This window comes from Drosophila grimshawi, unplaced genomic scaffold, assembly GCF_018153295.1.
Source record: "Drosophila grimshawi isolate 15287-2541.00 unplaced genomic scaffold, ASM1815329v1 contig_848, whole genome shotgun sequence".
Lineage (NCBI taxonomy): Eukaryota > Metazoa > Arthropoda > Insecta > Diptera > Drosophilidae > Drosophila > Drosophila grimshawi.
In genome coordinates this window covers 22,781,819-22,925,997 of record NW_025063692.1, presented here as the reverse complement: position 1 = coordinate 22,925,997, position 144,179 = coordinate 22,781,819, and the positions used below count along the sequence as shown (strand labels likewise).

Sequence of the window (144,179 nt, the reverse complement as noted above, 5' to 3'; positions counted from 1 at the left end):
GAATTGGGATGAGGATTGGAGCACAAAAGTGTCCCTTGAATGCGCCGTAGATGTGGTTGTGGCTTCAGCGCCGGCTCCGGCTCCGGCTCCGGCTCCGGCACTGGGCTGGGCTGCTGCGACTATTGTGATGGTTGTTGCCTCATAATTTTCATATCTTATGTCTGCATCATCGACCACGACGACGACGATGATGATGATGTGGCTGACAACAATGGATACGCGTCGGTCATAAGCGAGGGGACGAATGCACAACGTGGGCGGCCGTTCGCTTATTTGGCAAATAACAACAATAGCGAACAACAATGGGCAACAGCGCGGCAAGCAGCAAGCAGCAAGCAGCAAGTAATGATGCCACCAATGCCCAACGCATCCGGGATACTTATCGACGACTTTGTCCTTGCTGCCTGTGGCCAGCTGTCTCTCTCTCTCTCTCTCTCCCTCTCTCTCTCTCTCTCTCTTTTGGTCGTCGACAATCAAATGTCAACTGCTGCCTCCAATCCAACTATCCCATCCCCTCCGCTCCCATCTCACTCACTCTCTGCATCTTCACATCATTGTCGTTATCGTTGCACAAATTAAAATGAATTTTATTTCAACTTGACACTCGCCGAGTCTTTGGCCCGAGCCGTTATATCAGCTATGTGAGGCGGCTGGGAAACGAGTATGGGATACACAACGATATAAATCGCATGAAGAGATCACTTAGTTATGTCATTTAAAAAAATGGTGAAAGTTGCACCGAAAGCTGGAGAAATGAAGTCATTCACTATGCATGTTAAGTTCAAAATGTCAGAATGAAAGATTAAACAAATGAAAGACTTAACAAATTTCCTAAGGCATTTAGAAAGCTTTCGGTTTTTTCTTTCCAAATCTCATTATTTTAAAGAATTTATATTATATTATTATTAAAATTGAAAAAATCATTAAGAAATTATTATTAATACTAATAATAATAGTAATAAAAATATTCTAATAATGAAGTAAGATTGTAAATATTATAAGAATGAAATAAAAATAAATTTGTAAAATTTGTCAATTTGAAGAAATTGGCAAACGACAAACTTTTTCCATTAGGCTTAAGTTAGAGCATTTTAGAGTCGATAGGAATGATTGATATGGAACTGTAGCAGGCGCAAGTATAAGCTGAATGGGGGCAATAATGATAATAAGACAGCTAGACTGTCCAGCACACTTGGGGCACATATCAGTTATTGCCATTGAGACACACATTGTAAATGAGTTGTCTTTGTGGCCAGCAATAAGCCTAGTTGAGCTGCTGCCTCATAAATAGCGGAGGGCGGTCTGACGGCCAGCTGATGATGAGCTGAGCAGATGGATGGTGCTTTGGATATTGCAGCTAGTATACACGTATGTATGTAGTGGTAGTCACCGCCTCCAAACCTCAACCCCTCACATTAAATGCTGTTGTGTCGAAGACCCACATAAATTCCATTGGTAGACAATTGGAAAACCAAAACAGTGAAAAACGCCAAAAAAAAAAGCTTAAATCAAACCAAAAAAAAACAACAACGCCATCGAAATATGCGACGCTCTCGACGATTAGCTAAAGTAGCACATAAATTGTTTCTGGGTTGGGTCGTGCTGACGCTGTGTGGGATTAACCGAAGCATGTCGGATTGCAGTCTCCAGTTTACCATCAATATAGTCTGTAGTCTGTGGTTTTTTTTTAATTTTAATTTTATTCAGTATCAAGCCAAATACATACATGTACATGTACATGTGTATGTATGTATAAAGCGACGCACTCAATCAGCCTAATTGGAAACAATAAAACGCATTTTAACGCGAAATTTTCTTTACAGCTCATTTGATTTTCAGCGCGCCAGCTCACAACACTACAGATGTGTATGCCTTTCCACACCACTCCACACCACTCCACTTCACTCCACTAAAGTCTACTTTAGCCCACTCCACTCCAGAGAGATTGCCTCATTACTCATCTACCCATCTACACATCGCCCCAACCACTCATCGATGCATTGACTTGTGGTATTTGGGGGCCCCAAAAGTTATTGCCAACTAGCTGAGAGTTGAGTGAAAAGTTTGCCAGATCATTGGCAAAAGATTTTACATTTCGCATTTCCTATTGCCATTTCCCTAACCCCTCCCCAATAACCAACTAAACAGAAAACTCGCATCTGGCAGGCAATTTTTTGATATATGACTTTCGTGGCGAAAACAAACAAATTTGCAGGCGGGCGAGAAAGAAAAGTTCATAATTTTTGCTGGCTTTTTTAATTAAATGCCAAAGCAGCTCTCGCACCCAAAGTGCGAGTGAAAAACACACACTCAACATGCCCAAAAGAAATGTGCCAAAGAAAAAAACATGTGAAAATCATTTGGCACCATGCGAATGAGTACCAGTACCAGTGCGAGTATGAGTATGAGTATGAGTATGAGTATGAGTGCACCATAGACCAGAGACCAGAGACCCATAGACCGTGGGACTACAACGACAGCATCGACAGATAAGGCGGGCTAAGTTGGAGTCGGGGGAACCGGGGTAACCGGGTGGGCAACAGGGCCAGGCACTGGCACTGGCACTGGCACAGGCACAGGCACAGGGACCGGGATCGTTGCCGTACCGGGGCTGTTCACAAGTTATGCGACCGTTTGTTGTAAACGGCACAAAAATTATGGGCGAAAAGCAAACAGGCCTCGGCAAAGCCTGGCCACCAACTCTATAAACTGGCTACAAAATGTCTACATTTTTATTTTCTTTTCTTTTCGTATGCAAAAAACAAAAAAAAAAGAGAAAAGAAGGCGGCAAAGACTTCAATGCTGGAGTTATGGGCGAGATACTAACAAACAAAAAACAATAAAAAGGTTGAGCAATGGGTGCGGGGTGTATGTGATCGAATCGATCGAGTGGGTTAAACTGGCGCCACAGCCTTATATACATATACAACAACAACAACAACAAAAACATTCATGTGTGTTTAATTAAAGATGCAACACAAAGATTTGCTTAGATTGAAACATTGCAAAGAAAATATAGCTAAGAAGATTGAAGCTGATCGAATGCAATGTTCTCAATTGGTTATTTATTTATTGATATTAAATATAATACAAGTCAGGCGCACAAAGTCAGATTATTAATTTCATAGTCACTGTTTTAAGCTGTACAACAGCATCCTCAAATCAAAATGTATATACGGATAATAGATATATAGAAATATGTATAACAATGCTGTAAAAAGCTCAAGGCATCTAACAGAATTCATAAGGAGTAGCAGCAACATTGACCCAGACAGACACACAGAGTATGTTGACAACAGCATTCTTGCTTGTATGCAGGGCATCTGGCGGTCGTCACTTTCCTTTTTGCGCATAGCCAACGTGAAGTGAAGGCATTTTCCCGAATGGGCGCGGCAGCAACACAATTTTCACTCTTTTCATTTTACACTCACGCCGTAATTTGCACAAACACTTTGACACGCACACACACCCGTACGCCCAGCGAGTGACATAGAAATAAATTTGCCATATCGCCAAGTTTTTCCATTTTGAATACCCCTCTTCGCAGCGAGACGCGCTTTTCTCCTTTGCTATCACAAAGATCCGAATTTGCCTTGCCGGCACAAAATATTCTTTGGCCTGTCGGTATTCTGGCATTTAGAGCTCTCAGCATCAGATTTGTGCTGAGAAATTTAACAGCTCGTCCAGCTCGTAGCCCCATTCACATCCTTGTCGTCCTTAAACTGCCGCCACTTCATTGTGAATGCTGCTTTTGGTTTCAGCTCTGGTTTCTGGCGCTCTTCATCTTAGACTCTGTCTCTGTCTCTGTCTGTCTGTCTGTCTGTCTTTTATTATTATTATTTTTATGTACTCGCATTTTTTTATTTTCCCCAACGACGATTTGCGTGGTTTGTGTATTTTACAATTTGATGTGATTTGAATTTTCAATGATGCCCCATTTCCAGAAAGAGGGGGTAAAGCGCTTGGGTCGAGATTGAGAGAAGCCAAATCAAGTAAATTTCGTATGGCACACGGCGAACCAAAATGGAAAAAAATCAAGCGATGCGTAAAGCCCGTCCTCCGCCCAAAAAGAAGAAAGAAAAAAAATAGAAAAAAAATATGTTCAATGATGACAACGTCGACAATAGACGATGCCTCAAGAGTCACACATATTAACACACACACACACACACACACACACACACAGAGACGCACACACAACATCGATATGTCTTTGGCCAATGATTTCGAATGTGTTGCGACGCATAATTTTATTTATTTTTCAATTTTGCTGCCCACTTTTGGCACTGAGCTCAGCTCCGTCCTGCGGGCTGTCTACGTCCTTAAGCACTTTGCTTGCTTATGAGCTAAGGCTGTTATGATAGCACACCACTTCGCACTCACATACACACTCACACACACAGACACACACACACACCTATCGCATACTCAAATGTGTTGACAATTTGGTGTCGCCGCGCGCACTTCTTGTCCCTGCCTTGCCCCAACAACTTGTCGACGTTGCTTACATTTTTTCGGTGGCCGCATCAATTTTTTGGCTTGCCAAAATATTTGTCGCTCGACTGGCATCTACATTTTCCTCTTTCTTCATTCTTTTTCTCTTTTTTATATTTAGCTTCGAGTGCAACTCTCTCAACTACATACATATAAGTAAGTATGTATATGTTTGAGAAACTTGCTATAAAGTAGCTCTATAAAAAAATATCACTTGCACAATTGTCATCAAATCTCAATAAACTAATTTTTTTATTTGAACACATCTTTTTTCTTACAATTAAGTGAATTTTAAATTTTTTTTATTTTTATGTTGTTTAACAGCGAAGATCAATATTTGTATTACCTTCAGATTATCTTCATTAAATTTATGAATATATATTATCTGTGATAAGAAAAACAATCATGTAAATCCTGAGAATTTAGTTTGTCTATTCAAAGAAATTTTGTACACGATTTTGTTTTACTTTAAGCACTTGCAGTGCTTGTCTTTAATGACAAGTTCCACTGTATATGTGCTGCATATGTTTTCCAGCTTTAATTTACAACATTAATTTCTTGCCATGAACTGTTTCCATTCGAAATGTTCGCTTCAGTCTTGGCGTTTATGGCAGTGGGTGTTGTTGGGGAAATTGATGATGTTGTTGCTGTTGTTGGTGTAGCATAAATAATTTGCATGTTGTTGTTGTTAATGTTGTTGGCAATCGAAATCGACACCCCCACAAAATGTGTTGACGCCTGAGACGCCAACACGCAAATTTGGCAAACAAATTACCCAAAATGCATTGAACCAAATTCCCAGCCAAATCGGAACTATACCAAGCTGGAGTTAATACTGGAGCTGAGCTGTGGTCGGTCGGTCCATGGTTGTGGTTTGGTTTGTTTTGGTGGTTGCACCACACTTCATCCAGCAGATGGGGAGCTAAATAGATAGCAGTCAGTTGTGGCATGCCTGGGCGTTGATAATTGAATTGAAAAGTTTTTCGTCGCACTTTTGGCATGCCAATTGATGGGACAGCGACAAAAACTGAATACTGCTAAGCGAGAGCCAACAGTTAAGGCGGCATAATTTGTGGATTGTGCAACAGCCACACACATTTATATATATATTTATATGTATATGTATATATATATATATAAATTTATAGATATAGATAGTTAAAGAGTGAGCAAACTGGTAAATGGAAACTGGAAATTGGAAAAGCGCAGGCAATTTAATGGCATAAAAACGCTGCTCACCCAACAAAAAAAAAAAAAGAGGAAGAGGAAGAAGTCGAAGAAGAAGAAGAAGAAAGAAATGAGCATGCAGAGCGACGACAAAGAATAAGCGAAATAGGCATGATGAATGTGGCCATAATAATAATGGAAATAAATCAGTTTTAAGTTCTCAGGTTTTCCCAATTCCCTGTTGTATGCAACTATCCACCGCGTTACCTTACCCCACAACAATTCTAATGGTGACTTTCGAAATACACTGCGTTAAATTGAATTTGAATGAACACTGCGCACATTTTCATGATATGCTTGAATCTGCTCAATTTGAAAAGATTAAACCACTTTTCATCGTGGCTACCAGCGGCATGCAGTTGCTTACTTAATTCTACTACTACTAAGCCAGTCAGAGTGTTCAAGGGTAAGGGTATTCCAGTGTCGTGTCGTGCGCCTTTTGCTTAACGCTGACTCCTTTTTATTATAGCCTCATACATAAGCATTGCCAATGTCACTTGGCTGCAGCTTTACTGCGACTGCGACTGCGACTGCGACTGCGACTTGCAGCGCATTTTCATAAGACATAAATTTTGCGATTTAGCTAAATGCGCTCTCCGGACTTTGCCTGGGTAATTTGTGGCAAGCCAGTCAGAGGAAGTGCAGAGTCCGCGGCGAAGGCGAGTAAGAATGTAAAAAGCCGACAGAGTGAAAGCTCGACTTGGAGGCACCTTAAGCCCAAGCCTTCACCTTTTAATTGATATTGAAACCTAAATGCTTACAAATTTAAATAATCGAATTTTCAGTATAATTAGTATGTCAGTAGTCAGTGTATTTTTAAATCAATCTTAATAGTATTTATACAGTTGATAAGTTGATTACAATCACACAAATTGCAGCTCATTGCAAACGTTGATCGATTTGCAATGATATTAAAAAGAATATTGTATATCGATAGAAAACAAAATGCAAATGAATCTATATTCAAAATTGGAAATCTGTTTATTCAAGATTACACAGGCAGACCGAATCTGTTGAGTCTGATCAAGAAAATATATAGAGTCGAAGTCGCTTTCATACACTTGTACAGCTTCAGTATGACCTGCTGCCCGTTTCGAATGTGTACAGGGTATAAAAAGAGGAGAAAAGAGAAATAAAAACTCCATTGGCATTAAATTACAGTCGCACAGCGAAACTATGGAAAAGGCCCAGACAAGGCGACGCTGTGACTGCAACTGCGACAAGAGCTCATATTGCATTTGGTACATCTACAATGCATGGACAATACTCAAATGGGGCCCATTGCTGACGCCTCTCCCCCCCCCCACCGCACTCTCATTCTCTAGTATCTTTCACTAACATTTTAACAGTCTGTTTATGCGCTTTTAATGGCACATTTTGTGCGTAAATTGCATTAATTTAACGTCTAAGGCGCATACGTTTAACAAAATCGAGACGCCAAAAAGAGGTTCGTTGGGGGGAGGGGGGATTGGCGTCTGTTGGAAATAGAAATTGCATTTACTATGACATACGGACCAAGTTGCAGTCAAACGGCCAATGCCGTTGTCAATGTGCCACTGATGATTGAACGATTTATGAGTAGCAGCAACTGGAACTGCTGCAAGAGGCGGATGAGGAGGAATCAACCGGTTTCGCCGCCAAGTTTCGATTTGTTGGCATATATCAGCAATGCAATTAAAAGCAGATGCAATACAGCCCAGGCCCAGACAGTTGGCAGAGTTTAGATGTTACTATCGATTGGCAACAGGGCAGAGAGACGCAGCTGGGAAAAGGTTGCCGCAATCAGGCCAAGGTACTTAAAAAGACCAGACCAGACCAGACCCGACCATTCCAGACCAGACAGAAATGTTTGATTCAAACAAACAAACTGTAAGTCAACCAGTTCCATAGATCATCAATCGCAAAGCTGACTGCTTGCATTTTAATCGCTCATTCGGCTCTCATCCACTTTCAGTTGTCAACGGAGTTCAGCAGAATTCAGCGGCAATTGAAGCAATATCGCAATGAAAGTCAGAAGAAATTATATATTCGAAAAATAAGCTAGATCTTGGCATGCACTTAACTTATCAATATGATTTAAATAAAACTAGTTATATAATAAAGATTCGGGCATGCACCAGAATTTTTTAGTTATAATTTTACAGCTGCAAATTTTACTCTGATTCATTGTTTCAAAAGTGCTTTTGAGCAATTTCGTCTAGCGTAATTTAACTCGTTGAATACAGCAGAGAGAAGAAGAGGAAGAGCATTGTACAAAATATAGATAAATAACATTCAATATTTTAAATCATGTCAATAGTGTACGATTTATCTTTTATATTTTTAAATCCATATTGTGTTGAGCGCACTCATTGTTACTTGGATACTAAAACTATTGTGCTGCTTTTGTCTATGACCTGACATTTACTACCGAACACGCACACACACGCACACACACACACACACACACACACACACACATGCTACAGACAGCTCACAGTAAATAACGAAGAGATTTGTATATTTTTTATGTCGAATGATTTTGCGTGTTGCGAAAAATGCATATCCAAGTGCTCTGAATGCAAAACTAAAAGCTTTTGCTCGCCAACTAAGTGTGTATGTTGTATGTGTGCTAAGCGACAAACAAAAGCTGCTGGAAAATATAGAAAATCCCTTTGGGAAACAAAGTGCAGAGTAAAGGACAAACACACACACACACACACACACACACACACTAAAACTTTAGCCCTTGCCATTTGTTGCAGATCTAAAACTGCATAGCTGACAAAGGCATCCAGCAGAAGCAGTTGAAGAAGAAGAAGCAGAAGAGCTGTTATGGAGCAACTAGCATATGTAAATATATACATCGATAGATATATTCGAGGAGCGGTATCCTTTGGCCGAGGATTTCGACTCGCAGAGCAGCGCAGAGCAGCAACAAGCAGCTGCTCTCAATTGTCGCGACTGTAGTTTTAACCCAGAAACATAAATACTGCAATTTATTGCAAAAGCCGTACGCCTGACAGGCGGTATATGCAACAAAAATGAAAGCGGCACACTCACACACACACACACACATACACACACACACACACATGTCGCATAATAGAGCTGTTTGCTGGGAGCTGTAGTGCTGTGGCAGTGCTGCCTGCCACCCACTTGCTAGATCCTTTCGCTAAAAGCTTTTCCGCTGCATAACTAAAGCTGAGGTCGCTGCTCAAAAAGTTAGCCGCAGGATCATTTGGCAGACGAGTAGCACTCAAGCTTATCCATATCCTCTATTGAAATGATAATAAGCCACGTGTGGCACGTTCGATGGGGACACGCGTTGCCCGCATGCATGAGAACATCAAATGTATTTAACTTAATTTAGTTGGAGTTACTTAAAAAAGCTTTTAAAAGCAATAGAACAACAACAACAACAACAATGCCAATGAAACCCAAAGCAAAGCGTAAACGTAAACAGCAAACAGTAAAGCGGAGCAACGAAAAGCATCTGACAGAGCAAGCAACACTAGTGTGCCAGACTAACAGATACCCTGTTCATTATGTTCAAACAATTGAAAGCACAGACTTTACAGGCAGTTGTGAAATTTACCCTGAAAATATTTCTGCATACTCCAATGTAAGCAAATATATATTCCAGTTAAATTACAAATGTTGCATATATAAAAATAGCTTATGGAACTTCAGGATGCCCCCACTAAGCCATTTTCAATCGGCATAGGGTATAAAAAAGCGACGTTGCCCGAACAAAAAGCTCGCAAAGCAAACTTTCACACAAGGAAACGGCTTTGTGGGTGGGTGTTGGGTGGGCATTGTTGTGTTGTTGTGTTGTTGTGTTGTATGAAATTCATTAATATGCACATACATGCATATGTAGATTATATGATTAAAAGCATAACATACATACACCCAATCCGCTGTAGTTACTCCCTGTTGTTGTTGTACACCGGAAGTTCTTTACTTTTTGTTGAGAGAGTTGGTGTTTGCAGTTGGGTTTTATTTTCCTTTTTATTTGTTTGATTTGGCCAGGCGAGCACTTGAAACAGTAAATGCGAATTACTGCTCATGGCTAATGGAAGTGAGCAACAAAAGTATCAACAACAACAACAAAAACAACAACAACAGCATCAACAGCGTCAACACTAGCAACAAACAGACAAAGTTAGCGTAATGAAAAGACAACAGCAACAACAACAAGTGCCTTGACTGATTTCTGCAGTAGCTATCGAAGCCACCATGGCGCTTCCACATGTGATTAGATACACAGCAAGAGCAGCTTACTAATAGGTGGCAGGGGCAGGGGCAGGGATAAGGGGGATATGGCTGCGGCTAGCCCGCAAAGGATCAAACGAACTGTGAAAGGGATGAATGATGTTTCAGCTGAGCAATGTTTGCCCTGGCTAAACTGCTAATGAAAAACAAGAAAGGATGTAACAAAGCTCGCACGCCAAAAAAACATAGCCCCATCCACCCAGCCAACCACCAAACTTATCCGCCCGCTGGCATGTCGCACTCAAAGGGTTCCAAAGTTATTTGTTTGCCCAACGGAAATACATCAAAATAAATGCGAGCCAAGAGCAAAACGAAGTCAAATGCAAATACATATGACGAGCGAGGCGGATGCGAGTGCGAATATGCGAATATGTGAATACATATATATACATATATATATATATATATTTGTGTGTGTGTGTGTGTGCTTGTATGTGTGTATATGTGTATATGTACGTGTGTGTGTATGTGTTGCACTACTGGCCATTGACAAATATGGTCTTTTGGGCCTAAACAAATATTTGGCACACTTTTGCCAACAATCGTTGCTAGCCGAAACATTCACAGCCCAACGCAGCCCTCCACCCCTGCCGCCGAGAAAAAAGGCCAGTCAGAGATGTATAAAATTTACCTGATGTCAAAAGTAATTAAACGAAATGCCAGGAACAGCAGAATAGCAACAACAACCAACAAAAAACGACAACTTGGAAAATTTGTCACACAGGCGCGATGAATAAAACATACACAAAGTATATGCATACCTATATGTGTGTATACAGCGTGGAAAAACAGGAAAATAGAAAAACCAAAATGGCGTCGGAGTTGGCAAAATGTATTAATAGTGCAAAGTGGAGCCAACTTTTAAGATGTGCAGCGAGCGACGCGAAAAACTGCAACAGCAATGAAAATCACAGCACTTGAGCAACCTCACTGAGAACTTGAAATACTCTGCCTTCAAATAGAACTACAGCCAGATAATAATTATTATTAATTATTATTATATTTCTTATATGTGTGCAATTTCCTTTCTCTGTTTTTAGAGAAATTTGAATTTAATTTTAATAATTTTTTAAGCAGCGACTAACGAAGAATAATCTCTTATTCGAAACTATTCTGGTAGCACACAGTTAAGGTGGAGTTCAGATCAGAGATTGGGCGGAATAAAAGTACAAATAACAGTTGTGTTTCAAGTCCTCTAATTAAAGATTGACTAAGATTTGAGCTTAGACTTAATTTACTTTTAATTATTCCTTCGATTCTAAAAAAATGTGTGAAATCAAAAATCCAGTTTATTTAACAACCAAATTGCTTTCGCTCAAAATTAATTTATTTCTCCATTCACAAATTTCATAAATTAAAAACTACAAAATTGAACAATAAAATGAAAATTAAACATAAGTTCAAGTTTATTTTTACTGTTTGGTGACATCTTTTTATAATTTCATTATATCTTTTGTACCAGCCTGAAGCCGGCTGCATGTCTTTTGAATATATTTATAAAAAGTGAAGCTTAAAGGGATCTTTAGATATTTCCCGATATATATCTGACGATCTTAACTATGATTAAAATCGTATAGAAGCACATAGGCAATATATCAATCAGAGGAATGCACTCTATAATAATTAGCTTCAGCAAGTTTTGAGTCGAAAGTCGAGTCATTAAATTACCTTGACTAAAGTAAGACACAGCGGGCACTAGGCAAATGCAAAAGGGCAAAAAGAAGACGGAAAGTTGAAAGTTTGCCAGCTTTTGTTTGGCTTTGGCGGTAGCCGTCGTCGTCGTGTAGCAGCCAGCAAGAAGTCGACGGAGCTGGATAAGTGTAATGAGAAAAATTTCTCAACCAGCAAAAAGAAAAAACGTGGAAAACGAGGGCGACGCAACACCAAAAACAATAAACAACACAGCCAAAGAATGAAGAAGTCAGAGAAAGGGGGAGAGAGAGAAAGAAAGAGAGAGAGAGAGAGAGAGGGGGGGAAATAAGCAATGCGAAAGACGTACAAAAACTTTTCAATAGTAGTGTCACAGTGGGCGTTACCCCGGGAGGCGTGTCAAGACGCCAACAACAACAACAGCAACAGCAACTACAATAACGGAGCCAGCCAACAAACACATCAAGCAACAAGCCACAATTTTGCGCTTTGGCTTTCCGTTTCCGTTTGAGCGACGTCTTTAAAAACTGTGCTGCCAACTCATCCCCCCCATAACTGTCTGCTGTTCCTGCTCCCCAAACAAACTTCAATAGACCTGCCTCGCTGCCCTTTCGCACTTCTTGTCGCTGACAGTCACTGTAAGTAGCTGTGTAATAAAATTACTTTTTAAGTGCGCTGTGCTGTGCATACCTGTAAAAGACAGCAGCAGAGCTGCCGCAGCAGCCTCCTCTGACGCACAGAGAAACGCAGGAGACGCAGGAGGCGCCGGAGACATGAAACAACGCGCTTCATTGGCCAATACTACCGGGTAGACCCTCGTGGTAGTCATGAATTGGCAGCCCGAAGCGTCAAAGTCAAAGTCGGAAGTCATTTGAATTATTTAACACAAATGAGGGCTGAAGGCCAGAACAAGAAGTGAAAGCGGCTGACATCAACTAAAATGATGCGTCGTATGAATAATATACCAAACTCTTTATGTATGTGATATGCGATATGCGATATGAAGAAATGTATGTGCATTGCACAGTAATCTACAAAGACAAAGTTGTAGCTGTTGTTGGCCGTTTTCTATCAGCAAATTGGCCAACGAACTACATCGTAAATCAGCGTTAAAGTTCTTCTCTCTCATTTTTTTTCTCTTATATTTCCCAAGGAGGCAACTGCAATGTGGCCCATAAAATATGTTGCAAATTATGAAATATTTGAAACTTTCGCCCTTTTGCCAGCATGCCAGTCAAGGCAAGAGCAGCCGCTTGCAAAGAGAATTGTGTAGAGCAAAGCGGCTGCTGCTGGGTCGCCGCTGTTCGTTATGGGTTTTAAGTTTTGTGTGGTGTGGAAATAAATTTTAATCGAAAAATGCGCCAAGGCAATAAGAGCCCAATGTTGCTGGACCCTCAGCTGGAGCAGCGGCGAATGGGCGGTTGGATGAGGAGGATTTAAGAGGGCAATGCGACAAGTTTCAACTGCAACGGAGCAGCCAATGGAGCCTAAAACTGCAGACAGTCTGGGAATATTTGCAAGCATCAATCTGGCACAGAAGGCGGCAGCAGCAGCAGCAGCAGCTGCACCAGCCACCGGACACTAGATACCGATTCGATAAAAGTGTTTGATTACATGCAATATCTAAAAATTCTGAGGCACATTTGTTACGCTTGCCGACCACTTCAGCAGCTATCAAAAATTCAGGTAACTATTTTTAAAAAATAAATAAATGAAAAGGCTCTGCCTTCCAATGCATAAAAAGTGTAAGAACCACAATATAAAATTTAATTTAGTTATTAAAAAAAATAATGAAAGTTGAGATGTTAAGCCATGATTTAAAGCAATGTTGCCTAGCCTTTAAATAGGTTAATAAAAAAATATATAAATAGAAAATTATAAAAAAAATCTATAAATTTAAATCACAAGCTTGAATTGGGTAGCTTTGCTTAACTATGTCTATTTAATCATGCTTGGCCTGCCAGCAACTAGACTTTAATTTCCAGTTTATTTACTTGGCTAAAATCTGTTGGCCACCCCCCAAATGGCCTGGCAATGAAGTATGGTCCCAGGACACCGCGTAAACAGTAAATGAAAACGAGAAGGGAAAAAACGCAGCAAAAAAAAAAAAACAACGTGGAAAACAGGTTGAGGGTGATTTAGTTGCTGTTGTTGTTGTTGTTGCGCTTTTGCAGAGCAAATTGTGATTCTCATTGGACTGCTTAAATTTTGTTGCTGCGAACGCTGCGTTGTTGTTAGCACATTTGGACTTAGTCCTCGAAGTCGACGTCGTCGCCGTCTGATAGTCTGCTGTTTATGTAATTTTTCGTGCGGACGTCGCATTTATAAGACTTACGGCTGGGGAAATCCTTTTTTTATATTGTGCCGCTATTTTTTCAGCTGTTTTGCCTGCGTTGGGCAGTGAGTCTCTTGGGGTTGATATTGCTGTTGCAGATCCAACTTCAAGGCGCGCGCACATAAAATTTAATTAAGTGCAGCAACAACAACAACGCAAAAATAATAGTAACAGCTAAGGCAGCGATAGCAGCAGCAACATCGTTTATAAAATTCACATAATAACAATAAATTTTAAAAAGCGCCCTAGCTACACGCAGAAAAAAATATCGAACTTTTGACTTCTAAGAATCAGACTTTTAAACCTTTTTCCCCGCCAGTTACAACTTACTGGAATTTATAAATGATATTTTTACAGTTCTGGGTGATTTTTTATGTGTACACAGAAATTGACTTATTTTTTAAATAAACAAATACTAAAAAGAAAACATTGATAAGTTTCAGATGTAAAGAAATTTATTTTATAAATTTCGACATTATTTTTCAAAATCCAGAAATACTTTGTAGACTTTCCAGATTTCGCTGAGAATTTTGTGCCGAGTGTAGAGCTGCTCTGTCGAGGCCGGCAGCGCGGCCAACGCCGCTGGGGTATTAAAATTTATCGCCGGTTGCGTAGCACGCGCAGAAATTTTGCGTTTTCGCAGCCGACAGCAGCAGCAAGTGGGTGGCAGACTAATGCCAGCAAACTCTGAGCCCCCTGCACAGAAGCAACGTCTTTGCCGCCCCTGGAGGCGCTTGCTGCTGCTGTTGTTGTTGCTGTTGTTGTTGCTGCTGTTTCTGGCGCTGGTGTCTTTTTATTTCACTTAATTTTATTTCTATAAACTGTGGCGCCTTTTGCTGCTGCCACACATAGTTGAAGCGACACCGAGTCACATATGCTGCACACTCCCCATCCTCACCGTTAACACCCTCCATTCCCATTAAGTAAGCAAAATCATTTGTCTGTTTTGTTGCTTTGTTTGCTTGTTTGACTGTTTGCCTGTTTGCCTGTTTGCTTGGCTTGCTTATTCATTTGGCGCGCATTAATTACACGACACGCATACGCCGCGTTGCACGGTTGGATAGCAAAGGGCTGGGAGGGGGTCGCATAATTTATTAAAAAGCCAAAAAGAGCACCCCACCACCAGCAAACCATGTCATTCATTCCTTGACAGGCTCTCGGGCTTATGCGCATAATTTCAGCCTGGCCAAATTTTGCTTACATGTGAGCAGCAGCAGCAGGAGCAGCAGCAGCAGCAGCATCGGCAGCAGATAAAGGAGGCAAGCAGGCAAGATGGTAAGGAGGTAAGGAGGAACGCTGTCCGCCTGAGACGATGGGGATTTGCTTGGTAGTTTCGGCTCAACATCATCATCAGCTGTTGTAGCTGCTGTTTTTTGCCTCCTTGCCTCTTTGCCTGGTTGCCTGCTTGCCTCCTTGCCTTGTGGCATCCTCGTCAACACAAATGACTGTCTCATGTTAGCTGCTAAGCTGTCTTATCTGTTTGCTCTGCCACATCGCCCCTGACGCATCTGTTTGCATGTTTATCTGTCAGTCTGTTTCAGTTTCTCTCTTACTGTCTGTCTGAATATCTGCTCAGCTCAGCTCAGCTCAGTTCTGGCCTGCCAGTGATTTCGACTTTGTTACTTATTTAATTTGTTGCTTATTTGCTTGGGTCGGCAGCAGAACAAAGCTCGCAACACATCCACGCACTTGTTTGCATATGTTTAACATGCTCCCGATGATGCTTCCCAGCTCCACAGAGCTCATGCTCCTTTTACGTTTTGTCGTGTGCCTGTCCCTGTCCTTGTCCTTGTCCTGAGCCTGTTTACTTATGTTTGCTAATGATTTGCCAGCCTGCTAATCAAATTGGTTACCCCACAAGCTAATGCCATTACAAATGATGCTCCAGTTGCCCTCTGAACACTGCATTATGTTTATTGATCAGCCAATGGGGAAACGAGGAAACGGAAGTGTAACTGTGAGAGGATGGAAGAGGCAGACAGACAGCTTCAGTCACTTCAATAAATTTGAAAGCACACAAATAGAATACTTGGCATTTGAAAAACTGACCACTTAAGAAATACACTGACCTCTGATTAAAGCAGCAGATTATTACCTGAATGAACTGAATATTGAGTATTTAGTAGGCCCTTCATAAGGCTTACATTTTTGGTAACCAATCTCTATACATTGTACTTCATTTCTTATTATAAGATTGTCAAAAGCGAATGTAATGATCTTTAATAAAATAAAATATTTCATTTTTGAACATAACATATTAATATCTAACATTCGCCCCTAACATTCGCCCCTCTCAGTCTGTCCTTAAAGGCTATTAAAGCAAGCCAATCTCAGAGATTACAAGAATATAATAACAAACTCACAACAGCAAGCCTGCTATTTACTCAATAGCTCGGATCAGGGTAGCTGTCTCCACAAGAGTATTCTAACTTATTCTATCATTATTAGCGTCGTAATATACCCTCTTCCCTTTGGGTAGCAGTGTATGAAAAGTGGTCCCTGTCTGCAACTCACCTAAGCCCGAAATCAAGCGATGCGATTTAAGGTGCTTGCAAAGTGTTTTTGGACAAAATCGACTATGATGATGCCAATAAATTGCTGGCGCCCATTTGTGTGCAATGCACTAAATAACTGCATCAGGGAGAGACCACCCGGCAAAGCACTCACCATGCAGCACGCACCACGTACACCACTCACCACCCTCTTGGCTGCAGTGAGTGTTGCAAGCATTGCCAGCTGTCGCTGGCAGACGCGTCGTGCAGCAAAATGAATGAATGCGAAAAGAAAGCAAGAATTATGTGGCAACAGGATGCGCTGACATTTATCACCTGCGTCGCTGCCGACAGCAGCGTCAGATGGAGGCAGAGGCAGAGGCAGAGGCAAAGGCAGAGCCAGAGCCAGTGCGAGTGGCAGCATCAGCATCATTGCAATTTTGCAATGTTTAGTTTAATAGAACGTTTGTGCTTTGGACTCTTGGCTCAGGTAACAGGCAAAAGGTAAGCCCATTGCCAGTTTCTCTGGCAGTTAAAGCCAAAAGTTTTTTGTCAGTTGTTTAACTTGCAGACTGTTTGATTATGCCCCAATGCTGACGGCGGCGTTGACTGCGTGCGTCGCGGCAGCATTAGCATAAATTTTCAACAGCTTATGCACGCATATGAATATATTATGCCGGCTGCCGTTATTTATGTGTACCGGCTACCGAAACTTGGCACAAGTTTTCGCTGAATGGTGTGGGGAGTGGGTGGAAGGGGGAAAGGGGGAAACAATAGCAGGACTCGTGGCAGGATAATCGCTGCTTAGTGCAGTCGCGCGCATAACGCGCCAACCGCCATTGATAACCAGTCGTCTGCTCTGCTCAGTTCTTGCCCCTGTTCCGAGGCAGGCATTCTCTAACATTCCCCATCCCCTCTCAGTCTATCCTTAAAAGCTCATTGAAGAGCATTCAAATTTAATTTACATGCAGGCAACTTTTGTTTACTTTGTGGCAGCAGCAGCAGCAGCAGCAACAGCAGCAGCGACGGTGAAATCAAATTTAAATCCGCTGCCTGCCGCATTACATGGACGAGCGCCCAGAGAAGAATTCAACAAACTCACCCAAGCAAAGCCAAGCCAACCAAGAAAACCACCCACCACCAAGCACCACACACACACACACACACACACAACCAGCGCTCAGGTAGCAGGCAGGCCAAAAACTGTTTGAAGTGTTCTTCGCTTGTATTTCACAAATGGAGTTGGGCTTGATGGGGGTGGTTGGGGATTGCGTTGCCAAATTATTTTTATTTATTCGTGCGTTTAACATAAATTTGAAATTAGCGCTTGCTAGATGGCGCCAATACAACGATTTATGGCCCGAATGCGGCCCAAACTGGGACCTTGCAACAATTTGCAAAATATAAAATTCGCTAACAAATCGCTTATCGGTTTACTTTGTTCGATTTCAGGCGAGCACTTTCGAGAAAACATCTTTTAAGGATAGAACATATATAAATATATTGAACACGATCTGAGCTTGATTTTCACTATATGTTTATATCACGGTGCTATCTGAATACTTAATACATATATTACTATATAACCATAGCACACAATCCCCTGTTTAAAAACTCAGAGTTCTGTAAGCTACCCCAAAACAATAAGAAATTTTATATTGATCAGAAATAAATAATGATCTTACAAAATCTATTATATCCTTTATTTTATATTTTATTTCAATATGAAATATTCACTATTAATTGTATATATGTAAGTCATTAATTTAATTTTTATTTCTTAATCATCTCTTTAAAAATGTTGGACTGTTTTCTGATCACAAAATAATAATAGATCGACTCGGCTGTTGATCTTGATAAAGATTATATTTACTTTATAGTCAGAGATTCTTTCTTCTGACCGTTACATGCCATAGCAAAACTTCAACATACCCTTTTTGCCCTTTTTAATGGGTATACATAAAATGCGTGCAATGGTTTCAGCCAAATAGTAAGACTACTTTAAGTGATGAGCTAACTAAGAAACACTGATATTATTGATCACTTAGATCAACATAATTATTTACTGTGTTTCTTAGGCTCTGAATTGGGTGTTATCGATAGGCCTGTACATATTACCAAATACGTAATGTTATCGATAGACCTGTCTATATATTGTTACTATTAGAGAGCAGTGCTGTCGATAAGCATAAGGTTGCTTCGCTTTGCACAAATTAAGCACTAAGCAATATCAAAAATTCGATTTGCATTCAAGGCACAACTCTTTCGACATGCCCGCTAGATGGCGCCACTTGCCGCTGGTGCTGGTGTTGCTGATTTATGAGCTGTTTATGTGAATATGTGCAAACAGCGACCTTGTTTCGAATTGCCGACAAAAACAAATCTTTTATTGGGCGCGTTTGGCAGCTCATAAACCTCAAGCACAAGCGCAGGCCCAAGCCCAAGCCCCATTGAGCCGCCTATTAACCTCAACGTGTTACCTGCCACATGAATAAATCAAAGCCTTCCCACACACCCACCCACATACACACATTTAACACACCCCCTGCCGACATACCCCTTTTCTCTCTCACAGCATGCTGCCCCGTTTCACAGTCATTCAACTGCCTGATGATAAATGTGTTCGGGGGTTTTTCGTGCTTCGCTTAGCTTCGTCTTCGATTTGCTTAACAAATTTGTAAGATTCTTAACACATTTGCATATTGCGTAAGCGAGAGGAATCCCAATAGCTGCACCCCCTCTCCACACTCCACACACCACACTCCACACTCCACATTTATCCCTTACACTCTCTGCCCCCCTCTTAATCGTTGCCATTGCTGTTTCTGTCTCTATTTTTATATTGCACACTGGCTTCTGTATCTGGGTATCAAGTGTGGAAGTACTGAAATTCCTTGACGACTTCAACTTGGACTGTTTCTTGTACTTAATATTCTTGTTGTTGCTGATTTTGTTGTTGGTGTCAGTTTTGTAGTCATTGTCGTTGTTGTAGATGCTGTTGTTGTTGATGATGTTGCTGTTGTTGTTGTTGTTGTTGCCACTGAATGAGTTGCCCAGTAATGACGACATTTCCTTCCGACATCGACGACAGAGCTGCGCTGTCGTTTGCGCTTTTTATTGCCATCGACAGGGTTGCCTTTGCGCTTTAAAAAATGGATTTCTGTATTGAGTTTATTTATTTAGGTTTCGCGCGAGCGGGCGTGGGCTTAGAAGGGTCGGGTCGCTCAATCGATGTTGCTTAATAAAAAAATGTGCTGGAATTTCCTTCGACATTTACGCCAACATCAGCTTTCACACCCCCCTCCTCCCCCACTGTCAGTTTTCATCGCTGGCATTTTGCAATGTCTCTCAACAGATTTTTTTTTTATTATTTTGTGTTTGTCGTAAAGCTGTTGGAATTTTTCGGCTGGCACTCAACGAAATTGACCTGCATTTCTTTCATGAATTTTCTGCGTTCGACATTCGAAATTTTAGCCAAGGTATGCGCCAATCATTTGCGTCATTTGCGAAACGCCCACCAAGCTTGCCACCGCCACTGCCACAACATGTTGCCCCTCGACAGCCAGAAGATTTAGCGCCTCGGCTCAAGTGCAACAACACTCCCACACTCACCGTCTGCAGGCAGGTAATGCTCGCAAGACCTTTTAGAACTCTACAAAAATCAGAAGCTAAGGCAGCTGCAAGTGCGTTGCGCCTCCGTTTTGAGCTCAACTCAACCATTGCGCAAGACCACAACTCTGAGCCCAATTGCGAATTGCTTATTTTGGCTGTCAGTTAGATACTTGTGGCACTTGTTGCTGCAATCAGTTTACAGTTTCAATTTATAGTTGATAAATGATCAGGCTCAGCTGATTGCATTACTTTCATTTTAATCAGCATATTTGATATATTTACACTTGCTTATAAAATATTTATTTTAATTGTTTTTTGTTGTATTTAAACAAACCATAAATATTTACAATAGCTTACAAAACTTTTATTTTAATTGTCTTTCTTCCCTCGCTCTTGCAGATTTCAATGTCGATATCTTTTTGGTGTTTGATAAGTTTTTGAGTTGCTTGCGAACTTTTTGAATAATTAAATGAAATGAAACTGTAAAAATAATAATTCATAATAACATTCCCCATACATATAAGAAGAAAAAAACACCTCTGAAAAGTTTTCTGTACATTTTTTGCAACGCCCTAACAAAAGTTGTTTTTCATGCACGTTTCCGTTAGCCTAAAGCTGTGGCAGCGCTTGCCTCATCCAAGAGGATGCCACTTGGCGGCGTCGGCGCATAAATTTATTGCATGCAACTTCGGGACAAGTGGCAAGAGCAGAGCAGCTACAAAGCCGGCCAACTAAACGGAGCCGCCGCCACTTGGGCAATTATTAATGTTAATGTCTTCATTACAATTCATTCTCGTGTTATTTCCACGCCGCTTTTTGCCCCAGTAGAACACGCCCATTTATACCAGCAACCAGCTGCCAATAGGGTGAGGGGGACGGAAGACGGGGGACGGGGGCTGAGTCCAATGACAACAAGTGAAAAAGCGTTGCAAATAAATTAACGCTAATCACTGGCCGGCGCTTGGTCTTAAACAGACACAAAACTGAACTACCAACGACGAAAACCGCGCACAAATCGCACGCAAATCGCGTAAGGCAATAAATTATGTTTGGCACGATTTGTAAAATCAATACGGTAAAGCGGGCCGAGTGCAAGGGGAGGGTGGTTAAAGGGTGTCGGTGTAGTGGAAAGGTTGAGGGCGGCCGTTGACTTTAATCGCAGGTAAATGGGCGACAACAGAGGCGTGTCAATGTGGGCGTAACACGAAGCGGGCGGGAGGCGGCTGCAAAAACTCGACCGGATTGAAAAGCCGAGTTGAGTGACTGCAAATGATACTTTAATGTGACAGGCGGACGTTTTGGAGGTGTGTGGACTGTGGACTGCGGACTGTGGAGGGGGAGGGGGAGGCGGGGTACCTCTGTCAGTATGCTGCTGATTTTTGCACTTCTTTTATTCATTTTTTTTTTCTGCGTTGCGGTTTTTCTACTCTATTGGTGTCGTCATAAAAAGAACGGGAGCCTGCGATGAGTGAACGAGCAAAAAAATAAATAATAAAAAACTATCGCATGCCATTCTTTGCTGGCAACCTTTTTTTCTCGGTGTTGCCTTTTTTTGCGCTTTAATTCCCGGGGCGCGCTTTCAACGCTTGTCATCTTACCGCTAATGGCGGCTACATGTCAACCACTCATCTCATGCACCGCCGCCACCGTCACCGTCACCGGTTGCCAGGTCTGTCTACGGGTCCATATCCGTTGGCTCAGAGCTGGCTGCTCGTTTTCCAACCATTCATTCATTTAGTCGTGTCGCGCACGTTGACGGCAACGTCATCAGCAAAAGCGGCAATAGCACCAGCGCCTCCACTGCCACCACTTCCACCACCACCACCAACAGTGGCACCCACAGACGCAAAAGAATGAGCCGCTAGGTGGCGCTGGAGCGCGCCCGCATGACGACATCAAGCATGAAATCGCTTTGCCAGCAGAGCAGAGCATCAGCCAGGCAGCCTGACAGCCAGCCAGCCAGCCAGCCAGCCAACCTGTCGTCATAAAAATTTTTATACATAAAAAAAAAACAAACAACAAAACACAAGCCCAGTAGTAGAGAAGCGCCAGTAGTTATTGCTGAAAGGAGGCAGGAAAGAAGATGCAAAAACTGGAGAAGAATCTGTGGAGAAGGCGAAGCGGAACGGGACGAGGCGAGCCAAGGCGAGGCGAGGCGCAGCGAAGCGAAGGAACAATGCGTCGCCACAAACGTTGAGGGCGTTACTTGGCAAACACAGAGTGCCAGTGACAGACCAAAAAACGAAGTCCAAATACTCTTACGTAAGCTCAAAGAATGTGGCTCGAAATTGCAAACAAAATCTTGGCCAAAATACTCACACCTGGACAGTAAGAAGAAAATTCCAAATAAAATTAATAATTAAATCCAAATTCAATAATATATTAATTTGGAAATGTTGCCATACTTTTTCTGTATCTTGTACAAATTGAAATTCAGGAATTTTAGTCGGATTGAGAGTTTCCTTATCCTCCCAGCTTAGGACAAGAAAGTGCATCTTTTTCTGGAGAAGGCAACACAATCTGTTATGATATGCTTTAGAGATAGCTGCTCGTTAAGATAACGAACAATCCTTTTTTTTACACATTTCTGCATAAAATTAAGAAAACTTTGACATAATTCTATGTATTTGCACATGATATATACACTTTGCTTTGGAAGTTCACAAGTTTTCATCTTCACACTTTTTTTGCTGTCAGATTTGTGTGTATGCAAGGAGCGTTGATGGTTTATTGTTCTTTTTTTATTTTTGCTACTTAAGCCAGATTTAAAAGCACTCATTTACTAATTTGGAATATTCTACTTATCCAAGTGTTGTTTTCCTTTTTATATTTAGCTATGTTTTAGCATAATCTCTTGCCAGCTAAGTAAAAAGCTGAGTAAAGTTCTTGCCAAGTTGATACTCTTAATTTAAGCATAATTTAATTAAGCTTGATAAGTATAAAAAACTCATCATCATCTGCTTGTTCTAGAATTACCTCAAAGTTTTTTAAATGTATACAAATCTAGTGCCGAATTTTGTATTGTATTAAGAATGTTCTAAAACATAAAAAAAAAAACTTTGAAAAGCATAACAAAAGCTGTGCCACAAAACAAAATTACACTTAACAGTTTTTAATGAATTTACTTTGAAAAACACTAGATTCATCCGTAGAGCAGCTTCATTTGTTGCATTCAACTGTTGACTGCAGAGAATGCAATATAAAATGAATAAATTAATGTAGCTGCCCCAATTCGGTTAGGGCAGCAACAGCACACTAAACTCAAATGCCACATAACGATGCTGCCAGGTGACACAGTGCGTGGGGAAAGGGGTGCCTGTGGGGGTGGGGAAGGGTGTGGATAGGGGCGCATATCGCTGGTTGCTGCTCCAGCAGATTGGAGACTGCCAAGACACAGTTTTCGCTAATGAGTTTCCGTCTGTATGCAGTTGTTGTTGTTGCGTTTGTTGTGTCGGCTGCTGCTGTCGCGTCTGCTGATGACGTCGCCTAATAGCCAGACCGATAGAGCAGCAGCAAGGAGCTAAGATGCCTTTTGCCAGCTACGAAGCCCTCGACTATCAATGAGTTGAGATGCAACATCAACGGCAACTGCAACTGCAACAGCAACTGCAACATATTTGCAATGATTCAAAGTCATTAGCGAGCTCATTAATTGGCCAGTCAGACTTTTCCGTTTTGCCTGTCAGTCACAAGTAGCCGTAGCCGTAGCTGTTGTTGTTGCTGTTGCTGTTGCTGTTGCTGCCGCTGTTTGCATTGACAGCAACAACAAAACAAACAAGTAAACAACCAAACACAGTCAGTCAATCTATCAGTGAGTCATTCACGCGCTGACAAGTCAAACAAGGCGACAAGGACAAGGACGTTGCTACTGTCCCCAGTTGCCTGTCACAACAGCAACAGCAACAACAGCAGCAACAACAGCAGCAACAACAAGCACAACACAGTGGCAACAGTGGCAACATTGGCAGGAACAAGCTAATCCCCAACTGAATTTCAACAGTGCCAAGCTTGGGCCACATTGCCAACGACAACATTTGTTAAGTATCTTGAAATATTATTTACACTTTACGCAAAAGACTCAACGCAAACAGCAGAAGCAGCAGCAAGTCGACGCAGAGCAAGCCAAAAAGAAAATGATTCTACACTCAAAGAAAAAAACGTACAGTGAAAGCCGAAAGTTCTTCTCGTCTCTAAGAAATAATATGAACTGCACTTGGAGCAATTTGTTCGGAAATTTGCAAAAGCCTTTGTGATTGTTTCTTTTTTTGAGTGTATATCACTCTGCTGCTACTGCTGCTGCTGCTGCTGCTGTGGGAGATGATGTTGTTGTTGTCTGCTAGTCAAATAAGTTAATCGCTTTACCAACTGGCGGGGCTGATGTTGAATAAGGGCGGGGCTGAATGGGGCGGTCAGCACTTGAGTCAAATTGTGAACCGGTTTAGCAGACTTTGCCGTCATATTTTTAGCTTAGAAGAGCCGCCTGATCACAGATCCCCTCCCCACCCCAGCCACCCCACCCTCCGCATGACCATGCATACGCAAAACTATTTTTAAATGACATCGCAGGCAGACAAATCGGCGCAGACAACGAAAAGGCGCAAATCGAGAGAACGAGAACTAGAAGCAGCAGCAGAAAAGGAAAATGAGAAGGAGAAGGATGAGGAGAAGGAGCATGAGATGGAGGTGGAGGTGGAGAGACAGCTCAAGCAGATGCTAAAGATGCTATTGGAGCAGGAGTTGGCGTTGCTGGAGGAAGACGCCTGCCACTTTTCGATGTCGACCTTTAGCAAACTGTTGGCAATGCTGCTGCGGTCAAATGCCAGCCTGTGAAACTACTCGACTGAAGTCAAAGTCAACGTCGACTTTAGCGTCGGCGTTGCTTCAATTGAAATTGCATTTGCATTTGAGATTTTAATTGAATTGCATTGTTTCAAGGCGTCGACGGCGCAGTTGACGTCATTTATTTGTTCTCGATGCCAGAAGAAAGTGAAATGTCTTTTCTTTTTTTGACTGCATTGTCTGGCTACAAATTTCGAAGAGATACACTATATCGTTCAAATGGTCGATCGACTGTACTATAATTCAGAATATTAATATTATTTGTATCAATTACTTCATTGACATATTTCCAAATGATACACATTGAAGCCTATTCATTGAGGCGCTTATATAATATAATATGGACATGGGATAATAACGATTAGTACTTTAAAATTAATGACAATTAGTTTCGAATATTTTACTCAATATTAGATATATTAGTATTAATTGAATTCATTTTAATTTATCTATTTTTGTCTTTCGCTTAAAGTGTGCTTTTAGTTTAATTTTTAACCAGAGCTTTTTAGTTTTCAGCAATTTAATTTTGGAACAACATTGTAAGTAAAAATAATAACAATAATAATTAAAGCAATATAAATAATTATAATACAAAATACTAGTAATAATATTTCATATTATTAATTTGAGCCGAAATTAATGTAATCACTAATTTGACAACCCAGTCAAGAGATAATGACAAAAATATGTTTTGCTTTACGCAATCGTGATTATTTTGGTATTCTGCACAATTATAATCAAAAATAGTGTATATTTTTGTGCACTACAAAGATTTTTAAACATATTTGCCATCTTATGGAAGCTTTTCATCTTTTGTATTGTGATTGCGACCCTCTTGACAATGGGCCCTTCAGACACGAATACGAAATTACATCAAGTAAATTGATTTCGAAAAATGTAATAATTACGCATTAGGCCTTTCTGGCTTTAATGTGGCCTGTACTCTGGCCAGGTCTGGTTGCCGGCATTCATGTGATCCCCCCCCTGCTTGTATCCTTTGTGCCGCATACAAATATCCGTTTGTGGTCTGGCAACATTTGGCCCTTTTAATTGGCCAATTTGAATGTGACGCATTTTTTTCCTCACACAGCAGCATTTCATTTGTTGTTGCTTTGTTTCGTTTACTTTGACACCGCATAAAGTTATGAACGTGAGACGGTGGACTGGGGGGGAAAGGGCAGCGTCTGGCATCAAACGCATATCATTTGATTACAATTTGAAGGGCTCCCTCCTCTTCTTCTTGCCGCTATGCATCTTTGCATTTTTTGGCTTATGTGTATATATTTTTGTGAGAGAGATAATTGAAAATTAATTGCCTTGGACAGCTGAACATGGCCAGGGAGCAGTCAAAAAGCAATGTCGAAAAATCTCAGCTGGTTGCCCAGGCAACCAGACCAGACCCAGACCCAGACCAGACCGACACCAGACCGACACCAGACCGAGACCAGACCCAAACCGACCAGATTAGCCATGAACGAACGAACGGGTTATTTAATTAGTTTTGACGCGCCCAATGTTGGTTAGCGTTCGAGGCATGTTCATGCATGTCTGCGTGTATGCAACTTAGTGTTTGCTGTAGGTTCTGCAGTGGGTCTGTAGGCGTCTTGGCTCAGCGCGACACGCGATCGGATCGCGTGCGACACCTAGCGTCCCAAAACGGAAGCTGTCACACGCAAAATTGATTGAGTTTCGCTGCGGCCCAAGGAACAGCAATTTGCCCCGGCTGCTGCCTGCGCAAATCTTCTAATAAACTTGTGCGAAAAGTTCAAAGGCGAGCTGAATGTGAATGAGTATGAAAAGAGGAGATGACGATGACGCATCTGACTGTGAATTGGAATGTGAGTGGACAATGGTCATGACTATCAACTGACTGTGTGTGTGTGTGTGTGTGTGTGTGGGCGTGGGTGTGGCCCTGGGCACATTGCACAAACGACAAATAAACAAGATTTTACAATCAGCGATGGCCCCGAAACTGTGTTTGAATTTCGAGTTAAGTGAGTGAAAGGGCACTGGGAGGGGATGAGAAGGGGGGGAGCTGAAGCAACAGCAGTTAGGCAAATGGCAGTTGCCGTTTGCTCTTGTTGTTCCCTGAAGCCATTGAAAATTGCTAGAAAGGGTATAACAGCCCAACAAAATATATATATATATATACATATATACATTCCTGATCTGTCTGTCTTTCCGTCTGTCAGAATGAGAGCGCCGACCTCAGCGACTAAAAGAGCCAGCGAGATCAATCCATTTATATACTCATTTTATACATATGTTAATTTGATCGATGATAGTTCCCCAATCAAAATCGATTACCGCCAGCAATAAAAATCAGAATTTTCCTTCAATTTGCATATTTTATTAAGATCAGCAATAAATTACCTTAAATGTCAATATACAGTTAAGTAGTTTAAGCCTAAATCCACATTTCAGAAATATAAATATTTAAATACACATGTGATTGTCGCCTGGGTTCAGACATTCAATAAAATAAACAATTACATACTTATATGGAGACATGAGTGTAGGACATATGATAGGTAAACAGTTGAGTTTAGAATATCTCCCAGTCGTACCCCTTGTCCAGAGCATTCTAGGTTCTTGCTGCTGCTGATGAGTATGAAAAATAGAGCACGAACAACAAGCATGTAAATTCACATTCACAGTGCCAACCAAATGCAATTTGCATGCGAAGCTTTCCCCTCCCACCACCCAATACATTGCTCATATCTACCCGTTTGCTGACACATGGAATGAGTGGTGGGGTGGGTAGAGGGGTGGGAGGGCGGCCGGCGTTGTCTACTGATTTCAAATGACAACCTGCAGCAGTAGCAGCTGCCTGCTGTTTGAGTGGAAGATATGCCAAGCTGCTCCAGCCACAGGCCATGAGAGTGCACACTTGTCAACTGTAAGTCCCAGTCAGCGTAGACAGCGGGACAGCAGGACAACTGGCCAACTGGCAGGATGGCACAAATCCAATGGTTTGAGCTTACACAGCAGAATTTGGTCTGCGCTTACAACTGGACAACTGGGTTTGAGTTTTTGGGGCCAGAGTTTCAACATTTGGTTGCGCTTGTTGAGTTTAACGATCGCCACAGGCAATGTCTCTGCCTAACTGAGCATGTGTGTGTGTTTCTCTCTCTCTCTCACACACACCCTCTCCCACTCCCCCTCTATCTATATGTAGTGCTTGATGTGTGTAAGCAGGCAAATAATTGGAGCGTCAAGCCTTTTACCATTTTTCCATATGCCAGCGGGCAGATTTGTTGTTCAGCTGGCAAATGCATTAGCCTCACATTTGAAATAAATACAATGACGGCAAAAATAAAAAATAATGCTACCAAACATTCAGAGCTTTAAAAAGGACTTCTGGTTTAATTGTGTGAACTTTCCTTTGATGTTTTGTATGTTAAAAGAGGCTCTCTTGCTCCCATTGTGGAGTCGAGCCAGTATATTGCGTAAGAGCAGTCATGGATATTCAATTTGAAATATTGGCAAATATTAGCACTTGAAGTTATTATTAATAATGAAGTTTCCTTACTGGGAGTCTGCCAACAGCTCAGAAGTAACTTCCAAAACATAATAACCTTTCTACAATATATTCTAATTCATGAATTTATTAACTGAAAGAGTTTACCTGTTCACCGCCTTAATACCGTAATAAAGACCAATTGTTGAATATATGTTTTTTTGTGATTTTTGGAATTGTAATTTTGTGCTATCTAATTTACTGAATAAATATTGCTTCAAGCAAAGTCAGATTGTTATTTTGGGGCTATGTCAAGAAATTGTTTTGACAGCGGAAAATAATCATATTTTTCCATTTCTTTCACAAATAAAAGTACTTTACTATTGTCTTATATACTGTTGTTTTCTTATTTATCTATAATTCAGTAGAGCTCTCAAAACAAGATTCGTTAACTTCAACAATCTGGAAAACCAAAATTATCCATAATTTGGACAATCAAGAATGTGTTTTTGGCAAACAGCTGTTTATGATTAGCAATTCCCCTTTGAAGCGATCCCATTAGAAATTAGGTAATTTTGTGTCTTGCCTTGACCTTGTATATACCTATATATATATATATATATTTATAATTCCAGGTTGCTTGGTTAGTGGGACACTTGTAGAACGCTAGTAAGACGCGCGTGAAACGCTCGCCGGATGTGGAACGCTGGCTTAACACTTTATTATTATTGCTGCCACAGACTCCCACCCAGAGGCAAATTAAAAATCAAACTTATTTGCTGTGCAATGCGACCTTCTCTCGTGAGTCACGAGTAAGGCACGGGCTGTGTCACGCGTGAGTGGCGTGTTTGCTGTTCAAGTCAAGCGCATTTAGCAGCTAATTATGTTTGCAAACAAACGTGAATGAAAGGGGTGCGGTGTATAATTAGGGGTGGGGGTGTGGGTTATCGCACGTTCGCATTGCGCATACGATACGTTGACCCACATACACACACACACACACACACACACATATACATAAATTATAATTTCTCTTTGTCGCTGTTGTCATTTGGTGTTAAGCGCATTTTCGGCTAATTAAAAAAGAGCGACAGGAGAGCAAAGCACAGCCAGGGAACATAAAGAAATGGAAAGCAGCGAAAGACGGAGAGACAGCCGGACAGACAGACAGACAGACAGACAGCCGGACAGACAGACAGTCAGACGGACAGCTATCCGAAAGAAGTGTAAGAAGAATGCAAATTAAATGAAGAAAAATGCGCCACACCATGCGGGGCAATAAAACAAATGCGTTGGCTGCGCGGGACAAAGGGGCAAAGGGGGAAGGGGGATAACTGCGGGCGACGAAGAAGAAGCCGTAGAAGAAGAAGTGTAAACAAGCGCAGCTAAATTGAAAAAAATAAAGAGAAACAACAAATATAAAAACATTTTAATGAAAAAGCAGCTAAAAAGTGAATGACAACAAGTGTGAGCTGGACAGAGTGGAAGAGAGAGAGAGAGAGAGAGAGAGAGAGAGAGAGAGATGGGAGGGAGCAGAAAAGTTTAGGCTTTTTTTATTGTTGTTATTATCTTTTTTTGTATGTACAAAAAGCAGGCAGAACAACAATAAAGCAGCCACAGGAACGTCTAACCAAATTTCAGACTGACAAATTATGATTTATGCTGCTGCAGCTGGTTGTTCTTAAGTTTGTTGTTGTGTTGGTTATCGTTATTGTTGTTGGTTGCTGTTGTTGCTGCCGTTGTTGTTGCTGTAGCTGACATTTTGTCACTGTCTGTCGCTGACGTGGGCGCCGCAGCAGCTGCGCTGCCAGCCGACAAGCTGTGCGCTGACAAAAGTTTTGAGCGCCGTGACACGCGTGACTCACGAAACAAAAGGTGCTTCATAAATTAAAAATTATGACACAAATGCCATCTTATCGCCCAGTCTCTTGCAATTACTGTTGCCAAAGGCAACGATATACAGGATTTGTCTGCCAAGCAATGAGCTTGATGTATACACACAGTCGGACCAATATTAATTCAAACACTTTGGTCTTGCAACTGTTTTCCCCTACAACTTGCCTTACAATTCATGCAAAAATAAATTACTTTTTTCTTTAGATACATATACATATGCTCTCAAAATAATGTTAGTAATACTTCTGTTGGAAAAATCAGAAATGGTAACATGAATTCATTCTCGCATTTTTGAAGTGGTATTTCACTATTCATTAAATATAGTCCCTGAAAAAGTAAGCATTCAAAAAATTTAATAACAAAACATTTAAAATAAAAAATGAAAAGGCCGCTCAAAATAATTGTGGGAACTTTTTCACTGGGAAAATTTTAAAAATAGGTTCGAGTAAAACAAATTGTTTAGCATATGGTTCTAATAGAATATCACTTTACTACTTCAATGAGTTTATAAACATTAGTTAGCTGATATTTGGATAGTTCCTTTTTGTGAATTGATTGCTTTGGATCCCAATCATTTTTAAGGTGCCATTCGACATAGTCTACAAAGTAAAAACATATTCTTAAAATAGATCATTTTACATCTGCGCTGGGATTATCTTAAATATGTTAACCATAAATATGTGAACAAATTTGATAATTATAAAGACATATTTATTTTATATATAATTCAACTCCAATACTATTTATATTTGAGACAACAAGCTATGCTATATATACATATACATTATTAAATAATCATTAAATCTTTACTCCGTTTCTCAATAGATAGATAGATAGACAACTATTAGCTCTTCAGCGTCAGAAGGCAGTCAAAAGTAGTTAACTACTTGCACAACTCAGGTGACTACTAATCCAGTGTCGTCCATTGATGCACTTTTGGGTCTGCTTTGCCCTGATCTATGCAATTAGTGCCCAATTTCTGTATGTCGAGTAATTTATTGGGATTCCCCCACACACACACACACACACACAGAGATATGAAAATCAATTTATGTATATCAAAAGGCAATCCAAAAATCATATTTAAATGTATCCACACCGATATCGGGGTGTATATGTAAATATCTCCATTGGCAATCGTATCGAACGTTGCTCGCTTTTTTTTGCCAATCAACTGCTGCTCGCTCAGTCAATGAATGAATAAATGGCAACTGTAAATGAAAACAATTCAAATTAAACATGAACAGGGGTACGTAGATGAGCCCCCGAGGGGGCTCTGGCCATGTGCTTGAAAACTGCAACTGAGGCAAAAACTTCAATGGGCCCAACACAAAAAAAAACAAGGAAAATAAATGAAATGAAATGAAATGAAATAACAACAACAACAAAAATATCAACAGTGTACTTCAGGCTAATATCACAAATGCAATTATACGGCGAGGGAATCGGGCTGGAAGCTTAGGAGTGTAGTGAGGGGTAGGGATGGGATGGCAGCTGGTGTAGCTCTGGTCAGCCACTAACTGGCATCCGAGGATTGGCAAGCGAAAATGTGTTTTTTGTTCTAGCACAACAAAAGCAATTGCCCATTGAGCCAGGCCGGGAGCAGTCACAGCACACAGGACACGGCAGCCCGGCCGCCAGGCAGCCAGGCAGCCAGGAGTGCCAGTAACAGGACCAGACGGCATACAAAACACTCCACACAGACTCAGACTCAGACTCAGCAGCCCCATGGGGCATGGTCATTGTGGCACATTCAATACACACACACCCTCAGAATTTGAGTGGAGACCAACTAATAATAGGCAGGCACTTGGACAGACTGAGCTTTTGTCTCTCAACGATTTACAGGTAGCAAAAGTTTTCTTCCCCGCCCCCAAGTGTTCATGTTGGATTTGTTGATGCTGTTCTTGCACGCGGCCCGCTGGGCAACTTAACGGAAGCGAGCAATTTAGTTGCTAAAAAGGCTCATTGCAGAGTTCCCAGTTGGCAGTCGACAGGCGACAGACGACCAACCAGACAACGATTGAAAATCTATCAGCAAACGGATGCTCACATGGGGGCAGGGTGTGGTGTGGGCGTGGCTGCTAAATGGTTGGCACTCCAAAATAAGTTAATTTATTGACCGATAAATGCCTTAGCTGAATCATTTTATTCATGACAATATTATAATTTAAATAATTTTTAATTATACTTTTACTTGCAGAGTAAAATATATCTTTGATCAGCCACGTCAAGATTAACACCGAGATATTGTTCTTAGCTCAACAGTGGCAGTCCAAACTGGGAAGAAAACCAACCTCAAGAATGAATTTTCCATTATTTTCTAATATTAACAAGAGACAACGAATCGACTGCGGAATAATCTGATACTTGCAATATACCAGCTGACGTTGACTATTAATTGTCAAGTTGCAAGAACTTATTAAGTAGAATTGGTGGAAAAACTGCGGATTGACACAGAGGCGGACAGTCGGACAGTTGAACATGGCCATATCGATTCGACTAGTGATGCTGATCAAGAATAAATGCACTTTATGAGATTGAATATAATTTTATGACAATATCTAATGCCCTCTACAAGAGTACTCAACCTCATCTCTACCCAATTAACCAAGTGTTATTTTGATTAGGTTTTTTTTTCTTCTATGATTTCCAGTTCGATCAGTTAAAGAATCTTATAATTAAATTGCACAATTTGTAGTTTAGTTAACTTTTATTATTATTAATAATATATCAATGGTAAATAAGTCAACTATGATATGAAAACAAATCGGATAATAAAGAGTGAGTGGTGGCCCAGAAGAATTCATGTACTGAAGCTTGACTTCTGCCACACAATGGCTGTTAGCTTGCAACAACTCCTGTACGACTGTCGGGTACCTTTGCTTGGGTAACTAATCCTTGGGGATAATGGATTGTCTAGCTTATTGGTTGGATGAAATCCAACAGCTTTGCAAAAAGGAAAGCTAAGCACCTGTGAAAATCAATTAGAATACCAGTCAACATATTATCTCCTTCCTAACGAAACTAACATTTCATTGGCGAATTTATTGATTTTGTTTGGCTTTAATCTACTCTCTCTCTCTCTCTCTCTCTTTCTCTGTCTCTCTCTCTCTCTCTCTTTGTCTCTTTCCCTCTATCTCTTGCTTTTTGTGTGTGTAATTTGCGCGCTTTGTTTTAATTAAAATTCAAATGCGTTGCAATTTCATTAATTACCAGACACACACACACACACTCACACAGCTCCTCATAGACACACATACACACACTTGGTCAGTCACTGTGGTGGTGCTAGTTGCATCCATTTTGCAATAGAGGCTTTGAAAACTGGCGTTGACGTGACTCTCCCGTTGCTTTGCGTGGCCCGCGTTGCTGCTGCTGCTGCTGCTGCTGCTGCTGGCCATTGCATACCGGCAGTCAAGCGAAGCATGAAGGCAAACGCATACCCATCAACTAAGCCATGCCGCTCACCTCTGCCCCTTCCTGGTGGCCACGCGAGCATGTTATGTCTCCTGTGTCTGTTGCTGTTGCTGTTGCTCTGCTCTGTGTGTGTCAGTCAACAATTCAATTAACGTGTTGATGACTTTGTGGCATGCAACATGGCGAACAAGTCCTGCAACCGCTTCATCTCCTTACTCTCCCCCAGTCTGTCTCTCTCTTGATCGCTTGCAGGTCGCTTGCCACACTCTCTGCCGCTGCTCTTCTGCAATTTGCACTGCAGCATTTTAATGAGCAATTAATTGCAATGCAACATTTGCTTGCTTATTCTTTCCACTCATGTGCCACCCCTGCCCTGCCTCTCTCTATCTGTCTGTCTCGTTGCTTAAATGCATTGCCTACTTTGCAGCGTCAATTTGTCAATTAGTTTGTCAATTGTCTCGCAACACTTTCCATATTAAGCCGCTCATCGACTTCATCGCAATGCCAATGAAAAAGTGTTCACTGAATCCTCAATTAAACAAATGCTTCGCTTCGCCATTTTGATTGTATTGTTGTTGCTGTTGTTGGTGTTGTTGCTGATGTTGTTGTCGTCGCCAGTGGCAAAAATGCTTAACACTTTCAATTAAACGCATTAATTTTATGGGATTATGCGTTAGGACGCTCCAATCGGTTGCCAAGGTAAGGAGCAGAGTGCGGCAACGACAAAGTGGTGGCATCTAGTGAGGGGGCATGCCGCATCGCATATCAAATTTAATTTGCTCATTTGCCCTAAAAGCTTTTAATGTGTCTTGGGTGGCAAACGACAACGCTGTCCCCAAGCCTCAACCTCCCCCCAATCCTACTACTGATGCTATTGCTGGCCGCATAGTCGAAATAGCTAAACGACCAAAAGAACGCAACGCGTGAGTTGCGGGGGGAACTCAGCGTGTGCTCTGCTCTGCTCTGCTCAGCTCTGCTCCGCTGTTGCTACCTAGCACTTGCTTGCTTGCTTACCGAGCAAAAATGCGCCCCTAATTAAATTCAATATTAAATTGAGCTAAACGCAATTAACTCGAAAGGCGCACCGAGCAGAGAGCACAGCAGGGCAGGGCAGGGCAGGGCAAAGGCAATGGCAAAGGCGATGTTGCTGACAGACGGACGACGGACGATGGACTGGCATTCCGCCAGCAAGCCCTGCCTCTCTCTCTCTCTCTCTCTCTCTGCCTGCCTGCCCGCCAGCGACTTTGCTGCCATAAGTTGCCGCAAGCAGCAAGCAGCCATATTACGTATACGCAGCAAAAGCAGCGTTCACATCTGAACTGTGATTTGGCCAACCCCCTCCTGGCGGCAACGCAAAGTGCTAGCTGCTTAAAAGAACAGTACATACGAATATGGTTTCAATTTGAGAGCAATCTAATTAAGCACAATGCTAATATTTTTCATAATGGCTTGCAATAAATCAATCGCTGCCATTAACTATTTCTAACACAAAATAACTTTAAAACAGAAACTTTATTATATTACTAAATATGAAATACACAAACCCAACCATAGATTTTCATAATATACAGTTAAGATTAAGCTGCTTTTCAGATATATGTATATATATATAACTAAAGAAATGACATTATTGCACAACAATTAGTATCAATCATATAATATTTAATTTGTTTCTTACGACCAAAGCACTGTGCGGCAACTGCTGCGTTTACTGCCTCCACAAACCGTTAACTGCTGCTGCTGCTGCTGCTGCTGCCGTTGTTTCAACGCCCACACAGCGAAGGACATCGCAGCAGTTACATAGATAACAATTAACAATGTTTCGCAGTAGCACCACAACCCCCCGCACACATCCCAACCCACCCAGCCCCCCCGTCTATCTCGTGCCCCTCTACGTTGTGGCTGTGTGTAACCCGCTGGCTACGTTTTGGCAATCTAAGATGTCGGCAAATATTTCGTATGCGTGTTGACGCAGCAACAGCAGCAGCAGCAGCAATCAGAGCAGCAGCAGCCGAGTCTGATGTGTGCCAGCGATAACTGTGCGCCCTCGAGGCACAAAGTACGAGACGAGGCAACTCATGCCACTTGCAACCGAACCGATTCCCCTGCTTGTTTTACTTTGCTATGCTGTGCTGTGCTGTGCTGTTCTGTGTTGTGTTGTGTTGTGCTACGTATGAGTCGCATTTTGGCACATGCGAGCAGCAAGCAAAATTAATGTCTGCTAATGATTTGTGCCGGTGCCGGTGCCGGCCCACTATCCACATCAGCCCCTTTATCTATGTCTAAGCACGGGCAACATGCAAAGTGTTTAATGTTTCATAACTGAACACTGGCAGCTGAGCACGGGGTCAACACTCAGCTCAGAACAGATCAGAGCACACACACAACAAGACGAAAACAAAGACAAGGCGCACAAAGTCAAATTGCAGCCACTGACGTTAGTGTGTTGTGTGTTGAACCTGCCACAGGGCAACTACATAGTTTGTGTGTAGTACAGGGACTTGTGGCACGACAAGGGGCACAACCAGGTGCACAATCCGCCGCTTGGCATTGCAATCTTACTTTCAGTTGTCAGTCAGTCAGTCAAGCAGGCAACCAGCCAGCCAGGCAGTCAGGCAGTCAGGCAGGCAGATGGCAGTTGCATATGTAGAGCGCATTAATTGTCAAAGCACTACGAGCAGGGTGGGGGCATGTGGAGCAAACAGCAGGTGGAGCAACCAACAATTGTGTGTATGGCAACAATGTCAACGTGGGCATGTAACTTGTTTGACTGCTAATGAGTTGAGAGCACAAGATAGATTTAACTATCGATATAAATGCTGATGAGCGTTGCAATTAACATAAACTGCTCAAAACACTGAGTAAAAAACTGAAGCTTGTCTTATTGCATCGAAAAGTGCTTAATGATAACCAATCTGAAGAAATCGATCCTTGCAAATCTTGAAATGTTTTCAATACTGCATGCCAATACTGAAAAATCATCATACAAATTCTAGAAATGATTATTTGCAAGTGTACGATAATAATAATAAAGCAATTCAGAAATTATGTTGTTTATTTTACTCTTCACAAATACTTCTCCATATATTTTAAAGACGTGTATTTCTCATTTACTGTTATTTTAAAAAATATTCCTTCTTAAGTTGCGAATGGCAATCATTCTTCAGCTCAATTCAGTTGACATTAGGATTTCAACATCGACATAAAAGCTGTTTAGCATTGGAATTGGTTTAGATTAGCAATAGATGCATTACAATCGAGTTCTTTTAATTAGCATATATAGCACATATTTAATTAGCCTCACAAGGAAACCGTATCTCGTTGAATTGGCGAAAACTACACCCAAAAAATAAATTAAATCGAAAATATTAAATTTCGCAACGCTTGCCCTTAATTGGCACTCATCCTGAAAACTGCGACAGTTTTTGTAGTTTCTAGAAATCATTCTTTAATTTACGACATAAATTAATTAAGACGAAAATTCCCTCAATATTTAAGTAATATATTTGTAAAATTTAGATTTTTGTTGAATTCTCTAAGTGTACTAGCAGCACAGCACCAGCGCTTAAGGCAACCTGTTCATGCATATTTATTGACCACACACATTGAAGCGACAGGGGCCACGCCCAGCACGCCCAGCACGCCCACCGCTGCCACCGCTTTGACCCAGGCACGTCCACGTTGATGGTGGGTGTTGCCAATGAGCGATGAAGAAACGCGCGCTAAACTCAATTGCAATAGCTCGGAAATTTTAGCTTATAATTTGATTAAACTTTTCAATTACAATATGCAATGAAGTTGCTCAAGCTACACCACGACTCAAGGGCGTGGCGGAGTGGGACGGAACGGAACGGAAGGAGGTGCGTCTGCCTAGGTGGCTGCCGGACTGCTAATTCCCACAATTACAATTTGCTGGCAAGCAATCAAGAGCCAGTTTGCCCGAACCTGAGCCAGACCTCCCAAGCCAACATGGGCTGAAAAAAAAACACCTGCACCAGCATAGGTCGTCTATATGGGAAGTCTGCAGCAGACTGGCTCCGATTCCATCAGAGCTTGGCGAAGTGCCAGAGCGAAGGTAACCAAAAACCCGACAACTGTCAGCAGTTGGTAGTGAGCATATGGCCAGGCCTAGACTTGAATCTGGACTCTAGGCTTGCACAACACCGACGGACAGAGACTGAAACAGAGCAAGAGAATGGGAAGCGGGAGCGGGAGCAGGAGAAGTAGAAGGAGACCCCCTACACCGCACTTGTTTTGCTGTCTGCGTGTGTGGTTCATAATCTTAAATTGCCAGCCAGGCAGTCAGGCAGCCAGGCAGTGAGGCAGCCAGGCAGCCAGGCAGTGAGGCAGCCAACTGGTTGCCCCTCGCATGCTCTCCCTGCCTGCCGCGTACGTGCTCTCATGTGTGTGCAATGCGATAGAATTTTCCATTTTATTATTTTTTTTTCTCAATTTTTTTGTTCAGCTCTTCTTTTTCTTTTTTTTTTTAGCTGCAGGTTAATCTAAATTAGTAAAATATACACGCAGTCACAGCGCAGACGGCCGGTGTTGAGTTTAACTAACTCAAAGGTAAATAGACAAGCGTCGCTGTCGACGCTGTCGACGCTGTCGACGCTGACGTCGCCGTCACAGCATCTCTCAGCATCCGCAGTCATAGCCGCAACGACGTCGTCAAGCCTCGACAACTCTTCAGTTGTCTCATGCATTGTTGTTTTTGGTATTGCTGTTGCTGTTGCTGTTGTTGTTGTTACTGTTATTGTTGCCGCTGTCTGTTGCTGATGCCTTGATGCTCGACGTTGTCGGTCCCGTTGCTGCTGCTGTTGCCGCATGCAAGCCCAAGTAAACTTTAAGCAAAACTTGGCACAAAGCTGCTGCCGTCTTGCCAGCCAGAGCTGAGCAGGCACCTGGCTAAACTGTGACACGGAGAGTCACTGTTTTTGATGGCAGACAAAGTTCAAGTAAACACACACACACACACGCTAAGAAATAAAGTAACTTAATTCTATGGTAAATTATATTCTAATTACATACTTTCTTTTTATACTCTGAACCATTCAAAACGGGAAAACGGGTATAATGAAGTTCAGCAAAAGGATGTAATACGCAGAAGGCAGCATATTCGACTACATTAAGTGTATCCATTCTTGATCAGCATCAAAAGCCGATTTAATTTACCAATTTCCGTCTTTTCGATTGTCCGTTTATATGAACAGGCCGATCTCAGGAACAATAAGAACTATCGAGTATAAAATTGGAATAAAAATCGATACAAATCGACTTGAGATAGCTATCAAGCGTACAACTGTACAGAAATAGACTTCCAATTAATACATATGAAGTTGCTTGACAAATTTTTGGTCAACTATAAAAAGTTCAACAAAACGTATTTGAATATTGAACAAAATACCATCAGCAAGTTGAGATATTTCAGATTTGACATATTTATCGTTCCACTGGAAATTTGGAACCTTAAGATTGAAGTTTAGCACTCAGTTGGTTGGTTGGTATGTTTTACTATGCACTGCATAAGTCACAATTTCCTGGCTGTGTTCGTGACGCTGCGCCATATTCAATCCCACATTCATTTACATGTGCCCATGCTTATTCGCTATTCATTCGTTATTCGTTTGCAGTCAGCAGCAGCATAAGAGGATTTTCATTAGAGCGCATAAAAATGTGAGCGCCCTCCATTGTTGTTGTTGTTGTTGTTGCTGTTGTCTCCGCATGCCGATACAGAGATGCGAGCAAGGAGACCGGCTTCCTCTCCGTCTGAGCTTCAGCTTCTGCCAGAATCACAACCACAGCCGGAAATGCACAGGCAAATAGCAAACAAATTTAAAAAAAAAAATCGCGCGTGCCCCAAGAACACTGGGCACATTATACGTTGTAGGTTGTTTGGATGTCTGTTGCCTGCTGGTTGTTTCTTGCATGCTGCCTGCTGCCTGCTGCTTGCCTTGGCCTTTGGCCCCAAAAACGCAGCCAAAGGTAAAACACAGCTTTAAAAACAAAACCCAAGCTCCGAACTCAAATGACTGAATCCTTGACGTCTGCTGCTGCTGCTGCTGATGCTGCTGCTGTCGTTGAACGTGTAATAAATACATACAACGCAGGAGCAGCAGCAGCAACATTGTAGCAACATTTGCCACACAACAGCAACAGCAACAAAGTCAAGTACATTGTGCGCTGTAGTATCATTTGCACGTACTTGTCACACGGCCTCAAGTTGTTGTTGCTGCTGTGGCAGTAACTTTGTTGCAACTTGGCTCTTGACATTGCCTATGCCTACGACTGACTATGCCTCTGTATCTGTCTCTGTTTCTGTATCTGCTTCTATCTCTCTCTCTCTCTCTGTCACTGTTTCTTTCTGTATATCATGTCTCTGTCTCTCACACTCCTTAAGGCTTCAGCTTGACCTGAGCTATAGCTGCTGGAAGTGCGCATTATGTCCAGCTCGCTGGCTCGCTGGCTGGCTGGCTGGCTGGCTGGCTGCGTCTTCGTTTCCACTTCGGGACATCTTTCGAATGCTGCTGCACACTTTGCATAAAATTAATATCGAGTCACTGGCTACCCTCTTCGGCCACCACCTCCACCTACCCTTCTTTCTCAGTCCACGCGTATCATCATCTTCTTCATGTTTCCGACAGTTCATCGCGAGTGTTTTAACGGTCGCCACTTCCGCCGCTGGGCGACGCCATCGTCCTCTGCTCTGTGCCCGTCCGCTCGCATAATTCGCTTTTTATGTTAACTTTGCCATTTCAAATATTTAATTTTGAAAAATAATTTATTCATTTCCGGCTCGACTCTGCAACAGCGCCGTCACGCGTCGCCCTGTTGATGATTTCTTCTTTTTTTTTTTATTTCCTTGAATCTTTTTTCAGTTTTTTTTTCTGTGCCTAACCGCAATTTCATTTGCTTTGTTTTGGCCGGCGGGTGTAAATTGAAACTGAACTGTAATCAAAGCGTGGCTATTGATGTCATCTGCTGCTGCCCGCCGGCTGTCGGGGCTGCTCAAATGTAAATGTAAATGAATTTCTGCATCAATTCTTTCGAACGCACTCGCACATTCTCAATATGAATTTCAATTGTGAGAGCTGTGAATGAATGATGATTGGTAATAAAGACGCAAATGACAATTGAGAGACTTTCTCCTCTCGATTAGGAAATGTGCTTAGTATGTACACCTTTTTGAGTTTGTGTTGTTAATATACCGCGAACCCCTTAAAAATGGGTAGAGTGGTAACAGAAGGAACACGGAAGACGGAAGCCGGTCCCCTAAGATATTTATATTAATTTGCTCAGGATCAACAGCTAAGATATAGCCATGTCCATGTCCGAAACTACCCCGAGCAGTTTTTTTCTTTTTATCGATAGCTGACTCCCTATTGCGAGTATCGACAAATATCGATTTCCGATAGAATTAAAAGTCAGAATTTTAAAGTTTGTTGCAAGCAAGTGAATTTAGTTGGAGCATAAGGACCTGCGATGCTTTAGTTTTCTCGGTAATAAGAAATGAGAGCAATTTTACACCTGCTTACATTTGAGTGAACAATTAATTATTAATTATTTAATTATTTAATTTTGTTAATTAATTAATTATTTAATAGCTGTGTTCAGGGCATATCGTAGTCGAGCTTACCCGACTACAACATTCTTCCTTTTATTAATATTAGAGATGCAGTCAAAATCAAATCAAATCAACATTTACTACTAACATCTACAAGAAGCGTACTTTATATTACATAAATGTTAATGAGATTAGATAAATGTAGAGAATAGCCACGAAGTCTATACGGTGTACAATACTCCAACTACTGAATGTAAAATACGCTCATAAGTGACTCTGTCTAAACAACAATTACAACATACTTAGTATCCTCGTCCGAGATTGCAGACCGCATGCGATATATTTATATATTTTCCACAATAACTCAGTCAAATGGACAACTCATTTAATGAGAACAGAACAAGAACAACAAAAAATCACGTATACGCCGCGCTGCACATGCGAATTGTTTGAAAAATGCACATAATTAAGTCGACGTTTAAATTGATTGCATACACATTTTGTGCACAGCTTAAAAGTGCATTCAATTTAATTATCGCGTATAAATTTCAGTCGTGGCAAGAGTCGGAGCTGCCAATCATTAGCAGCAGCTCTTGCAGTTTTGTGTGTGTGTGTGTGTGTGTGTGTGTGTGTGTGTGTGTGTGTGTGTGTGTGTGTGTGTGCATTTAATTGTGTGGCTTTACCACATCCAGTATTAAATGCAAGGCTCATCACAGCTACTGTTGAGTAAATATTAATGGCAGCATCATTGAGCGACTGATAGAAATGTCACGAAGGCTGTAAGCCTTATGCATAGTCGGATGTTATTAAATAAACTTGAACTGTATGCTAAGATGTTACATCTTTCATTCAATTAGCTTGTAATTGACATTTAACAATAATATCACAATGGTAAATCTATTCGTTTCAGTTTGAGCAACTTTTCGGTTTCGGTTGTTGAATCGTAAATGGTAAATTAAACAAATCTAAATCATTCACACCCTTGTTAATTGTAGATAGATGACACTGAAGCAACGATGCTTAGACAATTATTCACTCATTTTGCTTACGTTATTCCTTTTAAAAATTTATGGATTTTGGAATGTCTGTGAAAAGACTGATAAATGGTTTGAATTATGAGTATACAAAATTGGATTGAAGAATACCTATATTTGACTATACTGGTTGAGACTATATTACCATACAGTACCAGTTACAATATTTGCTTAAAATTTTGGATTGGTTTCTGTATATGATAATATTGGACACATTTTGCTTACCATGTGCTGCTAAAGAGATGTCATTGACTTGGACCCTTCAACCGGACATCAACCCCAAGCTCAGTCGTAAAGTCAAACTTTCCAGTGAATGATTCGAGACCAAGGGATTTGCAACCAAATACTCTATATAATACATCATCCTATTGTATTTAAAACACAGAAAGCATCACTACTTTTCCACTACTGTAATTCACCCATTTTTAAGTGACTCATTTCTGATAAACTGTAAGACTTTTATATTTGTTGTTACTAATTTTACTGCTTTTATATATGTGAATATTATAAAAATATTTTATTGTTGAACAACTGAGTCCTGGAGCCAGTGAAAAAATATTTAAATTCAAAGAGAAAAATTCTTAGTTTTTTAGTTTTAACTCTTTAGTTTATTCCACAATATTTTTTTGGTTGGTTTCTGAATCACTCGATTAGATTTCGCTTTAAACTCCACTTGGATATATGTATGTTTTGTGGCATTTTACAGTTTTACAGTTCAGTCTATACTAAATGCGAGCATTTGAAACCCGATCACGTTTTAGCATTGCGGTTCAGTGTCAACTTTCCCACTTTGCCAGTCAATTTACATGCAATTTGGTGCAAAAAACAAAAAAAAAAAAAAAAAGTTGACAATTAAATGCTAGCCAATAAATTGAGCAACAAATGACCACAATGCATGAAAAATGGCTTACAAAAATAAAATACAAATAAATTGCATTGCAAGATATATATATAGAGAGAGAGAGAGAGGCGTGTGGGAAATAAACGAACAATTAAGAGCAGCACGCAACATGTGACTTCAACTCGAAAGTTTTTGTTTCTTTTTCTTTTTTCTTTTTTTTTTTGGGTAAAATATGCAAAATAATTAAGCACGATCCGCCTATTTGAGTGTGTTAATTTTTAAATGTTGCGTAATTTGTTGCAGCCACAACAACCATCAGCAACAAATCAGCTGCGAAACATTTTAATGATGTCAAAAATGTGTGAGATTTTATTAGTGCATTTTATTGTTTATAGCTCGTTTTTTCGTTGTGATATGTGTTTTATTATTGTTATTGTTTTTTCTTTTTTTTATGTGTATGTATTAAATTTGTTGGTCGGCTGCTGCTGCCTTTAGTGGTCATCAATTATGCTGGAAAATTATGAACAGAGCTGAAAACCGATGCTCGAAAATTGCATTTACATATTGTGTTTAATATTTAACACTTCACTTTGCGACTGTAGTGCTTGCATTGTGTGTGTGTGTGTGAATGTGTGTTGTTGTTATTTCAGTTTTTACACATTTTAATTAGCTGCATTTTATTGCCATGAACCAAACCCCCCGCTGATGCCGTTGTTGCTGCTGCTGCCGCCGCTGTTGGGCGGAACTCATTAGTTGTCATGCACTCAATAAATGGCCGAAGCAATACATCATTTAAGCCTTCATTAGTTTAGCTGGCAAGCGCCTGGTAAAAGTTATTAGCGACAGTTTAAAATTAAATTTGCTGGCCTTTTGTTGTGGGCCAGCTCCAGTGTGTGTCTGTGTGTCTGTGTGTGTGTGTGTGTTAACATATTCATTTGAAGTTAATGAACTCGTCAATTAGTTGGCCATTGTGTGCTCTGACAAATAATTTAATATTTCGAATGTTACGGTTAATTTAACTGTTATTGTTGCTGTTGACCATAAACCTGCTCGTTGCTTGTCTAATTGCTCAACAAGAAGCTTTTGCATTTGCAATTATTCACATTGCTGCTGTTGACTACCCGAAAGAAGCCAACATTATCGTTTGACCAGCAACTGAAAATCTTTGCTTGCAATCTGAATGAACTCTTCAACTGCCCTTTGACTGCCCAGGGTCTCCCCTTTGGCTTGGCGTTAACTGCAAAACAATGCGCTGCCATCTTTTTGCCATTTAGCCAGCAATCGCGTGCAGTAACCCCCTCAATTAGGGGCTGCTACTGCTTACATCTGTTTAAGACTTTCTCAAGCACTTACTATTTAATTTGCGCCAACTGCGGCGTTGGCTGTGGCAGTGCACTGACAGTGGCATTTGCCATGCCCCTTTTGCCTGGCTACTCCCATCCTTAGGCCAGCCAGTGCTATTTGTTCTGCTTTAACTTCTTTTCATGCACTTCTTTTGTTATTGCTCATGTTGCTGCTGGCGATTTTTTTGTTTTTTGTTTGTTTGTTTTTTTTTTTTTTGGACATACCCTATAAAAATTTGAAGACGGCTAACAGTATGGCAAATGGGTGTAACAGCTTAATTGAAGTATTCTACAATTGAGAAACCTTGCTTGAATCAAGTATTCAGTGGCAAGTATTGAGAAAATACAAAATTAACCAAACTGCTGACACATTTTTGAGGTACAGTCAATCGGTGCATGCGATAATCTATTTTGAGAGCAGATATAAGCAAAATTACACAATAGTAATGTAGTATGATTTTACAGGGTATCTTCTAATGCTGCATACGCGACTAGTGGCTTTTGGACTTGTTTCTTGTTCTGCTTTTTAACATTTCGATCTTGTCTACGTAGCTGGCCACAAGCGGCTTAACAACAACAACAACAACAACAACAACAAAAGGCAGCCTCAAGTTTGGCCCCCACGCGAATCTGTGGCTGGACATTCACGCGTTTCACGCTGGCTTTGACTGCCATGTGGTATGTGGAGGAGAAGTCACCGCAGTCGTCGTCTACTTAGTCATGTTTTATGGCTCTTTTGGCTTTATAATTTGTCCGACAACAGCTGTGGCACACAGGCTGCAAGAGAGAAGCGCCGTCCCTTGCCGCTAGCCACCCCGTCGCAGACTCTGATCCAGTTTTTAGTTATGGCCAGGCAGAAAACATCAAAGCGTTTCGCCTTTTTTGGGCACCTTTTGTTGTTGTTGTTGTTGTTGTTGCTGTTGTTGTTGCTGTTGTTGTTGTTGTTGCTGTTGCTGTTGCTGTTGCCATTGGAGGTTGCTCAATTAGTTGGCAAATGTTTTTGTTTTGTTCAATTTAAATTGTAATTTTATGATTTTGACCAAATATTGTTGCTGTTGTTACCAACAACACTTGAGTGTCATTTGTTGGCCTCATTTAGTACGGCTGGCTAATTTATTAGTGTGCTTCATGTCCAAAATAGGCTTTGACACACGGAAATTTACATAACCAAATTTGTTTATGGCTTTGGGTCAGTATTAAAACAGTTTTTTTTTCTAGAACGCCACGCCTCGTGCTTTTGCATTTCAGGAATTTTGAAATAATTGGTTTTGTAGCAGATATTTGCTCAGCTTCTTTCTCGGGTACATTTTATGTCTTTCCTGCTTTGCAAACATTTTGTATATATTTTTTTTCTATTCTTTGTTTCTTATGTTTCATATTTTTTTTTTTTAATCTCATTTTTGAAGTTCTTTTGTTGCTGTCTTTTGCCAGAGCACCTCAAAGGCACTGCGCTGTTTGCCCTATGGCAGTTCGAAGGGAGTCCAGACTGCGTCCGACTTGTGGATGCCCTCTTTATTGACATTTGCTTGTATAACTATATATATATATAACTATACTTCTAGTGCATTTCGAAACAACTTAAATTGCGATATGTTGACTTGATCATAAATAGTTTGAAATGGTTTAATTCTCAGTTCAATTTGTGCTTATGCTAAACAGCCAAATTCTGCTAGTAGCATTTGGTTTTCATATCTTTTGTTAAATTGCTGCTTTTCCCACATACCATTTCTTTGATAATTTTGACTGAAACTATGCAACTATATATATATATATATATATATATATGTATGTTCATGTATGAGCTGCTCAGTCCCACTCATATTTATTCATAAATTGCGTGCATTATTGATTTTCAGTTATCCCTGAGAGCAAAACAAATATTTGTATTCACAAACATATCCGAATACAGTCAGCATATATATATATGTATATATATATATATATATATATTTAGGTATATATGTATATACTTTATTAGAGAACAAACGATTTCAATGCCAACGTATATGTTTTATATTTTCGAGTTTATATTTTATTATTGTTTGTCTTTTAAGTTAAGTTGACAGCCCCTTCTGCGTGGGAGTTTGCCAAAGTTCAACTAACTTTTTAGCTGAGTTGTCATCGCAACAATTTGTAAGAGCATCAAATGCAGCTGTTGCTTTTCCTTTTTTTCATACTTTCTGGTTTCTTTTTTCCCTCTCTCTCTCTCTCTGTTTGCATTGAGCTGTGCAAATTAAATTGCAAATGTGTCTTGCTCGTACACTGACTCACACACACTCGCACACACTCGCACACACTCACACACACTCGCACACACTCTTGCCGTGAGTTGCACTCAGTCGTTTCATTCATGACATCCAAAATCCAAGCTAGTGCGCCTGCCACAACCACAACCAACAACCTGCAACAACAACTACACCAACAACCTGGCTGCACACACACACACACACACACCCATATACTAATGCAGAGATTGCAGTTGTTTTTGTGGTGCTTTTGTTTCATTGTACGCCATCCTTTTACTTTTGTCGTGTACTTTTACCGAATATATATGTATATATATATATATGTGTGTGTGTGTGTGTGTGTGTGTGTGTGTGTGTATGTGGTAAGCTGCAAATTGCAATTAGTGTTGACTTATGTTGAAGTCATCGTGCACCAGTTTTAGGTTCATCCCCGTTGCCCTTGCTCTCGCCTCCCCTCTCTCAATCAGCCTGTGCCCTGCTGCTGCTTTCCCCTTATGGCCTCTGATCTGTTGTTGTAATTGCTCCCCCTTGTTGTAGTTGTTGTTGCTTTTCGACGCCATTGCTGCTGCAATTGTGGCACACACATAAAAAGGCATTTGCGGCTGCAAGCCAAGTGCTGCTAACTAACTACCCGGCCAGGTTTAGTTGGTCAACAGCAAATGGGCGCAAATGCAACATTTACCATTTGCAGCAATTGCGACTCAGACTTCTTTCTCGGCCATCTCTAATAGCCACGTTGCCTTACTTCAAGCAAACAACTGTGATTTGCTTGTAAATTCTATCTGTTGGCTACTATTTGTTCTTCTGCTTTTTTTTTTGTCTTGTCTGCTGCTGCAAAAACAACTTTATTTAAAAGCAATTTTCAGTGGCAATCTCGGGGGAAGATGAAGATCGAATGCAACACGGTTGCTTGCTGTGCAGCTCGTTAGCCATGTTGAACAAACTTACACAGCACCCCCCTTACACACTCACCCCCCACACCTCACACACCCCCTAACCACCTTACACTCCTCTCACATCGAACACTTTCCTCAATGCTTGGCCAACAAAATGATTTCAAATTCACATAAATTAAATGCACGGAAAAACTATTAAAGCGTTTGTCGTGCCGAGTGCCCCAAAAATCGTACGTGTGTGTGTGTGTGTGTGTGTGTGCTGACGTGTGTATGAGTGTGAGTGTGTGTGTGCGTGAGTTAATGAAGAAAAATAGATGAGTGGTGTTTTTGAGGTGTGCATCCGCAGACTGTGAACTGTGAAATAGCAGCAGCCCAAAATGTGCTTAGCATTTTATGTCTTTGCTTCAGAGGCATGCGTATCTTCCAGAGTGTGTGTGTGTGTGTGTTTTTATGTGTGTGTGTGTCTGTATGCTACCGTTGGAACACTCAGAAAACTATTTGGAGTGCAAATTTAGAAAATCGACCTACATCCAGAAATATTCTCTGTTCTCTGGAAATCATTTTTTAAGCTCTACAAAAAATGTTTCTTAAACTTGGAAACGCTTTCCCAAATCAACTAACACAAAACTAAGCAAAATTATGAATATATTTTAGCAAATACTTCATAGAAATTACGAAGGGAAAGCCACAAAATTCAGAGATATTTTTTGAAATCGGATTCTACATTTTAGTGGTGAGCTGAACTGGAGGCCAAAGCTATGCAAATCTTCTTAAACTTCAGAGTAATTTGTTTTGCTGAGTGTATTAGCCCTCCCGCCATTGATACACACATAACACACACACACACACACACACACACACACATACACAGAACACACTTCAGGTTGCCTCGTTCTAAGCAGCAGGGTGCCGACGGCAACAAATTCATTTTTGGGAGCAGAGGCAGCAATTTGATGGCTTTTTTCTGGCTAGGCTACAATTGCGTGTTGTTGTTGTTGTTAGTGTTATTATTATTCTTGTTGTTGTTGTTGTTGTTGTTGTTGTCGCTGTTGTTTGTTAATAAGTTACAGCGATTTGTCCCCTGTCGAACACAACACGCACACACATGTAAAAAGGTGTTAATTACTTCCAATTGGAATTTTTGGTTAGTTTATAATTTGCCATGCCCATTTTTTTTGTGTGTTTTTAATGGGCGACAAATTGATGGCCTCTTTTAACAAAAACACTTTATGCGAGGCGAGATCAGGGCGTTGCTTTGGGGTTGGGTGCACCCAATTGGTGTTAGGGGCGCCACTGTGTGGCAGCTGCAGCGATTTGCAGCACCGATTTCATGAGTAGCTCTCACTGCAATTTGAAGCCATTTGAATTGCGTGTGGTCAGCTGAGTGCCCAGCCAAGAGAGAGAGAGAGAGAGGAGACCATGTGGCAGTGGCAAGCTTGCTAGATTGCCATAGCTAAAAGGCAGTTAGAAACTGCGGCACGTAACCAATAGGGTACCAAATGGGAACGCGCGAAAAGCCAGGCAGATAAAAAAAAAGGTGGCCAGCAGAGGGGCTCAATGAGAAGAAGAACGTGAAGGCCACTTTGAAACAAGGAGAGCGAAAGAGAGAGAGAGAAAGAGAGAGTGGTGGTATGAGGTAGTTGGGGCAGGCAATGAAAGCAGAGATTCGATTACACTAAAAAGCATGCAACGTAGTAGCGAGTGCTTAAGCGCAGGTATGCCAACTGATGGGGAGACAAAGGGGCATGGGGCATGTGGTAAGTGGCAGTTGAAGCATAGACCGCAAAATCATGCGGCTGCGTTAGTTTCAATGCAAAAACAACAACAATAAGCGTGCAGCAGCAGCAGCAGCAGCGGCAGCGGCAGCAAAGCAACTAGCTCTCAAACCATATTCAGATTCCGTTTCCGTTTTATTTTTATTTTGACTAGTTTTTTGTAGATACTTTTTTGTGTTTTTGTACGCTTTGGGGGTTTTACGCTTTGCTTTGACTTGGTTTCTGCTTTGGCATGCACACAGCACGGCGGGGCTGCAGAGAAAGATGGAAACGACGAGAGGAAACTGCGGATTTGGGCGTTTGGGTGCCAGGTTGCCTGGTTGCCTGGTTGCCGTTGCACTTCATTGAGCCGTGCAAGTGTTAAAAGTGTTGCAAATTGCGCGGCTTTTATGCCACAGAGAGCCAAAACGTGGGAACCACACTCAAAGTGGAAGCCACACAAAAATCGACAAGACATATACACATATATATATATATATATATATGTACATATATATGCTTAAGTCTGTAAGCATTGGCTTAAAATCATGTTCACATCTTATTGACGGAGACGCACTTAAATTAACAGATATTTATTTTTTGTCAGACATAATTATTCTTTGACTCTAATTTGCCATCAGGTTGGGTTAGGTTAGGTTAGATTACACGGTTGTTGGCCAATTAACCTGGGTGGAACGACAAGATCAGAAGGAGAACCAACGGGATACGTTAGTTATTATTTGATGTTAGTTTTCCTCATTTTGCCAGCTGAGAGAGGTCGGTGAGTAAATAAATAGAGCTATATTTTCCCCCCTCTCTCTCTCTCTCTCTCAATAAACCATACCCAAAATGAATATTAGAATGCCTTTATGTATCTTTTGCTTCAAAACAAAACAACATAAGCCGAACTATGACATTTTAACAGCTTTATCCATTTTTTGGCAAACGAATATAAAAAAATATATAAATGGAAACCAATTTTCTGACGAATAAATCGAAACGATTTTTTACATTTCATTAATCTCTCTTGTGTCACAGTCCAAATCTTAAAAAACATAAATATCGTGTATTATATATATATATATATAAGTTGTTGACACTGGATGCCATCATGAACTTTCACAGCTTGTTTGCATATTGGATTTAGAGTCCCAAATATGATGATAATATTTGATTATTAAACGCAAATCATGTCAGTGCATTGAAAGTATTTAAATAGTGGAAATAAAACAAAATGAACTAAAAAATTATTGCATTTAAATTGTTGCATGATTGCATGGACTACGCATAATTCAGTTGTCTTTGGCTCTAATTAAAATTCCAACTTTTTTTCGATTGCTTTGGCGTATCTTTGGTCTTGACTCGAATTCCTTGAATTCTTCACCACAACAGCAAATCACATCCACAATCTGATCCCTTGCAATGCTTGCAACATTCCCAAATACGATACACTATGCACAGGAGGAGTTTTGAGTTTGAGTTTGACTGTAGTTAAATTAAGTCGAGTCGTGCACAAAGGACACTCATTATGCATTCCCAAACTCAATACATCCCATCGCTGCTTCTTTTGTATCGCTCTCTCCATCTCCGTCTGTCTCTCTGCGAATAGTTTTTTACGCTACGCTGTTTTTTTAAATAAGTAACTTTTTATGCATACTTTCAGGCGCGCCGCCAACAAACAGCAACAAAAGCTGCCAACATTTTTTACATTGCTATCTCGCCCGACAGGACATTCCCCACTTCCCCACACACCCGCTCTCCATGACCCTTAACCCTTCGCGGCAGCCACATTGTTGCGGTTGTGAGATAAAGTGCTGCATTTTGTTTTGTGTTTCCAAACGATTCGCTCCAACTCCAACTCTGTCCCTCTGCCCCTCTGCCCCGCTGCCACATTGGCACGCCAGAGACATATGAGCCGCAATGATTCTTGTTGCATATGTGCAACAACTTACATGCCAGCTGGCAGTGTGTTGGTTGCGGATATCAGCAGTAAATGTTACTGTAACTGTTGCTGAGCAATGTTCGCCATTAACTCGCACAATTTGTGGCAAGTCAGGCGGGGCAAAAACAAAAAAAAAAAACCAAAAATAAAATAATAATATGAAAGAGAATCGGGTTTTCAAGCTGAACTGAAACACGTTGTCCTGCAAATGTCCAAGCATGCAAAATGCGCACAGCTGTCGGGATTAACCGACGGAGTCTAGATTGCAATGTAAACGCAGCGAATTAGCTCAAGCCATAAACCCCGACGAACACCCCTCGACCAACAACCACCCCCGCGACACACAAAACAAATCACACAACACACACACAACACACACACACACACACAAATAAATGTAATAAAGAAATAAAAATTTCTCAATGGGGGCGCGGCGCAGGACAAACAATGTCCTTTGGCGTGTTCGGCTCGGTTTCTGTTTCAGTTTCTGTTTCCATTTGTGTTTGTATTTTCATTTTCATTTTCATTTTCATTTGAATTGCAGCCGTCGCCAAAAACTGGAAACTGAAAATTTAACAGATGGCGCGCATTAGCTGCGCTTCACTCTCGACCCCAGAGACCTGAATGCGATCTGCGACAAACGGAACGGAACGGAATCCAACACAAAAAACCCCCTCAAGCTCACACAAAACAACAAGCAGTGGACCAGAAGTGATTCATCACTGACCAAAAATCCAGGTGAGTGCTTAAGACGCACTCGCAGCTCATTCACCGAATACAATTTTGAATTTTTATATATTATTATTAAACATTATTATTATATATATATAAATATTGTATGCATGAAGCAATTACTTAATTCCTTTGCGTTTAATTATTTGGAGATTTGTGGCAATAATTTTTTTTCCATTTCAAATTAAATTTGGATTGCTTTCGAGTTGCTTATTTCGGGATTGTGCTCAACTGGGTTGCAACTATTGGGTTCAGTTCATTCAACATCATATGCATATGCATACAATATATCCTTGGTGCATTTTTGTTTCGTTTTTCAATTTGGGTTCCACTGTGCGACAGATGGGTTGGGTTGGGTCAACATTGCCATAACGATATCGAAACAAATTGCGGGCGAATAAAGCAAATCGAAAATATTAATGTGCGACTCAATGAGTTGGAAGCGAGTCGCGTCGCATCGCATCGCATCGCGTTCAGAGACTTTCGCTTGGCTTTGGGACTCGATTTGGGTTTGGGGGACTTTATTCTTTTTTTGGGGTAGTCTCCGAGATAAGCCGCGTTCGGTTTCTGGTAGTGTGGACCTTGGTGTTGTGCAATCTAGAACTCGTAGTTCCGATGGCTGTGCCTATTTCAATATTTACTCTTTTTGGCCGGCGTAAGTCTTGCAAAGCTGCCACAGGCACAGCGTCTCGCTGGTCAGTTTTAGAACACAGTGGGTGGATTGGGGTCTTGGGGTCACATAATGGATGGCCGCGACCAACTGGCAGACGTCGCCTGGAACTTCGCTCAACATAAATATTTTTATCACTTGCCTTTGCCGGCAATTCGAGTTTGTTTGTTTCCTGTTTTCTGTTTTTTTTATTTGATTTCTTTTTTTTAAACTTTCTTGTTGAGTTGAAGGAACGGACACGGACCCGGACACGGACACGGACACGGATGCGGATGCGGACACGGAAGTGGATCCGCTGAGCAAGTGGCCGCATCTTTGAGGCGCGGGGCAAAAACTAATTCAAATTAAAGCCTTTAATCTCGGCACAAAATCGCTGCGACTTATGCATTAAATTAATTTCACGCTCCCCATTTGGGCAATGGCAGATTGCGATGATGCTTGGATTTCATTTATAGATACCATGAAAAAAAAAAAACAGAAGAAGCAGTTCATAAAAGTTGAAGTACTACGAATTTGAATGGCTAAGTGTTTGAAAAGTGAGTGAAGCCTAGATAAAAACAGATGAAACTGAAACTCAACAAAGACGAATTAAAGTGGAAGTTAAGCTTATTTCTTTTTTCATTCAGTTATAAATGGCTATAAACTGCAAATGGTTTGAAAGAAACCAACTCGGCGACGGTTGATTTGAATTTGATATGAACTAACGAATAAAACTGACGTTCAAAAAGGCACAAAAAGAAGAAGTAATTTATTGCTAATATAAACAACATAAATATAGGTTTATGTTTAACCCATTCGAAAGAAGTAATTTGTGAAGAATGAGTTTGTCTTTCATTTTTTTTATTATTTTTGGGGTACTTGTTTGCTCCCTGCCCGGAATATCTTTCGTCTTACACAGTTTGCCACCCGTCTGGTCATATCCAATTGCCAATTGCTCGGGAAATTTGGTTCATAAGCCATAAATTAGCAGAGACTACGAAGTTGACCTTCGACCCCCTGTTACCGCTATGAGGCTGTGCCGCAAGTTGCAAAAAGGTGGTTGGCTAAGGGGACGGGGAAGACGTCGAAACATCTCCCTAAGTTGACGTCGGCCGCTGTGCATTTGTTTCTTTGATTATTTTTGTGGACGGGGTGGACGACAGGCAGCCAACAAAAAGTTAATCGTTAGTAATTTATGACTCTCTGCGGAAGGCGAGACAACCAAACGAAGCAATAGAGGGGGGGACGGAATAGCACGGATGCGGGGTGGGCGCTGGGGGCGTGTCTGCAAGGTGCGGACAATGCTGAGCCACCAACAACAACCAAGAACACAAATAATTGGTTCGTCGTATGTGGACACTATGATGAGATTGAGATGATGATGATGATGATGAGGATGTTGATGATGATGTTGATGATGATGATGATGGCATAAATGACCCGCTGACTTTGACAACAAGCATGCCCCGAGTGGGTTAGCAAGGAGATCGTTGCACACATTGATTCAATTCAACTCGATTCGATTGGTATCATTTGACGTCAAGAACTGAGAACTGGGAACTAACTGGGAACTGGTCGACCATCGAGGCATTCAAATGCCGTCGTTCAAGTGTTGAATAAAGCACCAAAAATGCGAACAGAAGAATGCCGGTGACGTCGTCGACGGCACTGCCATTGACATTGGGCATTGGGCATTGGCAAGGGGCATGGACACTGCTAGCAATGGCGATGGCGATGGTGATGGTGATGGCAATGGAATGCAATGCATTGAATCGAGTTCATTGCGCTCCAGCAGGAGTTTTCGCTGTGCGCCGCACAATGGTCGCAATTGAAAACGGCACTCGAAGGGGCCACAGAACACAGCACACGACTGTCCGATCAAATGGCGTTCATGCCACAGCGAGGGCTGTTTCAAAAATGACACCAAATTAATGATGATATGTGTTCAAGCAAGCTTGTGCTACTGTTATTAACTTCATCGCAAAAAGTTATCTGGCATTAGATGATGCTTTATAGTGGAATATTTATAGCACATATATAAACTACCAATTCTAAATTTAATGATTTCGATCTAGAAATTTAGTAACAGTCGATAATAATTTGAAAGTTATATTCATTTCTGGACAACTAAAACTTCTGGGTAAGTAAATTGCACATATTTTATTCAATATCTCACAAAGCAAACCGAGTCGAAGACAAGTGTTAAAATATCATAATTAATAATTAATAATTATGTTGCGATCTTCACATTTTTAAATAGGTAAAAGGTAATAAAACTGTTTACAATATTACTTATTTTTAGCTATTTTTCACTTTTCTTATTTTATTTTTTAACCAATGCTTCGAGATATTTGAAGTTTTTTTGCATAATTTCTCTAGCACATCAAAATTATATAAGATGATAAGCTTATTTTCTGAATTGTGAACAAAATCAACTAAAATGTCGTTGTAGGGAATTGAGTGAATATCGAAAGTAGTCTAATATCACAATCGAGTCATGCCCAAAACCATTTTGTTACTTGCAAAGCATTTATTATTTGAAAAATCATTTGAAGCCTTGGTTATTTGAAATGCACTGTTAGCTAAACTTAGCTAAAATTGTTGCAAATTAAACATCAATTAATTCGAATGTGATTGGTGATTGATTAGCAGAAATGACACTAAGGAAATTACATCTAAGGAAAAGGGCAACAATAATTTTTAACCAACTTCAATTTCATTTTGAATATTTATAGAAATTTATATTTAGCATTTATCTGCTATAAAATATGCTCATCAGTTGAGTGGGGCAACATGAATGGCTGATGCATGGATATGTGGCATGAGGCATATTAAAGTAGAATAGATATAAGGTTGAGTATGGGTGGCAGTCAGTACTCACTCTTGCATTCGTTGGCATCGTTGTCGGTGGCACGTCCCCAGGGTCGGTCGAAGTAGAAGGGTTTGCATCGCTCGCACTCGGGTCCGGCTGTGTTGTGCTTGCAGGCGCAGGTCATGGCCAGCTTGGCGCTCAGCTGCAGGCTGGACGTGGTACGTCCGAAGTGGCTGTGCAGCGAGGTGGGCAAATCGTCGTCCTGGCCATCGTCGCCGCCATCGCCGTGAGCCAAGTTGGAGCTGGAGCTGGAACTGCCACTGCTGGTGGCGATGCATTCGGAGGCGTGGCCATTGCACTTGCAACGGCCGCCTACTGCAAAATCGGAGACGGCATAATGCTGCGAGATTGACAACAAATGCTGCAACTCGGCTTCAGCAGCGCTTTCCAGTGCGGATGCAGAGGCAGATGAGGATGCAGATGTGGGTTTGCCAGCGGCAGTTGTTTTGGTCAACGCGGCAGATGTGACCGGCGGTGTTGGGGTGGTGCTGGCTAGCAGCTTGCCCTGGAAATGTTTATCGTAGGCGCTGCTCTTGTGCTTGGAGTGACGCTTGCTCTCGCCATCGTTGGCATAGTCCAGATGCAGTTCGTCATCGAGCTCGAGATGCTTTTTGGGCTCCTCGTATTCGTCCTGGTCGTAGCCTGCGCTATCGTTGTCGTGCAGATTATAGTCGTACTCATCCTGCTCGTCCAGCTCATGGCCATCCAGTTCGTCCATTTCGTCCTCCTGGCTGGCGGTCATCTCATCGCTGAAACTGTTAGCATTCCCCTTTCCCTTAGCCTTGGCCCGTGCGCGCTCGCGACTCAGCAGCAGCTGCGGTGGCAACTCAAGGCGATGGAACACGACACGAATATCGGTTGCGGTCACCCAATCCTGCAGCACCAGTGATGCATCCAGATCATTGGCCGACGGTCTGCCCTCCAGCGTATTGAATGCGAATCGCTGTGCCGCCCCAGCACTAGACCCATCATGCTGTGAATTCATGCAACGCGCTTCCTGCTCATTGAACTTGCTGATCTTGGCCCGATCCGCACGGCCGTAGAACTTCTGGCACTGTGAGCTGTAGAATTGAAACGGCTGCCAGGTCTGGCCAAAGTCGGAGCTCTTGTAGATGGCCATGGAGTCGGGACGCGGTGATTTTGGGCAGAACGACAGAGAGATATAGGTCAACTCATATTTCTTGCCCAGCGATAGGGTCAGGGTGACATTGTCCGGGGGCGCCGTATCCGGATCATGCGGCACATTCACACTGCCAGAGCGCCAGCATGTCACATTGCTCGGATTGTTGAGATCGGTGAGGGCAGCCGCTCCGTATCGATGCTCCCTGTCCGCCTTGTCCGCCTTGTCGCACAGTCTGCACTCACCGGCGCTACCGTCGCGCTGCAACTCACAGAAACGCTCCGGCTGCGGATAGCCGCAAACGCTGGACGCCTGCACGGGATTCCCGTAGGCGGCATTCACAAAGCTCGGCAAACATTTGCGTGGCTTGCCCTCAAAATAGCACGGATCGTTCGCATTGATGTTGATGCCGGCAGCAAGCGCAGCGGCGGCAACAGCCAACAATTCGAGCAGCAACAGCTGCAGCCTCATCTTGATGCTTCTCTCTCACTCTCTCTCTCTCACACACTATCTCTCTCTCGCACACTTATTTGGATGTCTCTCTCTCTCTCTCTCTCTCTTTCTGTCTGTCACTCGCGAGGATCAATTGGCGAACGTTTGGCACACGACAAAAAACAAAACAAAAAAAAATGAAGGAAAACGACAACAACAACAAGAACTGCACACAACGGTGGTTTAACACGCGACGCTGAGCGGCGGCGTCACTGAGTCTGGCACGGCGGCCGCATGCAACAGCTGCCGCTCTAAACTTTTCGATTAGCGACTTCGATTTCGGTTTTCGTTGCTTCGCTGGCTGCTCTTCGATTCTTATGTTTTCGGTCTCGTTCTTGTTATCGTTCTCGCTCTCGCTCGCTCTGTTTTTATCTTGGCCACTTGTTAAGGTTAAGTTCTCCTCGATTGGAGACCGTTGCGCTTTGCGATGCAACTCGGTCAACGGCCAGCGTTGTTCTGTTCTGTTCTGTTTTATATCACGTCCTCGTCGCGTATCCTGTAAGGCGAGGCGACAACAGACGACCAAAATCCAAATGATTTGTCTGCCGTGTCTGTGTTGAGTTTCTTGGCACTTCGATTCGGTTCGTCTTTCGTTTCGTGTTTTCGTTTTCACCACTGCATGTTGCGGAGGCTGCTGCGGCTGCTGGCCGCAAATGTTGCTACACTCCAAACACCGAAAAAAAAATGCTAACAAAATTGTCGACGACACAAATACACGCGTGGGCTGAACGCCAAGCACGAGCACGGGCACGAGCACGAACACCAAATAGCAAATGCACACCACACACACAACAAATACAGTTTGCTCGCTCGCTGTTCGCTTTGCGTCGGCTTTGTTGTTCACCTGGCAAACGTTTGTCCGTTACTGAACGGCCGCAGCATCTCGGGCCACTCGCTTGCCGGCTGCTGCTGCTGCTGCTGCTTATGGGTCGCAAATTACGCTCTCTTGTTCGCTCTCTCTCTCTCTCTGTGTCCCTGGCTTAGTATTGTGCACTGTGTGTTGCTGTTGGCATCACTTCAATGAGCTGCACTGTGGGCAGCAACCACTTAAATTATGTATGAGTGTATCACGTCATAGTTTCAATTTGAGCTGTAATCGAGAGCAAAGCTTCCAACTTTAGTTGAACAAATTTTATTTGACAGATTCATATTTAAAATAATTGTATATCCTATGTTGTGTTAATTCGTTGATATCTTCAGTTTTCAGTTTTTATCATAATCAATCGTTTTTTTTTCAACTAATTAAATATATCGCTAAAATTTAATTAAAATAATTATCACATGTGTGAGTGTTAAATGCATTAGATAACAACTGTTTATATCCATGCTCAACTTTCAACTTGGCCTTGCGCATGTCGTTCCACAGTGCAATTAGTGGATTTAGGTTTTGTGGATGCTGCTGCTTAGCAACATTTGTTGCGTGGTACATGTTGCCAATGACATTTGTTGCAAACATTGTGTTTGGTATTTGTTGTTTTCTTTATTTTTTTTTTTGGCAACCTGCCAAAACTTAAAGCCAAGCTATTTGAATTATGCAGTTGCCACTGCCACTTTGCACAGGAAATGTGAAATCAGCAAGCAACACATTTGTATATATATGTATGTATATATATATATATATGTATGAGCATGTATATATGTGGTTGATAACGTCCGTCGATTTATGCGCGAGTCTTCGCCTTAACCTCATTTCGCGATGCGCTTTCAAAACATCCGCTGTCATGAATTGAATTCAATTCATTTTACTCACAATGCAAAACGCCGACAAATATGCCGACGCAGACGCAGCGACGCTGGGACGCCTGCGCAGCAGCCGTTGCTAAACTAATGCCTCCGCGACAGCAAAAGGCATGCCCTACTCAGGAACCCCCCTCCCCCTCGCCACACCCTTTCGTTTCCTTACCCCCTTTTTCTTATTTGTATTTATTTTATTCTTCCTCTTTTTTTCGCTCTTTACGTAGTGTCATCTGCAATTTGTAAGGCGGCATTACGCGCTGCCAGCTTGCCAGCTTGCCAGTTCGCCTACCTGCAGCATGAGCACTCTCCTGCACCCCCGCACTGCAGAGCCGCTCTGCTCATCGTCCCGCGTCGCTCGCATTAATTTATCGCTTGTTACCTTTGGGGATTGGAGCTGGGAACGTGCCCAACTCCAACATCAACTCCAGAGTTCGCTGTGAGATGCTTCCGTTTGCCTCAACTCGACTCAACTTACTCACCCCCCCTCCCCCCTCGCGCGTGCCCCCAACCACTCCTTTTTGTCCACTTGCTGAGCTCCTTTTTGGGGGCCTTTTTTGATTTATTGTTTTTGACATTTTGTGCGTCGTCTGCGCTTATTTCTCAGTTGCGTTTCGAGTGGTTCCCAACAATTCGACTCGTTATGTTTTATTTATAACGGATTTGTAGCTCTGTCTTCCTTGGCTTTTGTCGCGTTTGTCGTTTGGCATTTTTGTTTATAAATATTTATGCATGTGTGCGACAGAGAGATCCATTGCGCGAAAGCTTTTGCAGCGGTTAGCGGTAAAATCTCTTCTACTCTGTGCTCCTGTCTCTGCCCAATCCACCCCCCCCCCCTCTCTTCCCTTCCCCCACCACACCCCATCCAACCCCAACCATGTCATGAGGCAGCGTCGGCTGTCCAAATATGAAGCATATTTGACCTGTGTGCGCCAACTGACTTTTGAGTTGGGTACACAACGGAATTTTAATTTCGCCTAGTTTGCGTGACCTCCCCCCACCCTTCCCTCCGCTCTCCCCTTCCCTTCCCTTTCCTTACCCACTTTACACTCCACATCCCCCGACCCAACCACCAGATGCCGATTCCAACTCCGATTGTGGAGACAGCTACAACTTTCAGTTTCAGTTTCAGTTTGGTTTCGCCTTGTCGCTTTTACGACCTGGTCAAATTGGCAGCTAACTGCTTTGGCCACAGCTGACGGCAACAAATAATATATATTATAACAAAAACAAAATAAGAAATAATAACAATAAGAAAGAGCAGCTAACTTTAGCACGCCGAATATTAAATACCCTTTCCGACTGCAAAGCCCAAGGCCAAATTTATATATTAATTGTTAATTAAGAGTTGCAAGTAGCAGTCCAAGTAAAGTAGTCCAATATTTATCTGATTATGTCGAGCTTAATACATATTTAACAGACCTATTTTTTGTTCATATTTCATGCATTAAAACACCGTAATTAAAAGACTCCCAATCGAAAGCATCTGTGGGGCCAAAGAGGTTGCAGTAAGCTCATTAAGTATATATATTCTTGATCAGCATCAGTAACAATCGGTCGCAAAATTAGTTTTAAATGAAATGTATGTCAACTCTTATGTGGAAGCCACAAATTAAGTGCCTTTCTGCTACAATACAACCACAGAAATGTGGAAAATTCAGAAACAGTTAACAGTTAGCAGCCAGACCTGGCCAGACCTGAAACAGTTATCATCAGAAAAATATTTATTCAAAACGAACAATTTAAAAGAATATTTGCTTAAAACAACAATTGGCTTAATAAAACAAAAATAAAAATAAAATACGCAACTTCAACCATAAGTAAAATTAGTTTAAAAAGCACAAGAAACAAAACAACCTTTCTAACTCCGAACTAATATTCAGATGCCAACAAAAACAAATAAACGGACTACAGGGTATTTAATATTCGGCGTAAGATAAACGTTCTTTCCTGATTTCGATTTAAATTTGTGATATATATTTCGAAAACGAGGATCAACGAACTCGAACATTGTTTAGAAATTCGATTTTTTATTGTATTTATTTTATTTGGATCGATTAATGATGGTCGTCAAAGGGTTAAATGTATATAATACAATACTGTGAGATCATAGAAGCATCCCCTTCTCCTTCAGGGGGTTACACATTTGGTGGCAAAATGAAAATGCCCGCGTGTATGCAGCAAACAAAAATCAGCTGCAACTTGCAACGGGAGCAGTTGCAACGTCTAATTATGACGCCAGTGCCGACTTATGAGGTGATGGTGCTGCCAGATGTTGTTCCAGTTGTATCTTGCTACTAGCAACTTGCAACTTGCAACTTGCAACACCAGCTGCGGGCGCCACACAACTAGCTGAAGGGGGCGTGGCTGCACAAATGGAGTGCCTGCACTTGACTGATGATTATGCTTATGATATTCGCTCAAGTCCAAGTAACGGCAACAGGATGGAGGCGATGTGGCAAGTGGCAACACTTAAGTGAAATTCTCTTTTTGGGGGCGTGGCTGTGACCGTTTTCAGTCCGCAGTTAGCCAAATCAGAAGTGCAGCTAACTGTACATTTTGTGTGCACTCAAAGCCCGTTGAAAATCAAATATGAAGAGCGCCGTTCTACGAGACTCCCAAGAGGCAGGCAAATATTTATTGTGTATTTATTATGTATTTCAGATATTGTGCTGCATACCTATTTGAACCAGGGATTACAAGGGCACATCTTTAAGAGAGCACAGTGGATTATTGAAAGAATCAATATTAAAAATTAAATTCAAAATGCCGATGCCGATGAAGTTGTTCGAAAGTATTTGACAGACAGAGAAAGTGCATATAAATTATATATATTCTTGATCAGCATAAACAGTCATAAACAGTCTGTCAGTCTGTTTAGGCAAATGGAGCTAGAGCCTTCAAATTTGCTCATATACAACATTTTTAAGATATATCCTTCAAATTAATTTGTAATAATCCTTGAAATATTGATCCTTTTCATAAAGATCATGTAAAGAACATTGGTATTTCACACTGAACAAACTACTTTCAGCCAGTCAATATTGAACAGCTGATTTCAGGGTATCTCCTAGTCGTAGTAATCAATAATAAAATCTATATTCCTCCCTACTCCAGTCCGCTGGGCATGCAATGTTCGACGTGCCTAAGATTCACTGTTGTTTTGTGATTGATTTGATTTATAATATTCCTTATTATTGGGGAGCTTCATGCATTGGGAGCTATATCTTTCGAGCTTAAGACATGATTCTCTGTGATAATGCCTCTGCTTCTGGCCAAGGCAACTCACTCTGCAGTAGAGTGACTTAAGTATTCCTCCCTAAAATGACCTCTCTCAATAGAGTGTGTTCCAAGTCTGATATATCCCATTGAAAGTGGCCTAAATCGTTTCCGATTATAGCTGCCTAAATTATATTTGACTTGTCTTTGAGCTGCTGCCTCTGTCCAGCTCAATTACAGCAGTCGTCTTCCGTTGCTACGCAGTTGTTGCAGTATTGTGTTTTTTCCTATGCCACAATATGGATCTGGTCGCATTCTTACCTGTCCGGCCTACATACATATATTTATAAATATGTTAATAACATTGATTGATATCCGTAAGTAATTTAAATTAAATTAAATTGAACTTATGTTGCTTCAGACAATAGCAATTCGCAAATATGTTAACTTTACATTCCGATTCCGATGGTTGTTATTTCAAGGATTTCAAGGATTTCAAATTGAACTAGTTAGTAGTTAAGCCAAATATTTAGATATATATATGTGAATGTACTTGAAGAAGGCATGATTAATCATGGTATTAATTAAGCTTCTGGTTGAGCTTCTGTTGTTCTGCTTGTCCAACTGCGACTGCGACTGCGACTGCGATTGCAATCGGCTTTTGTGAAGCTGATGTTTGTTTGTTGGTCTACTCCCTTCCACAACCACAAGCACAACAATATTACAGCTCTGCGGGGTGCATGCAACAAAAATCAAACGACAATCGACAGGCGGCCAAACTGCAGTCAAATTTCGGTATTCCTTAAGCTGTACGTGTGTTTGTCTATCCTCCTCCTCTCTCTCTCTCTCTCTCGTTGTTTGTGTGTGTGTGTGTGTGTGTGTGCATGTTTGTGAACCCGTCGAAAGTCAATGTCAGTTTGTTGACTGCTGCTTACCGCAGTCGGTGCAGTTGCATTTGCTGCCTCATCGCTAAGGCAATTAACTCAAAACAATTGCAGCAGGAAGTTGTCGCCCCATTGCCTTTTGGCTTCTCCTCCCTCGCCCTCGCCCTCGCCCTCTCCCTCCCCTGCTCCTGCTCTGCTTGTGCTCCTGCTCTTGCTCCGACTACAACTCCCACTCCCACTTCTTGTTGCTCATCGTCGTCGCTTGCCAAGTCAATTGGTTTGCCACCACAACATTAATGCTCTCCCTTTCCCTTTCCCTTTCCCATTCCCAGGCCCCCATCCCGGACTCTCTCCATCCCGTAGCTGCTTGATCTTAAGTAAATATTTGGCCTACGTGCCCATTACGTGATTTTCCGATAGTCGCCGTCGATTCTGTTGATGCACTTGAGATGCAGCGTCAATGATGAGCGTGATGATGCTGCTGCTGCACCCACTTGACAGGGGTAGGCATCCACAAAGCGAGAAGAGCAAAGCGAGAAGAGCTAAAGAAACGTACAAATTACTTTGTTTATGCAATGGTTGATTGCTTCTTTTTTTTCACATTTTCTTTTTTTTTTATTTTCATTCAAATGTTTTACGACAATTCACCGGCACATTTTATCATAGTGTGACCGTATTTGCAACAAATTTCTTACTGCTGGCAGCCTGTGAGAAAAAAAGTGTTTTTGTTTTGCTTTAAAAAGAAGCGAAAAAAAAAACAAGAAAAAAGTCTGTGTTAGTTAGTCCAGAGTTAGAAATATCAAAATGATTGTCTTATTTATTTTCTTTGTTTTAATTTAGTTTTATAAAATGATTTGCTTTAAACAGATTTTATTTAATTTGCTGTCTGATTACCATTACTGGCTGTGAAGTTATATTCCCACAATCAGAAAGTGTGACATGTTGTCTACGCATATATCGATCCGATAACCCCATAGTCCATATGACAATTATATGATATAGAGGTCAGATATGGCTTAATGTCGAGTGCAGTTTCATCAACTCATTTTAAAAGTGGGTGTGAAAAATGGGGACATCCAAACGGCGGCACAGACGGACACGACTACATCGATTCGCCATTAATTTATGAGGTTGGTGAAGTCTCCTTCAATGCGTCACACATTTTATGACATCATAAATTAGAAAGTATTATATAAATTGAGTGAATTTGTCTGCAAATAGCGGAATATTTCTTTAAACAAGAAACCAGCATTTCTGCCAAATTATGGCGTTGCAGTTTTATTTGAATATTCATGTCTATGGATATCTTCTATCTTCCTGAATACTTGCTCTTTGCTGCAACAACTCAATATCTTAATCTGCACAACTGTCTCCTTCGAGCTCTATACTTCCTTCCCATGTGCAAATGTATCTGCAAATGGATTTGTACGAAATGTCAACGTTTATCATATGCACTTTTGTTGGTTTTATTTAATTCAATTTCTTTTTTTTTTTTTTGTGGAATTCAGCTCTGTGGCTGGCGTTTAGTAATTTCGTAATTTTTTGATTTGATATTTCCTGTGAGGGAAAATGCCTATTTGATATCCTGTCAGGCACAGGAAGGCAGCTCGACAGTGTTTTTTGGGCCACTCATCTGCTCTGCTCTGGCAAATTAAATAAACGAGAAAATATCTACATGCTACTTTTTTGTTCATTAAGAGACGCCCACACACACACACACACACACACACACACACACGCAGAGCTCAACCGCAGTGCCCAAAGTCAAGTGCTGCAACAACAACAACAGCAAGGATGTTGCTGCTGCTGTTTTCATATAAAACTTTATGCTTCGTTAAAAATGATGTACAAATCAAATGCCAGAAGCAATTTAACAACAACAGCACAACCACAACAATGTGCTGGAGACGGGTCCTGGCCAAGGATGCCAGCATAGTGCGTGAGGGGCGCGCGGAGGGGATGTGCCATGCGGAGGCAGAGGCAGAGGCAGAGGCGAGTAGGCGGCATGCCCAACACAGCAAGAGCAGTTGCAAAAGGCAATGAGCAAAATAAATAAATCATTTAAATGAAATAAATTACACACATACACACATTGTTGTGTGTGTGTGTGTGTGGTGGGGGGATAGTTTGGTGAATTTTGTGCCAGCCACAGGGCTCATTAGAAATACATAGCAAAGACACAGTTGGAGAGAGAGAGAGAGAGAGAGAGAGAGAGAGAGAGAAAGCGGAAGCTAGTGGAAAATCATAATATTATGCCAAAAATTGTTGCCAAAAAATGCAATGCAAAAATATTTCAAAATAAAAGAACATTCTATCGAAAATTAATTGAAACTATAAATGAAAGCATGGCAAATAAATAAGTCCCACAGGCAGCCATCCGACAAATGGCCAACAACAACTAAACAACAACAGCAACCACAAAGAAAACTCCATTAAACAATCATTATTAAAGCAATAGAGCTTATAAGCCTTGTATTTTACATCTGTATCTTTCTATTAATTGTTCATCATTAAAGAGTTCTCAGTTTGAAGTCCACTTTAAGGCTTGGAGGCAGTTCTTCAGCCAGGCAACCTTTACTTGATTCCTCTCCATGTCTACTGTCATATCGACTCTTTCATTAACTTTGCATTTACGCAGCAGTTAATTGTGTTCATTTCTGTGTGTTGTCCAAAAGAGTTATGACTCCATAGCATTCTCTGCATGGGCATACGCATTTTACACCCTGACAAATACTATATAGATATACAAATACTAGTCTTTGTCTGTGTGTGGGAAATAGGCAGCGTGGCAGACATATATATATTCTTGATCAGCAGTCGCTCTGTCTGTCTGTCCGTCAGCCTGTTCGTCTGTATAAACAAATGGACCTCAACAAAATTATGAGGTCTGCAGACTTTAAATCTTGAATATAAGCTTCCGTATTGGTGTCAGTTAGCCGTGCTGATCAAGTGTATTTTACTTTTATCGATAACTCTCTCGTATATCGATACATGCCGATTTCTGATAGCAATAAAAGTTACAGTTGATATATTATTGATCAACTGTCAAAAAATATAATCCCAACTTAAGGACAGCATTATAATTCGTACTTGTTCAATTTAAATTACATATATTTATGTAAATTCAGATGTGGCATTGAGGAAAAATGATTACATTTTGAAGTATGTTAAGGAGACTAAGCCTGAGATCGGACTGTTCAATAATATAAGAGAAGAAAGCGACAGGAATGCCACAAAGGGGCATGTCAAAAATGCACGCAAATATGCGAAACGTTTAAAGTCATATAAGAAAAGTAAAGAGCTGAAAGGAACTTGGACACATTTGAGGCAGACGACGTCTCCAAGTGGCCACCGCCACCAAGCAAATACCAAAGTCAAACAAATGCCAAGTGCCAACAAAAGCAGCAACAACTGTGGCAAGTACATAAAACAACAACAACAACAACATCAGTTGTGTCGAGTATTTTGCACTAAAAGCGAAACTACTTAGCATTTAGCATTCGGGTTTCAGGATGGGATGGAAGATGAAGAGCAAGAAGATGAGGATGAGGATGAGGATGAGGATGAGGAAGAGGAAGACGCAGACGCAGACGGAAACGGAAAAAGGGAAAGCCAGCAATGAGGTCAAGAGACAAAATAAGCTTCCGCCTTCGGGCAGCGTGTGTGTGCCAGTGCGTGTGTAGCCCCAATGCCCCTGCGCATTGCTATCGACATTAGGTATAGACCCACTTAGGGGGCAGTTGTCTGGCCTCCTGCAACAGCAAGTGGCATTTACCATTTACTAGCTAGCCAGCTCTCGCAGCTTCTAAACGGAGTTTAACGGTCAAATCGCTTGACTTTTTGCGCATTGCTGGACGAGATTGGGGCAGCTTGAACCCCTCAAGCTCAAGTTCCTCATTTTGTTTTGTTTTTTTTTTGGTTTGACCAACTTACGCTTCATTAACTCGTTTGATGCCCACCAATCTCGGAGCTGAGCACTTCATTTATAAGCGTATATACATGCATATATTTCCCAACCCCGGAGTCAGCGCAAAGAACCTCAATTTCTCCAGACTGTGTTTGTGTTTGCATTTGAATTTGATTTACTGTTATCATTTGTGGATTTATAGTGGCTCAGTGGCTCAGTGGCTCGGTGGCCATTTTGGTGCGAGTTGAGCGAGCGAGACGAAAATCGCATATTAATTATGCGGCTCGTTGTCGGCCTGTCATTTTAGTGCAGGCTCCATTCATTATTTTCTACTACAACAGATTACAACAATAACAAATAACTGAAGGCATGTTTAACCAACAGTTTTACTGTGAAATTGTCAAGAAAATGCGTGTTTAAGCCAGATTAAATGCAGCTCCGCGTAGATTTATGGACCCAGTTACCGATGCCCTCTGTGGAACTGGAACCCGGTCTCTCAACCAATTCCAATTCCAATTCGTTTGCCTTGTCGCTCTCTACGCATTGTTTACTCCAATTATTTATGGGTCAGAAACTCATCTGACAAAGCTATCAAATTTCAGCGCAACGCAACGCAACGCAACATTTCGTAGCAACATGTTGCCAATAGCAATGTTGCTGGCAACACGCTTGTGGATGCTGTTTGGTGAGTTGTCGCCGCTGCTGCTGAGGTGCTGCTGATCCGATCGAGTGGGCGCCAGCCAGCGTGGCGTATGTGGGCGTGGCCAGGTGGGCGTAGAAGCCCATACACATACCATACCGCAGTCGATATTGAAAAAGTAATTAAAGGCAACGAACGACGCGACGGAAAACGTTGCGACCGCCACGCCCACCTACCGCCCTCATCCTGCGCCAGCCGGGCTGTCAAGTGCAGTACGTGCCATATGCGGTCGCCAAATGGCAACAACGATAGCAACAGCACGTCAATTACCAACGACTCGAAGCGTGTAAGCTCTTTCCCTGTTATCGGAAAGAAATGTGAATATTTCGATAGATGCAAACATACCAGTGAAGCCCAAAAAAAAAGTTGGCGTCATTTTAATTTAGAACTTAAAATAGGAAAAATTTGTTATCGAAAGTTAAGGGTTCTATTCAAAAAATAAGACGAAGAAACAGAGTATTATCAATGCCCAGGCCGGTTCTATTTGAGTGTAATCGATTCACATAGCTAATATGCCTGATGCGTGTGACAAGGTGCAAAATATCATCCGCTTTTGTGCAACGCAAACGACAATTATCAGCGACATGAGCAAACCAATTGTGCGACTGTTGTCCGCTTTTCCTGCGTGCAGGAAGTGTGCGATAGGCTCGAACCAACCAACAAACCACCCAGCCAGCCGCCCAGCCAGCCACCCAGCCAGGATGTTTTTGAGCGCCTCTGCTGGACAGGCAGCCAGCGTGGTTTGAGTTGCGTCATTTTGTGTGTGTAATTGTCGGCAGGACAAGAGCCACAAAAACTGATTACAGTGTTCAATAGTCAACTAGGCAGACCGTATTCCGTCCTGTCCTGCGACTGCTTCCGCTGCGCCTGCTACTGCTACTGTCAAGGGTCAACCTACGATTGTGGACGTTATTACATTTATTCAATACTTTTACAGTCTTAAGTCTAATCAATAAAAAAAAAACAAAAACAAAAAAAAATTATGCAAATTGAATAGTAAACAAGTTTTTCGCACTTAAAACTAAGCAAATTTACAGATCGTACAATACGTTAACGTATGTATTTGTAGGTACAGATAATAATACACGACCTGCTCAACCCAATTCAGAAATAAGGGGGTTCGGGTGTTAACAGGCCCGCCCGCATAGTAGTAGTAGTAGTAAGTAGGTACAGAATAATTATGAAACATATACAAATAATAGACGGGGAGATGGGGAATCCTAGGCATCCTTGCCATTGGCATCCTGTGCGTCCTGCACAAAGCCACGATTCTCAATGCCATTTTGCCGCGCTGCTGCCGCTGGCGATGACGTTGTCGTTGTCGTTGCAGGCGTCGCAGGGATTGGATTGACTGCATTTGGATCCGCATGCTCCAAGGACTCGTGTATCACATTGGCAATGATGCCATTCAACTGACCCTTGGCCTCGCTGGCCAGTACGAGTGCCTCAATGGCATTGATGTTGCCATTGGTTTCCCGGAACGAGGCATGCTCCGTATCCGTGCGCATTCCATTGCGACGCTGTCGCACCTGGAAACGGTACATCCACCTGAATGACACAAGTACGAAATTAAAGTTAATGAATTTGAGTCTGAGTGATGAACGTGGGTATACTCACAGAAAGATGCCCACGGAGAACATGGTTAGGCCGCCGCCAAGGAGAAAAAAGGCGCCAGGCAGCACCCGGAGCGTGGCAGCATACAGTGTCGTATACATGGGTGCAAAGACCATGGGCATGAGTGCCTCAGCAACGCCGAACAGCGAGTTCACCTTACCCAGTTCATCCTTGGACACCAGCTTGGTGGCTATCGAGCGCATCGCAATGAAGGCGGTGCCGTTGAAGATCTCAACCAAACCGCCCAGATACATATGCCACGGCAGTGTGGCAAAGGCATATACAAACGAGGACAGAATCTTCGATGTGCTGGATAGCACACCCACGAGTGCATCATCGATATTCAGCTTGTGCGAGAGTACGCCCACGCAGAAGATGACGCCGATGAGGCCCGTGAACATCGCATACGTGGAATAGAAACTGAACTCCACCTCGGACCAGTTGAAGCGGAAACGGGTGAACAGATACGTGACCGCCATCTCGCCGTGCAGCGGTCCAATGATCACCATCACCACAATCATTAGTAGGATGACGCGCTGACGTCGCTGATTCTCGCCCTTCTGGAAGGCAACGCGGAATGTTTGCACCACATGCTCCTTGTCAAAGAAGTCTGCCAGCAGACTCTTGTGCGGTAGGGTCTTCTCCGGTCGAGCCACGGGCTCCTCCAGATAGAAAAAGCCATAGACAAAGGCCAACACATAAAACGCTGCCGAAATGGTGAAGACGCCATAGAAGCCAATTTGCCTGCGAATCGATAATGTGAAATATACATAATAACAAACTTCTTGTCACACCAAACCTTTTCATAAAATACTACACTTAAAATTTAAACATCTTCTATACATTTTGTGCCACGTTTTACAATCAGGTCAATGCAATAACGCAACATTAGCTTTGAGCTAATTGCAATGAACTTTCCTGAATACTTTTCCATGACAACTTGAAGTTTATTTGTTGATTTTATAAGCAAAATGTATTCCTTCATAAAAGCTATTTTTAAAGATATATAGTATTTTAGAGGTCGGATATCAATTTTTCCCATATACTCAAAATAAATTTCTTGTATCATGTCAAGGTTTTTTTAGTAAGGGGTAAAAAAACCAGCTATCCATTATTCAATCTTGTTGTCGTCCGTTAACAATTGACATTATGACTAAGCACCTTAGACAGCATTGAAAGCTATAATGGGGACTACTCGGGATTCATAACAGGCTCCCCCTACGATGGGTCCCGGGCCACAGGGACATAGCGGGAAACGAGGCGGCTGACAAGCAAGCAAGAATGGGGGCACGAAGGCCCTATCAGGACCAGAACCGTATTGTGGCATAGGGAGACACACTATACGACTGGAACTTAGAAACGAGGAGAGGCAAAGACGGCATCAGAGCTGGTCGGAGGCAGTGGGACTCCGACAAGCCAGATTTCTCCTAGGTGGTTATAATCTTGTACGATTTAAACAAATTATAACCATGGGAAAGAACAGCCTTAGGATACTCACCGGTCTATTGACAGGACACTGTAGACTAAGGAGTCACCTGGCAAAACTGGGTATATATAGTAGCGATCTCTGCAGGTTTTGTGAAAGAGAGGAGGAATCCTCGATACACATCCTGGCAGAGTGTGTAGCCTTAGCTAGAAGAAGAAGCAGCCTTCTAGGGGCGCATGTTTTGAAGTGCAAAGACATAGTAGACCTCAACCCAACAAAGTTCCTCGTATTCGTTCGGGAGTTGGGGCTGATGGAAGAGCTATAGGCTCAGAAGGGGGCACAATAGATCAAATAGGTCGCGGTGCAGTTTTTCCCCCCTAGTAATAATAATAATAAGCAGTATAAGTAGTATCAAAAAAGAACGGCTATCATAGGAACATCGAAGATTGCATACCCATCTAAATTTTACTATAAATTTAAAATTTCCTATGAAAGTTATATTTCTTTCATAGCACTATGATGTTGATCATATTTTGCCCAAATGGGGGGAAGATAATAATACGCATAAGTGGGCAGTTTGGTTGGCTTAACTTGTTAAACAAGAATGTTTTCACACAAGAACTCAACATTCAACGTCCGAAAGCTATAAGATATATTGTTCCGATAAGGTCACTTTCGACATGTGCCGAGATATATACCAAAATCCAGATAGCTTCAAAACAGAGCAACAAGTTCGCATAGAATCAGATTGACAGACGGACATAGTTATATGACTCGGCTAGTGATATTGACCAAGCATATATATATACATATACATATATATACCTTATTGGGGTTGAACATATCTCCTTTGATACTTTCAAGCTTGACAGCTTAATCGTATTACCCTCTGCTATAGTATCATAATCTAACTTAATATCTAATCTACAACAATTCACAAGAATAAATCCTGATTACTTTGAGCTGTATCAGTTTTTACCAATTTAAAACACAAAGTTCCCCCAAGAATTATTAATAATTTGACTCTTAAGTTCCTGTTTGGGTCTATTTGGATAAGTTGGAGTCTGGCCATTCCTATTGTTGGTCAAACTTGTTCATTTGCTGTTGTGGCTCAATGTACTGTTGTGACTTGTGTTTGGCTAAGAACATTTGACGGTTTGAGGGGCACCTACTTGAGCAGTACGCCGCTGAAGGCCATGCCTATTGGCACGCCCACCGAGAAGCAGACGTTGAGTATGCCGATGCGCAGGGTGCGCTCCTCCTCGGTGGTTATGTCCGCAATGTAGCTGAAGACGCCCATCAGCATGGTGAACCAGCCGCCGCTGAGGGATGGGAAGATGGCCTCCGTAAGCGCAGCAGCTTCCATGGGTGCATCCTCAAAGTAGACGCAAAGCATGAGGCCAACAACGCCGAGGAACTCGCCCACCACCGGTATGAGGATGCAGGGCTTGCGACGACGATGGCGATCGCTCCATGAGCCCCAGAACAGGATCAGGAGGCAGGGAAACAGGGACTGAATCACCGTCTTCCATGCCGCCATCCGAGCGACCATCTGTTGCACCGTCTCCTCCTCGCTGTGGATAAACAATTAAATGAAACCAATGGCAATGAAATGAGATTGGATGGAATTGGATTTGCCGCACTCACAGCGTATAGTTGGCCGTTTGGCGGCGGGTGAGTGCATCGCAGATCTCATCGCCGTAGGCCATGTTGACGCGGCATGCCTTCTCCAAGTTAAGGTTCTGCGTGGCCAGGTTCGAGAGCACGCTAGGCATAATGTAGGCGGCAAGTATCGGCTCCACGGTGACATTATTCGCAACCACACGCAACTTTTCCCGCCACGTCCGCTGCGGCGGCGTCTCTGTCTTTGCACCGCCTCCATCTGCACCCTTCTCCTGGCCGGCCAGCTGCGTTGTGCTGTGGCTGAGCGTGTATTTGTTATTGTTGTGCTTGGTGAGGTCAATGCCGCCGCCGTCTTTGGGTGACATGATCGTATCTACAAAACATTAGAGGCAATTATTGCATTTTGTTATTGATTACTGCTCGGATTTGTGGTTGGAATGCTATCATAAATGGATCTTCGAGTTCCGCAGTGGGCAAGGGTATCAAGTAGTCAAGGACATAACCAGCTCTTCGTATTGTTTATTTCGTTTTTTTGTTGCATATTTTAAATTCTAATCAAGTTCCGTGCATTTTATAAAATAATTAAAAGTTTTCTAAGGTTTTTTGAAACTTGTTTGAAATGAAGTATAATATTTCAACTAAATATATTCTACTTTTCTATAAAATAAGGCATCTATTCTGTAGCCATCTATAACCAACCAATCTCTCGACACTATTTATTTTCGTTCGATATAATTATTTAATCATATATGTTAGACAGATATTGTTTGGAAATCAAGAAATGATAATTTAATAAAATGCATTTTTAATTTAATCGCTTAATTTGCTTGCTGGTATTTATTTCATATCATATCATGTCATATTTCTATGACACTCCATGATTACTATGTCATGCATAATTCTTAATTTATGACAAAATTACAAACAATCACACAAAATTGATCTTTTATGTTCCTGTATGGTTTCATATTTAAGATTTCTTATATTTTCGAGGCTAAAATATTAAACTCTGGCTGACCCTAAAACAGTTTACAACTTTTGCCGATAGCAAAATAACATAGTTTTGGCCCCAAGAGAAACTTAGCTTATTATTCAGAAAGTATATTTCTAAAACGTCTAAAAAAAAAGTGTTTTTTCTGTTTTAATTACAGGTTATATTTTTCTAAAGTTTAGAAAAAATAAGTATAATTTTAGGGTATTTTTATATATGAGTACTCATGACTCTAAAATTAACTATTTAGTTGCACATTATTAAGCATTAATGTGCAAAGATTTCATGTATACATTTCAGATGGCTTATAAATTCGTACAGTTTAATATTAAAAAAAAACCTGTATACAATTTTACGGCGATTTAAATTTGCTAAATATATTTTTTTTAATAAAACAAAAACTTCTCTAATTTTAAAAAATGTTCTTCGTATATTTAGTAATTATTTCTTAAAACCAGAAGATGTTGTTAATTTATAGGAATATTTTAATTGTTGGACAAATTATGAGTGTACTCTGCATGCCTTTGGAATTCGGAAAGTGATTCTCAATCGACATTCCTTCGAATTGATCATCGCATCGGGCATAGAGTAATCGATCATTCGGCGAGGCGTTCTGTGATCGTGATCGTGATCTGTATGCGCTCTCTAATTTCTGCTTAACTACTGTAAGTACATATTAATCATTTAGCCCGGGGCGCATTCAAGCTTCACTTTCCGTTAGCCGCTGTCCACTGTCACATTTTGTTGTCATTCTATTTTTGTGCGCATCTCCCACTTATTCTGATTGGATTATTTGCCGGTGACAATCAGTCGGGGAAAGTATTCTGCTTGTATGCCGCTTGTATTCCATTTCAGGTTTTAGTTTTGCCTCGATTCACTTTGTGTTTTGCTTCGGCTTTTGTTTTCGACTCTTCCTCTACTCTATAAATGGAACACTAGTGTCAATCAAGCGCGACGCTGCAATCAACGTCAGCGTCAGCGTCGACGACGACGACATCTACGCTAATTTTATGGTTGAGTTTAAAGCTCAGCCTGGTATTGTAACTATTTTCATTATCAATTATCACTATCGTATACCACCATGTACTACTGTCAATCCAAATAAACATTTTGCACCTCTAAGTCTGGCATTTCAAGTCAGTTCGAATTACAAGCAGTGAAAAATCTAATTACATTGATGTCTGTCGCTCGACTCGACCTGTCTGCGTATTCTTATCTTGGGGCGCGTGTGCACTTTGGTATTTCTCCAATTGCTCAAATTGCTTTAGTACCTGACTTTGTGCTTCTGCTGTGCTTACTTACTTCGCGGCTCAAGCTTCTCACAGTTCGCAGTTTAACACTCAGTTGATACACACTTTCAATTACTTCAAGTACTTAACTTAACGGCAAATGACGTGCTGATTGTTGATGCTATAAATAAAAAGATTGCGGCCCTTTCGACTGTATGTTGTATCTGTGCTCATTCGTATTCAGCAAGACCTAATACGTACTTACTACAGATGTATTTATATCACATAATGCGTAATTACGTGTATTTATAAATATTTATATATTTGATACTAATGAATAAAGCGCTTTAATTGATTTGAGCCATTGCTAATAGATCTAATAAATTGGACAAGTCTAAAATCGTTTCTAATCGTGACTTTGCTTAAACCAAACTATTTAAAACAGGTATCAAAGTTTGGGCACAGACAAATCAAATATTTATTCAAATTCACAACAAACCTAAAGAAATATTCTGAACATATTTACGCATATTTTCTAGTTGCTAGATAAAGGTCTAATGATTTATTAATTAGGTTATCCATATAAATAAATAAATAAAAATAATTTATTTTAGTACCTATTCAAATAACAAAAGATTTCATACTGAACTTTGCTTGTTTTCTTTGGCATATGCCATTTGCATATATATTGCATTTTAAGTTTTGAATACAAATGCTAGCTATTCTCATAGTCATATTTAGTAATATATGATGCTCATAAATCAATCTACTCGATTTTCGCACTGTTCGGCTGTTTGTAACGACTTTAAATGTTGGCGACTACTTTTTGTTAGCATGCATTAAAAGTGACAGAAATTAAGTCGAGCTAATTGACCTTGACAGTCACACAGAGAGAGACACAAACACTTCTAACGAACCATAAAGTGCATTGCTGGTCATTTTAATCTTCAACTTCCGTCAACGCTGACGCCCAAAGACAACTCAGTTTAAGCTTGTGTTAATTATAGTGTCTGCCTCTCTATTTGGACTCATGCACGCGAATACAAAGTGTGTGTGTGTGTGTGTGTGTGTGTGTATCTGTGTGTGTGTGTGCTTGTGTGTATTTGTTTTATTTATTTTTTTTTTTGGAATATATGATAAAGTTCATTATCATGCTTTGTTAACGTTTCTAAATTGCCTTTAATTGCAGTTTAGTTGCTTTTTCTTTTGTTTAATTCGGCTTGCCAAATATTTTTGCCAGTGATTTGCATTTAAATCAAATTTCTTGATCGCATTATGAAAATTCCACACATTGACCAAGTGATCCAGTTATTCCAACAAACGTATCAAAAGTGCCCATTGCTTTGGCAAATTCTCGCACGTACATAAATTACACAAGTACAATCAGAATAAATCGTCTTAATAATAACACAAAACAAAATTAATTAGAATAGCTTCCTCAATATGATAAGCAACAAATATGTAATAATGTAATTATCAAAAAATTAATGTAAGAATTTTATATATACATTTAAAGCAAAACCCTCAACGCCCTTTAAAAATACGCTACATTTTTGCTTTTTCGAAATATACTTTCTGAATAATAAGCTGATTTACCCTCGATGCCAAAAGTGTGGCAATTTCCTAAAATTCATTGCGATTTTTTTCTAAGAGAAGAATAAGTACAACAATGAAAATGTATAAAAAATGTAATTGGTTTGATAATTTTACATTGTATTATCTAAAACAAAACAGTCAGCCAAAAGCTCCCGAAAGAAATCTTGTTTTTTCTCGCTTTGGGAAAAATATTCTGAGCTCTAAACATATACTCTTAACATGCAATTTCGCGATTTTGTCAACGACGCTATCATTTAAATTATTTACATTCATCACATTCATTATAATAAATTGCTTAATAACTCTCATAATTCACAGTGATGTCTGTCCACTTCTGCTGTTGTTGTTAACTTTTTTTTTTTTCGGATATAAAACCTTTGTTTAATTTTTGTTGTTGTTTATATTTAATAGTATCAAGCCCAAATGCGGAATTGAATTTAGTTGAACAACAAACTAAGTGCTTGTCGTCAATAGATACATTCTTATAAAAATTCTTGAAATCATTTTAGAGTTATTGTTTTCGAAAATATATTAATAATATAAATATATTTTGTAAGCTCGCAGACAGCATTTATTTTAAAATTCAAATTAGGCAATCCACTCACCCAAATTAATTTAAAGCCGTAAACAAAATCAAGTTATGGAGATAGACATTTTAAATGTTAATCAATAAATTGGATATTGTAAATTAGTTCAGTCAAATTTCGAATGTGTATATTTATATATATGTAACTACATAAATTATTATGTGGTCCTTCATATATAACGAAGCAAATTTAAAATTTCAATCATTTTGTTGATGTGATATTGAAAATAAGAAAACCTTACGCTGTCTGTGCGAATTAACTGTATTTAATTAATAAGCATTACGAATACACTTCTAGGGCACTGCTGCAAACACATTTTAGCCAGTCTCGTTTGACACTCAATGTCAGTCAACTTTCTGTAAACGTGCATTGAACCTAATAGTAAAGTAAGTAAAATATGGGCAACATTTTCAGGCACGTCGATCGGGTTGGTGATGCATTTATTTTTTTTTTTGGGTTTCTGTTTGAGCTTGGGTGTGTTAACCTTGGAATCGCTACCAGGAAGTGTCGTGATCTGGCATATTAACTAGTCAAATCGTCAGACAAGCAAACAATTATACTGGCTGTCTGTTGTCAATTTTACAATTGTGAATATATAGTCTTGTCCAAGTTCAACGAATTTAATCATTGATTGGATTTAGCAAGAAGATTCAACTAATTAACATATCTATATTTGTACAGATCGAAACATGTTTTCAGCTAATCTCAAATCTGTCATTATTACAATTGCACAATATAAGCAGAATACCACGATAAATTCATTAGTTTTTGCATTAGATTAAAATACTTGTATTTTTTGACATTATTTACATTGTACTTGTAAATAGCTGTGAATAAGAACTTTTGAATAGAGCAATTCATTTATATCTTGATATTCAGCTCACATAATTAGCCATAACACAATGTTGTTTGAAATACGTTAAAATTGAATTTTGGCTTTCTGAATTTTGTGGTACAGTGTTGTTAATCCGGGAAGTGGTGAGCTCGACCATATTAGCTAAATAATGGACACAGCGACTGAGTGATAAACACTAAAATTACAAATGATAATTAACTTATTAGAGTTGGCAGCGTCGATCCGAACCGGTGGTGCATGGTGCGACGGGGCTGTTGGGGAATCGACCTTTGCCAATTAATAAAACAAATGCAATTTGCGGGAAATTTGCTAGAAATTTTGCTGGGATGCCACTAATCATATTTTTACCCACTTCCGGCTGCTGACAAAACTTTTCACACACACAAGTAAAACAAACGATGTTGGTCTGAATTGTCCATAAAGTTATTAATAGCATGTCTAATTGTAAGATACTTTACTCCGATACTTGGATGGATAATGGCAAATCTGTAGGTGAGTGGAGGTGTGTAAGGCTTGCGACATCATTCGAAGTTAAGCTGTGCTTTACCTTAAGTCTAAATTGAAAACAATTAAACACAATTAGCTGCGCTTTTTTCAACGATAAAATGAAGAGCTAAAAATAGTTGCTCTCACACTTGCTGATCTGTGCGCATCTGTGTGTCCTTGAATATGCCAAGGAGGATTGCTTGGGGGGGTTGAGTGGCTGATACAGGCGGAATCAAAGAAGCGACTTGTGTGTAAACAACATAACGTGCACAAAACAAAACCTGCGCAAATTTTTAACATCAGTCTGACACTAATCAAAATAGATCCAAACACCAAAGAAATCCCCACAAAAAACATTGGGGAAAACTTTATCAATTAGTCAAAAAAAAAAGGCACAATAAAAATAATAAAATGAAAGCAACAACAAGTCCAAAATAAATATTTAAATATGAAAAAAACTTCAGAAATATCATTAATCCAGTCAATAGAAACTCAAAAAAAAAAAAACTTGAATAAATAAGTAAAAACGATAAATAAAATATTAAACAAAAAAAAAAAACAGCATAAATAAATGTTATATGAACGTGGACAATTTGTAGTAAGCAATTTGGTTGGATGCCTCGGGCACGCAACAATAACAACGAGAGCTATGCATAACAATAACAATGCGGTAAATTTTGTATTGTCAAACAAATACACACACACACACACACACAGACAGACAGAGAGACAGATGCTTACACACATACTGCGTATGTAGTTAGAATGTAAGAGGGAGATGCATGAACGAGCGCAAACAAATTTCACGACAAACGCGAATTTGATTTAATTTACATGTCTTTAATGAAATTAGTAGTAAAAAGCACACACACACACACACACACAGAGAGAGATACACACTGATATACACATATTTTCACACTGATATACGCTAAACGGTAAACTCACTTTAGATAACTATCAATAGGTAAAGCGTGTTGTTCCTTTACAGTTCCTTTACACTCGCTCGCTCGCCTTGCCAGGATGTGTTCTTTAATTTGCTGCACGTTTGTATGAAGGGTTTTCCTTTTCCTTTTCGTTTTTGTTGTTTTTTTTGTTTTTTTTTTTGTTTTTTTTTGTAGCGTTTCTACAGTAATAACAATAACATGGCAAAACCCGTTGTAACTGTGTACTGTGTATTGTTTATTGTTCTTTGTTAGTTTTTGGTGTAGTTTAAGCTGTGCTTAGTTAACTAGCTTTGCTATATACCTAAACCAGCGACGTTGAGTTGAACTCAGCGACTAAAATTTTGTATTGAATTTAATGAGAGCCGTCGACTCGCCGCACGGTAAACGCAGTCAGCGTCTACGCTGGCGTCGTGACGACAGAGCTGTGCGGGTGGCATGCGATGCGTCGCGACGCGTCGATCACCCAGATCCAAGCTCGGCGCGTTGCCGACGTCAACGTTAAAGTCGACGGCGACGCCGACGCTGATGCCGACGCCGACGCCGAAGGCAACTGAGCTGGCGACGTTTGATAAGCGCCTCGATAGTGTCTGCGCTTGCGTCTGCCTCCACATTTGCCAGTCTCAAACAAAAAAAGAAGAGAACTAAATAAATAAATTTTTAAGACAAATACACATTTGCCTATATATAAATAAATATACACATAATTTATATATACGCATATTAATATATAGACGAATATGTGACTCTATTCAGATTTCGTAGTAGTTCAATATAGAATAGCCAGTTGCAAGACTCGGGAATGCTACTAAATATGTTATTGTTTCTTTAAAATTTAAATATGTCGGCACTTGAAATGGAGCCAGCAAAAATCATATTCAAAAAAAAAATAAATAGTATTTTTATTGATCCAGCAAAAGATATATGCAAATATCTCATTCATTTGCTGGGCCATTTACATATGTGCAAATTTATATCTGTCAATGAAAGTGGCCCCACGTGGGATTTTTAGAGCCGTGACCAACATTTCTCTAGCGGCGGAGCATCTTCTTTTTGGTGAAGTCTGGCTTCGCCTGAATTAAGACGGTTTAGGTTAACGCCGAACTGCTTTTGGAAGGCGCGCTCGTTCTGATCAGCCATGTTGGAGCAGGAGCAAAGAAAGAAGATCTGAAGATTTGGCATATATAGAATTGAATTGATTAGTGAAATAAAAATAAAAGACAATTCAAAGTAATCAATATATATGTTCAGGTCTATAAGATGATATCGTAACTTAACAACCTCATTTAAGTAAATTTACGCAGGTTGTCTGCAGTGCCTATGTGCACAGATGTACTCGTGTGTGTGTGTGTGTGTGTGTGTGTGTGTGTGCAATGGCGAATTGTTGCCTTTCGCTATTAATTGTGAACACGTCAATGCTACTATTGATGTTTCCAATTATTTTCGCCTTGTCACTTTTGGTTACTCTGTGTACGAACGGCATCGACATCGTTAGCACTCTTATGTCTAATCCAAACGAGGCTAAAAGCCAAAGTTGCCAAGGGGGCAGGGCGAAGCAGAAGTGCACGTTGCTGTTGTTGTCGAGTGCTGCAAACAGGTTAAACTAACTAACTAAGCAACTAGTACAAGCTAAAGATTTGCTTTGATCTTACGAATATTAGCAAGTTTGACGATTGCAAAAAAATAATAAGAATATTATCGCGATTATTAAAATTTGGCTTAATGGATCGGGGGAAGCCCCAATACAACTAAATGCAAGCACTTACAATGTGTGTGTGTGTGTGTGTGTGTGTGTGTGTGCGTGTTTGTTGCCCTTCAGCAGTTCGTGGCTGCCAGTTCTTAGCTGCCACGGTTGCTGGTTAAACAATCAGCGTTTTTTATTTGGTTTTTGTATGTATGTGAAGCCTTAATTATCGCACTTGGATGGCAGCCAGCGGTCCACGCCCCTTAGCCTTGACTTCGAAAACCACAATGCCGCAAAGACCGCAGCTCGGTTGATCGACAGTCGAACGCGTCGACCGATGCCCAATCATGCAACATCGCTCAGCTGTAACGCTGCAACCCAACGCCGTCCAATGGGCCAAGCACTGCTTCAGCTGTTTCAGCTGCTGCAGCCAACTTGATAAATATCAATAAGAATAATATTAATAACGATAATGCTTATTATCATATTGTGTTTTTCTTTCCATGCATGTATTTGTAGCTATTAAACATTTGGTAATTTGATGCAAAAACAATACAAATGCAGCTTGTTTGGTCGGATGGAACGCTTGCTGCTGCTTTTGCCGCTGTTGCCGCTGTTGCCGCTGTTGCCGCTGTTGCCACTGTTGCTGCTGTTTGCTGTTGTTGATTAATTTCCAATTGCAATTATGTTTGTTCGCCGCCAACAAAGACAGTAATTTTAGTTGCCCCTCCATGCCACCCATCCACCCATCCACCCATTCAACTGCTAAACGCTCAGCAGGCAGCTGTTTAGAAGCGCTTTGTTTACCCGCCTGCATTTATTTATTATTATTTTTGTTTTCTGTATGTAAATTCACGCTGGCAGCTTAGCTCAGCATAATCCGTTGAAACTTCAGACTAGCAGCAGCAGCAGCAGCAGCAGCAACAACAACAGCTGTTCCAATTGTCAAGTTGCTCAATGTGAAGTGGGAAAGAGGAGTGTGGAAGGGGTGGGGCTGGCTGGTTGGATGGGTGAATGGATGGTTGTACCACTTAGGAGCTCACATGACTCGCTCATTCATATGTCAATAAATCAAAGTTATCAAGACAAACTTTCACTTGACAACATTTCGATCGAATTTTAAGGGTGCTCGTTCTTCAATGACAAAACCAAACGAACAAAAATGTTGCAGTCGACTTTTCTGCACTCGTAAATACCCTGTGCCTAGGTGGGTCATGATTTACTATTATTATATATATTTAATATTCATTTATATATTTATATTCATACAATTCAAACAATGCAGGCGCAAACAAAAATCATTCATCCATTAATAATCGCAATTGAATTTGGAATTATTCAAAAATATTTCAGTTAGGCTTTTAGTTCAGTGTTAGGTAAGAACTAACAATAATTATATAATTGCCACTTTTTGATGGTCTAACGAAAATTGGCTGTCCAACTAGCTAGCAACCAGCGAATGCTTTGAAAAACTTATCAATTTAATATTGTTGTTTCGCTAAATAATTATTTTGGCACACCCAATTTGTTGGGTAATTGCTATGTGTATTTGGTCTTCAATTATTTCCAATGTTAAATCAAAAACTTTCCCCCGCTGCTTTTGGCACATTTTCGGACTGTTGACGGACGCAATAGGCCAATAGATTAATTGTCGACGGGAATTGACATAATTTCATGGCTATTTGCATACAATTTTGCATGATTATATTAACTGCTAATTAGCAATTAGCAAACAAGCAAAACTATAAACCAGCTAGAAATAATGAGATCTGAAATTGTAGATAGACACAGAGAAGATGCAGATAGAGGCACAGATGAAGATGAAGATGGAGATGGAGATGAAGAGTATGGTGACGCAGATGCTGCTCGCGATATTGCCAAGCCCAATCCCCGTTGGCGCTCACGGCATTAAACGGTGGCCAGGTGTCAAAACTTTGGACAGCATTACACAGCACTTATTAATAGACAATCAACAATAGCAATAACAACAACAGCAACAACAACAACAGCAACGGCAACAATGGCAACCAACGGCAGCAGTAGAAACAACGAATTTCTGGAGGCACAGATGTAACAAGTTGTAGCTAATTTCGAGCAATTAAATGCTGACCATTTTATTGTAGTTGTACACAGAAAAAACCAAATTGAATTTTGGAAAATCGCCCTGAAAATTATTCAAGTTTTCTCTAATTTGTAACTTTTTTCTATTTTTCAGTAATCTATTTCTTAATAATATAATATAATAATATAATATAATAATAACCGAATATAATCGGAAAAAAACACAAAAAATCCTTTCTGAAATTCATAAAATAGTAATGCAATTTTGCGTTCTCGACTGATATGTTTAGGTTTAGATGTTGCAGCTCATTGGGAAGTCAATCGACTTGTGAACGTAGGGTTGGATTTGATGTAAAATCGTAAGTTCTTTTAAATTCAATTACATGAATTTTAAATGCTCTCTAAAAGGTTTATTGCATATATGAAATCTTCAAATAGTAATGCTTAATTTATTAATTTTTTAAAATATACCTTTTGATTAATAAAGTATCAAAAGTAAGACGATCCTTCGAAATTCGATCAATTTCATTTTCTGAGTGTGTTTTCTCTCTTGATTGATAAGCAATTGGGCTTCAATTCAAAAAAAAGAGTTACTATTATACAGTTGCCGAAAGCTATATATTCTCGCCAATGAAAAACAGCGAAGATCGTGATCCGATCGTGGCTATATAGTATAATAAATTCCGTCACTCTCAAAAAATTGAATTTAAAATAAAAATAAAATTGAAAATGTAACTATCTATTTGAAAATGCGAAATGCTACCAATTTAGTTCAACTTATCACAAGCTAACAAGTTATTTGTTGAAAGTGGTTTAAAAAAAGGAAGACCTTTGCCTTATTTTTTAGAAAATAGATTTATTATTCAGAAATATGTCAATTAATGCTAATCGAAACCATAAACACTCCGTAAGATCGGAGGTAACTTAATCCCGCTGTTTACAACATTGTCATACTCCCCTCACACTCCCTTGATAACAGGGTATTATATATATTCAAAAAAGTATAGCTGAAAGCTATTGTCAGTCATTGGACGTTGACGCTGCTGTTGCTGCTGCTTCTGCTGCTGCTGCTGCAGCTGTTGCTGCTGCTGCCATTGTTGAGTGCTCGAATTATAAGGTCTGTCATGTCATTAACAGTAAGTGCTTATTATAATATACTTCATAAGTGCATCTACATACATGTGTGCTTGTAACTCTATCGTCATATATGGCTATATTTGCTCATGTTTTTGTAGTTGTATTCGCATTTTATGTGAATATGCACGAAGCAAATGAAGCTGTGCTTTCCGAAGCAAACTTTACAACACTTGCTGAAGACCAGGCAAAAATACAGACTGTATATATTGATTTTTGATCAGCAATACGAATCAAGTCCATATAGATATGCCTGTCTAGTCGAGTTCCCCACTTCTGAAGCTATCTTGATGAAACTTGGAATGTAACAATATTTGAGCTGTATTTTTGTATACCGAAGCCGGTCATGTTGGGATGGATCAATACTTTGCCCATCTGTAATTTGTGTACGTATTTGCCCATAAATGAAATTGAAATGATGATTAATCCTGCTGTTATTTTGTCTTTTATATGCACACCTCGCAGCTGCAGCTTGCTGCTTCGATTGCTCAGTCAGGTTGAACTATAAGAAATGTATAATAATTAATTATTGCGCATTCGCAGTGTATGCCACCGACTTTTGTCTGACTCGTTTAATAATTGGAACTGCAAAAGTGCAGCTCAAAAGGTCGATTTCAAAAGAACACTGGCTTATAATTTATAAGTTATAAATTAAGTTTTCCCTTTGCACTCAAGCAGGTATGCCAGTAGCCAATTGATTGATTGATGGCTGCTCTAATGAGGCCCAGCTCTGAGGTCTGCCCCAATGTTACCTTTGGACTTGGCGTGTCAACTGCACCCCCGGGAGTCGCGTTTAATGTGTGCTACTTAGCCCAAATACCTATACATATGTGTTATATATGTGCCTATGTGTATGTTTGTATATGTTTTTATTATTCTATTCGTATTTGTGCTGAAGTTGCATGCGTTCGCTCAATTTAACTCGCAACCGGACGGCGATGAGTGGCGCCCCAGGGATTGGGGCGAGAGTTTGCTTAGTTTTTTCTTGGTCCCTGCCTGATAAGAACCGCAATGTGTTATTGTTATATCTATAGCTATAGCTGTAGATATTATTGCTGTTGTTTTTGTTGAGGCCAACATATGCCGACTGCTTAGAACGGACCCCTTGGCTAAGCCTTTGTTTGCTTGGGCTGCTAAGATGCTGCGGGGCCATATTATATATATTTTTTTCTCTTGGCCATGTTTGGTTTTTTATGACTTTATCAACGTTTATGGCCAATGAGTGTGTGTGTGTGTGTGTGTGTGTGTGTGTGAGGGGAGGAGGCGTGCGAGTGGACGTGGCAAGAACGCCTCCCTCAGGATTTGCTTGGTTATAAGGCGGATGCCAACTGCTTCTGCGGCTTTATTATTGCATCATTATAATATGCTTTATGCGTGGCAGTGTGTGCATGTGTGGTATGAGTATGTGGTGTGCGTGTTTGGTGTGTGATGTGTGCTGTGTGCTGTGCTGACAATGGTGCGACAAAGTCAGCGCCACTTTAAAGAGCCCTGAACTTGATTAATGAATGGCCACGCTGAAAAGTGTGCTACGACATGCAAGCCAAGCACACAGTTGACAAACCACACACACACACACACACACACACACACACACACTTGAACACTCAAGATGTCGACGACACGTAAGAGGCACCGAGATGGTTGGGTGCTGTTTAAGGTAACATAAAAATACAAATAAAAGTGGAAGAAAAAGCAAGAGAAAGAATTTTTTGCCAGCGCGTGCAAATTGAAATTGGCTCGCAACTTGGCAGCTAATTTAATATGATTTAGGGAGGGGTGGCTCCCAGCCAAAGTTGAAGCAGCAGCAAATGTAGTAGAAATAAAGAAGCTGAGTGCCGCACGACATAAACAGTGGCATTAATATCCAGATAGTATCTGACTTGTGCAATGATTTTTTTTTTTAGCCAGCTGCGAACCGGAATTCAATTCAAACTTAAGAACTTCATATCTTAACGTGCACATTTAATTCGCCTCTGTGATTTTAGTTGGCGATCCAATTTGTTAACTGCCTTCCTGGCACCCTGCTCTCCGCACAACTTGAGCCGCAAAACTTTGGCATGTCCGTTTATAAATTGCCTTATGACTGCCTTTCGATAAACTTTGCTAAAGTGAAATGCTAATACGTCGTCGAGTTTAAGCGCTTTTTTAGCAGCATGCACAGCGAGCAAGTGAGAGAGCGATAGAGAGAGAGAGAGAGCAGGTTGTAGCTATGGATGGAGAGTGAGAGAGAGGGAGCACACTGAACCTGTAAACTCTTGCCTGCCTTGAATTCGTATCTCTGCAAAAGTTGGCGCCGCTTCTGCTTCCTGGCAGCAACCATTTTTATGGCTTCCTGCGCTCCGCTTAAAAAGATATTCGCACACACCAGCACAAACACACACTGACTCGCACACCTTGCCGATAATTTAAATTGTAGCTACTTTTTCAAACTGCCACCCAATTTCTGTTCCTTATCCTGAGCTGTTGCGTTCTGTAATTTGCTGTAATTGAATTTCAACGATTTGTAGCTTGAAAATTTGCTAGAATCTCAGTTATTACTGTGGCTGGCAGAGGAAAATGTCTTGCAGGCAACGAATTTTGCATCATCACCGATTACCGTTGTCTGCACAAATTGCGCATACGCAGCGCTGCCAGCTCATAAAAAATTCAAACCGTATCCAGAGCACAGAGAAAAACCCATCAGCGGTCATCAGGAATAAGGCAATAAGGCAACAGCGAACGAGGAGGCGAGGAGGCGAGGGGGCGAGGGGGCGGGCGGGCGAGCGGGCGAGTGGCGGCAATTTCATACCCAATGCTTCAAAAAGCAGAGCTCATTTTCGATTTGCGCAACAAATGAAGTGAGAAATTATTATTATTATTTTTATTATTATTAATATTACGAATGCTGGCAACTAAAAACATTTTTGCTGGCGTAAGCAGCTTCCTTACCTTATCCTACTTCCCCTACCCCACTCAATCTCACCCCCGTCTTCGTCTTCGTCGTCGTCGTCGACGCCTTCATGTTCGATTCCGCCCGCCATTACCCGTGGGCGCATCACGTATTCACAAAGCAAACAAACTCCGGCACACGCATAAATAAACAGACCAACAGACCAGGTCGTGTAGGGGACGGTGGTGGGTGGGGAGTGGGGAGTGTAGGGCAAAGGCAACAAGAGCCGGCCAACGAAATATGAAAAAATATCAAAACAAAAAAAAAAATAAAACAAAAAAAAAAAGGGAGGCAGGCAGAGTAAATTTTTGGTAAGCGCTTTCGCTTCCGTCAGTCACATCATTAAAATCGAGCCGTCGGTGGTCGTTGCCACCCAATTCCAATCCTTGCCGCAAGTTGTTGTTGATGTGCTGCAGCGCGTGGCAAGCTACTTTATGGGCCACGGCACTGGCAGAACAGACACAGAGTGCACACACTGAGGACAACAATTCTCTGGAGGCATTCATCAATATGCCAAACATGTTTTCTTATCATCAAATGGAAAATGCTTCATTTTCACGTACGACAGGCCGAAGCTGAAGCTAAACCAGAACCTGATGCTGATGCCGATGCTGATGTTGAAGCCAAAGCCGTCGAAGGCAGAGCTCAACGAAGGGCCTCAAGGCAACTGTGGCTGGGAATAACACAGCGCGAGAAATATCAGTTAGCTCGTCGAGCTCGGAAGGTGAATTTCGTCAGAAAACTTAGATGAGATGAAGACAGCTGCCAGTCGGTCGCCGGCTATGTGGTTGGACCACAAAACTAATGGTGCCAAGCGGCAGACTACAGCGAATACTACACACAGCTGCAAATTGAGTTGAGTGTGAGTGTGGTGGGGAGTGGGAAGTGGGGAGTGGGGGTCTCGGCAAAGACGCGACGGAACACATAAATTGATTACCAAAACATTTCATGACAAATTCGACTTGTAACAACAATGACAGAGCACAGCGGACGATGGCACATGAGTTATGTGCGCGCGGGGGTTCGAAGGGTTTATATGTATATTGGTTTGAAGCTGTTGCTGCCACACGCTTACAGCGCACAATTGCTATCGGCAACAGTTGCCGACAGCAATCCGCATTTGCAATCGCATATGGAAATCAAAATCAGAGCACCGACTACCGTTAAGCAGACAACGGGATTGAAGAGCAACAGTCAATGTTGAAAAGCAACGCTTGCCTGAGGCAAGCGCAGATGAAGCAACAAGATGATATCTGATGAATACATACACACTCAACAAATAAATTGGCCTGAATTTTAGAAAATCGAAATACTCTTGGCGTTAAGGGTTGGTGAGTTCATCAACCTTATTATTCAGAAACTATATTTCTATATTTTACTGCGAATTGAGCTCGAGGTAGTTAGCAGCCTCTAATGCAGACAACAGCTAAACTCAAACATAGCCGTGGAGAGAGCAAATTTCATTACTATTCCTTGAATTGCAGAAAACAATTTTCCAATGAGATAATTATTTTTTATTTGCAAACGTATTTCTGAAAAAAATACAAAAGAACACTTTAAAATTTGTAGAATTTGTTGTTTTGTACATTTCGAAATTATTTCTAAAACATAGGAAATGGTTCTAGTTATTTTGTATTAATTCTGTATTTAAGACTATTTTTTCTGAATACATAAGTATTCATCAAGCAGGAGTTAAAGTAATGAAGCCTTCATTTTGTATTTTTCGTGCATTAATTTCAATCCATTAGATGAAATATAAGTTACAAGTTTAAAGAATATGATAATATAGTTTTCCTAAAGCTAGATTTAGTTTATTCATCGCAATTGATCTGTATTTGTCGAGAAACACTCAATTGTACAATATTTCCTATATATATCTTAAATGCTGAAGAGTGAGTAGTAAAACACGTCAAGGCAAGACTCGTCTTGTTTTTCTGTCTCAGCTATATTTAATATATATAATGTATACACACCAAGTCCTGTTGTAGTTTTTGATAAAGCCCAAAGCAACGTACTCCAAATGCTATGTTGGCTAGCTGTATATACAGTGTTCAAAGGTATGATTTAAATAAACTAGGAAAGCCCAAAAAAGATCTCTTCTGTTTGCACTCCAGAATTAAACACTGACGCATAAGAGTATGCCACATAATATGTTTGTAGAAAAAGCGTAAAGAATTTGCCGACAAGATTACAATGAATCAGATACAACCGTGTTAATATTGATTAATTAAACAAGAGAGAACGGTGCAGTCGGGCGAACTTGCGCTGTAATCGATGAAGATCTGCCAATTTCCAGCAACTCAATAGAAGACAGCAATTCCAATTAAATTCAATTGTAGTTTTGCATGCATATTATTTATTTCACTATCAGTGCTGATGGTAAGCTATTCAGTAGTACAAGTTATTGGGATCGTAAACCTCACTGGAGCTGCACAGGAATGGGTAGCTTGGATTGACGCCAGTGGTGCAGCTGCTGGCACCCACTGCGCAGCTGGTGTACATTTTGATGCCGATGACATTGGTGGCAGCATAGTTGCAGGCCATAAGGTAGGCCTTGTAGGACTGGCCAGTTACCGAATACGTGGATACGGCACAGCCCACACGGGTGTTGCGATCAGCGACCATAACGGTGAAATGGCCAATCGCGGGTCCGTTGTAGTTGGATGGGTAGGCATCGATATGGGCTTGAGTCGTATCGGCCACTTCGTCGTACCACATGTCCACGCCACGAATTGCATTGGTCAACGAGTTCAATGGATCGAAATAACCGATCCAGGCCAGATTCTGGCCAGCCCAGTCGAAGGCGGCCGTTTTGCGGCATTTATCGTGACGCATCTCACAGCTCTTGACGTTGAGGGAGGCGAGATAGGCAAGATCATTGTCCCACTCCATGGTGGCCATGCGGCAGGCGGGTGACAATTTGCTGTCACCGCCACCGGCAATAAAATTGCGATGCTCATTGTGCTTGGCCACAATCGCATTCTTCTCGGCAGTCGTCAGAGTCAGCAAGGTCTTATCGGGGGGACAGGTAGAAGCCCAGGACTTTAAAATACAATAAATACAATAAATTACTGCCTACAGTATATCCTGTATATATATTGAAGGTACCCCTTTCGATGATTACTTACGCCATCGTTGTTGCAGCCAATGTTCGGTGTGGTGCCACAGTTCCTCGTACAATAGTCAAAGGCACAGGCGATGCCCAGAGCCAGGGCTAAAATTGTTATGGATAAGATGTTGCGCATTTCAATATCGTATCACGTTTGTTGCCAGCTCTGGCATTTGCCGTGGCTTTTATGCAATTCCGCCGTGTTGGGGCTCTTTATCTAGTGGGCGTAGCACTTGATTAAATATTATTCTGAAAGTTGCCATAGCTCTCGCAATAAAATACAAACATTTATTTACGATTAGAGCTGAAAAGAGGCCCGACACGTCATCAGATACACCAGATACACCAGATACACCAGATACAGCAGCCTGAAAAAGTGTCAACAAACCAAGAACAACTGAGAATTGCGAATCCCAATGTGCGACTTCAAAATGCTCGTAATCAGCAGATGTGACTCATTGCTAGATCCCCCGAAAAAGCACATTTACAATGTACAAAAGACAGCTGATAAGCCAAAGAGAGACATAGAGAAAGAGACAGACAGAGAAAGAGAGAAGGAGATTAGTCTCGTAGCTTACCATGTGTGCTTCTTGAATTGATTTACGAGCTAAATTTCATGTGTTTATTTTCTTAATTGCATTTAAAATAAAAGCCAATTTTGTTTGTCGTGTACCCATTAAAAATAGATATGTATGTAGTAAAAAAAGAAGACATCAGCCGATCCTAAACAGAATATATAAGCATGTCCAGGAGTGTCAGGTTAGTCGGTCTGAATGCATTGTATGCATCGATATAGGTAGTAGTGTGTAGTACGGATTCTCATTTAGCCAGCTCAGTAAAAGTGTCTCTTGTTGTTCATATAATTATTTGTTCACGATAACGTCTGACTTTATTGTGCAGTGCAAGTGTTGATAATGTTGGAATGTATTACAATACGGCAATAATCGAAACACGTGTACTACGGGTATAAAGAAGAAGACTTTCACGGCCCCATAAAGTAGATCAATTTGGTGATCAGAGACAACAGGTGACTTAATCTAGTCACACTCGGAACATTGCTCATATTGAACTCATATGATGTAGAAATCCCATGTTGACGGGTTTTTTGATATATAATAATACACTATGACACAAAATCAAGATCCAAAGCTATTTAAATTTCAGAACTTTTAATCTGGTAAGACATAATTATTTGTAAGGATTCGAAATTGTATTCAGTGCTCAGTTTTCTGCTGTTTGTGAAATATAACAAAAAGCATTTTCTGTTGGGTTTCAAGCCAAAACTGTAATCGGAACCGCATTCTTGTCGATTGAAATTCAGAGTAGGAATTGAAACCTAAATTCAATGATAAAATCTATATACCGAAACTGATTTGATTTGTCCCGAAAAGACTGCACCAGAACCAAAATATAGATCATGTTACTTGGGTATGTGTGTGCTTAAACTGGTAGACAATAACTTAAATTCCCAGTTCAAACTACTGAGCAACCCAAATAATATATTTGTCCGAAGTAGATCATTTTTTGCTCAAATGCTTGAAGGCTTCTTTTCATTTGTTTACAGCTGGTATTACACTGGTATCAGAGTATTTCGCAATCAGTTACGCCAGACTGGAACGTTCTTTATTTTTTTTTTACCACACAGATAACGTACCGTAAAAATCAAAATTCGTTTAGACTTGACACCATGATTTTTAACGCCACCAGTAATATAGAAAATGTACATTTATTGTAATGTTCTGTTATTATTCAGGTGTCGCAATCTAAAGAGTATAGGCCTCGTTCACCTTGCAGAGGCCTGCATAGTTCACGTTCTTGCCTGTCTTACATCCAGATGCCGCCGTGCCACGCACATAGACGGGCCTACCAATAAAGTTGGTGGTGGCATAGTTGCAGGCTATAAGAACATTATTCATTCCACGCTCAAAATATGTGGTGCCAGCGCAGCCGACGGCAATGTTCGATTCCCGGGCCATGACCGTAAAGTGGCCAATTGCGCTGCAAAATAAAAATGAGAAATGAGAAATGTTTGCAACAGATTACCGACTATTACCACTTACGGTCCAACCCAGGAGTTTGGATATTTGTTAATGACTGCCATGTTGGCATTCTTATTCTCATTCCACCACATATTAATAGCCTGGGTAAGCAGATCCTGGTCTGAACGCGTCGATTGGGCGCCCGTGTAGCCAATAAATGCCAAATTCTGCCCGCTAGATGAGAACTTTTGCGTGTTGCGGCATTCATCATGCTGCATCACACACTGTTGCACATTAAAAGCGGCAATTTTTGCCATTTCTGGACTCCAGCGAATGGTGGCCATTCTTTTCGCCGGTTGGTAATTAGCCAGCTTGCCCAAGGCCAAGTTATTGCGCCTGACGTTGTGCATACGAACCACATGTTGCCTCTTCGCCAGGTCGAATACCATAAGGGAAGGCGCCGGACTTGTCGGACAGCTCGCACCCCAACCCTGTAAATTAAATCGTTATACCGACTGCGTGATGCACTGATATCAATGTAAAACCAGATGGCGACAGTTGGAAACAAAGTGAAACAGCCCATTGCGGAAGGTTGGGACGGATTTTTAGGATGATTAGAGGATGTTTCCAGCAATACACCTTCAAAATTAGCTGACTCTAGAATTTATCCAGAACTTATGGATGTGTTATCAACTTGGCATGCAACGCACTTCAATTTTAGCACTTTGTCGGAAGCAGTAAATATTGTAAGTTTCAAGTCTTTAGCGTCAAGAGACATTAATACGGACAGGCGGAAGGAAACACCGACGTAACACATAACTCACAATTTATAGACTTTTCAATGTATCCAATTGTATTTATAATTAATTTGTTGATAGAATGATAATGAATATGTTGAATATATGGAGGTAGACCTACCACATCGTTGTCGCAGGCAATGTGTGTGCTCGTCCCACACAGGTCCTCGTCACAGTAGTCGACTTGTCCGTAGACCGCAGACAATGCGGCACTGACTGAGAATAATGCCAAAAGTACTCGCAACATCTCGAAAGAATTAATTCAAAGATCGCTTGAAGTTGATGCTTTTATAGTCGGCGCTTGACAACAATGTGGCAATTTTGTATATTATATATATATATAAATGTTTATAAAAATGTTTGACCAAAACTCGCTTAAAGAATACGCACAGCTGTGTTTTCCCTCTCATCGACGCAGGTAAAATTCCCCAACAGACTTCAATGCTAACCAATTCATGGTCTAAAACAGATACTAAATTGCAATTTAAGCTAGATGAGTGAAAACGGTTGGTAAATAAATTTATACGTTATGATTAAAAATCATTTGAAATAAGTAAGGAATCATGTTCCCGAGAAATTTCAGTATATTTTTGACTGAAATTAAATATTTATAGACTTGGTATAACAAAATGAACTTCATTTAAAATGGAGACTATGCATTATGAACATGTTTGAAATTGCGATATTAATTTAGCTTTCAATTTTATTTCCTACTGCTTTTAGCATATGCTACTGTTTCAATATTTGTGTATTATACTCAATAATACCAGCGCACAAAACTCAATTGATACCAGATGTGCAAACATTTAAAACACGCTACGAAACCTACGCCACGATGCTTATAAATATTGCATAATTACGTTGTATTTCTAAATGACAAGTAAGATAATAACTGTGCGTACTAAGCCTTTTTGTTTTATTTGTTTATAGTTTCGATTCGATTCGATGTTATTGCTTATCAAAAACTTTAACAAGTGCAAAACAATCTGCAGAATGACTTGTTTTTGTATTTCATGGACAATGAGATCACAAAATCTGTTAAAAATATAATAAGTTTTATTGGAATTCAACAAACTCAATCATAAATTCATCTGTTGTTTAATTTCTTAATTTTGAGCAATCAAAGATCTATAGAAATATAAAGAATTCGAGAAACCAATTTGCCATAAAATTACACAAGGGTGCAATTTCGTCATTTCAAAGACTATCGGAATGTCCTTTGCACCACAGTGGCGAATCAATCATCTGAAATAAAATAACTTTTCTTAAGATAGAAAATTGCTCATACTTTGCTCGTATACTCCCAAGTCCTAGCGACTCCTGTGCCACACAGATCGTTTTGACAAGGTCTACCAACTGATCAATGTGTGTAGAAATGGTCTTCGTAGTTCTCGAGAAGCAATGATTTTATGACTTGGACTTATTTTAGTTCGATCTGCGAGTAATATATGTTTAAGTGTTTAGGGTCTTAGCTGATCCCATAATTCATGAGTGGAGTTCGATAGAATTGGATCGTGATTTTAACGGACCAAGTTTTTCAAAAATCTGTAATTTAACCGTGTTAGATTCCTCGACACCTGTATATGGTTGGGATTAATTTAATAGCAACCTAATCTGCAGCCTGCAAACAAAACGATGTAGTAGTATGATCATATCTAATCCGTGTATTCATGTATATTCAGTTTTTATAACTCTGTGATATCCAAACATCGATACACCCATTTACATCATAGGACTCTAGTCATGCGCTTCTATGACAATGGAATTCCCACCTCCCATTGTTAGTTTGCCAATTCTATATACAATATTTGGCTAGACAATTGAAAAAAAAAATAAAAATAATATTAATTTACTTTGCACAATTCTGCCAAGGGAATTAAGCTAATCCCGATAAAGCCAACCATCAGCAAAGAATACACGAAAATATTGTAACATATTTGATATGCTGACATTTAGTTATATGTAATTGTAAGTTTTTATTATGGGTCTTTAATTGTTGCCGTACTCAGCTACATAGAGATATAGCTTCAAGTAGTTACTTTTGTTTTGCTCATACATATACATATATGTGTACACTATTTAAAAATTTTAATATTTGTAGATACGTAGATATATTTCATTTGCATCTCGGTACATAAAAATAAATATCATTTCTCCAGTTTGCATCTCTCTCTCTCTCTCTGTCACTCCTGTCCCACTTTCTCTATATATTTTGTATTGCATCTCTCTGGTATTGTGTGTATATATAATACGTATTTTCTCGTGTATATATTTCTGCGAAATGTCAATTCAGTTTTGATTTTGATTTATCATATAATATTTAGGGTCTGCATAAGTATATCTGTGGGCTGTTTTGTTGCTATTTGCGTCTCTATATTTAACATTTACTTGTTACATAATTACCTAATATGTATAATATTTGCGCTCAATGGCGTTTTCACAAAGTGTACACACAAAATATGGGCTTTATCTGTATTCTAATCTTTGTTATCATTTTTGTTCTTTATGTATGTGTTATAGTTGTCTGGTTGTACGTTTTTGGAATCATCTCAAGACAGGTATCAACAATATTTTCGAGTTTCGCTTAGTAATTGTGAATCATGGTACGAGTACATTCATAGTTCATGTTTTAAACCATTTTCATACGCATACATAGAAGACTTACATATAATATCTAGGTATGTATGCTTGCACTTATATACAAAGCTATACGGCTAAAGACTAAACAAATTATGTAACCTAATACATAGCAAATGAGAAAAGCTTTGCGTGAAAAATTCGAAAATTGTGCAACAGCCAACAAAAAATTGACTTAAAGCCCTTTCGACCTGTTTTTGAAATGGGTTTGCTTACAACTAATATAATTATATGGTAAGTACGTATCATATGCGTGTGTAGATGTATGGTTCTTGTGTGTTGTGTGTTGTGTGCTGTGTGTATGTACAAGTGTGCGAGCAACGCCTCAAAGTAGGCAAGGCTTTCACGTATCAGCTAAAAGTTGACTACGATAATGGCACATGACGCTTGGCGTTGAAGCGGATAGTTCAGATTAAATTTAACTCACAAATTAAATTTAACTCACAAATGGAACTGTCAAGTTATAGAATATCTTGAAATCGATTTCTTCTTGTTTTTAAGTAATCATTTCAATTATTTGTAATTTAAACATTTTTCTTCGTAATGTGCAAAGTTAGGGTTGTGTGTAATTTAGGGTTTACTTGTAGTGTTAAATATTTATAATATTTCGCTTTATTTACAACGTGTCATGCGTTTGTTGTAGTTATATATATTCGATTATTAAATAATATAGGCATACAGGTCGGTCTACATATAAAATATGTAGCATTATAGGTATGCACTTATGTAGTGTATAACAAATGAGCAAATTATATCTTATAGAGGCTAAGCGCACAAATGAATTAACCACATATCGTTTATAATGATAATTGTGATGATTTGCCTATAGCTAAACGCATATACATATATAATTTGTATAATAAGCATATAGAAGTACATTAAATTAAAGTCATAATTAATTTTTGCGAATAACTGGAACGTTCAACTGGGCCAATTCGTGTAAGATTACCAATGACTAAATAAGTATGAATATATATATTTATAATGTATATATATTTACTTAATATTTTTGATTATACTACGTATATAACACCGAAAAAAAAAACAAGTCAAAACTTTGAAATCGGGCGTAACCGACTGTGAAATTTCAGTGGTGTTCACCAATCTTGGAGTTTGTTTAGAAGAATCACAAAATCCGATATCTCCCACAACAAAATTGCTCACACGCAGACGGACAGCACAAATTGGTATATCTTGGGATATTGGTTTTGTGCAATGTCTGTCACAAAACCAATATGCCCCGCGGAATCAGAGTATAAAACTCACATGTAAAAATAGTGTCTGTAGCTACATAAGTAGATGAAATGGAAAGCAACCAATAATAACTTGTAGAAATGGCAATATCAGTTTTCATTTTCGGAATTTCGAAAAACCAAAACAGAAGGAGTGCCATGGAATTTGCCAAAGTTATTATTGGATGCTTTTGCACGTACAGTATATATATGTAATTAACTTTGTAGTTATGTTATTGTAAATTAATAGACACCATTTGCATTTCGCAGTAACAACGTTTTGAGTGCTTGTTTTCGGTTTCCTTTGTGTGCTCAATTACTTATGCTTATTTCACTTCTTGTGTCAGATCCCTTAACTTTGTTGTTGCTGCTGCTGCGGCGAATGCGCTGCTGTTGCTGCTGCTGCTGCTGCTGCTGCTAGTGGCTGCTGCTGTGCCGGCGAGGGTGGTGGACCAAACTTACTGGATATCTTGTGCGAGGCATTAACAATGGCCAGCTCATGCTTGGAGTCCAAATCACAATCGTATAAGCCGCTGAGTGAATCCAGGCTGAGCAGCCGCGAACTGGCCCGACTCGACACTGATGTGTCATCCACATCGGGCGCATTGTAAAGCGAGTTGACGTCTGACAAGGCGCCCTCGGCGTCTGTCAGACCCGCCTCGTTTAAAAGCGAGATGTTCTCCAGACCAGGCTCATCGGTTATGTAGCCTGTTGACTCTGCGCCGCCTATCAAAGTGAGCGTAAAGTTTAAAAATGATTGATATTAAATAATTTTGAGGTCATTTACCAGTTGCCTCCTCGCGGCAATCATCGTCCGACCATTCCGATTGGCTCTCCAGTGGATTGGAGTCCATGGACTGGTGGTTGTGATGCGCCGCACCATATTTCAGCTCATCGTTTATCACATTCGCCTCCAGGCGCAAGCTGCCATTGGTCAGCGGCGCCGTCTCCCTTAGCTGCTCCTGTTCCAGCTGCTCCAGCTCCTCACTTTGGGACTGCTGCTGTTTGTCATTCTTGTGCTTGTTCTGCTCACTCTGCAGCAGTCGTTTCTGTCGCACATCGCGGCCCACCTCATCGTCCTCGAACTCCTCATCGGCCAGGTTGTCCTCAGTATCATCGCGCTCCTCCTGATCCACATGATTGTAGCGCTGCTGCCGTTGCTGATGGTGGTGATGGTGATGGCGTTGACGTTGCGACTGCTGCTGCTGTTGCTGCTGCGGTGCCATTACACCATCTAACCTGTCGAGGCTCTCGTAGCTGCGCTGCAGTTCCTTGGAGCGGGGACGCTGACGATGCAGTCTGGTCTGTTGCTGTTGCTGCTGCGGCTGATGCTGATGTTCCTTGGCCGCATGCAGCTCCAACATGGCCAACACATGCATTTGGCTGCGATTCTCGTGCAGAATCTCGCACGATTCCGTGTCCGATGTTTGCCTAAAAATAATGCTTTACATTAGTCTTGAAAATATCTGCGTGTCAGAAACCCCTAAAATATTGCCGTCATTTTGTGGACAATATACAAATATCATCGGTATTTTTAATGTTCAATATCCATTCAATATCAGACATATCTATCAACTATTGAAAATTCGCAAAATTCAGTTGCCACATTTGAGATATCAATTTGAATTTTTAAATGGCAACTAATAATAATAACAACAATAATAATAATAATAATAATATTTTATGTATGGCACCGTATTGTCCAACTACTATATACGAGCTTATCTGATTGGATTTCACATATTGTGCACATATACAGAGAGAAGAAATTAAATAAATTTGAATATGTTTTGTATAACAAAGTAGGGGAACAAATTAAATCTTATCTTATTTGTTTGTAACTTAAATTGACTTTCAATAAGTTATGTATGATCCAAGACCTTCAGCCGACGATACAGAAAAGATATGCATATGAAAATGATATGAGCTTAATTGCGAGCTTAAGCAATGATAATGACAATGACATCCGGATTGGCATTAGATACAGATGGGTAGTCATCTTTATGGTGATGGTTATCTTTAGTACAGTTAGTATGTATTTTGTTGCTTTGTTGGTGCTTTACTCACATTTGACTGGACTCGGATGGGTTCTTGTGGCGCGTAATTTCCTTGATGGCCTCGAGGCCGACAGGATGCTTAGATATCATGAAGCTGTTGCTCATGGGCAGCTTGCCAGTCACCTGAATGGCCATGGCAAGCAGATCATGGTCTTGCTGCTGCTGATCATTGTGATAGTTGTTGTTGCCACTATTTGAGTTACTGCCGCCACTGAGATTACCATTGCTGCTTGAGCCACCCTCGGCCCCATTGGCCTGAATCTGTCCAAGATGACCATTGATGGAGCTCAGCTTGCTGTTGCTGGCCGAATAGCTTAGATCAACATTGTGGTGACTACTGCAATTGCTGGTGGTTTGATCCGAGTTGGTGACCACCGGCACCGCCGTGGACGATGCCGACACTGCCGCCAGGCAGCGTGCTCGCGACGATTCATTGAGCAGTCTTTGCAGTTCCCTCTCAAACGGTGATTTGGTCGCAGCACCTGCAGTGCTGCCAACTGCACCGGCCGTCACCGGGATGCCTGCTGCTGCTGCTGCTGTTGCTGATGTCTTCTGATAGTCAAAGCTGTTGCAGCTGTCGCCCTTGTGCTGCATGTTGCTCGTCGTATTGCTGGTCGTTGTCGGGTGGCCACCCTGGCTCTCGGTCGTCGAGCTGAGCTCAAAGTCACGCAGCTGTGCCATGTCCATCACCACTGGCGATGTGGGATCCACTTGTATGTCGCAGGGATAGAGCCACTGCAACGGATTCACGCGCCCCGCAGTCACATTGAACCCAACGTTGCCATGTCCGTTCCGTTGCAGATGGCCGCCATTGATGCGGGGCGAATCCTCGTCGCCATCGCCCTCACCCTCGGTGGTCTTTGAATAGCTCTCATCCGAGCTGCTCATCGAGGGCGAATGCGGGCGCGAGCTGAGATCGTCTGTCGATGACATCTCGCGGCTCTCATCAATATCCGCCGGCAACTTGGGCAGCGGTTTTAGATAGCTTCTCAATGCTGGCTTCGGTGGCAGCTGCGGCAGAGGCGGTTGCTGTGAATAAAGCGCATACTGGCGCTGTTGCTGTTGCTGGTGCAGTGGAGCCAGTTCCGGCTGTTGTTGTTGCTGCTGCAGTGACAACACGGAGTTGGGACAGGTGTAACGTGGTGGCTCGTACTTTGGCGCATGCTGCATGGGCATGATCTAGGTGTTAGTCGTGAAAATGTGGGCGTGGTGCGATAGCATGCAAAGAGTGGAACACAGTTAGAGACACACACACATATATTCAGATACTTATATATATTACAAATAAACATGCAGATACAATAACTAATTATATGGGGAATAATCCACAAGGCAAGAGAGGCAGTTTTAGCTTTACAATAAATGAATAATTGCCTGGATGTGTGTGATGTCTGTGTTTGCTTAACCGAACTAATCAGCACTGACCCTACACATCAGACATTGAATAAATCAACTTTCCTCTCTCTCATCTCTTTCATATATAAGCCATAATTGAGCTATTCAGAAGCAAATTAGAAATGTGAGAAAACAAAATAGAATTCATAAATTGAAATGCAATCGATTCTAAACTTCTTTTCATGAGAGATTTTTGCATTTAGATTTGCTTACGCGATTCGCGTAATTTAAAAATTCCTACAAAATTGGTCTAGAACCGTAGCACTTTAAATGTTATAAATTACAATCAGACTAAGCTTTGGCAAATACTAACGGAAAGGGTGAACAATTTGTTGAATAACATTTATATATCAATTGTATATGCAATTGAGTCGTGTTTTTCCACTTTTCCATTATATATATTTTTCCAATTGAATATTCTCATAAGGAGATCTGTTTAGGCTCAGTAAAATGCACTAACACAGACACACTTTGCACATAGATCTGATTAGTTACAAATGGATGGGTTGGTTGGTTCTTTGGATGGTTGGATGGATGGGTGGGTGGTTGGTTGTTTGTTTGGGTGGTTGGTTTGTTAGTTGGTTAGGGGGTGGCTAGTGGGCAGGTTGCATTGTTCATAGCAGTATCTCCTTGCTCCAGAACATGAGGTCAACGTCATCACTCACCTTGGCTACCGGCGCGACGCTGCTGGCATGCAATAGCGGCTCGCTCTCACGGCAGTTGCCATAGCCCATGCTGGAGGACGATGGCTGATGTTGATTCAGATGCTGATGCTGGTGATACAGATGATGCAGTGGGAGATGCTGGCCATGCTGGTTAAAGGGCAGCGCCGGCGGCGGCGCATAGCTGCGCAGTTGATCGCGCCGCGGCATTATGAAACAATCACCGCCCAGCACACCGACCACGCCCCCATCGAGACTATTACCATTGTGCTGTGGCCGCTGTGCCGACGGCAATTGCTCCAACTGCTGCTGCTGATGCCTGCCACCGGTATTTGGATTCTCAATTATATTGAACTCGCGCAACATTACCGAAGGAATGGGCTGGTGCTGGAGCTGGTGCTGGTGCTGGATCTGGAGCTGGTGCTGGAGTTGCAGCTGCTGCTGCTGCTGGTGTTGGTGCTGGAGCTGCTGTTGTTGCTGCTGCTGTACTGCAGCCGTAACTGTAACTGCAGCCGGATTCATAGCCATATTTGTGGCCGCATAATGCATCTCGCCGCCATTGTGTCCATTCTCGCGGATATTGGGTAAACCACCATTGGTCATAAAGTTGGGTTGCTTTTGAAGCTTGCTGTTGAGCCGCTGCTGCTGTTGCTGATGCAGATGGTGGTGCGTGGTCGTGGGCGGTGCGGGCAGTGGCTGCTTTTGTTGCTGATGCTGCAGCAACAGCTGTTGCTCCTCACTCCCGCACACATTGTACAGATGACCGTTGTCCTTCTTGCTGTAGGTATCTGTATTGACGCGATTTTCCTGGAACTGCGATGCCTTCTGATAGTACTCGGCGGGATGCAGGCCACCCGCATGAGGAAGCGACTGATGTGTTTGCGATTCATTCGCGGCTGCCGAAGGTCTACTGCTAATCATAGCGTTTCGCACCTCGCCATTCAGGGCATTGCTGCTGCTGTCGCAGAGGAAATAGGTGACCATGTCACCCTTGCCCTTTACTTTGATGGTGCCTCGACAGCGGAACTCAAAGTGCGACCCAACCAAACTGTCCACCACCTCCTGGGTGACCTGCGAGTAGCCGGGCACTCCCGTTGAGTCCATGCGACTGGCCACATTTACCGTATTACCCCAGATGTCATACTGGGGCTTTCGAGCACCGATCACGCCCGCCACAACGGGTCCAATATTGATGCCTAAATAAAGGGGAAACGATTAGGAAGGAATTGGGAGTGTGCAGGTTGCAGTATCAGAGTATACTCACCCACGCGCAGCATGAAATTGTTGTAGGAGTGACTGTTGATCTCCTGCAGAGAGAGCCGCATCGCCTTGACGTACTCGACCAGTGCGGTCATGTGACGACGCACCGAGTTGGGATCGGTGGGTTGAATCGTGTACTCGGGTATGAGGCCAACCACCGCCATATATGTGCTGCCAACTGTCTTGATTTTATCGATGCCTCGAAAGCGATCATCTTTGAGCAGCTCATCAAAATCAGCAATGATCTCGTTGAGCAGTCGCAGGCACTCCAACCCCTGATCGGACCCATCCATTTCCGTATAGAACTCATTAAAATTGGGCACACTAGCGAAAATGACGCCCACCTTGGCATAGCTCTGATGATACAGCTCCTAAATAAAAGGCAAACCACATGATTAGTGAGTGGGTCAGTGAAGTTGGCGGTGAAAGCATGGGTGATGAAGCGTATGCGGTGTGCCACTTACCATGTTGTTGCGAAATTGCGCATCGAGGAAATGTGCAGCCACATGAGCGGGCAGCAAATTGTGCAAAATGCGCTTATTTGACGCTTGCAGCACATCCATTTCCTTCTTTTCCTGCGACGCCTGCAACTGCCAGAGAAAATCCAGACGAGCGGTGCCCTCGACCAAACGGCCGTGCACCAATATCGCAATCATAAAGATAACAATGCGCGCCAATGAGATCAAATGAAGCGGAATCGATGCTCTAAAATGTGAAGGAATTGCATAGATATATTTAAATAAGTGTGCACTATATATAGAGAACACGTTGATATGTGGGCCAATCATATGGACCATGACCACCTACTTAACGCGAGTGTCGTAGCACTCAAAGATATTCTGATGGGACAGCTCAATGAACAGGCCATAGATGGTGCCCATGCCCAGCACCAGCAGCGACTTGAATATAATTGGCAATCTGCATTGGACAAGGATACAGGATACAGTAAACATTCATTTCAATTTAAAGCTTAAATTTTCGCACTCACCTGAGAAACACGGAAACGGACAGGAAGGCGAATGCTGCCGACAGGGACACATATTGAGGCAACGAGCACTTGCGATGGGCATCGACCTGTTTGCTTATTACTGGCGACATATCCAGATTATCGGAGTCTAGACCCTGGAAATCCAAGGTCGTTGTGTTGTCCGAACATGGATGATCCGTGACGCAGGTAAACTGTTGGTCGGCAAACAACAAAATGAGAAATAGATGTGTTAGAAAGATGCGAATAAAAAGTGGGATGCTAATCGATTCACTCACCACATTCACCTGACCCACTGAATAGATGAGGATTATTGTGAAAATGGTAATGGCCATTCGAAGCGAGAAGCTCTCCGAAATGTCCCAGATGATCCACTTGAGGCGCACGGCCAGCAACAACATCAGTATGGCACTAACCCAAATGAAAGCCGTAAGGAAGAGCAGCAGCAGGATAAGGGTGCGCGGCAGGGCTGTCACCTGGAGTGCAGCGCCCAGTATTAAAAGAAGCAGAGAACAGCCCATGGCTGTCGTGAAGCCCAAATCGAAATCCTTGTGGTATTCACGCTCCTTGTCGCTCTGACGAAAACGCAACGTTAATCGATCCACATGCTCCGACTTGTCACAGTCCACGGAGCGTGCATTGATCGCCTGGGAGAGGAAGCGATTCACCCGATTTGTTGGCTGATGATGGGCGGCCACCGAATGCCGTTTGCGGAACGGCCGCTTAAACTTGTCCGCGACCTTAGACTGTGACTGTACGGGATGCAGGGAAGAAGGAAAAAAAAACAAAAATGGGTCTAGTTAGTGCTTATTGTTGTTCCCGCTTGTGGCTGGTGGCAGTGGCGCTTGCTGGCTTTATCGAAGAAAGTACTAAGTACTAAACTAAAGTATGTAGTACACTAATCGGATCACTAGTGCATGCAGTTGAGAATACATAATTATAGCGGCATGCAAAGAGTGTGTATGTGTGTGCGCTTGGACTAAACTAAATAATGTACTGATAAATCATTGCAAAATGCTAATGAAATACACCAAATAATTTTCGAATGTTGAATTATTATTATACTTATGTAAAGGATGTTGTTGCCTGTACATTTTCCCATAAGGGAGAACATTATGTGCATTCAACGTTCGAAAATTGTTTCGTGTTTTTCTTCTTTTTTTTGCAATGATTTATCGAATTTCGTATCGATGTTTTGAAGAGTGTGGTATTCTTAGTTCCATCAACAGTTGATGTTGCAATAATTTAAGAATTTAATTAAATTAATTTATTTGTACAATTATGTGCCGAAAATAAAATAAAATAAAATCCTTTTGCATTGTTCAACTTGTTTCTTATATAACCTGTCTAATATTTTAATTAATTTCCTAATTATTAATTGCGCAAAGACAAATAAAATAAGCCGATCAACTGTTTTAGAGTCAAGCGGTAATTTGGCCGCTCACACGTCAACGAGAACGGAGCCTCACAATGGAATCGCGGAATGTTAAGAATGTGAATGTAAATCAGCTGGACGAGATTTGACGAAATGAGGGCATCACGATTGGGCGACATGCGGTAAATGCAATGCTAAGTAAGCTAGTCGCAAGTTCTAATGAAACTCAACGAAACTTTAAAGTTAATGGAACTTAACGAAGCAGTGTTGTTAAATACCCACCCGCAACGCAAAAAATCATAACAGTTATTAGTGAAAATAAAACTCAACGAAACTGCGACGAACTAAATATGTAATGTATGAGTTAGGCAAACAACACGTAACGAATGAACGTGAAACGTGAACGTGTACAAAATACAATACAATATAGAACACAACAACAAACACCAACATAAATACATAAGGAACACAAGACTGAACGACGACTGAAGAACGACTGAACGAATGTGAACGAAAATTAAACATTTGGTTTTGTTGCTGCTCTGCTCACTTTATTATTCTTGTGATTGTGCCTATGTATGCGACTAATCGTACTCGCTGTTGAATTGGGACTTGTGCCTACGGTCACTTGAACACTGCCCACCCCACCGCCGCCGCCGCTGCCGACGACGCTGCCATAGCCCATGGTGCCGTGCGGTGGTGGGGTAGCATGCAAGATTTTTTGTAGACGTATTACCTAGATCAGAGAAGTATACACAGTATATGTATATATATATTTATATATATGTATTTTGTTTTTTTAATTTATTTTTTAATTTTTTTACTTTTTTGCTTAAATCGATAAAAGTTAAAATATTGTAGTATAGTCAAAAATACGAGGTGTCAAATAACGTTAACGATAGTTAAGTATGGTTAGGGTAGATAAAGTAACAGTAGTTTAGAGATAGATAAAAATATCAAGGTTGATGTTGAGAAAATGGGATAAATTCATAGTTCATAGACAGGACAACAGATTGAACGCATAAAGATAAAGATGAAACTTAACGAAAAACTGGAATGGATATTGTTACTGAAGCTGTAACGGAAACGGAAACTGAAACTGAAACTTGTAGTATAGCAGATAGCGGTAAATTGTGAAAAGTTTAAAGTGTAAGTATAGCGTTAAAGTGTAATTTAAGTAAACTATACATCATCACAGCATTTGAAATATTAAGCAATGTGTAGTGAATTTTCCATATTTCTAATGATTCAAATTTTTGAAAAAATTGATAGTACATATGTATACCAAAATATACCAAAATATTGTGTGAGCCGCATAAGTGTTGGGGTTGGGGTACCTACACCATTTCAGTAAAGTTTAAGTTTAATATACAGTATTTTGAGTAGCCCAATGTGAAATTGTGTCAGCGTTGTGTGTTTCTTGTTCTTCTTCAATGATGATGAAATCAAAGTTCGAATCTCGTGTACATTGTTGTTGTTGTTGTTCAGTGGGTGTTACCGATGAGTAGTCCAGCAAATACATCATTGGTCTTCTACTCCTTACACTAAGTACGCACAACATCGACACAAACGCAATAAACGAAAGGCATCCTTTACAGTTTTTGCCAGTACTTTACTTATGCATATGTTATGTTAGTAGATACAACAGTACGGATTACAAATTACAAAATAAAAACATATTGATGACCGAGCCAACTGTTCTACGCAAATTACAATGCAATTTTTTTTTTTTTTTTTTTTTTTTTAATTTATACACTATGCAATTTATTGCGTCTACAAATCGAAAAAAAAAAACCCACAAAATAGAGAACAGAAGAAAAAAAAACAGGGGAACGAAGTTTTGAGATGGGATTGGGAACGTTTCATACTATATTTATAAGTACGGTGAACTTACCGCATCCTGAAAGTAAACGAAAAGAAAGAAATCAACGAAAGAAATCATAAGGAATTGTCGCATTTTTTACACAGCAAGCCATCGACAGATCAGATTGAGTTCGAGAGTGTATCCATGAGATACACACGGTTCGAGAAACGGTACAAGTCGAAAAACAAAACACACATCGAGCGTGAAATGATAACGTAACAGACCCACAACCAATCCCCTCAAAAAAGGAATACAAAACAAAAAAAAAAAAAAGAAGAACGACCCGGACATGCATAGAACTGAGCTACGACTACCGAGCTACAACGAGTCTTTGAACTGTGAAGAGTGGAACATATGGTCTATGAACTCTTCTGGATCATGGACAAAAGGATATTAACAGAAGGGGCACTGGCCACTTACCTTGCGTGATCCTTTCTCCGACACCTGTACGCTGGCCGCGGCCGCATCCGTGCTGCTGCCACGTGCCGGACCGCCGCCCAGAGCAGCAGCAGCCGAGGGAAACGAACCGGTGGCAATATTGGAGAAGGGCACCGGCTCCGAGAACTTGATGGTGTGCAGCAGTTGCATGACCACATTGGACACGTTTCTAAATGACAACTTGCGTCGACTACCGATCGCCGAGCGTACACCAAGCGTGTTTAGCATTAGGGGCTGCAATACACATGCACAGAAATAGAGAAAGAGATGCACATGAGTGAAAGGTCGCAAGCAGCAGCTAATGACTTCTTTGAACTATCTTGGAACTTACCTTGCGCCGATGCGGCGGGGGCACAATGAAGAACGTGTCGACGCCATGATCCCGCAGATACGACGATCGCTCATCGCCATGGCCCGCCTCCACCTCATACTCGCCCGACAGCGAGTCGAGTGTGGCTCGCGTCACGTGCACCCGCCCCGGCTCCCCGCCCGACTCCATGTGGTTGGCCAGCGTCACATCATTGGACCACACATCAAACTGCCACTTGCGCAGCCCCAAAACGCCGCAGAGAACGCGGCCAGTGTGAATGCCCACACGCATATTCAATATGACATCTGTCGCCTCCACAACGGTACTGCGAACGGGATCAAGAAAATGGGTTAAGTAAGTCAGTTCTCGACATGCCGAGATCAATGGGGATCACCACACAGGAAGAACAGTTCCCTTCTGGGGTTGGCTTAAAATATAATATTATACATATGTCTATCCATATATGGTATTTCGCAATAATAATAATATCATCTGCCAGGCTATAACAACAACTTGGTATCCTTGAACATAAATCGTATTACATGAAGTTCGATCCAATGGTAGCGTATTATAATATATGCAGGGGAAGGGCTACTCACGCAATGGCATCGATCATATCGAGTCCCATTTCCACGGCGCATTTGGCATGATCCTTGCGCGGCTCCGGCAAGCCAGAGACACAGTAATAGCAGTCACCCAAAATCTTAATGCGCAAACAGTGGTTATCCTGTACAAATAAATGAGCCACAAGTTAATGCCGTGAAATGTTCGCAGCAGCCAATTGCAGTTGTCACTCACATGCGCCAGCTGATCGAAGCGGCCGAAGAGCTCGTTGAGTAGACGCACCAGTTCCTGGGCGCTGCATTGGGAGGAGAGTACGGTGAAGCCGACAATGTCTGCAAAGAGGATGCTAACGTTCTCGTGCTTTTGTATGTAGATGCGATGAAATTGACCGGCCACCGGCGATAGAATATCGTTCTTCATCTGCATGGCGACGTGCTGCGGCAGCACAGAGAGCAGCAATCGCTCCAGTTTCTCGTTCTCATCCTGGATCTCCAGGCGTGCAGCGATGCAGTTGCGTGTGTCGAGAAACGCGCGCCGCTGGGCACGTTCCATCATGATGTTAACGACCAGGCCGGCGACATTCACCCCAATGAAGATGACAATGTTCGCAATGAGCTGATTGTATTCCAGATAACGCAGTGCAGCCGTAAAGATCTTATAGACCGTAATGCTGATGTGCACCGAGGGGAGTGTAATGCCAAAGGCAACCGCCTCCCAGATCTGCAACGGCATCATTGCGTACGCCAAAAATACCACAAACACAATCTGCCAGACGCCCTCGGCCATCACCTCCTTGGTGTCCACGGGAAAAATGCTGCCCAGCGTCGGCATCGACACAATGCAAATGCTGGCCGTGAACAACAAAATGCCATAGCACAGCGTGGGCAAATGGTGATCCTTGATGATCGAGCACTGCAGCAGCGCCAGCACAATGGCAAACAGCACACACACAATCGAGTTGAAGATGTTCTATGATCGAAAATAGATTGCAAGTTGAACAATTAATTAATTGACGCGTTCTATTTGAATATGACTTATGCATTAGTGTTGCAAACTAGCCCCTCAAACTTGGTATTTACCCGTATTTTTGCTCAAGGTAGTACATAGGTCAGAGATGACCCGATCAGACCACTATGTCATCTAGCTGCCACAGGAATAATCGATCGAAAGATGATCTTTAAATTACCATTGTAAACCGGAAATAAACTACTGACACCTATATTTCCGTACAGTACATAAATCAATTTGAAAATCAAGGGAAAGCAAGCAATTGGTGCTTAGCTCAAGAACCAAAATAATTTTTTGGATTATTCGCGAGCTTCTTGCTCTGCGATATAGCTGGACAATATAGCTGGATATAGCACTATTGCACTTCCTTCAACCCTGATTCTGGCACAAATTTACGAATTTTTGTCGGCTTGACGATTTCTATGTCTAAGAAGCTTAAGACCTGTTTCGCTAGGATATTGCATCTTCTCCTGACGAAGGCGACACAATCCGCTATGCAAATCATAGCGCAAAATCATTGTTCTAGGATCAACAGATTCTAGTTTAGCTAAGTGCCTTCTTAGCCCACATTGTGCTACCAAGAGACCGTTCAGTATTCTAAGCCAGTTTTTCCATGGATATTACTTGCTTACGTTTGGCTTGTCTAATACTCAAAACTACTAGTAACCGCGACTCACATGAAAGGTGGGCGCATTGTTAAAGGCCAGGGACAGGGCGGCCATTACACCGCAAAGGACGACGACGAGAGCGACGACGCCCAGCACGGAGAAGCGCTGCAGCTTGAGCGTGTAACGCTGATAGAGGCATTCCAGCTCATCGTTCTCGAAACGCAACGTGTTGAGCGGGCGGCCGCGCGTCGCCCTGACGGCATGATCCATGCGGCTGCCGTGGCCGCTGCCGCCAAGCGGCTGCTCGCCAAAAGTCTGCCAAGTTCAAGGGCTGTAATTGAAAAGAATGAAGAAAAAAAAAGAAATATTGAAAATTAGTTAGTTCAAGTGGGTATGTTTAGGTTAGGACGACCTTGAAACATTGTTGCATGTCCATTATTCAAAATGTTTTGGCACGCAATCACTGGGTAGCAAAATCGTGCCGAATGCCCTCTGTCACCTGCCCCCTGCCCCCTGCCACCAGCCACCCAGCCACCCAGCCACCTGCCAGCCTGCCCGCCTGCTGTCACACCACTTAAAATAACATATTCATTCTACGTATCCGTGGCCCCCTGGCTCCCTGGCCCCCGTCCACCCTCCGACCCGCACGATGTTCAAAATGCCCGTTCAAAAAATAACCGCTAAAAATAAGCAGCTCGTTCAGCGGCTGTTGGCTGGCGTGAAATCAATCAATGTTCATGTCCGTTCGGTCAGTTTTCCGTGTCTTGCCTTGCCGTTCACATTTACGGCCATGCCCACGCACAACAAAGTACCACACCACTCCCCGCTCCCACAAAATGAGTCCCTCCCTCCATAGCTTGAACTGTTTTGGCGACATTCAGCCAGTGAAGATAAATGGCGATTTGTATGCGGCAGTCCGTTAAATACATTCAAAAAATTCAAATTATGCACAGATTCATTTTGCGAATACTCAGAAGTACTCGTAAAATCACACGAGTTTACGCAACCAGCATGGAATACGAAGCAAATGAGTGAAAATGTCACAGGCAAGACAAGGTATGGAGTATACTCCAATAAAATATACCTCACCATCTATGTGCATATATGTATATGTCCCATAGCCCATATTCGTATAAATCTTGTCATTTCATTATGTGTATTTCAGGCACTTCAGACTCGCATCAACCAATAAAATAAATAAACCAATTATTACAATATACCGCAATCGAGATCTCAATTGTAATATAAATAAACATAAGTTTCAATTTCAATTAGAGTTCGTGCTTTTTATACTCTGATACCTCTGATTATTTTGTACAACGCAACTGTTTTCGACACCTTTAGAGATAAAGACTTGAAACTTGTAACAAGTACTGAACTGTGTCCGCATTACACGTCCACTGGGTGGCTGGGAAATCGATAAAATCGATAATTGGAAATCGATAAAGCCACATATCTGCCACAAGGGTGCAGTCAATAAATTTTGTTGGTTCAAAAATTGGCATATGCCACGCACACCTTCGCCGCCACCTGGCCACCCGCCCTTGAAAATTTCAAATTTCAAATATCTTCCACAGATTTTAATTTAGAGCCGTTTAATTTTTTTAGGTATATTTTTGGTAGCTGCCTTTAACAATCGATAAGAAAAATTGATAAAAGCCTATATTTCCCGCAATTTGAGAGCTAAAGTTAGCAAACTTGGAGGATAGATTACGAAGACCCACTTTAAGAGCTACAGTAACAAAACTTGGTAGGAAAATTACGAGGTAACTCCTCCCACATTTTTTTCGGGCATGCCCACTTTTTATATATTAATTCACATACATAATAATATATTAAGATACTATTTTTCAATTAATTATGAAAGCAATTGTTAAAATGTTGTTGACTGGGTTTAAGAAAACCTTTCGTGTACCCCACCGCTTTCAAGCCAACTTTCATAAAAGGTACAGTAAGGTGTCCAGTAATAGATTTCCTATCAATGTATTAATTGCATAATATGCCAGCAATTGCAAGCAATTTGTACTTTAGACAGAATAAAACCAAGTTCATTGATGATAGCCATTAATTAAATTTAACTACAAATTAATGTGGGTCACATAAATAAACAGGTAATTGTTGAAGAAAAAATATACAAACTAGCAAATAAAAAGCAAACACACGAGAATCATTTCACGTAAATTTATAAGCACCAGGGTGAAATATTTACACTTGCATAACTCAGAAATGTTTTGAAACAAATCGGGCACTTGGTGTGCCGCAAATAGAATTTTTGGACAAGCCCACACGCACACACATTGGCAAGCCATTTGAATTGGTGAAGCAGTTGCGGATTGGGTGGGTTGATGAAAAATTAAGAATGTGCACAAATTAAAAATATTCACGTCTTATAATTATAATTCTTTATGCTGTAAAATGCAAAATGCAAAATGCGCACAGAAAAATATTAAAGCTGTCAACTAAAAAAAAAAAAAAAAGAAAAAAGGAATCCGTCAAAAAGACAGTCTGACAAAACGGACTGGAAAACAAACTGACAAGCTGGTAAACTGGTAAACTGGAAGTAGTAGCCGTACATTATATCACTACGTACATACGTATTTTTGACAGAGGTCGCAAAATATCTGTTGACGGATTGTTTGCGATTAATTTTGACGCCAGCTCCGCACCAACTGTGCAAACATCAGTTCAACTATGGCGATAAGGCATGCGAGCTGCCTCAAGTACTTTACTTGGAGGTACGCTTGCAAACTCACTGTAAATGTTAAAAATATACTTCAAGTGCTTGTTGAATCGAATTGAACACATAACACAAATATTGAGTCAAATGGCTTAATTAGTTCGGAGGCAAGAAGCGAGCCCAAAAACAAAACGAGAATCAACAAACCAAACAAAAGGCGCAGTGACAATTAGAAGAGAAACCGAAAACAAGAAATATCACTATCTTAGGCATGCCGAAGATTATATACCCTTATAGAACGGCGTCAAATTTGGTAAACAATAATTGTTATTCATACAAGAACTCATCTTTCAACCGATTGTTCCTATCCTATAAAATTCATCTCTATGTTTTTTGATCAAATAATAACACACATAACTAGTGATATTATTTTTAGGGCAACCATTCGATCGATAAATCGATATTTCCTATGATAAACTGATGCAATCCATCATCATCGGGTTGCATTAAAATAGCTTTAAAACTAAATTACTAGTTTGCATAGAATGAGACAGACACATGAGTACTGCTACATCGACTCAGGCAATGACGCTGATCAAGAATATATATATATATACTTTATGGGATCGGCGATTTCTTCTCTCTGTGCCTTACAAATCGCATGATAAAATAAGATTACCCTCTGCAAGAGCATAATAAAGCTTGACGCAAATCGAAAAGCAAAGAGACAAAGATGAAACAGAGGAAGCAACGAATCAAGAAGCAAAATAACAATCAGTTCAGACAAAACAATAGCAGAAGCACACAGTAAGTAAGAAAGTAAGAAAGTGAAGCAAGCAAATCGAAAAGCGTTTAACAACTTGCTCTTCTATCAAACGCAATTCACTTCCGACTTTAATTTGTGTCTTGAAGGCGACTCTCTCATCCGGCTGACTTAAACTATTTCCCATTAGTCCTGCTTATTTAAGGACTCTCTCTGCACATGGTGACTTTTTTTTACTAATTACAGCGATTTTTCTCAAATCAATTGTGGCTGCTTACAAATGGCGTCATCTAATATAGATCGGCTTTATTTTGACAGCCTTGCAATCTTTCACATTTTGAACATTTTTCCAAATCAGGCAAACATCAAACTGCAGCTGGGGTAGCGTTTGCCTAAAGCGAATCTTCAAGACACGCGCAATTTGGTTGTTCAGCGAATTTTTGGCAGCAGCTCTACATTTTGCCCACACAACACCACCAACAATAAAAGCAATTTAAAAATTCTTAAGAGGTTGGTGAAGGCAGAGCGGGGGGTGTGGGGTGGTGGACCGAACGTCAGAACAAGACGATTTTTTTTTTGTAATTTTCTATGTTTCTGCTTGACGGATGTATGGGACCATGTTCGATGGGACGCCTAATGAATTTCTTTGCCAAAACCAAATTAGACGGCGGGCCGAAGGGTGGCCCGTTCCGCAGGCAGGCACTCAATTAAAGGCCACGCCCCTAAATGGTGGGCAGTAGGGAAAACCCTTTGTCAATCAATGGCAGCAAAATTACAAATGCTGCATCCACGTCGAAGTGAAAGCTTTCTGCCTTTCAATTTCAGTGAAATGTGATTGCAAAATTTTCTGATTTCGTGTTGGACTCGAGTTGGATGAATATTTTGCGGTGGCCCAACTTTAATTGCATCAATTGGCAGCAATTAAGATTCGCGGCACTTTGCTGATCCGCATTAATCAACATCAGATGCATCATCATCAGTAGGTCGCAAAGAGGAAAGTGTAATCAATCAAATTAATAATTTCCAATTTTTTTGTTGGGTATTCTTCATGCGCTTTCATCGACTGATCGGGCAAGAATCTCTCACAACAAATTAAACGCAAGCCATACAACTGCCAACAATGGCAAGAACCAGAACAACAACCACAACAACAAGAAATTACGCAAATGGCGGAAACATTGAGATACATTAGGAAGAAAGGAAACCACAAAGTGCCCACTACAGATGCAGCCCAACAACAACTATAGTAAATAGATTTTATAGCATTTCGTGTGGCATAAAAGCAAACTGAATTCAACTGAATTGGATTAATATCGATAATATCTGACCAATTGCTCAACCCAATTCTATGAAATTAATTTGACTAGTTGTTATGAATACGTAAGAACATTTTGCATTAACACGAATACCATTTTAATAATATATAGAAAAAAGATACCACTTTGAAGATAAAAAGTAGGCAAAGTAGAAAACAACTTGATGTTGTCAAAAGTAATGCAATACTGGTCTAATCTCATTAAAGAATACTTTTTATAATACTTTTACTTGAAAAAAAAACGATCCGAATTGATTACTTAAGAACATACACATATCAAAAGCCTATTAGAATAGCTTAGAAATTAGGCAAAATCTTTTATCTCATTTTTAATCATTTGAATAGAGTGAACTATATAATATGTATATAATTGAAAACAAACATAAAGCCAAGATGAGCAAGGATTAAGTTGGAAAACATAATCATTTTTGGCCGACTTAAAATTACTTTCAGCCGTAGGACATAGTCTATTGCTGTCTGTATCCGTACGCAATTGAAATGATGGTCGATGCCCCACCCCGTTGCACGAACAAACTGGGGAACGCACTCATACACCATGTGGTCCCATTAATATTTATAATGAAAGCAACCAGCGAGAGACTTTCTGCTGCCAAACAAAATTGACTCTGACAAAAGTTTCCGATTGCAATTTACTGATGGATAACATACGAGACAAACGCCCACAGTCGCCCACACACAGACGCACAATCATACGCTGGCACACACCCACTGCCCGGCTGCAACAAAACTAATTAATTACACATACATTTTAAGATCTAAGTGAATTAAATAACACACGAGCAAAGCTCGCGGCTCGCTTTTGACATTTTTTTTTTTTGGGGGTGGCTTTTTTTGTGACAAAGCCAAATCAATTAGCGGACCAATATGATGCAGGCCAGGCTCGAAGGCAGCGCAAAATAATTAAATTATTGGCCAATTTTGTATGGCTTTTATTTGGGGTCTCTGCTAGGTCCCGTCACTTTAGGCCTTGCCCTTGCCCAAAATATATTCCAATCCACTTGCCAATTTAATGTCGCATGGAACTCTTATATGTGCAGCGCGTCGAACAAAGGCAACCCAGATCCAATAGGAACTGAAGCTAGACATGGATTGTCCAGATGTTTGTCTCATGGGCATTTTTATTAGCATGTGTTGAATTTCAGTTTCATTGCAAACAGAATAAAATTCAGATCTGCATATATGCATGTATCTGTGTATCTGTGTACACATTTATATTATTTTTTTATGTATTAATATTTGTGTGCGTTTGTCGCTCGATTGGTTTCTTCAGCTGCTGTTGCTGTTACCGGTGTTGTTGTCTTTATCTGGTGCTGGTGCTGGTTCTTGTGCTTGTTCTTGTTCTTGTTCTTTTCGTGATGTCAGCATCTGCTTGGCTAGGGTTATTTATGGCCGCACTGTGAGTGTATGGCCCGTACCATTGCTTTGCTACACAAGATATTTAGTTGAGCGTCCTAATTGTCAGTGAGTCATTGTCCAAAACAAACATATTCGAGAGCATTATGTGGGCTTATGCCAAGATTTTAGTTGATTTGCGTTGGTTTCTAGAGATTTGCGAACGAATTCATTTCAACAATTTTCCTTAATTAAAGAACCCTTCCTAAGCATTAATTAACAACACCAGTATTGCAAAAGTTTTTTGCTTTTAATGTTTGTTAGACTATTTACTACAGAATTTCACAAAACAAATTTGGTACCAATAGTGTCAGGAGTGTCAGGTGTTGCCATTTTGGCCTTTAATTAGACAGATCGGTTCTTTTTTAATGTGTCAGTTAGCCGGAAAAGTAAGCAAACAGTCCCAGTCCGGAAATCTTTTCTTATTTCAACAATTTCAGTGATCCCGATTAGGCTTTCTGCAAATATTGCAAAAGCAGAATAAATAGGCCAGATTCGTTTTCTTATCGCATCCAAAAAAAAAAAAAAAAAAAAAAAAGTGAGAACGTTGCAGTCGAGTGTAACCGACTGGGAAATACTCTGATACCACAAGTAATACAGAACAGGGTGGGTGTAGTAGTAATCTCCCTTCCAAGTTTGTTAACTATAGCTCTTATATGGCGGGACATATAAGCTGTAAATGTATAAGCCGATATTTGAAGGAGGTTACCAGCAATTTGCCTTCCAAGTTTGGTAACTCGTATCTTTAAAATTGTGGGAGATATGCGGTTTTATCGATTTACACTCTCCGAAATATCAGCTTTGGCGATTATTGGCTCAGGTGTGGGCGTGATCATAAAATTGCGGAGCATTTAATGGGCGGTGGTCCTGCGGGCGGCGTAGGTGGGCCCATATTGATCTTTGAAGGATATCGCCAGCAACCTACCATTCAAATTTAGCGAAGGCTACAACCTTAAAGTTGTGGGAGTTATGTGGCTTTATCGATATGCGGTTATCGATTTCCCAGCCTCCTAGTAGGCGCAGCACTCAAATTTTAACACTTTGTGTGGCATTGGCACAGAATAGAATATGTTCCAGCTGACCAGACAGCATGACGAAAATTGCACAAAACCAATATACCATGATGCCTTCGGTATCAGAGTATAAAAATAGGATTACGATCCAGCCGTTACCAACTGATGAGGAAGCAGCGGTGAAATGTTGCCAGGATTCTTCTTATTGGCAACTTAAACGTGTTGTGTAACACAAAATTGGTCGATAATAAAATTAAATTACAAAGTGCTTAAATAATATTAAAAATCTTTTAAGCAGTATATTTTATCGAAGATCTGCACCTGTCGTTCGCGATGGTTAAATATGTCAATTGTTGCCCGAAAATTATTTATGAGGATGACGAACTGTATATTAAAAATAAAATCTATAAATTATTTCAATGCCAACGCAATTAAAAAGAACTTTATCTGAAGACTTAACATGTTTTCTATACTTATTTTATACTTTTTTTTTTACTTTCTTTGCCTATTTTTGCTGTGCTATTTTTATAATTGATAATTGGTACTGGGTTACAGGGTACAAAATAACAGTCAGTGATTTTTATTTCAGCAATAGTGCAATATACTAAATAAATAACTTGTAGAGAGTGTGGAGTATATTAAGTAAATGTCTATTTTTTTGAATGGTGCGCTTATCAGTGAAGACTTGTCAACGTTTGCTTTGTAGAAGTTCAGTGTGGGGTTGAGGGACGCCGTATCTGAATCAGCGCTGCATATTTACCGATGGATCTGCTCCTTTATTTGCACGGCCTCTTGGCTGACAATGCAGTGCAATGCACCGCCAACTGATACAGCCGCAAGCGGACTGCAGATAAAAGAGAATGGACAGCACCTTGCATTCAAATACCGCCCCCATCAGCACACAAGGCCTGATATATATAAATATATATATATGTGCATATACATATAATTAACTGCATAGCTGCTGGCCGATAAGGCGGAGCTGTTCCATCTTCAGTTACGCAGCGCTTAAGCGCAACCAAAGCCAAAGTCAATTGGCAGTAGCAACGATAAGCAAATGCGAATTATGCATTTGGATACGAGTAGTGGATGGATACATAGATATATTTACAAAACATACACATATTGTGGATGTGGAATTGGAATTGGAATTGATAACGCTATAGTTGAGTGCCATTTGGTTGCTTATGGCATTTTTTGCGCCTAATTAAACGCACACATAAAATGCAAACGCAACGCAGTCAGCATATGTAAAGCTGTCTGGCGATGGAAGACGCGTGTAAGTGAAGGGGGATTGGGGAGGGGGGAGGGGGCGGGTTGGGCGAACGGTGCTCACGATGCGGTACGTGGCTTTTGCCAAGGAGACGTGGCGAGGGAGGGGCAACCGATTGGCATTTACAAGGGCATGCAAAATACCTCAAAAGGCCGCATCGCAGCGCTACACGAATCAATAAAAGTTTATTTTTAACACATTTTTCGTTTGAAAATTATGTTGGGATAGCTACGAGTTGCTGGACGTGAAATGGATATAATAGCTGGATACATTTGGCGTTAATCACGTGTGAATGCATCTCTTTCGCTTTTCACAAAACTCCCATCCCTCCCCTCCCCTCCCACCAACCCATTCCCAAAATGGACCGCTTGCGATTGTTGTTGGGCAGGCGAGGCGTGTAAAAATAAAATTTATGAATAGTTAAATAACGTGAATTGCCCAGCTGCACAATACATATATACAAACATTAGATGGGTATCTGTGTCGGTGTGGGTTGGGTGGGTCTGTGCTGCATCTCAGAGCTTCGCTTCGAACAGTTATCTCGTTCAAGAATTTATAGGCATGATGTTGCCGTCAAATCGATTTTCAATCGCATGACGCAAATCGAAACAAAATATATATGCATATGCACATATTATATATAAATAAAAATAGTATTACAAAATGCATAACTGAAGCGTAACATTCGTTACCCTCGATTTACTTGTGTGGCAAAATAAAATTTTATGAATATGTGTTAGGCAATTTTCAAGGGCTTCACACAAATGACGAAATGTATTACAAAATGACAAAATGATTTTGAATTTTGCAATTCTGTTTCATTCTTGGCTAGTTTTTCCATTTTCATTTTCATTTTTTTTCTTTCTTGATTTCTTTTTTTTACTTTTTGGCAAGACTACAAGCGAATGGACTGCAGAAGCACACGATTCTGCCTCACTGCTGAAATGTTTCTAATTAGACAAGAGATTGACAGCCAACATTCAGAATGACGACCCGACGGACTCAAGCAGTATATAGTGGCAGGAACAGAGCCAGATGATGAGGCGGAGGCAGAGGCGGAGGAGGGGAATGGAGAGTATAAAGTGCTTGATGCGAGATGAGTTGGTAAATTGCTCAATGGTTGACTATCAGAGAGACTGATCTGACCATGTCAACTGTCGAGTCAACGTTGAGGTGCAGCCCACCTTCTCACTCTGCTCGTCTAAAAGTGAAAGCGTCAAAGCTGCAGAATGATCTGACAAAGACCACTGCAACAATTTTTAAACTGATTTCAAATGAATATGAATCAACTTTGTTCTTTTCCAGATCCAAATTTGCTTATTCCTTAACTGTTGATCGACGAATTTCTAATTTTTTGCAATCTCAAAAATGCTTATAATGAATTGAATATTAAATAAATAACAATTTATGATGATTTAAAAACAAATATTGTTATTCCATCTTTAATCTATTTAAAACTAAAGATTACATTGCAATCAATTTTATATTAAATATATCGATATCTTTGTACAGCTGGAAACGGCAATTGGTATTAAAGGGATCAAAAGTGTATTAATATTAAGCATACGATTTTTAATCGATATATTTGTGTATAATTATTATACAAGCGTAGCAACTGAATTCAGACTGGCTCAAGTATGGATCAATTGAGGTTCAGTGAATACACATTTAGCTTCATAGCTATTTATGCTGATCAACTGCAGTTGACGATGCTTCAATGTCAAGCGATTTATCTTAGGGGGCGTGTCTGTGTGTGTGTGTTGTGCACAACAAGTACTAAAAACATAGCAACAACTTGATAACTTCACTACTAAGAAATTAGCTGGCTTAGCTGGCATGCGATTTTCGATGCACTTAGCGACTCCAATTACACTAAAAAAAAAAAATCACCCGCCAGGGGAAACTCACCTTATTATTCAGAAAGTATGTTTCTAAAATGGTAAGTTAAGTCTTTCCAAAAACCATCGTTTTTTCGTTTAACAGTTCCAAGGTAGATTCTAAAATGTAGAAGAAATAAAATTTATAATAAATATATTCCAATTTTTAGAAGTAATAGAAATAGAAAAATATTAAATTTTGTTCTTATATTAATAAATTATTTCCCAAAACAAGAAACATTTTTCCAAGTTTCAGGGCGATTTCCGAGTGTACTCAACGACAAATGTCTATAATTTTGTGGCAATTCGCAATTTGTATAAAGGAGTGCAAGGGGCGAACTTAACGATTGAGTAAGAGGCTGCCTCACATGACAATGCGAAATGTGTATGTACTACTTGGGCTACTTGTGCTAAACATCACTTGAACTGCCCTCAATGAGTGGACGGTGTCGATTACGAGACGAATACGAGTAGCTGGCTCGTCACTTGTTCGCATTGTTGACTCTGCTCGATGATATCGTAACGAAATGAGACGAGTAAAATGGCATCACTTAGCGGGCATGGTGATTATCGGCAGTCCATATAGTATTTACGATTAGCTGCAGTCCAAATGATTACATCATTGAGTTGACCACAACCTTGGCAGTTGCACTCGTCGCTGGATTTGGCTGGATTTGGAACTGCGACTGCGGTTGGAACTTGGTACTGGTACTTGGTTGTCAACTGTCCTCGATTGTCTAATGTGTCATGCAGGGCACGAAGCGAGCAAAGAGCAATTACTGGATGGTGATGTTGAATCGGCTGGCTTGGCCAATGGCTAACCATTATGAATGTCAAATATTTGGATGTTCCGAGCGAAAAAGCGCGTAACAAGTGGCAAACAGGCCAAAAGACCCAAAAGCGACTCGACGGCTGACAAGTGACAAGCGATAAACGGCATTAAAGTCACGAGACGGCCCAAAACGCCCAACAAAAAAATTCAACAAACACAAAAATGACTACAACAAAATTTAACCATGTTAATAGCAGTGTGTGAGTGCCCAAGCCTGTGTTTGTGTGTATGTACGCATGTCATCAAAGCGACCGCGAAAAATTGCCCAGCAGGCAATGGCAAAGAGCACAGCACTCTGTACACACTGTCGCCGCACAGTGGGATATGTTATATATGTTGTTCTATATATATTTATGTATGGAGTCTCTTAATTATTAAATGTTATTACCATAAAATATATAAATTTACTTGCACTTTAATAGTCTAAGAGAATTTATAAATAAGTTGGCAGGTTTGATAAATATTAGCAAAAAATATATTTATATGTAGGTAGAATATATTATTATAAGTATTTAAGCCATCAATAGTACCTACGACTGCTGATTTTGCTACACCATCGTTTACTCAAAAATAGGTAGAAAAAATGTCAAATTATCAATTAATTATAAAAGCTTTTCTCCTGCATGAAATTTGGATTTGAAAGTCCTTCAATGGCCCAACACATCATTTTTCTCTAATTGTTCCCATGCTCTTCAATATAAAATTTGCGCAGCGTTTCAAGTATCGAATTCTATATGGGCAGAAAAATAACAAATCCAAAAAAACAAAAAAAATCGAAATCATTTTTCAAGAGCCACACGAAATGCACATTGTCATTGACTCTGTTCTTAGAAATTTCTGCTTCTGTTCGCATAAAAAACAAACGACAAAAAATTTCAAATGAAAATTCGAATGCCACAAGCGCTCTCCAGTGGTTAACCGGATGGGGGTGGATGGGGGACAAAAATGTTTAGAGCTGTGCAAGGACACACTCACCAATGTGGACATCGTGGGGACAAAAGAAAAGGATTTGCAGTTGATGGCTTTGCTTTACATTACTCCAAGTCTGGTCCTTGAACTTGACAGCGCCAAGCAAATAGAATGACTCGAATTCAAATATGTCCTATGTACAACAATTTTTTAAGCATATATTTACTTAAACATATACATATACACATGTTCAGCTGCAGCACACAGCACACAGCAGACAACAAGGCTGACCAAAGCGGTCGACAACTGTCGTCCGCAGTGCGACTTCCGGTGACCAAAAGTGCCACAAATATCGACAAAAAGCCACAACTTTGCAACGGGTTGTTGAACCAAATACGCATTCACCAAATGAATTGCATTCACTTCGACATCCAGGGTGCAGCGACCCACGCACACGAAGCGTCTGCAACTAGGGCCAGCAAAGTGACCGCGTTTCTTGTGGAACACTAAGGGAGATACCCAGATGGTACCCCAGGTACCTGCAAACATACATCAACTGAGTGCCAGATGCGTTTCTGACTGGCCAACAATAAACCGCGCAATTGAGATAGTGTCAGCGATTGGGATGCACAATAACAGGAGCAAAAATAGTTTACATGAATATAGTTGACTCTCAGATTTATTTGTTATACTTGCCAAACTCAAATCATGATATCAAATAATAATCGTTGCTAGTAAGATTAAATGGAGTTTTTCAAAATAATATACGGATATCCTTTATATCCTATATATTATAGTACACAGTTAACAAAAGCATGAAATGAGGATATTGAAAACTGAGAGACTAGTTTGCAAAAGAAGCACATGGATATATTTACTCGAATGATGGCTAGCATCTGTATATACTTTATGGGGTCCTAAATGTCCCTTCAAGATTATCCATCTCATTTCAAGTGTAAGGGTTGTTTGCAAGCAAATCACATAATCAACTCATCAGGCTCATTAATTAAGACGCCGTTCTGCCTTCGAGCCACGAACTTGACCTTCACATGGCCTTCGACACTTCATCGGTCGGGTTTCTGCCGCGCCCCCGTAATCAATCTCAAGATATTTATCGTTCCATAAACACACTTATATGCATATATTTTGCCAATGATGTCAGGATGAATGAATCGATAAAAGGCTATCCATTTTGGGTGGAAGGGTAAGCGAATAAATGGCAGTAGTTTGGCAAAGAGTTTGGCAAATGTTTGCTGCCAAGCTGCATAATGAGAAACAGTGCTTGTTGGGTATATGCATAAATACATACATATATCTATATTATATCAGCATATTAGCACCACTTGAGACCTGATTACAATCCTCCACCCACCATTCTGCAGCCGGCCAGGTTCTCACCATCCGCAATCCCATAAATGCCGCTGATTTTTATTACGTATACGTCAAATTTATTGTAGTTTATTTCTCTCTGCATATGTGCTTACGCTTATACCACCGATAATTGGATGATAATAATAATCATAAAATATTAATTATGACCAATTTGCTGATTGTATTGCTATAGGTATTTTTTTATTCAGCATGCGAAACGTGAACTAAATAAATTTGATTACTCTCAGAACTTATAGTGCACAGTGCACTATATGGCAGTGTTCCTATGGAATAACTCCATCAGGAAAAATACTTTTTTCTTAAATTTCTTAATCAAGAAAGTAAATAAAGTTCCGTTTTATATTGCTTGAAATGATGTAAGCCAAAATATGCAAATCTGGATTTGATGTTGTCAATCGACGCTGAACAAATGTTATATTTTTATTGTTTTAATGTTAAAAAATCAGAGAAATGTTTACTTTTTTTTTTAATTGGCAATCAAGAAAGTAAATAAATAATGTTATTTTTTTATTGCCATCGGCACAAGCACAACCACAATAGAAATGAGAGGTAATGATAAATAAATTTACGTTCATAAATTAAGCACGCATTATGATGATTAGGTGGAAAGCTACTCATTGGGTACATTATAAACCGATAAGCGGCCTGTAGAGCTGTACTACCGGAAATAACTTTGAATGCGCTATTGCAAGGATTTTGTTGTTGTTTTGCCAGTGTATCCCGGACTCTTAGGGCAAGTGCTTTATGCATGTCTATATCTCCTTCCTCAGGGACGGTCATTTGGCGTCATGGCACTGCAGTGTTATTATTTTAGACACACAACTGCATACAGACGTACACAAACACACACACACACACACACACACACACACATACACAACAACAAGCAAATAGATGCGACCATTTTCACATTTACTGTGGCATACAATTTCCGTTAGTTCCTGTGGAGTAGACGGCCATTTTGGACAGCTGCATAAGCAGAGGGGTAATGGAGGGGTATATGTGTGTGTGTATCTGTATGACATGCGAGAGGGTCGTTTTTAACTTAGTCGGAAGTGTGTTTTGCTGGCAATGAGTTCACTGACATGACACTATCGATCGTCACATAGATTGCCTTTGGCATCCATGTATTCGTATTATATCCCTAACAATTGTTACGTTAATCTTCTAGACATATATAAAATAATTATGAGGTAAGGTATTTAACAGTTAAAGATAGATATTAATGTTACATACAATTTTAACATGAACTCATTTTCCTATCATTAAACTAAAATAAATATGAAATTTTAATAGCAAATTCTAGAAAATTCTCTTAGTGTAATACATTCAACTTGTATTACATTTGGAATAGTATTTAAAATCAAGATCATCTGGATATATATATATTTATGTGAAAAGTGTGATTCTCTCAACAATCGGAATTACCTCATTAAGCCAACTTCTAATGCTAAACCTGTACATAAACCTTTTGGGAATCCCAAACGCGCAGAATGTGACAATTGCATTCATTGTCAGTGATATTTTGATTTAGTTTTTTTAATTTTAAGTAGCTCAAAAACTTTTGTTGTTCTGTTAGGCTTCCATCACAGGAGGAGGACGAGGCGTGGAGCAAATTTCGGTCTAATGAACAGTTTTTGTCGTCTCATCGTAGCCGCGAATCTCATTAAAAAAAAAGCAAAAACAAAACAAAATATTTCGTGAGAAGAGAACGAAACTAGTATTAATTAATCAATTTGTATGTGGCTTCAAGTGCGTCGCTCGACGTGCCGATGTTTGTTTTTGTTTGCTTATTATTTGCTTACTGAATATATGAGTGGGTGGTCAGCGATTCTGGCCACAACCAAAAACAAAAACAGCTTGCGAACTGTTGTTGGCCACTTAATTGTTATAATTGCCTTTACATAAACGGATTCAGCTAGCAAACTGTGGCCAAAATTCTGACTAACTGACGTAACTGCTAACAGACCCTGTCAAGTTAGAGTACTTGACTAATAGTTGCCCTGTATCACAAATAAATATATAAAGCATGTACTTCTACAAAGACAATATATATTAAAGTCCTCAACCCAACTCTAATTATTACAGCATATTGATATTGAGAGAGCGAGAAAAGACATACAAATAAATAAAGATAAAAAGATTTGATCTACTTTTACAACTCATTGATTTGAATAGTTTTGTTCAAATATTTAGATGTAATATCTGACTTAGAAGTGAAATCGAATCGAGTCTATTCCATTGAGTACCAATGAGTTGCAAATTAGACTCAATCAGGATATACATTGATTCGTTGGACATATTTTCCACTTCGTGGAGAGCCTTTCATTGAAATTCATTCAATAACTGTTTTCTTAATCTTCACTGAGTTGCGCAAACAATTCTAATTGGCTCATAACCATTCATATTTTAATTGCCTAACCATATGCGTTAAGGAAGTTCTCGAATAACTCATCTGTCAGCGGATCAGTTAATCAATCATTCAAGCGCCAATTCCGATGAAAGTGCTGATGCATTTCTCAAACAGCTAATCGTATCCAATATTTATTGGTTACTCACACTATAGATGCTTCTTTAAATGTTTAGTAATTGAAAGATATCCAATTCATATAGATCATGTCATCAAACACAGGAATATATCTCTAAGAATGAGATTAAGAAATGAGGTCTATAAAAACATGATCCATGTACTGGGATCCACCTGTATACAAATTTCATATGTTCCATACTCTGAGATCTCTGAGGCTATAAATGTGAATTCGAAATCGATATCTATTTGAGTTTGATTAGAAAATTAGTACAAAAAAAATATATTATTTTTATGTAGGAATTTAACTTTTAACCGATTGTTCGGTTGGGAACTAAATGATAACGAAGACTGATCTTGATGGATTTTGGTCCAAATGCTAATAGCATAACACGCATACCTGTTGAATTTGGTTAGCATACCTTGTTGAGCAAAATAGTTTCTCATCCAAGAAGGCATCTTGGTCCCTATCATCTATATGATATTATTATCCAATCCGGCCGGTTCCAAAACATGTACTATATACGGAAAAAGACGGCTATATGCTAAGATTAGTTTACCTAGGAACCGAGAAACAAACAGACATGTTTATGTAGACTCGGATAGTGATGCTGATCAAAAATGTATATATACTTTATGGAATTGCGTTACAAACATCACGACAAAATTATAATACTCTCTACAAGAAGGAAAGTTGGTTTAGTTTAACATCAATTTGCACAACTTTATTATCCACCCATTCGTTTTGGATGCGAGCAGAGTACAATAAACGACAGAGAGCAGCTCATACAGTGGCGAACAGACTTGGGCAAACAGTCGTATGTTGTGTGGACAGTAGCCCGTCAGCGAATTGCTTGTTGAAGTGCGTCAGGCAATATTGAACACTGGAGTGTCAGGCAGGCACAGAGTCCGCAACAAGCTTTCAATGTGGCAAGCGAAGTCGTGCTGCCGTCAGACAGAAAGCAAATTGCGTGTTAATTGTTTGTTCGAGATGCGGCTTCAATTTGACAGCACGCGGAGATACACACATAGCTGGAGAACCGTATGGGTTTGTGCTGCAGATGAGAAAGATGAAGAAGAGCGGGGTAACAATGAGCTACAACAAGATGGTGGCAGGCTGGACACTTGCTGTTGCCGTTGCGATGTTTGCTAATTGTGGCACTAGCAAATACAATTTCTCTCGGTGTCCCTCTAGACGTATACATATAATATGCTCTATGTGTTTGTCTGTGTGTGTGTGAGTGTGCCTGTCAAATGCCTCAAGTGGCTGTCAGTTAGTTGCAAGCTCTCCCTCTTCATATCTTTCCCTTCATGCCCCCATCCCCCCTTCCACCGGCATACTGTCAGTTAGTGGCCGTTGATTGATTGGCTGCTTTGATTGATCGTTAACCAGGCGCGGCGGAGAGCGTTTTTCAATTTTGAGCCAGTTCAATACAGTCCATGATGATCATGATGATGTTAATCTCATTAGACACATTAGCACAAAATATGAAGTGCACACTCGACGCAAATGCTGAAAAGGCAGCGAAAGGCTACCAGATATTGTATGTAATTGAAATATAGTTGTCAAAACAAACTCAAAAATACTTGAAAAATCTTCGGATATTTTTTTTTTTTTTTCTTTTTTTTTTGCTTTTGACAGACACACGACAAATGGCATTTCGAGTTTCAAAACATGCACAGTCAAATTCCTAGTTAAGAAAAAATACTGTATAATAAAGCTGGCTCAAATATTTATTGTCTATGTGAAAGAATTTCGATTCTTGCAGTGTTTTTTTTTCATCGCATTCTAAAAGATCTTCCATTCTCACAGCGTATTCACTTTGTTCCTCAGTTTGTTTTTTGCAATTTTGATGTTGTCTGTTATATTGAATACTTCAAATTGTTTCAGACTTTCCGTTCGGACAGTGTTTCGATATCGAAAATCGTCGATAAACGCGGTAACTGTCGATCAACTCTCCCGTTGTGCTGTGATCTTGGAGCGTATTTCATAGTCGACTTTGTGGCACTCGCTTCTCATTAATTTGATACAGCAGCAATAACAAAAATAACAACTACAGCAACAGCAGCAACAACTTAAGCGTTATTTTATCAACGGCGCGAACGTTACAAATTTGTTAGGAGTGCGCAGCAGCGGCGTCGAGTCGCGTTGCGTCGCTGCCAGCGCCAACGTTGACTGCGCATTTTTTAAGCCGCCGCTGCTTGTTAACTTAAGATCAGCGATTTTCTATATCACTATTTATTTACACGTCATCATCGATTTGCTGGAGTTCGGAGCTTGGTCACTTGCTGTTGTATCTACACACGCTGCGTTTTGTTGCAGTTGCAGTTTGTGCGGTAAGTCCGACCGTGCGTCCAATTGGCGGCACGTCTTTGTCAGGGTTGCCAGCGTGAGTTCATTTTAATTGCCAGCGCATTCCACGGCTTAAGTTGTGTGGCTGGCCCAAGGGGGTATTCAAGCTTTGTCACAACGTTTGCAACAGGCAGTCGAAGGTTCCCAAATGCTGCCACACAGCAGCTGAACAGCAGGCACTGCTGTGGCACCAATAATCGGTACCTCAAGTGTACTAAAACGCAACGCTTTTTCTTGTCATATTTATCGAGAGCTTGACTCCATTTTCTACTTTCAGAAAGAGATCGTATTGAAATTTAGAAAATCACCAAGCGATCTAGAAAAATGTTTGCATTTCTTAAAATAATTTATAAATACACAAAGAAAAAAAGTCATTACAATTAGAGACTTTTTCAGAATCATTTCAATTATTAAGAAATAAATTCTTAAAGTGTATAAATAAAAACATTTATTTCTAGAAAAATACTTTCTTAAATTCAGAAACTCCTTTGACAGCTATATTAAAGTTATATCACAGTGTCGAAAAACTCCCTAATCATTTCTTTATTTATTTATTATAATTATATTTTTTTTTTTTTTCAAATTAAAATAAACGAAATTATAAAATGTTTTTATATGTAAAATCTAATGTAAGAATTTTGTATAATAGACTCATTTTTTTCTAAATTTTATGAAAATCAATAGCGAAATAATCAAAAATAAAAATACTGGTTTTAATATGGATACAATCTAAGGTTTTGAAAATATACTTTCTGATTAACTAGGTGCATAACACTGATCAACTGTAGTAGTTTCAGCATGAGTCGGTCGAGAATCACTAAAATCAATACCGAAATCGTATTTGTTAGGTAAGGACTTGAGTGTAGTTGGGTTACTCCCAGTCGAAGCAAACAAATAACAATAGTAAACACACTAACTAACTAGCCTGGGCTTCGAATCCTTGCAGTTCACTTGTCTGATTATTTGGGTCGCTGGCTAGACACCACTCATCTACCAAGGATTGCAAAGCTCTTCTAAGACATAATATTCAGTTTATCGCAGTTTTTTTTTTCATCTAGAGTTCCTCACACCAACCCGCTCACCATTATTAAGTGTTCACAGTCACGCGATAGATATCAAGCTACTCAAAGTAGAAGTAATCAATAACATAATATGCCGTTGTCTAGTCAACATATAGACTAGATATACATACGATGAACGAGTAGGGTATTCAAGCGTCACTCTGTGAAGCTTATTAAATAGCTGTAGCTGCTGCCTTAAATGATTTAGCGGGGCGCTGTTAACTTCTTGGCAATCATTGAGTGTGTGGCTCTAGCTCCTTTTGTGTGTTGCTATTGCGCTACTTCTCTGTTAATCTGTTGCTTCGTTTTATTTTGTAACGATTTTGTAGTTTGCCTATTTCCAGTCACCCTGCCACATTTGGCGGCAAACAAATTAATTTTTGCGCCTACATATAGCTAATTGACTTGAATGGGCGTCTGTCCGATTGCGGCTCGCACTCTCTCAATTTGCGGCCCGCAATTGTCAAAGCCGCTGCCGAAAAGGCAGCCGCACATTATCTGCATCTTGGCACCGCCTACAACACCTACAATACACACACACACTTAGATACATGTGTGCATTGAAAGCTGACTAAACGCCGCTTGACCTACAATTTCTATTAACAAGAAATAGTCGTGGTTGCGGGGGTGGGGGTGGGGGGTCAGGTAGAAGAGCTGTGCCCACGTGAGGCACGTGCACTTGGGAACAACACAGGTGGCGCCCTCAACGGAAGCGGATCAAGTGCATGCCACGTGCAGGCGACATGCAAAGGAGGGGCAGGGGCAGCAGGGTGCAGCGAGCGAGGACAAAACTATGGCAAACGCTTTGGTTAATTAGAAATCAATTGAAACACATTCAACGATTCAAGTAACTAGATAGCAACAATAACAACAACAACACAATAAATGCAACACTCGGCCGACCCAAATAAGTTTCCAATTAAAGCCCCCGCCACGTCCCCCGCTGTGCCGTCCACATCGTTGTCGTCATCATTGTCGTTGGGTGGCATGCAAACCAAAGCCAAACTGAGCACAGAGCACCGAAAACCCAGAACTGAGAACCGAGAACCAGTTTTTTACCGACACGCCCCGCTCCTGCTCACTGCTACTCGACCCCCATCCCCTCGGCGCCCGTTCGTTCGTTTGTTCGCTGTGTCAACTTGGCTATCTTAAAAATGCTTAATTGCTCGACTTGCATACAGAAAAAAATAAATAAATAAACAAAATAGAAATGATAGCCGTAAGCACGTGGCACAGGCTCTCAGCTGCCACAGGTGCAAGATGACACCTCGCCTATCGACTATCGATGTGCTGTCTTCGTATAGACAATTAATGGTTGCAATTATCAAGGAGGCCTGATAAAAGATAGGACTACAAGTTTGTCCAGCCAGATCTGGTCAAAACGTTCCACAGCTTCGCTCTCTCTCTCTCGTTCCCTCTCTTTCTCTCTCTTCCTTTCCCTCTTTCTGGATAATCAGGAATGTGATACACTAACAAATGCTTTGAATATTACACAACAAGTAATTGGAAATGACTTTCCGAGTAGAATGCGAGTAATGCCTTTGTTATTGAGTCGAGACAACTGGCACGGACATGGACACGGACGCGGACACGAACACCCACTCATCCACATAGCCACAAGGTTCCCTGCCCCACCATGGCAGGCACCACGCCACAAATTGGTTAGGTAAGTTCAAGTTCCAGTTAAGGTGTTGCCACTCATTGCACAATTTGCATGCAAGTCACGTTCCTCGACTTTGAGTTAGACTTCGTCACCTGTCTGTCTGTCAGTCTGCCTATCTATCTGCTGTTCGTTCTCTCCACCCCTGAGCTTGCCAGCCTGCATAACGCACAGCAGCAACAAAAGACAAATATCAATTAAATAAATGGCAAAGTCGATTAAGATCTTTGGCCATAATTGAGTTAACAAGCTGAATGAAATTCTTGCCAGCTGGCGCCGCTTATCCAAAGATCAACGAGTTACACTTAAATAATAAAAAAATACCACATATTGTTGATTGAAAATTCTGTTAAAATAAAATAATATAAAAAATTATTTATACTTTCCAGAAATATTGTATAGTTTTAAAAATGCAATATATGCTTTTTGGAAAATTGTGAAAAACTTTAAATAAATATAAATAATATTTATTTATTCCCCCAATCCTTGATATAAATACTCGACTATTTAATATTTTAATACGCTCACATTTATTTATTATATACTATAAATTTGTTTTTTCATTAATTTTAAATTTATAATTTATTTAATTTAATTCGTAACTTTAATATGAAATTTTTTTTATGATAAGCCCTTTAAGAACTATGAACTCTTTTGAATCTATAATAAATAAAATAAAAATAATATTCACAAAAATGCGAATTGTGCAACAAAGACTTTTTCCCCTATATTTTATGAATATTAATGATATTTTAAATAAGAAATATAGAAAAGTGTTTCACTTTTTGCCAGTTGTTTTTTTTTCTTCTTTTTTTTTGAGTGTATTAGACACAGGATAAAATGAAATGCTTTATATTACCACACCGGAGATGCTGCAGTGTCAAGTTGCAGAGTGTCAGTTGCGTTGCCGACTATGGGGGGAAAAGTTGCAATTACGTTTTGCGCTTCATCGTGATAAAGCTGTTCTAGCGTCAGCGACTAAACGTGCAGCTTTGTGTGAATTTGCAATGCGTGAACAAGAACGAAGCGGCAGCCGCAGCAACAACAAGAATGCGGTCACAGTTCATTGCACCGCTAGAAATGCAACTTACTCAAAATGATGCTGCTGCTGCTGCTGCAGATGGTGATGATGATGATGTTGCACAACCAGCTGATGATGATAAAGCAGTTGCCATGGCAACTTGCAACTGACAGCCTACACAACTAGCTGAAAGAAGAAAGAAGCGCCTCCAGCGGCGCAAGTATCGATGTAGGAGATGCAACGATATGACAACGTGCTGCCAATGAGGGAGCGAGGCAGGGGCGGCTGGGGACTGACTGCGTGCACCATGTGACACTCTTTGTGACAGTTCAACAAATTTCAATGCCATAATGCACTGCGAATTGCATACGAACAAAAGGTGTGAGAAAAAATAAATACAATTTTCGAAGCTGCATTTGATGCACTGTGCCAAAAATAAATACAATATTTATGTACGCTGTGCAGTTGTGCCCCTTAAAAATTAACGAGCCGTCTTCTTTGAAGAAATATACGAGTTAGTGCTGTATTTGTGTTAGTTAGTTTCTGTATTGACAACGGCTGAATGGGTATGATGAAGTTGTGGAAAAGCGCGTAACAGGCCGAAGGCAGAACAAGCGATCAGATCAAATATATATATATATATATATATTATATATGATTATCGATCGATGTATATACCTTGACATAATATTTAGCACTCATCACTCATTAAATATGTTCAAATATGTTGTGTGTTGAGATAGGTAAAGTCTTGGGATCTGAGTATCTCCAAGTCGATCAATACAAAATAAAGAAGCAAAAGTTGATTTAGGTACAGTTGTCGTTAAAGTTGTTAACGTTGTAAAATTAGTGCCTAATAGGCTTTCCATTATTCATAACAACTGAGCAAATACGAAATGGTGAATTGGTAATAACTAATGACTTTTGACTGGTTTTCGGCTCTCACATTCTCACTGGAAGAGCTCTATCAATTTAAACTGTTTGACTCCGTCCGTCCATTTTTGAATGGGAGAGATTCTCCATACTTGAGTTACTGTTGGAGACAGAGTTGAATTTGATTGTCAAGTCAAAGTCAGTGAGAACTTTAACGTAAGAGAACATAAAGACCATATTTATGCACTTGACCCACAGGTTATTCATAGCTAAGTTGGTTAAGTTTTTCTTGTCGAGCTCTTTATTTTTGTTCATGTACAAATTGTTGAAACTAATCCAGAGGCAAATAATGAGTCGCAAAACAGATCTCGTATTCTTTTGCTCAGCTTCTGTTGCCGTTGCTGTTTCCGTTTCAGTTTCAATGTCAATTTGAAGTTTCAGTTTCGGTTTCAATTGCTTCCTTCTCTGAGAAGAAGTTCGCTTTTCGCTCCCTTTGATCTATTTTAGGGAGAGAAGACCGAACGCTAATCAACGCTGACACAAGCAGGGACGGACCACTGAGGCATGCCGCCATGCGAAACTCGCTGGCAACCATTTTAAAAACAACAAACAACAAACAACACACACAACAGACGACAGACAGCAGGCAATATAATGCACCAAAGGGAGACTCTTCCCAGAAAAATAAGATACACACACATGAAAATAAATCAAATTGTTTGTTTTTTTGTTGCTTTTTTCTTCTGCTATGGCAAGCTTTCAGTCGCCACGAGAAGCATTATTTGTGGACCAAACGAGAGAGCAGCCAGTTGTTGGGCCAATATAATTTAGTGGTGAAGTTGAAGGAGACATCTCCCTACCGACCCCATACACTATATATATATATATATATTCATGATCAGCGTCCACCTTTTTGTTTAATATATGCGTATTATAAGGGAAAAACCAAAAAAAAAAACCATTTACCATTGGGCTCCTTTATTTAATACCTTTCACTGGAGCAATAGGTCGATTTTTGAAATGACTACCAACATTTAGATTGCGGCAATCTTTGTCATGCCCCAGATAACGGTTCTTTCGTCTTTCTAGTTTTAAGGTGAATTCTAGTCTGTAAATTGAAATGGGCTACGATAATTTTCACTCTGGAGAAAATTACACAGCTATTTAGCACTCAGCTGCCACACAAGATGCCACAAGTAATGCAGCATTTTCTAGCCAATTTAAAAGTTAAAGTTAATCAAGAAAATAACATGAAATTGTGAATGGCAGCTAATCAAGCTCAACGTCTTTGACACACCTGAGAGAGAGAGAGAGAGAGAGAGAGAGAGAGAGAGAGAGAGAGAGAGAGAGAGTCGATGAAACTTGTATTAACTGGGATAATCTTGCGATAAGACGCTTATCAAAACATAAGAATGGAAACCCCAAAACAGACGAGCCAGCAACAAATATGGAAAATGCAACCGCCACAAATACAAATATATGAACAAAAAACGAAAACAAAACAAAACAAACAAAAATATATTGGAGACTTACCCAAGAGCAAACGAAGACGCTGCAATGAAAGTTAACAAACGGTTTATTTCGTTGTTATTGTTGTTCTTGACTTTTTCGAGTTGTTGCTTGTTGTTGCTTTGTTAACTGCAACGCTGCAAGTGAAAATACGTATAAGAAAGAAGAAGACAAGAGCAGAGAAGAGACGAGAGTTGTAGAATGGAACGGGAAAAGGGGAAAAACATGAAATGAATACTATCTTAATTAGAAGTTTCAGCTTTTCATTAAAGGCAAAAGACCAGTGTCCCCGAGTAGTGGGATTAGCTACAGCCATGGTGTAATCATTCAAAAGCGTCCCAGACTGACTCCATTTTGTCGCAACAATTTTAACACTTCAGTTGTTAAGCATCTGCTGTGGAGGTTTGTTGATAAGGACGATTTTTGTTTTGACAGCTGCTTCCATATATAAACATATACATATATACATATACATAAGTATATATATATATATATATATTTATTTTGAATTTTGTTCGAAGGGTAACAATTGCAATATTACACCATGGGTACAGCTTCATCATCTGTGCTTGCAGGGTATTCTCGACAATTTTGCGCTTGCGTCTGCGTCGACAGAGCCGCCTGCAACTGAAATCGAATTTTCCAAAAAAAAAAATAATAAAAAAAAAAACAGAAAAACAAAACAATCAGAAAAAGAGGAGGAAACAGAAACAAACACACACAGAGACACACACACAGGGCAATAGAAGAAGCAGACTTAAAAGGAAAACGAGTTAAGACACGAAAGACAGCAAAAGACAATGCTGTCGGCATTGCAGTCGGCGTCGCCGTCGCAGTCGGCGTCGCAAGCAAGCAGATAAAAGCAACCAAAAGACCAAAAAGCAAATGCAACAACAACAACAACAGCAGCACTAGCAGCCGCTTGCATTTTTTCTCTTCTTTTTTTTTTTGTTTGTGTTGTGTTATTGCTGTACATCAATATATATTTTGTAAATAGTTTTTGTTTACGCGCGACTTGAAATTTCAATTTTTGGTCGGCTGTTGGCCAGGCTTACGTTTCAATATTTTGACGCCTTTTTAGTTGCGCCCGCGCATCTCCCAACAAAAACAAATGAAAATAAAAAAAAAAGCAACAGCAACAACAACAACAATAAGGCTAAGGAGCAGCACAAACTTTACACCAGACACCAGAACCGACGAAAAAAATATTTAAAAAAAAACACTTTGTTGACGGTGCTCTAACAGTTGCGGCGAGCTAATACTTTCGAGCTGCTGCTGCTCAACGATTGTTTTATGTTAATGATTTGTTGATTTTTGTTTGTTAGTTGGTTCTTTAGTTTGAGTTTAACAGCTAAGCAGCAAGCCGACACGGAACCGCACGCAACGAAAACAAAATGAAGACTAACAACTAATGTTAGCAATGTGATTGCAGGCGCAACGCCCCAAAATACCAAATGTTGCGGGCACTCCAGAAAAATACCAAGAAAAAGCTCTTATGAATGTTGCCAGACTGATAATTGCACAAACGTGAAAAGCCGACGCTAGGGGGCGCCAATGCCATTACTCGGTGGTTGTGTGCAAACAAACATAACGAGCACAATAAAAAAAAAAAACAAACGAAAATCATACGAAGCTCGCATACCCTCCCACTAATATATGTGATAATAATAGCAAGTATTTCAATTTAATAAGGAATGATATAAATATAGATACACGCTCATATATTTTCAGAAATACGGAGAGCAAGCAAAAATATGCGTGATAATGTAAGTAATAGTTATGATAGACACGTGTCAAATTGCATGAGAAATCGAGGGGCTCGACCAGCTTTTGAAAGTGCAGAGACTCGGTCAGCTGGGACGCTTTTTCGCGTTGCTCTGTTTGCATATGGCAAAAGCTGCGCCCGCTGTGTTGTCATCGTTATGTGTACGCATTGTTGCTGTTGTTGTCCGAAAGCTCTTCAACTAATAAGCGCTGGGCTCAATTTTCTCCTCGCTATATCGAATTGACACAGTTAAATCGAAACACAATTATAAGTCGAAATCAATGAAAACAGTGGCCCGCTGCACTGCATCCGCAATGACAGTCAAGTGATAAGGCTCATCAACGAATTCGCACTTGAATTCGCCATTCGCAATCATTCTAATTCGATTCGAGTGAGAAAACGAAAACGAAATCGAAATCGAGACACGAACAGGTGAAATGTCAACGGAAAGCAATACGCCCGTAGATCCGCGTGTCCAGGTATGTACTCTATACACCCCATATACATTCGTATGTGGTTGCTCCACTTGAACGCTGTAATTGCAGATCGAGCTGGAGAAGCTAAACACGGCCACGGACAATATCAACAAATATGAAGTGGAGCTCGATGTGAGTTGTGTATTGATTTTTTCTCTCCCTCTCTCTTTCGCTCGCCTCCCTCTCTCTCTCTTGCTCTCGCTCTCTCTCTCTATCTCTCTCTCTCTCTGTGTGCGTGTGTCTTTCGTCCAGCTTTATGTAACGTTATTCTCTCCGCACAGGAAGCGAAATGTGAATTCAAGCGCCTGCTGGCGGAGAGCGTGGTGCGCATCAAGGCCGCTGCCCACAAGCTGGGCAACTCCATTGACGCCGCTAAGCCTTATTACGAGTCGCGCATCTATGCCGCCCAGCTGGCCAAGGAGACGCAGCAGGCGGCGGCGAATCATGAGAAGGCCAAGTCCATTCATGCCGCCGCCAAGGAGATGGTCTACCTGGCCGAGCAGGGACTCGGCGAGAAGTCCACACTGGACACCGCCTGCCAGGAGATGCTCAGCCATGCGGCTAGCAAAGTCAACCAATCCCAGTTGGAGGTCACCGATACACGCAACGCCCTCAAGATGTGCCAACTGAAGCTCGAGGTGGCCAACAATCGTGTCAACAAGCTTCAGGGCCAGCTCAAGCAGGCGTTGCGTGCCTCCAGGTATCTCACTTGCCCCCAATCTACTCTCCGATTTTTTAAATTACTCCTTCCTGGTCCTGGCAGAGCATGTGAAGCTACTTTCACTCCACTGCTCCTTATTTTTAGGTAGCTAATCCCTAGGAGAATTTCACATATTGGCATGTCCGAGTTCAATTTGCACTTAAAGCAACTATTTAAATCTCAATCACAATTTGTATGTTATTAATTTCTAAGCTATTTGAATTTTCTTCCTTATCTTATTTATTCCAATTATTCCAATCAGCTGAAAGTTTGAAATCTTTCAGCTGAAAGTTTGAAATCTTTCAGTTTCTATCCCTGATTATATCTGGAATATCAGAAATTTGTAAGCCCTTATTGGAATGGAATAGTTTAGGCTCGTTGCAAACTTACATATTGTATCTGGATTAAATTTGCATTAGGGTTTTTAAATAACTCCTTAGTTTTTAATATTTCTAGAGTTATCAATTCTAGTAACAATATAATATTTTAAATACTTATTCATGAAAAGTATTTTGTGATCTGATCGTGTTTTCTTAAGTTCAAAACACAGCTCTGCCAGGGAGTGGGAAAACTATCGGCCTGCCCGAGTTGCAATTGTATTTTTTATCTCCCTTGGTTTTTTTTTTGTTTTTCAAATTTTTTATTTTGGTTTCCCGTTTGGGGGTTCTATTCTATTCTGTTTTGTTTGGTTTCGTTTCTTTTTCATAGATTGCAGCTCAGGCGCAATTTACTTTTGTTGAGATACTTTAGCATTTTGCACGCTTTGTATTGTACCCTCTGCTCGTGAGTATGCCTCACCTGCCCCCAATTGACACGCCCACTAATATGCGGTAAACGTCTCTCTCGTCGCCCCTACACCCCTTCCCACCCTCCCTCCCCCGTTTTTTTGTCTTCTTTTCTTTTGGCAACTGCCCGTAAACGTAGGCCGTACTACGAGACGCGGGCTAACTACAATGGCCTGCTGAAGGCTCAGAAGCTGCGGGTCAACGAGCTGGAAACGAAGGTCAGCGCTGCGAAGTTGACCTACAACGAGGCGCTGAAGAATCTGGAACAGATCTCCGAGGATATACACAGACAGCGGCAGCAGCGCAACAATCTGCTCAACTATGAGGCAATGCTGCGACAGGTGGATGCCGTCGATGCGCTAACAGCGGGCGCCGAGCAACTGCAGCCGGGTCTGGACCAGGAGCGGGAGCGAGAAAGGGAACGGGACCGGGAACGGGAGCAACAGCTGGCAACGGAGGATGAGTATTTGCGCATGCCGGAACGCTTGAGTAGTGGGGCCAGTTCGCCGCGACAACGGCAGACGGATGCGCATGATTGCCCCCATCTGTTGCATGACTTTGAGGCGGTGCTGACCTTTCCACAGAAGCTGGCTGGTGGCATGCACAAATCGGCCAGCACCAGCGCCACCGATGGCGATAATAATCTGTTTGCCCAGGCGCAAGGGCTGCACGGTCCCTACGAGGTGAAGCCACGCTCCGAATCCGGCAGCAGTTCGCTGGCATCCGCATCGGCCTCAGCATCCGCATCCACTTCGGTGGCGCCGGCAGACAATGATATCGATCAGTGGACGGAGATCCGTCTGTCGCACTCGGACAGCACCAGCTCGAGCTATTCGAATCAATCGCTGCTGGAGCAGCAGGCTCTTGACGGCTGTGGTCACCAGGGATTGGGCTACGGCCTGGGCAGCCTGGAGCCGGATGCCCAATCTCAGCACTCGACCTCATCATCGGACGAGCCAAAGCGCAAGGTTACCTGCACCACCATATTCCAGGACGACAGCGGCGGCGGCATCGGTTTCGTCGGCGCCCAAATGAGTCGCAAGCAGAGCCTCAGCCAGTGGCTGTCGCGCTCCAATAGCTTCAAGACGAGCGGACGACGTCAGAGTCTCGATCTGCTGATCGATGCCGGGGATAAGGTGAAGGATGTGTTCAGCTATGGCTTTCAGAAGGTCGGACGCACTCTCGAGCGACGCAACAGCGAATCAGAAATGGCCAGTGATCTTGGCGAGACGGATGCACTGCTTGCCACAAATGCAACAACGACAGCCACAGCCGTTTCGGCTGTGTCTGCAGCAGCAGCTGCAGCGTCCGCAACAAGTGCAAGCAGCAGCAACAACAGCAGCAGCGGCGCCGGTGATTTTTTTCTATTTAGCAGGTCAGTAGATGGCGGCAACGGTCGCAGCGGCGGCGGTGGCGGTGGCAGCGGCACCAGCAGCAATGCTGCCAGCAGCCTCCTGTGCTCGCTGCAGAATCGCCTGACAAAGCTCATTTGATTTAATCGATGCCATGGTGCCGAGTACTCGATAATCGATCATCGATAACTGATCATCCGATTAACTGCTAAACTGCAATTAAAAATTTAAACTGCACCCACCTAAAAAAAAACAAAAAAACAAAAAAAATCATTAAAATAACAATAACAACTGCAACTGCAACTGCTACTACAAAACGAACTAATCAGCAACTGCAATTAACTAAATTCCTATCGAATTGGCTGCTTTGATTTGGTCTCTTTGCTCTTTGAAAACACATTCAATCACAACCACAACCAATAACAATAACAACAACAACAACAATACCAACAACAACAAACAACAACAATATCTACAACTAACAGCATTGCACGCACGCACGCTTCTACTACTAAAAAACATGAAAACTAAAAAAATCAAGATCAAAAATCTACTCTCAAAATTTGTATGTACTGCAAATATTTCATTAATGTGTTTTTTGTTTTTTTTTGTTTTTTTTTTTTATTTTTGGCGCCCTGAAATAACTGCCTTATGTAAAATAATTCGGAAAGAATAATTATTAAGCAAGCTCAAAATCGTTCATGTATATAATATTTTAATAACTTGTTGCAAGTTTTTTCTTGTTCTCATTTCTAATGCAGATTTGTTACATTTGTGTAATACTATTATTATAATTTTTTTTGTTTTTGTTTAATTCGTATAGTTGTTAATTGCTTTTTAGACTGACATTGGCAATTATTTCATGGACCCTTGTACTTTTGGTGTGCCAGTCTCTCATTGCTCAATGTTGCTTTATTGATTCTTTCGATTCGCATCAATACATTGGATCATTCATAGTTTTTATCTTAATACTTTTTCTCTAACCTGACAATTCTCTCTCTCTCTCTCTCTCTTTCTATCGTTTTTTCTTGCTTTCTTGCTCATCGTATGTGTTGATTTTGGTTATTCTGTGAATTGTGTGTGATACAACTACAACAACAACAACAACTACTTTACAGATCCTCAGAACCCAAAGAATTACTATCCGATGAACAGGTTGAGAATTTACTGTTGAATCACATGGTTGATGAGCACGGCGTCATTATTGTGGAGGAATTAAAGTCACCAACGGCCTCAGCAGCCACAGGCAGAACATCAACAACAAGCATGCACCACCCACAGCAACAACCACTAATGCAGCAGCAACCACAGCAGCAAAAAGCACAGCAGCAGCAGCAACATCATCATACGGGGGCTGCACGTGCTGCTCTATTGTTTTAAATTGAGCCCCCAATCATAGCTGTACTTAATATGATGAACCTGCTGCCCCCAATGACCATGACACATTTCAAGCAATTAGGAAGAGGCGTACATATCATTTGACATCAAACTCAGACCCATTAAGCTGATGGCACTGAAAGGAGTGAGATCGAGGAGTTGGTGCTGCTGGAGGAGCCGCCCAAAACATTGTACTATTTTGTTTCTATACATAGTTTTGGGCTATGTTATTAATCCTTACATGTGCAATAATGTTGTTTAGCGTACAAAATCCAAAAGAAAAATTAAAAAAAAAATCGTAGTTACATTTTATGCTGTTCAGAGAAGCAATTAACTAACACCGCTAGTCAAACGCGAAAAGCATACAAATCAGTATAAAGAGAATATTATTATTAGCAAAAAAAAAAGAAAGAAAAAAAACTATGAAAAGAAAACTTTCAAAGAAGAGATAAACCATAAAATACAAAATAATTATAGAAATTATACAAAGTACGTTATAAATATACATACATATTGATATTGACATATATTTAGTACATATCTATTAATAGTTATATTTTGGGGAGAAAGAAGAGCTACACTTGTAGACCAGATTCCACCTGCCCAAGTCTAACTTTAATTATGAATATTTATAAAAAATCAAATGATTGTTCCAATGTTGAAAACAATTTGCCACATTTACAAAACTAACTAATGCGATTCCTGAGCATGTCAGGGAAAATGAAAAGTTACTTATACAAAAACTCATCTTTCTACGACTTTTTGATAAAGTGATTCAATCCGGTTTCCCTCTACAACGATTTAATAGGGGTTATTAAGTGCCACAAACATGTAAATAATATCAATATCTTTATGATTGAAGTTTGGCTAGTATTTTTTGTTTCGTTTTGTATTTATTTATTACAATGTTTAAGCGGATATCGATAGCATCTGCGTCAGCTGCCGTTATAAAACTGCCAGCAGTTGTTCACCGCCAGCAACAGCACATATTTTTTATTGTTCTCTAATAATTAAGCATTGGATAATTTAGTTGGTGTGCTGACAAGATAATTAATTATTAACTAATTATTATTTAAATCAGCGTCTTGAAAACTATCAATCGAATAGTTTAATGCAAGCAGTATTTTTCATATGTCATATCGATACCACACGCGATGCCAATACTATCGTGCAGCTATCGATAGTTTCGTGACTGCGCTGTAACTGGACTCCACAAGATTCCGAGTAGAAGCGAAAGCGAAACTGTTGCCAATTTTAGCAACAGCAGTGCATTTTACTCAAGAACAGCGACATGCGCAAAATGAACGTGTTTTCTTTTCCGGTGCTGCTTCTATTGATGCAGCTGTTGATCACAGCGCAGGGAGCAACCAATCAAACACTAACTGCAACTGCAGCCAGCAACAATGGGCCCAATTCCACAAACACAACAGCCACAGGCAACAGCAAAGCGCCAACAACAACTACAATAACAACAACAACAGTGGGTCCACGTATGAAACCCACTAAATTAGAAGCGGTAGCAATGCAACCACAACTGGAGGGTAAGCTCAATAAGACGGCAAATCAGAATCCGGTGTTGGCACGCGGTGTTACCAACACAGATACGGCCACAGTGCAAGAGTCAAAATCCGGGAACACAACAGCAACTGCAACGCAAGCCCCATCACCACCAATCAAATCAGCAAACGCAACAAATCCAACACCCAACTCGGGCAAAATTCTTGCCAACGGCGTTACACTAGGTGACATCAACAACAGTATCAGCAACGGCACACGGCCAGCAATTGGTGTCAATGCCACTGCCAACACCAGCAAGAACAGCAGCAACAACAACAGCAGCAGCAGCACTACAACGACCACCACCACCAGCACCAGCAGCACCACCACCACCACCAGCACCACTACAACCACTACAACCACAACTACCACACCACGTCCTAAAAAGCCAAAAGTAACGATCAGCATGGCCAAGCAACTGGAGGGCGAAAAATTGGATGCAGCTGCAGCTGCTGGCGCTGGAAGCGTTGCACCACACGTTCTGCCCGTTAAGGAGATGAGCAGCCTGGCCGATCGTGGCGAGAATGAGTATATTGTGCCCATCATATCGGTAATGCTTGCTGTGCCGCTAGCCATTGCCGTCTTTATCATTATGTATCGTCGCTTTCGGGATCTGTGGAGTACACGCCATTACAGGCGCATGGACTTTCTGGTTGATGGTATGTACAACGATTGACGAAGGCGCCAGCAGCAGCAGCACCACCAACAACAGCAACAACAACAACAAATATGTGGTGCAAGTGGCGGCGGCGGTTCTGGCTGTTTATCAATTGCTGCCATGCGATTGCCGTAGCGGAAAAGAATTTGATAGGAGAGCACAAGAAATACTTGAAAGAAGATTATTAGATTGTTTAAGTTATTATTTGTTTTTATTTTGCATGAAATGCAAACACAATTAGTGAGTGAGAAGAACAGATTAACAGGGTGCGAGCGAGCGAGAGAGAAAGAAATAGAGAGAGAGTGATGTTGAGAGGAGAGGCACATATTGCTGCAGCCAGCACCAGGGCTAAATATACACATTGCTCAGTCAATTAAAACACTAGGAATATGTATTTATGTACGCGTGTACATCAATCTGTGTGTTAGCTTTACTACGCAAAAGTAATTTGTAAGAATATATATACACTATCTATATGTACATATATTCACAGCGGCCAAATTGAAATTTTTTTGATAATATGCAAAATACTGCGAAAAAAACAACTGAGAAATTTAAACTGATTTTATGAACAAATTATTGTATTTGATTGAATCGATACACGTTTTCTATGCATTTTGTTACATTTGTTATATATATATATATATATATAAATATATATCTATATATATATATATATATATATGTATGTATGTTTTTTCTTTTATAATGGAAACCTTACATACATTATTCTTTAAAACGCTGCGACCAAATTCTGGAAACTATCCATACACTTAAACCGCAATTAGCAATCAATCGTGAAACTTACAATACAATACACAAAAATATATGTAAGTTATGTATATATATACATATATAAATATATATATATAACCAGAAAGTGCCTTACCATTTCAGCTCAACAACAAAGAATCCAAATTATTATACTTATATAAATATATCAATACGTATATAGAATTACAATTATACATTGTATATACATTTCGATCTGTAAATTTAACTGCGTCTGCAGACTTCCAAATCTCATTTGATCTATGCCCTATTAACGAAAACACAAAAAAAAAAGAAAAACAAAAAAAAAAACACTTTCGATATAGCCAGAAAAGCAAAAGGCGCATTTATTGCATAATAATTTGTTATAAACGAAACAATTACAATAAAGCAAATGCAGTGTAACCAATAAAAGCACAAACGTTAATTCAATTATCGTTCTAGAATCCAAATGGGAAGCGTGAAACATGCGTAACACAAAACAAGAATCGCAAATGTAAACAGAATTGCACAAGCCGCTTTTCGTTGTGGCTATTTGGGCGTATTCTATGTTTTCGCATTCCGGAAAATTAACGCGCACTTTCCCAACGTGCGTAATCATAACAAAATAGTAAGTCTTCAACAAATCATCAAATCTTCGTTGATGACGTGTTTTAATCATCATTTTTGTGCTTTTCTTCGCAGGTGTTTGTTGTTGTTGTTAACTAGTTTCAGAAGAGGCTTAAAGCATACTTTTAGGATGTGCCAAAAGGACAATTGCAAAAATAATTAAGAATCAGCAAAAAACAGTTGTCAACTAGCCATATTCTAACAGATTTTTAAAGGACTTGCTGCATTATTATCAATTAGGCCAACTGTATGGATTAGCTTTGTCGACTTAAAGTCATAGAAGGAACGGAAACGAGCCAAAAACGAAAACTTCTTGGCAACTACCAACAACCAGGTCTTTTTAATTTGAATGTTGTTTGACCAGCTTATGGCTCTAAAGATTATGAGTAAACAGAGAAATATCCTTTGATCTTGTTTGATTAAAGGAGTTTCGTTCTTATATATTTATTTCAATTTGGCAGAACAACGACTCTGTGTATAACACGTATAATTAAAGATGGTCGAATTAAAATTGTTTTTGAAAATTCTAAGAATCCTTGAATACAAATCGCTAGACTTGCTGCTCGAAGCTAAACTTTCGATAGCAAGAAAAAATCGAATTTTCATCAAG

At 40.6% G+C, this 144,179-nt stretch overlaps 7 protein-coding genes across 11 annotated transcripts in view; 2 read left to right on the top strand and 5 right to left on the bottom strand.

Moving 5' to 3' along the window:
- LOC6565425 (netrin-B) overlaps positions 1-57,146 on the bottom strand; it is a 60,593-nt gene extending 3,447 nt beyond the window's left edge. Inside the window, exon 1 of the mRNA XM_032738088.1 lies at positions 55,565-57,146. Coding sequence (XP_032593979.1) covers positions 55,565-57,146 — 1,582 coding nt within the window. The remainder of the gene's footprint in view (positions 1-55,564) is intronic.
- Positions 57,147-68,511: 11,365 nt separating this feature from the next.
- LOC6564849 (solute carrier family 46 member 3) lies at positions 68,512-79,275 on the bottom strand. The gene is made up of 5 exons (XM_001991125.3): positions 78,968-79,275; positions 72,299-72,647; positions 71,824-72,225; positions 69,229-69,969; positions 68,512-69,159 (listed from the first exon to the last, which is right to left on the bottom strand). The coding sequence occupies exons 2-5, from the start codon at positions 72,637-72,639 to the stop codon at positions 68,832-68,834; spliced, it is 1,812 nt and encodes a 603-aa protein (XP_001991161.1). The 5' UTR covers positions 72,640-72,647; positions 78,968-79,275; the 3' UTR covers positions 68,512-68,831.
- Positions 79,276-89,107: 9,832 nt separating this feature from the next.
- LOC6564851 (antigen 5 like allergen Cul n 1) lies at positions 89,108-90,086 on the bottom strand. Its single transcript, XM_001991127.3, has 2 exons — positions 89,900-90,086; positions 89,108-89,813 (listed from the first exon to the last, which is right to left on the bottom strand). The coding sequence occupies exons 1-2, from the start codon at positions 90,014-90,016 to the stop codon at positions 89,160-89,162; spliced, it is 771 nt and encodes a 256-aa protein (XP_001991163.1). The 5' UTR covers positions 90,017-90,086; the 3' UTR covers positions 89,108-89,159.
- Positions 90,087-91,622: 1,536 nt separating this feature from the next.
- Positions 91,623-92,903, bottom strand: LOC6564852 (antigen 5 like allergen Cul n 1). The gene is made up of 3 exons (XM_001991128.2): positions 92,778-92,903; positions 91,941-92,350; positions 91,623-91,878 (listed from the first exon to the last, which is right to left on the bottom strand). Exons 1-3 carry the CDS (start codon positions 92,901-92,903, stop codon positions 91,644-91,646), a joined length of 771 nt encoding a protein of 256 aa, XP_001991164.1. The 3' UTR covers positions 91,623-91,643.
- Positions 92,904-96,320: 3,417 nt separating this feature from the next.
- On the bottom strand, positions 96,321-133,661 carry LOC6564853 (Ca(2+)/calmodulin-responsive adenylate cyclase). Of its 4 annotated transcripts, none has more exons than XM_032738509.1 (16): positions 133,544-133,658; positions 119,414-119,502; positions 109,121-109,382; positions 107,670-108,404; positions 107,471-107,598; positions 106,893-107,196; positions 106,544-106,795; positions 103,163-103,636; positions 102,888-103,078; positions 102,707-102,817; positions 102,364-102,604; positions 101,904-102,270; positions 100,643-101,835; positions 98,593-99,761; positions 97,313-97,956; positions 96,321-97,251 (listed from the first exon to the last, which is right to left on the bottom strand). In XM_032738509.1, exons 3-16 carry the CDS (start codon positions 109,319-109,321, stop codon positions 96,878-96,880), a joined length of 6,384 nt encoding a protein of 2,127 aa, XP_032594400.1. In that variant the 5' UTR covers positions 109,322-109,382; positions 119,414-119,502; positions 133,544-133,658; the 3' UTR covers positions 96,321-96,877. The 4 variants fall into 4 exon arrangements, with proteins under 4 accessions (XP_032594400.1, XP_032594401.1, XP_032594402.1 ...); XM_032738510.1 differs by having other exon boundaries at positions 98,593-99,686; XM_032738511.2 differs by lacking the exons at positions 96,321-97,251; positions 98,593-99,761 and having other exon boundaries at positions 97,581-97,956; positions 133,544-133,661.
- Positions 133,662-135,468: 1,807 nt separating this feature from the next.
- On the top strand, positions 135,469-140,377 carry LOC6564854 (SH3 domain-binding protein 5). 2 transcript variants are annotated; one of them, XM_001991130.3, is made up of 6 exons: positions 135,469-135,763; positions 135,830-135,892; positions 136,042-136,460; positions 137,169-137,243; positions 137,385-138,620; positions 139,716-140,377. In XM_001991130.3, the coding sequence occupies exons 1-6, from the start codon at positions 135,722-135,724 to the stop codon at positions 139,975-139,977; spliced, it is 2,097 nt and encodes a 698-aa protein (XP_001991166.1). In that variant the 5' UTR covers positions 135,469-135,721; the 3' UTR covers positions 139,978-140,377. The 2 variants fall into 2 exon arrangements, with proteins under 2 accessions (XP_001991166.1, XP_032594120.1); XM_032738229.2 differs by lacking the exon at positions 137,169-137,243 and having other exon boundaries at positions 135,483-135,763.
- Positions 140,378-141,193: 816 nt separating this feature from the next.
- LOC6564836 (cell wall protein DAN4) lies at positions 141,194-142,466 on the top strand. The gene has a single exon (XM_001991131.3). It carries the CDS (start codon positions 141,266-141,268, stop codon positions 142,205-142,207), a length of 942 nt encoding a protein of 313 aa, XP_001991167.2. The 5' UTR covers positions 141,194-141,265; the 3' UTR covers positions 142,208-142,466.
- Positions 142,467-144,179: the final 1,713 nt, after the last annotated feature.

What these genes read in the sequence shown, in the direction of transcription:
- LOC6564854 (XM_001991130.3), top strand. Translation starts at nt 135,722, where the DNA reads ATGTCAACGGAAAGCAATACGCCCGTAGATCCGCGTGTCCAG. An exon ending in CCGTAGATCCGCGTGTCCAG is followed by an intron (nt 135,764 to 135,829) that starts GTATGTACTCTA and finishes CTGTAATTGCAG; the next exon opens with ATCGAGCTGGAGAAGCTAAA. An exon ending in GATTTTTTTCTATTTAGCAG is followed by an intron (nt 138,621 to 139,715) that starts GTCAGTAGATGG and finishes ACTACTTTACAG; the next exon opens with ATCCTCAGAACCCAAAGAAT.
- LOC6564853 (XM_032738509.1), bottom strand. Translation starts at nt 109,321, where the DNA reads ATGGATCATGCCGTCAGGGCGACGCGCGGCCGCCCGCTCAACACGTTG. An exon ending in GATATGATCGATGCCATTGC is followed by an intron (nt 107,197 to 107,470) that starts GTGAGTAGCCCT and finishes TCCCGTTCGCAG; the next exon opens with TACCGTTGTGGAGGCGACAG. An exon ending in CGCAATTTCGCAACAACATG is followed by an intron (nt 102,271 to 102,363) that starts GTAAGTGGCACA and finishes CCTTTTATTTAG; the next exon opens with GAGCTGTATCATCAGAGCTA.
- LOC6564851 (XM_001991127.3), bottom strand. Translation starts at nt 90,016, where the DNA reads ATGCGCAACATCTTATCCATAACAATTTTAGCCCTGGCTCTGGGCATC. An exon ending in TTGGCTGCAACAACGATGGC is followed by an intron (nt 89,814 to 89,899) that starts GTAAGTAATCAT and finishes TGTATTTTAAAG; the next exon opens with TCCTGGGCTTCTACCTGTCC.
- LOC6564852 (XM_001991128.2), bottom strand. Translation starts at nt 92,903, where the DNA reads ATGTTGCGAGTACTTTTGGCATTATTCTCAGTCAGTGCCGCATTGTCT. An exon ending in TTGCCTGCGACAACGATGTG is followed by an intron (nt 92,351 to 92,777) that starts GTAGGTCTACCT and finishes TTTAATTTACAG; the next exon opens with GGTTGGGGTGCGAGCTGTCC. An exon ending in CCAAACTCCTGGGTTGGACC is followed by an intron (nt 91,879 to 91,940) that starts GTAAGTGGTAAT and finishes TTTATTTTGCAG; the next exon opens with CGCAATTGGCCACTTTACGG.
- LOC6564836 (XM_001991131.3), top strand. Translation starts at nt 141,266, where the DNA reads ATGCGCAAAATGAACGTGTTTTCTTTTCCGGTGCTGCTTCTATTGATG.
- LOC6564849 (XM_001991125.3), bottom strand. Translation starts at nt 72,639, where the DNA reads ATGTCACCCAAAGACGGCGGCGGCATTGACCTCACCAAGCACAACAAT. An exon ending in TTCAGCGGCGTACTGCTCAA is followed by an intron (nt 69,970 to 71,823) that starts GTAGGTGCCCCT and finishes ATCGATTCGCAG; the next exon opens with GCAAATTGGCTTCTATGGCG. An exon ending in TTCTCCGTGGGCATCTTTCT is followed by an intron (nt 69,160 to 69,228) that starts GTGAGTATACCC and finishes TGTGTCATTCAG; the next exon opens with GTGGATGTACCGTTTCCAGG.